Consider the following 144,179-nt stretch of genomic DNA (forward strand, 5'->3'; position numbering starts at 1 on the left):
GGACGCAGAGGGAAGCCGTCGGGTCACTTGGATCCCAAGGAGGAGCTGGAGTGACGGGGGAAGAGCCGCACATCAAAGATCAGCAGACGTGAAGAGTATCAAAGATTTAATGACCTGCATGGAAGCAGCCTTGTGTAGTACCAACTCCAGCCAGCAGGTGCTGCAGCCGCTCTACAGAAGCTCCCAGCAGGACACTGACTGCCACGGTGGTCGCAGCGCCAGCACGTGTCCGACGGCTGCAGGTCCGGGCGCCTCGTCACCTGCAGTTCTTGGAATCTGATTTGTGTTTAACAGCTGATTACGAATCTAAACCCCATCATCCGCCAGGAGTCGTAGTCGTCACCGCAGAGCGGCAGGCGGTCCAGCGGCGCAACACGAAGATACAAAAGAGAAAAACTTTATTACAATTACAACATAACAGCTTGATGAGACAAGAATCGCCACCGCAAGGAGCGACCGGCCCAAAGACCCCTCCAACCCCAAAGCCAGGTTGTCCTAGACGAGCATTACTGTATGAGGGGGGCATCCCTCTAGGGACCGCCTCTGGGGATGCCAGTGGTAGGGGCCAACATCTACAATGAAGGGGCCCCTTACAGCAGACATGGTGAGCTGGTCGCTTCCTGCAGCTCATCGCCCCTCGGCCATCATGCTCTGCGGCGATGCATGACGGAAACGCTATCAGCACTTCTGGCAGGAGACCTCAAACCTAAATACTTGTGGAACTGGCGGGGAAACGTTCCATCGATGACCAAGCGGAGACTTTCTAGAATTGCGGCTCCCACGATGCATCATCAGAAGCTTGTACGCCGAACCCCGACCCGTGTGGGGCTTGGGCACGCTGTAGCAATCTGCTGTAGGCAGCCATGTTGCCTCTCACACGACTAGTACAAAATATGTGTGCAAGAAAAACTGCAGCATGTCCGATCTTGGCGTTTATAATGTGAGCGTACATGGCGAGGAGCGTCAGGCAATGTCAGAGCGTCCTGACCATGTGCTGCAGCTGACTGATACGCTCGTCTGAGCCCGGCCCTCCTACAACACACACCAGCCCCCAGAAGACACTGGGTGCACAGTCGCCTCCTGCGCCGTTTGGCTCCGGTAGGCGGGCGCACATTTTACTTACACCGACATATGAAATGCCAAACTAAGTAAGCCCCTTTGTTTCCAATGAGACAGGAGAGAAACAATATCGTTTATCTCAAGACTGCTGTTAGTATAGCGCCCCCTGCTGTTCAATTCTGGAAGATGTGGGATATACACAGCAAGGGGCGCTATTGGAACAACAGTCCTGGGGTCTCTGATGTTACAGTAGCGCCACCTGCTGTTTCTATCCCCCAGTACTCCAGGATTGATGTTAGTAGAGCGCCCCCTGCTGTTCCAACAATCCCGGGACAGAAACAGTTTCAGAATCAGCAGACGGTCAAGTAAAGCTTTTGTTTGGGCCGATCAGGTTCCATCTTTGTCCGTACAATAATGGGGGTCACAATCCCCCTTTCAGTTCTTTTGGACTTCGAGGGGCTCCAGTGTTTGCAGCCCTAATGTAGGAGGAGCCCGCTGCTGCCGCTGCTCTGAGGGTCCCTACGCCCTGGAAGTGCTGCGGAATGAGACGTCCTAAAACAGACAGATCTGCAGAATGTCTAGTGAGGGACTCAACTATTCCTCAAGACTCCCCTAACGAGCAGCTTAAACTGCTGCTGCGGAAACCGCTGCGCTCGCCGCGATGCACGTGTGCCGATCACCGCTGCGCTCCCCGCGATGCACGCGGGCCGATCACCGCTGCGCTCCCCGCGATGCACGCGGGCCGATCACCGCTGCGCTCCCCGCGATGCACGCGGGCCGATCACCGCTGCGCTCCCCGCGATGCACGCGGGCCGATCACCGCTGCGCTCCCCGCGATGCACGCGGGCCGATCACCGCTGCGCTCCCCGCGATGCACGCGTGCCGATCACCGCTGCGCTCCCCGCGATGCACGCGTGCCGATCACCGCTGCGCTCCCCGCGATGCACGCGTGCCGATCACCGCTGCAGAATATTCTGCATCTTTAGGTGTGACTTGCGGAATAATTCTTCACATGTGAAAGCCCCCCCAAGTCTGAAAGACGCCAGAGGATGCCAAAATATCTAAAATCTGCCACTGGGGGGCGCTGCTGCTCATCAGTAAGCTCCTCGTAGTGGGGGGTGCAGACAGCCAGAAAGTGATCAAGCCTGTAATACAGTGCTGGGTGCAGCAGAATAGGAGCCCCTATTTCTAGTTGGTCTCGCTCAGAGACCCCTCTCTGATGTCCTAATAGTGCCCATTGAGAGGAGGAGCCTGATGGATACTCTTTAAAGGGGAGGTCCTATCAGCTCCAATCAGTTATAGCAGCCAGAGCTCCGATTGCGGAGAGGTCACTGCGACAGTCCCCGCACCCCGCTAAGACGCTGCTCGTTATTTGCAGTGGCCTAATGCGCACACTCACAGTAACGTCATCCTTAGGAGCGCGGGGAAGTCCGCTGCAGACAAGGGGCTGCGACGTGGAGAGATAGCGGGGAGGAAGGCAAGTATGAGAGTGACCCCCGCACGTGACGCCCCGCAGCCCACTTACTCTTTCCCCAGCTGAACACAGTTTACAGTTCTGCGTTGCCACCAATCACAAACCGATATGAGGTTCCCCCAGGGAATCCACCAGTCGCAGGCCTTCGTGAGGTTCCCCCAGGGAATCCACCAGTCGCAGGCCTTCGTGAGGTTCCCCCAGGGAATCCACCAGTCGCAGGCCTTCGTGAGGTTCCCCCAGGGAATCCACCAGTCGCAGGCCTTCGTGAGGTTCCCCCAGGGAATCCACCATTCGCAGGCCTTCGTGAGGTTCCCCCAGGGAATCCACCAATCGCAGGCCTTCGTGAGGTTCCCCCAGGGAATCCACCAATCGAAGGCCTTCGTGAGGTTCCCCCAGGGAATCCACCAATCGCAGGCCTTCGTGAGGTTCCTCCAGGGAATCCAAGATGTCTGTTGCCGCTTTACTCAATGGTGGTCCGCCAACTTACTGTAAAGGAGGGTCCTCCTGCTCACAACTACGGCTTGATAGCGGCTCGGGCCAGCCATAATTCTGCTATTCCTATATCAGTCCCGCCGTCGGCCAGCCTGAGGAGGCGCTCCGCTTCAGCTTATGTGGTTCAGCTCCTGCGCTCGCCTCTTCAGATGCCGTTTACGGATTTTGATCATCCACTTCACGCTGAGTTTGGCGAAGTCTGCAGCTTTAAATAAGACCAGGAAGACGCCGCAGAGCAGCGCGATCATGCTCCAGGGGTTGGCGGTGACGATCTGCAGACCAGAAAAACAACAAGCACGGTGAAAATGGGAAGCCGAAGCGCGGGGCGCCATTGTGGGACACGCTCATGATAAAGGCACAATTATGGTACAAATACAGAGTTTATAGAGGGCGGAGCCAAGCCGGCCGCCAGAATATCCTGAAAGTGGTGCAAACTCTAGCGGGAGCCTTCTTCGCCTCGTAGCGGGCGCCGCCAGATGCGACAAATACATGAAGGGGTTTGCGCCTCTCAATACATTCGTCACAGTCTGGCGTAATGGTGGCGGGTCGCACGGGGCAGCCGCCGGGTGGGGGTCAGCGCTCGGCTACATTGCAGTGTGGGGGGTTATTCATACACATACGGTAAGGCCTCCCTCACACGGGCGGTTTGTACAGCGTTTAGCGCTGCCTCTTCAGGCTCCCATTCATTTTAATGGGGCTGCTCACACAGCGCCTTCCAACGCTGCGCTTTGACAGCGATGCATGTTCTATTTTTGGGCGTTTTCAGCCCTGCATCGCCCATTGAAATGAATGGGCAGCGGTTAACTGCTCACTGATTTTCGGGGGGAGGGCTTTCAATAGAAGCCTTAGCCCGAAAATCAGTCCCAGCTAGGCTAGATAGAGAAAATAAGAAAGTAATACTCACCTAGCTGCTGCGGTCCGGGTCGGGGGCCGGTGGTCTCTGCCGCTCATCCGGGCTTCCCCTGCACTCCCAAGTCTATTGCCCTAGGCCAGGTTTTAGAACCCCGTCAATAGAGTGCTGTGATTGGTTATCGGCACGGTCGATGCCCAATCACAGCCCTTCATTGACTGTCTCAGCCAATCAGCACCGGCAAGCTCTGATTGGCTGAGACAGTCAATGAAGGGTTGTGATTGGGCATCGAGCCAGCGCCGACAACCAATCACAGCACTCTATTGCTGGAGGCGGGGATCTCAAACCTGGCCTACGGCAATAGACTTGGGAGTGCAGGGGAAGCCCGGATCAGCAGCAGAGACCACCGGCCCCCGACCCGGACCGCAGCAGCTAGGTGAGTATTGCTTTTTTTTTTCCCAGCATCCTTGGCTGCGTTTTCACCCGAGCTGAAAACGCAGCCAAAACGCTGGCATAAAGTATGCCAGCGCTGCTGAAACCGGGTGGAATCTGCAGTAAACGCCGCGTTTCTGCAAACGCCCTGTGTGAGGGAGGCCTAATTTGGAGGGGCTTTTGGCACACAACATCTGCAGGCAAATGGGAGAAAGTAGCGGCAGCGCTCCAGCGGCAGATGAGACGACGACTTCTTGGCTGCGTCATCGGCAAATATCAGTCAGTGACGTCTTCATGTATGCAGCGAGTTCTTGGGCCTCCGAAGAGACATTTAACCCCTCAGTTTACTTTGCTGCCGCCCGGGCTCTGCGCAGCAGCGACATAAATGTATGTTCTGCTATCAGCGGGGGATCGCGGCCCCCCACAGCAGATACAACATCCGGAGGCGGACGGTTCTAGTGATTGGCTGGCACTGATGACGTGGTCGGGTCCCGAAGCAATCACAGACCGGGAAAGTCTGACTTAAAGCCCTCTTCCATGGGACAACCTGTTGGGTGCAGAAGCTGTACAGGTCGCCCCAGCGGTAGTCGCAGGAGGGAGCATTGCTGAGTGAATGGCGGCGGAGGGGAATTGTTGCGGCCGTCCGTCTCCAGTAAACAGGCCGTCGTTCATAAAGGTTCACTCAGCTGATCCCTCATTCACTGCAAGCAAGCAGAAACTGAACGAGAAGCAAACGAGTTCTCCTTCGCCGTCCCGTGAGGCATCTACACCGAAGACTGCGACCCAAACGCCTTGTGGTCCTTATTCACACGAGCGTTTTGTCGCTGCTTTGTAGCAAAGATAAAATGTCAGCTGAAAATGGCGACCGTGCGAAGCGCCGGACACAATGCAGTCACATCGGCGGTCTAGGGGGGCCGATAGTTTATGCTGCGTCAAGAAAAGTATTGACGAAAAAAGCTGGAGGCTCCCATGGACTCCTATAGGAGCCAGAGAAAAAAGGAACAGGAGGGAGTTCAGCTGCGCCCGGCGCTCGGAGACCAAGACCGCCGCCGCTATTTAAGCATTCGAAGTCATTCCGAGGTTTCTGCCGACAGACGGCATTCCGCACCGCGGCGTATTTTTCATGTGATGCCCGCGTGAATAGACAAGAAAACACTAATTAATCTCCAGGCTCGATTGCGGCTATTCTCTGACGTCGTTCTTGGCCGCGAAGCGGCCGCCATAAGAGCGCATCGCCCATGTGAATGAGGCCCAAGTCACAAACTTTCCTGACATGTCAGCCCTACGTCAACTTCCCTCTTGGAGGGGAGAGGAGGAGAAAACAGTGCAATGCGCCAGGTATTAACCCCTTCCACTAGTCACCTGTGCCAGTCAGTTAGTGCCCGGCAGGGCGGAGGGCAAGAGGGGGCGGAGGGCTCATTTAGTAATTTATCCAAAAATTAAATGAGATTTCTAACGGTGCGCTCACAGGCAGCGGACGGAGGCGCCAGGCGGGAGCAGGCCCTTCCATCAGCTTAGTGACCCGCTCGCCATCCGCTCGCCAGCCGTTGGACATTAACAACTAGAAACTAAAAATAAAGGAAAATTAAAACTATTTACATCTAACTGTTAAATATTGATGTGAAGTTGGTGAATCTCCCAAATCGCTCAGAAATACAAACGGCCGACAAACCAACCAGCGTGGAGGAGGCGGCGGCGGCGGCGCAAAAACACGAAGGAAAAACTTGGCCACTAAAAACAACAACACTGAGTATTTTTACATCTGCGAACCACGTCCAACGAGACGCAACACGCCGGGTTACTGGAGACCTTCACAGGGGTCCGACACATGGCAGGTGCCAGGGAATGGCCGCACGGACCTCCAGGATTGGGTGGGAGTGAGCCGGTGAGCTGGGCCCTCGGGGGGGATTCTACGGCCCCTCTGGGTTAGGGCCGCACCCTCTGCAGGCTGTTACCTCATACTCGCTCGCTTTCCGACTGTATATATGTTCGGACCCCCATTGATGGATGTCCGGAGGAGCAGGGCTTGTAAGTCAAGGATTGTAGACCTGCCGGGGTCCCCTCCTGGGAGTCGGACACATCAGGGCGAGTTACTAGGTAGTATACGCCTCACCTACATACTACCGGGTGATCCTAGTAGTAGATCATGTATGTCACCCTACCCCTGGTCAGATTACCAGAATGCCAGAAAACACAAACAGATCATGAAGGGGTTAATCTACAAGTCTCTTAGGGTACCGAAGAGCTGCTTCATCCCCCAACGGGTCAGCATGTGGGGTCCCCGTCCTCACTGCACCGCGCTCTGCAGCAACCAGATGCGCTAGACCCAGTCTCAGGCATTGCTGAAAGATCCCAAAAGATCCCACTCCTGTGGGAGTTCAACTGAAGAATCCACTAAGTCAGAAGGGGAGCTGAAGAGTAAACGGGACTTACATGTCATCACCACCAGATTACTGCCGGACCGCTGGGGAGAACATGTGGGATACAAAGCTGGTGAACTCTGGGCGCTTCCAGCTTACTAGAGCAGAGCTGCCCGGACGCGTGACTGTTATTCCATCCTCACCCATCAGAGTCCCGAATGAAGTACTGGCGTCACGTGACAAACCACCGACAGAAGCCATCAGTTACAACCTTACCGACCGAGACAGGCAACCAGCCGCCACTGTAGGGAGAGGCTGCAGAGCCACTCGTGACAACCGTCATTCCTCCATGTGGTCTCACCCACTTTAGCGCACCCCCACAGACGCTGCGTAGTCATGTCCGGTCTATATATTAGGACAAGGACTAAGGGTGTCCTCTGTAGTCATGTCTGGTCCCTATATATTAGGACAAGTACTAAGGGTGCCCTGTGTAGTCATGTCTGGTCCCCTATATATTAGGACAAGTACTAAGGGTGCCCTGTGTAGTCATGTCTGGTCCCTATATATTAGGACAAGTACTAAGGGTGCCCTGTGTAGTCATGTCTGGTCCCTATATATTAGGACAAGTACTAAGGGTGTCCTGTGTAGTCATGTCTGGTCCCTATATATTAGGACAAGTACTAAGGGTGCCCTGTGTAGTCATGTCTGGTCTATATATTAGGACAAGTACTAAGGGTGCCCTGTGTAGTCATGTCTGGTCCCCTATATATTAGGACAAGTACTAAGGGTGCCCTGTGTAGTCATGTCTGGTCCCCTATATATTAGGACAAGTACTAAGGGTGTCCTGTGTAGCCATGTCTGGTCCCTATATATTAGGACAAGTACTAACGGTGTCCTGTGTAGTCATGTCTGGTCTATATATTAGGACAAGTACTAAGGGTGTCCTGTGTAGTCATGTCTGGTCTATATATTAGGACAAGTACTAAGGGTGTCCTGTGTAGTCATGTCTGGTCTATATATATTAGGACAAGTACTAAGGGTGCCCTGTGTAGTCATGTCTGGTCTATATATTAGGACAAGTACTAAGGGTGTCCTGTGTAGTCATGTCTGGTCCCTATATATTAGGACAAGTACTAAGGGTGTCCTGTGTAGCCATGTCTGGTCCCTATATATTAGGACAAGTACTAAGGGTGCCCTGTGTAGTCATGTCTGGTCTATATATTAGGACAAGTACTAAGGGTGTCCTGTGTAGTCATGTCTGGTCTATATATTAGGACAAGTACTAAGGGTGTCCTGTGTAGTCATGTCCGGTCCCTATATATTAGGACAAGTACTAAGGGTGCCCTGTATAGTCATGTCTGGTCTATATATATTAGGACAAGTACTAAGGGTGTCCTGTGTAGTCATGTCTGGTCTATATATTAGGACAAGTACTAAGGGTGCCCTGTGTAGTCATGTCTGGTCCCTATATATTAGGACAAGTACTAAGGGTGCCCTGTGTAGTCATGTCTGGTCCCTATATATTAGGACAAGTACTAAGGGTGCCCTGTGTAGTCATGTCTGGTCTATATATTAGGACAAGTACTAAGGGTGTCCTGTGTAGTCATGTCTGGTCCCTATATATTAGGACAAGTACTAAGGGTGCCCTGTGTAGTCATGTCTGGTCTATATATTAGGACAAGTACTAAGGGTGCCCTGTGTAGCCATGTCTGGTCCTCTATATATTAGGACAAGTACTAAGGGTGCCCTGTGTAGTCATGTCTGGTCTATATATTAGGACAAGGACTAAGGGTGCCCTGTGTAGTCATGTCTGGTCTATATATTAGGACAAGTACTAAGGGTGCCCTGTGTAGTCATGTCTGGTCTATATATTAGGACAAGTACTAAGGGTGCCCTGTGTAGTCATGTCTGGTCCTCTATATATTAGGACAAGTACTAAGGGTGCCCTGTGTAGTCATGTCTGGTCTATATATATTAGGACAAGTACTAAGGGTGTCCTGTGTAGTCATGTCTGGTCCCTATATATTAGGACAAGTACTAAGGGTGCCCTGTGTAGTCATGTCTGGTCTATATATTAGGACAAGTACTAAGGGTGTCCTGTGTAGTCATGTCTGGTCTATATATTAGGACAAGTACTAAGGGTGTCCGGTGTAGTCATGTCTGGTCTATATATTAGGACAAGTACTAAGGGTGTCCTGTGTAGTCATGTCTGGTCTATATATTAGGACAAGTACTAAGGGTGTCCTGTGTAGTCATGTCTGGTCCCTATATATTAGGACAAGTACTAAGGGTGCCCTGTGTAGTCATGTCTGGTCCCTATATATTAGGACAAGTACTAAGGGTGTCCTGTGTAGTCATGTCTGGTCTCCTATATATTAGGACAAGTACTAAGGGTGTCCTGTGTAGTCATGTCTGGTCCCCTATATATTAGGACAAGTACTAAGGGTGTCCTGTGTAGTCATGTCTGGTCTATATATTAGGACAAGTACAAAGGGTGTCCTGTGTAGTCATGTCTGGTCTATATATTAGGACAAGTACTAAGGGTGCCCGATGTAGTCATGTCTGGTCCCTATATATTAGGACAAGTACTAAGGGTGTCCTGTGTAGTCATGTCTGGTCTATATATTAGGACAAGTACTAAGGGTGCCCTGTGTAGTCATGTCTGGTCTATATATTAGGACAAGTACTAAGGGTGCCCGATGTAGTCATGTCTGGTCCCTATATATTAGGACAAGTACTAAGGGTGCCCTGTGTAGTCATGTCTGGTCCCCTATATATTAGGACAAGTACTAAGGGTGTCCTGTGTAGCCATGTCTGGTCTATATATTAGGACAAGTACTAAGGGTGCCCTGTGTAGTCATGTCTGGTCTCTATATATCAGGACAAGTACTAAGGGTGCCCTGTGTAGCCATGTCTGGTCCCTATATATTAGGACAAGTACTAAGGGTGCCCTGTGTAGTCATGTCTGGTCTCTATATATCAGGACAAGTACTAAGGGTGCCCTGTGTAGCCATGTCTGGTCCCTATATATTAGGACAAGTACTAAGGGTGTCCTGTGTAGCCATGTCTGGTCCCTATATATTAGGACAAGTACTAAGGGTGTCCTGTGTAGCCATGTCTGGTCTCTATATATCAGGACAAGTACTAAGGGTGCCCTGTGTAGTCATGTCTGGTCCCTATATATTAGGACAAGTACTAAGGGTGCCCTGTGTAGTCATGTCTGGTCCCTATATATTAGGACAAGTACTAAGGGTGCCCTGTGTAGTCATGTCTGGTCTCCTATATATTAGGACAAGTACTAAGGGTGCCCTGTGTAGCCATGTCTGGTCCCTATATATTAGGACAAGTACTAAGGGTGTCCTGTGTAGCCATGTCTGGTCCCTATATATTAGGACAAGTACTAAGGGTGTCCTGTGTAGCCATGTCTGGTCTCTATATATCAGGACAAGTACTAAGGGTGCCCTGTGTAGTCATGTCTGGTCCCTATATATTAGGACAAGTACTAAGGGTGCCCTGTGTAGTCATGTCTGGTCTCTATATATCAGGACAAGTACTAAGGGTGCCCTGTGTAGTCATGTCTGGTCCCTATATATTAGGACAAGTACTAAGGGTGCCCTGTGTAGTCATGTCTGGTCTATATATTAGGACAAGTACTAAGGGTGTCCTGTGTAGCCATGTCTGGTCCCTATATATTAGGACAAGTACTAAGGGTGCCCTGTGTAGTCATGTCTGGTCCCTATATATTAGGACAAGTACTAAGGGTGCCCTGTGTAGTCATGTCTGGTCCCTATATATTAGGACAAGTACTAAGGGTGTCCTGTGTAGTCATGTCTGGTCTCTATATATTAGGACAAGTACTAAGGGTGTCCTGTGTAGTCATGTCTGGTCCCTATATATTAGGACAAGTACTAAGGGTGTCCTGTGTAGTCATGTCTGGTCCCTATATATTAGGACAAGTACTAAGGGTGTCCTGTGTAGTCATGTCTGGTCCCTATATATTAGGACAAGTACTAAGGGTGTCCTGTGTAGTCATGTCTGGTCTATATATTAGGACAAGTACTAAGGGTGCCCTGTGTAGCCATCTCTGATCCCTATATATTAGGACAAGTACTAAGGGTGTCCTGTGTAGTCATGTCTGGTCCCTATATATTAGGACAAGTACTAAGGGTGTCCTGTGTAGTCATGTCTGGTCTGTATATTAGGACAAGTACTAAGGGTACCCTGTGTAGTCATGTCTGGTCTCTATATATCAGGACAAGTACTAAGGGTGCCCTGTGTAGCCATGTCTGGTCCCTATATATTAGGACAAGTACTAAGGGTGCCCTGTGTAGTCATGTCTGGTCTATATATTAGGACAAGTACTAAGGGTGTCCTGTGTAGCCATGTCTGGTCCCTATATATTAGGACAAGTACTAAGGGTGCCCTGTGTAGTCATGTCCGGTCTATATATTAGGACAAGGACTAAGGGTGCCCTGTGTAGTCATGTCTGGTCTATATATTAGGACAAGTACTAAGGGTGTCCTGTGTAGTCATGTCTGGTCCCTATATATTAGGACAAGTACTAAGGGTGTCCGGTGTAGTCATGTCTGGTCCCTATATATTAGGACAAGTACTAAAGGCGCCCTGTATAGTCATGTCTGGTCTATATATTAGGACAAGTACTAAGGGTGTCCTGTGTAGTCATGTCTGGTCCCTATATATTAGGACAAGTACTAAGGGTGTCCGGTGTAGTCATGTCTGGTCTATATATATTAGGACAAGTACTAAGGGTGCCCTGTGTAGTCATGTCTGGTCCTCTATATATTAGGACAAGTACTAAGGGTGTCCTGTGTAGTCATGTCTGGTCTATATATTAGGACAAGTACTAAGGGTGTCCTGTGTAGTCATGTCTGGTCTATATATTAGGACAAGTACTAAGGGTGCCCGGTGTAGTCATGTCTGGTCCCTATATATTAGGACAAGTACTAAGGGTGTCCTGTGTAGTCATGTCTGGTCTATATATTAGGACAAGTACTAAGGGTGTCCTGTGTAGTCATGTCTGGTCTGTATATTAGGACAAGTACTAAGGGTGCCCTGTGTAGTCATGTCTGGTCTCTATATATCAGGACAAGTACTAAGTGTGTCCTGTGTAGCCATGTCTGGTCCCTATATATTAGGACAAGTACTAAGGGTGCCCTGTGTAGTTATGTCTGGTCTATATATTAGGACAAGTACTAAGGGTGTCCTGTGTAGCCATGTCTGGTCCCTATATATTAGGACAAGTACTAAGGGTGCCCTGTGTAGTCATGTCCGGTCTATATATTAGGACAAGGACTAAGGGTGCCCTGTGTAGTCATGTCTGGTCCCTATATATTAGGACAAGTACTAAGGGTGTCCTGTGTAGTCATGTCTGGTCCCCTATATATTAGGACAAGTACTAAGGGTGCCCTGTGTAGTCATGTCTGGTCCCTATATATTAGGACAAGTACTAAGGGTGCCCTGTGTAGTCATGTCTGGTCTATATATTAGGACAAGTACTAAGGGTGTCCTGTGTAGTCATGTCTGGTCTATATATTAGGACAAGTACTAAGGGTGTCCTGTGTAGTCATGTCCGGTCCCTATATATTAGGACAAGTACTAAGGGTGTCCTGTGTAGTCATGTCTGGTCCCTATATATTAGGACAAGTACTAAGGGTGCCCTGTGTAGTCATGTCTGGTCCTTATATATTAGGACAAGTACTAAGGGTGCCCTGTATAGTCATGTCTGGTCTATATATTAGGACAAGTACTAAGGGTGTCCTGTGTAGTCATGTCTGGTCTCTATATATTAGGACAAGTACTAAGGGTGTCCTGTGTAGTCATGTCTGGTCTATATATTAGGACAAGTACTAAGGGTGTCCTGTGTAGCCATGTCTGGTCCCTATATATTAGGACAAGTACTAAGGGTGTCCTGTGTAGTCATGTCTGGTCTATATATTAGGACAAGTACTAAGGGTGCCCTGTGTAGCCATGTCTGGTCCCTATATATTAGGACAAGTACTAAGGGTGTCCTGTGTAGTCATGTCTGGTCCCTATATATTAGGACAAGTACTAAGGGTGCCCTGTGTAGTCATGTCTGGTCCCTATATATTAGGACAAGTAATAAGGGTGCCCTGTGTAGTCATGTCTGGTCCCTATATATTAGGACAAGTACTAAGGGTGCCCTGTGTAGTCATGTCTGGTCTCTATATATTAGGACAAGTACTAAGGGTGTCCTGTGTAGTCATGTCTGGTCTATATATTAGGACAAGTACTAATGGTGCCCTGTGTAGTCATGTCTGGTGTATATATATTAGGACAAGTACTAAGGGTGCCCTGTGTAGTCATGTCTGGTCTCTATATATTAGGACAAGTACTAAGGGTGCCCTGTGTAGTCATGTCTGGTCTATATATTAGGGCAAGTACTAAGGGTGTCCTGTGTAGTCATGTCTGGTCCCTATATATTAGGACAAGTACTAAGGGTGCCCTGTGTAGTCATGTCTGGTCTATATATTAGGACAAGTACTAAGGGTGTCCTGTGTAGTCATGTCTGGTCTATATATTAGGACAAGTACTAAGGGTGTCCTGTGTAGTCATGTCTGGTCCCTATATATTAGGACAAGTACTAAGGGTGTCCTGTGTAGTCATGTCTGGTCTCCTATATATTAGGACAAGTACTAAGGGTGTCCTGTGTAGTCATGTCCGGTCCCATATATATTAGGACAAGTACTAAGGGTGTCCTGTGTAGTCATGTCTGGTCTATATATTAGGGCAAGTACTAAGGGTGCCCTGTGTAGCCATGTCTGGTCCCTATATATTAGGACAAGTACTAAGGGTGTCCTGTGTAGCCATGTCTGGTCCCTATATATTAGGACAAGTACTAAGGGTGTCCTGTGTAGTCATGTCTGGTCTATATATTAGGACAAGTACTAAGGGTGTCCTGTGTAGCCATGTCTGGTCCCTATATATTAGGACAAGTACTAAGGGTGCCCTGTGTAGTCATGTCTGGTCTCTATATATTAGGACAAGTACTAAGGGTGTCCTGTGTAGTCATGTCTGTTCTCCTATATATTAGGACAAGTACTAAGGGTGTCCTGTGTAGCCATGTCTGGGTCTATATATTAGGACAAGTACTAAGGGTGTCCTGTGTAGCCATGTCTGGTCCCTATATATTAGGACAAGTACTAAGGGTGCCCTGTGTAGTCATGTCTGGTCCCTATATATTAGGACAAGTACTAATGGTGTCCTGTGTAGTCATGTCTGTTCTCCTATATATTAGGACAAGTACTAAGGGTGCCCTGTGTAGTCATGTCTGGTCTATATATTAGGATAAGTACTAAGGGTGTCCTGTGTAGTCATGTCTGGTCCCTATATATTAGGACAAGTACTAAGGGTGTCCTGTGTAGTCATGTCTGGTCCCTATATATTAGGACAAGTACTAAGGGTGCCCGGTGCAGTCATGTCTGGTCCCTATATATTAGGACAAGTACTAAGGGTGTCCTGTGTAGTCATGTCTGGTCTATATATTAGGACAAGTACTAATGGTGCCCTGTGTAGTCATGTCTGGTCCCCTATATATTAGGACAAGTACTAAGGGTGTCCTGTGTAGTCTTGTCTGGTCCCTATATATTAGGACAAGTACTAAGGGTGCCCTGTGCAGTCATGTCTGGTCCCTATATATTAGGACAAGTACTAAGGGTGTCCTGTGTAGTCATGTCTGGTCTATATATTAGGACAAGTACTAATGGTGCCCTGTGTAGTCATGTCTGGTCCCCTATATATTAGGACAAGTACTAAGGGTGCCCTGTGTAGTCATGTCTGGTCTATATATTAGGACAAGTACTAAGGGTGCCCTGTGTAGTCATGTCTGGTCCCTATATATTAGGACAAGTATTAAGGGTGTCCTGTGTAGTCATGTCTGGTCCCTATATATTAGGACAAGTACTAAGGGTGTCCTGTGTAGTCATGTCTGGTCCTTATATATTAGGACAAGTACTAAGGGTGTCCTGTGTAGTCATGTCTGGTCTATATATTAGGACAAGTACTAAGGGTGTCCTGTGTAGTCATGTCTGGTCTATATATTAGGACAAGTACTAATGGTGCCCTGTGTAGTCATGTCTGGTCCCCTATATATTAGGACAAGTACTAAGGGTGTCCTGTGTAGTCATGTCTGGTCTATATATTAGGACAAGTACTAATGGTGCCCTGTGTAGTCATGTCTGGTCCCCTATATATTAGGACAAGTACTAAGGGTGCCCTGTGTAGTCATGTCTGGTCTATATATTAGGACAAGTACTAAGGGTGCCCTGTGTAGTCATGTCTGGTCCCTATATATTAGGACAAGTATTAAGGGTGTCCTGTGTAGTCATGTCTGGTCCCTATATATTAGGACAAGTACTAAGGGTGTCCTGTGTAGTCATGTCTGGTCCTTATATATTAGGACAAGTACTAAGGGTGTCCTGTGTAGTCATGTCTGGTCTATATATTAGGACAAGTACTAAGGGTGCCCTGTGTAGTCATGTCTGGTCTATATATTAGGACAAGTACTAAGGGTGTCCTGTGTAGTCATGTCTGGTCCTTATATATTAGGACAAGTACTAAGGGTGCCCTGTGTAGTCATGTCTGGTCTATATATTAGGACAAGTACTAAGGGTGTCCTGTGTAGTCATGTCTGGTCTATATATTAGGACAAGTACTAAGGGTGCCCTGTGTAGTCATGTCTGGTCCCTATATATTAGGACAAGTACTAAGGGTGTCCTGTGTAGTCATGTCTGGTCCCTATATATTAGGACAAGTACTAAGGGTGTCCTGTGTAGTCATGTCTGGTCCCCTATATATTAGGACAAGTACTAAGGGTGCCCTGTGTAGTCATGTCTGGTCCCTATATATTAGGACAAGTACTAAGGGTGCCCTGTGTAGTCATGTCTGGTCTATATATTAGGACAAGTACTAAGGGTGTCCTGTGTAGTCATGTCTGGTCCCTATATATTAGGACAAGTACTAAGGGTGCCTCGTGTAGTCATGTCTGGTCTATATATTAGGACAAGTACTAAGGGTGCCCTGTGTAGTCATGTCTGGTCCCTATATATTAGGACAAGTACTAAGGGTGCCCTGTGTAGTCATGTCTGGTCTATATATTAGGACAAGTACTAAGGGTGCCCTGTGTAGTCATGTCTGGTCTATATATTAGGACAAGTACTAAGGGTGCCCTGTATAGTCATGTCTGGTCTATATATTAGGACAAGTACTAAGGGTGTCCTGTGTAGTCATGTCTGGTCTCTATATATTAGGACAAGTACTAAGGGTGTCCTGTGTAGCCATGTCTGGTCCCTATATATTAGGACAAGTACTAAGGGTGCCCTGTATAGTCATGTCTGGTCTATATATTAGGACAAGTACTAAGGGTGTCCTGTGTAGTCATGTCTGGTCTCTATATATTAGGACAAGTACTAAGGGTGTCCTGTGTAGTCATGTCTGGTCTATATATTAGGACAAGTACTAAGGGTGTCCTGTGTAGTCATGTCTGGTCTCTATATATTAGGACAAGTACTAAGGGTGTCCTGTGTAGCCATGTCTGGTCCCTATATATTAGGACAAGTACTAAGGGTGCCCTGTATAGTCATGTCTGGTCTATATATTAGGACAAGTACTAAGGGTGTCCTGTGTAGTCATGTCTGGTCTCTATATATTAGGACAAGTACTAAGGGTGTCCTGTGTAGTCATGTCTGGTCTATATATTAGGACAAGTACTAAGGGTGCCCTGTGTAGTCATGTCTGGTCCCTATATATTAGGACAAGTACTAAGGGTGCCCTGTGTAGTCATGTCTGGTCCCTATATATGGACAAGTACTAAGGGTGTCCTGTGTAGTCATGTCTGGTCCCCTATATATTAGGACAAGTACTAAGGGTGTCCAGTGTAGTCATGTCTGGTCCCTATATATTAGGACAAGTACTAAGGGTGCCCAGTGTAGTCATGTCTGGTCCCTATATATTAGGACAAGTACTAAGGGTGTCCTGTGTAGTCATGTCTGGTGTATATATATTAGGACAAGTACTAAGGGTGCCCTGTGTAGTCATGTCTGGTCTATATATTAGGACAAGTACTAAGGGTGTCCTGTGTAGTCATGTCTGGTCTATATATTAGGACAAGTACTAAGGGTGTCCTGTGTAGCCATGTCTGGTCCCTATATATTAGGACAAGTACTAAGGGTGTCCTGTGTAGTCATGTCTGGTCTCTATATATTAGGACAAGTACTAAGGGTGTCCTGTGTAGTCATGTCTGGTCTATATATTAGGACAAGTACTAATGGTGCCCTGTGTAGTCATGTCTGGTGTATATATATTAGGACAAGTACTAAGGGTGCCCTGTGTAGTCATGTCTGGTCTATATATTAGGACAAGTACTAAGGGTGCCCTGTGTAGTCATGTCTGGTTCCTATATATTAGGACAAGTACTAAGGGTGCCCTGTGTAGTCATGTCTGGTCCCTATATATTAGGACAAGTACTAAGGGTGCCCTGTGTAGTCATGTCTGGTCTCTATATATTAGGACAAGTACTAAGGGTGTCCTGTGTAGTCATGTCTGGTCTATATATTAGGACAAGTACTAAGGGTGTCCTGTGTAGTCATGTCTGGTCTCTATATATTAGGACAAGTACTAAGGGTGCCCTGTGTAGTCATGTCTGGTCCCTATATATTAGGACAAGTACTAAGGGTGCCCTGTGTAGTCATGTCTGGTCTATATATTAGGACAAGTACTAAGGGTGTCCTGTGTAGTCATGTCTGGTCCCTATATATTAGGACAAGTACTAAGGGTGCCTCGTGTAGTCATGTCTGGTCTATATATTAGGACAAGTACTAAGGGTGCCCTGTGTAGTCATGTCTGGTCCCTATATATTAGGACAAGTACTAAGGGTGCCCTGTGTAGTCATGTCTGGTCTATATATTAGGACAAGTACTAAGGGTGCCCTGTGTAGTCATGTCTGGTCTATATATTAGGACAAGTACTAAGGGTGCCCTGTATAGTCATGTCTGGTCTATATATTAGGACAAGTACTAAGGGTGTCCTGTGTAGTCATGTCTGGTCTCTATATATTAGGACAAGTACTAAGGGTGTCCTGTGTAGCCATGTCTGGTCCCTATATATTAGGACAAGTACTAAGGGTGCCCTGTATAGTCATGTCTGGTCTATATATTAGGACAAGTACTAAGGGTGTCCTGTGTAGTCATGTCTGGTCTCTATATATTAGGACAAGTACTAAGGGTGTCCTGTGTAGTCATGTCTGGTCTATATATTAGGACAAGTACTAATGGTGCCCTGTGTAGTCATGTCTGGTGTATATATATTAGGACAAGTACTAAGGGTGCCCTGTGTAGTCATGTCTGGTCCCTATATATTAGGACAAGTACTAAGGGTGCACTGTGTAGTCATGTCTGGTCCCTATATATTAGGACAAGTACTAAGGGTGCCCTGTGTAGTCATGTCTGGTCCCTATATATTAGGACAAGTACTAAGGGTGTCCTGTGTAGTCATGCCTGGTCTATATATATTAGGACAAGTACTAAGGGTGCCCTGTGTAGTCATGTCTGGTCTATATATTAGGACAAGTACTAAGGGTATCCTGTGTAGTCATGTCTGGTCTATATATTAGGACAAGTACTAAGGGTGCCCTGTGTAGTCATGTCTGGTCTATATATTAGGACAAGTACTAAGGGTGTCCTGTGTAGTCATGTCTGGTCTATATATTAGGACAAGTACTAAGGGTATCCTGTGTAGTCATGTCTGGTCTATATATTAGGACAAGTACTAAGGGTGCCCTGTGTAGTCATGTCTGGTCCCTATATATTAGGACAAGTACTAAGGGTGTCCTGTGTAGTCATGTCTGGTCCCTATATATTAGGACAAGTACTAAGGGTGCCCTGTGTAGTCATGTCTGGTCCCTATATATTAGGACAAGTACTAAGGGTGTCCTGTGTAGTCATGTCTGGTCCCTATATATTAGGACAAGTACTAAGGGTGTCCTGTGTAGTCATGTCTGGTCCCTATATATTAGGACAAGTACTAAGGGTGTCCTGTGTAGTCATGTCTGGTCCCTATATATTAGGACAAGTACTAAGGGTGTCCTGTGTAGTCATGTCTGGTCCCTATATATTAGGACAAGTACTAAGGGTGCCCTGTGTAGTCATGTCTGGTCTATATATTAGGACAAGTACTAAGGGTGTCCTGTGTAGTCATGTCTGGTCTATATATTAGGACAAGTACTAAGGGTGTCCTGTGTAGCCATGTCTGGTCCCTATATATTAGGACAAGTACTAAGGGTGTCCTGTGTAGTCATGTCTGGTCTCTATATATTAGGACAAGTACTAAGGGTGTCCTGTGTAGTCATGTCTGGTCTATATATTAGGACAAGTACTAATGGTGCCCTGTGTAGTCATGTCTGGTGTATATATATTAGGACAAGTACTAAGGGTGCCCTGTGTAGTCATGTCTGGTCTATATATTAGGACAAGTACTAAGGGTGCCCTGTGTAGTCATGTCTGGTTCCTATATATTAGGACAAGTACTAAGGGTGCCCTGTGTAGTCATGTCTGGTCTCTATATATTAGGACAAGTACTAAGGGTGCCCTGTGTAGTCATGTCTGGTCTATATATTAGGACAAGTACTAAGGGTGTCCTGTGTAGTCATGTCTGGTCCTTATATATTAGGACAAGTACTAAGGGTGTCCTGTGTAGTCATGTCTGGTCCCTATATATTAGGACAAGTACTAAGGGTGTCCTGTGTAGCCATGTCTGGTCCCTATATATTAGGACAAGTACTAAGGGTGCCCTGTGTAGTCATGTCTGGTCTATATATTAGGACAAGTACTAAGGGTGTCCTGTGTAGCCATGTCTGATCCCTATATATTAGGACAAGTACTAAGGGTGCTCTGTGTAGTCACGTCTGGTCCCCTATATATTAGGACAAGTACTAAGGGTGTCCTGTGTAGTCATGTCTGGTCCCCTATATATTAGGACAAGTACTAAGGGTGCTCTGTGTAGTCACGTCTGGTCCCCTATATATTAGGACAAGTACTAAGGGTGCCCTGTGTAGTCATGTCTGGTCTATATATTAGGACAAGTACTAAGGGTGCTCTGTGTAGTCATGTCTGGTCCCTATATATTAGGACAAGTACTAAGGGTGCCCTGTGTAGTCATGTCTGGTCTATATATTAGGACAAGTACTAAGGGTGCTCTGTGTAGTCATGTCTGGTCTATATATTAGGACAAGTACTAAGGGTGCTCTGTGTAGTCACGTCTGGTCCCCTATATATTAGGACAAGTACTAAGGGTGTCCTGTGTAGTCATGTCTGGTCTATATATTAGGACAAGTACTAAGGGTGTCCTGTGTAGTCATGTCTGGTCCCTATATATTAGGACAAGTACTAAGGGTGTCCTGTGTAGTCATGTCTGGTCTATATATTAGGACAAGTACTAAGGGTGCCCTGTGTAGTCATGTCTGGTCCCTATATATTAGGACAAGTACTAAGGGTGTCCTGTGTAGTCATGTCTGGTCCCTATATATTAGGACAAGTACTAAGGGTGTCCTGTGTAGTCATGTCTGGTCCCTATATATTAGGACAAGTACTAAGGGTGTCCTGTGTAGTCATGTCTGGTCCCTATATATTAGGACAAGTACTAAGGGTGTCCTGTGTAGTCATGTCTGGTCTATATATATTAGGACAAGTACTAAGGGTGTCCTGTGTAGTCATGTCTGGTCTATATATTAGGACAAGTACTAAGGGTGCCCTGTGTAGTCATGTCTGGTCTATATATTAGGACAAGTACTAAGGGTGTCCTGTGTAGTCATGTCTGGTCCCTATATATTAGGACAAGTACTAAGGGTGCACTGTGTAGACATGTCTGGTCCCTATATATTAGGACAAGTGCTAAGGGTGCCCTGTGTAGTCATGTCTGGTCCCTATATATTAGGACAAGTACTAACGGTGTCCTGTGTAGTCATGTCTGGTCCCTATATATTAGGACAAGTACTAAGGGTGCCCTGTGTAGTCATGTCTGGTCCCTATATATTAGGACAAGTACTAAGCGTGCCCTGTGTAGTCATGTCTGGTCTATATATTAGGACAAGTACTAAGGGTGCCCTGTGTAGTCATGTCTGGTCTATATATTAGGACAAGTACTAAGGGTGCCCTGTGTAGTCATGTCTGGCCCCTATATATTAGGACAAGTACTAAGGGTGTCCTGTGTAGTCATGTCTGGTCCCTATATATTAGGACAAGTACTAAGGGTGTCCTGTGTAGTCATGTCCGGTCCCTATATATTGGGACAAGTACTAAGGGTGCCCTGTGTAGTCATGTCTGGTCCCTATATATTAGGACAAGTACTAAGGGTGTCCTGTGTAGTCATGTCTGGTCCCTATATATTAGGACAAGTACTAAGGGTGTCCTGTGTAGTCATGTCTGGTCTGTATATTAGGACAAGTACTAAGGGTGTCCTGTGTAGTCATGTCTGGTCTATATATATTAGGACAAGTACTAAGGGTGCACTGTGTAGACATGTCTGGTCCCTATATATTAGGACAAGTGCTAAGGGTGCCCTGTGTAGTCATGTCTGGTCCCTATATATTAGGACAAGTACTAACGGTGTCCTGTGTAGTCATGTCTGGTCCCTATATATTAGGACAAGTACTAAGGGTGTCCTGTGTAGTCATGTCTGGTCTATATATTAGGACAAGTACTAATGGTGCCCTGTGTAGTCATGTCTGGTGTATATATATTAGGACAAGTACTAAGGGTGCCCTGTGTAGTCATGTCTGGTCTATATATTAGGACAAGTACTAAGGGTGCCCTGTGTAGTCATGTCTGGTTCCTATATATTAGGACAAGTACTAAGGGTGCCCTGTGTAGTCATGTCTGGTCCCTATATATTAGGACAAGTACTAAGGGTGCCCTGTGTAGTCATGTCTGGTCTCTATATATTAGGACAAGTACTAAGGGTGTCCTGTGTAGTCATGTCTGGTCTATATATTAGGACAAGTACTAAGGGTGTCCTGTGTAGTCATGTCTGGTCTCTATATATTAGGACAAGTACTAAGGGTGCCCTGTGTAGTCATGTCTGGTCCCTATATATTAGGACAAGTACTAAGGGTGCCCTGTGTAGTCATGTCTGGTCTATATATTAGGACAAGTACTAAGGGTGTCCTGTGTAGTCATGTCTGGTCCCTATATATTAGGACAAGTACTAAGGGTGCCTCGTGTAGTCATGTCTGGTCTATATATTAGGACAAGTACTAAGGGTGCCCTGTGTAGTCATGTCTGGTCCCTATATATTAGGACAAGTACTAAGGGTGCCCTGTGTAGTCATGTCTGGTCTATATATTAGGACAAGTACTAAGGGTGCCCTGTGTAGTCATGTCTGGTCTATATATTAGGACAAGTACTAAGGGTGCCCTGTATAGTCATGTCTGGTCTATATATTAGGACAAGTACTAAGGGTGTCCTGTGTAGTCATGTCTGGTCTCTATATATTAGGACAAGTACTAAGGGTGTCCTGTGTAGCCATGTCTGGTCCCTATATATTAGGACAAGTACTAAGGGTGCCCTGTATAGTCATGTCTGGTCTATATATTAGGACAAGTACTAAGGGTGTCCTGTGTAGTCATGTCTGGTCTCTATATATTAGGACAAGTACTAAGGGTGTCCTGTGTAGTCATGTCTGGTCTATATATTAGGACAAGTACTAATGGTGCCCTGTGTAGTCATGTCTGGTCCCTATATATTAGGACAAGTACTAAGGGTGTCCTGTGTAGTCATGTCTGGTCCCTATATATTAGGACAAGTACTAAGGGTGCCCTGTGTAGTCATGTCTGGTCCCTATATATTAGGACAAGTACTAAGGGTGCACTGTGTAGTCATGTCTGGTCCCTATATATTAGGACAAGTACTAAGGGTGCCCTGTGTAGTCATGTCTGGTCCCTATATATTAGGACAAGTATTAAGGGTGTCCTGTGTAGTCATGCCTGGTCTATATATATTAGGACAAGTACTAAGGGTGCCCTGTGTAGTCATGTCTGGTCTATATATTAGGACAAGTACTAAGGGTATCCTGTGTAGTCATGTCTGGTCTATATATTAGGACAAGTACTAAGGGTGCCCTGTGTAGTCATGTCTGGTCTATATATTAGGACAAGTACTAAGGGTGCCCTGTGTAGTCATGTCTGGTCTATATATTAGGACAAGTACTAAGGGTATCCTGTGTAGTCATGTCTGGTCTATATATTAGGACAAGTACTAAGGGTGCCCTGTGTAGTCATGTCTGGTCCCTATATATTAGGACAAGTACTAAGGGTGTCCTGTGTAGTCATGTCTGGTCCCTATATATTAGGACAAGTACTAAGGGTGTCCTGTGTAGTCATGTCTGGTCTATATATTAGGACAAGTACTAAGGGTGCCCTGTGTAGTCATGTCTGGTCTATATATTAGGACAAGTACTAAGGGTATCCTGTGTAGTCATGTCTGGTCTATATATTAGGACAAGTACTAAGGGTGCCCTGTGTAGTCATGTCTGGTCCCTATATATTAGGACAAGTACTAAGGGTGTCCTGTGTAGTCATGTCTGGTCCCTATATATTAGGACAAGTACTAAGGGTGCCCTGTGTAGTCATGTCTGGTCCCTATATATTAGGACAAGTACTAAGGGTGTCCTGTGTAGTCATGTCTGGTCCCTATATATTAGGACAAGTACTAAGGGTGTCCTGTGTAGTCATGTCTGGTCCCTATATATTAGGACAAGTACTAAGGGTGTCCTGTGTAGTCATGTCTGGTCCCTATATATTAGGACAAGTACTAAGGGTGTCCTGTGTAGTCATGTCTGGTCCCTATATATTAGGACAAGTACTAAGGGTGCCCTGTGTAGTCATGTCTGGTCTATATATTAGGACAAGTACTAAGGGTGTCCTGTGTAGTCATGTCTGGTCTATATATTAGGACAAGTACTAAGGGTGTCCTGTGTAGCCATGTCTGGTCCCTATATATTAGGACAAGTACTAAGGGTGTCCTGTGTAGTCATGTCTGGTCTCTATATATTAGGACAAGTACTAAGGGTGTCCTGTGTAGTCATGTCTGGTCTATATATTAGGACAAGTACTAATGGTGCCCTGTGTAGTCATGTCTGGTGTATATATATTAGGACAAGTACTAAGGGTGCCCTGTGTAGTCATGTCTGGTCTATATATTAGGACAAGTACTAAGGGTGCCCTGTGTAGTCATGTCTGGTTCCTATATATTAGGACAAGTACTAAGGGTGCCCTGTGTAGTCATGTCTGGTCCCTATATATTAGGACAAGTACTAAGGGTGTCCTGTGTAGTCATGTCTGGTTCCTATATATTAGGACAAGTACTAAGGGTGCCCTGTGTAGTCATGTCTGGTCTCTATATATTAGGACAAGTACTAAGGGTGCCCTGTGTAGTCATGTCTGGTCTATATATTAGGACAAGTACTAAGGGTGTCCTGTGTAGTCATGTCTGGTCCTTATATATTAGGACAAGTACTAAAAGTGTCCTGTGTAGTCATGTCTGGTCCCTATATATTAGGACAAGTACTAAGGGTGTCTTGTGTAGCCATGTCTGGTCCCTATATATTAGGACAAGTACTAAGGGTGCCCTGTGTAGTCATGTCTGGTCTATATATTAGGACAAGTACTAAGGGTGTCCTGTGTAGCCATGTCTGATCCCTATATATTAGGACAAGTACTAAGGGTGCTCTGTGTAGTCACGTCTGGTCCCCTATATATTAGGACAAGTACTAAGGGTGTCCTGTGTAGTCATGTCTGGTCCCTATATATTAGGACAAGTACTAAGGGTGCCCTGTGTAGTCATGTCTGGTCTATATATTAGGACAAGTACTAAGGGTGCTCTGTGTAGTCATGTCTGGTCTATATATTAGGACAAGTACTAAGGGTGCTCTGTGTAGTCACGTCTGGTCCCCTATATATTAGGACAAGTACTAAGGGTGTCCTGTGTAGTCATGTCTGGTCTATATATTAGGACAAGTACTAAGGGTGTCCTGTGTAGTCATGTCTGGTCCCTATATATTAGGACAAGTACTAAGGGTGTCCTGTGTAGTCATGTCTGGTCTATATATTAGGACAAGTACTAAGGGTGCCCTGTGTAGTCATGTCTGGTCCCTATATATTAGGACAAGTACTAAGGGTGTCCTGTGTAGTCATGTCTGGTCCCTATATATTAGGACAAGTACTAAGGGTGTCCTGTGTAGTCATGTCTGGTCCCTATATATTAGGACAAGTACTAAGGGTGTCCTGTGTAGTCATGTCTGGTCCCTATATATTAGGACAAGTACTAAGGGTGTCCTGTGTAGTCATGTCTGGTCTATATATATTAGGACAAGTACTAAGGGTGCCCTGTGTAGTCATGTCTGGTCCCTATATATTAGGACAAGTACTAAGGGTGCACTGTGTAGACATGTCTGGTCCCTATATATTAGGACAAGTACTAAGGGTGTCCTGTGTAGTCATGTCTGGTCTATATATTAGGACAAGTACTAAGGGTGCCCTGTGTAGTCATGTCTGGTCTATATATTAGGACAAGTACTAAGGGTGTCCTGTGTAGTCATGTCTGGTCCCTATATATTAGGACAAGTACTAACGGTGTCCTGTGTAGTCATGTCTGGTCCCTATATATTAGGACAAGTACTAAGGGTGCCCTGTGTAGTCATGTCTGGTCCCTATATATTAGGACAAGTACTAAGGGTGCCCTGTGTAGTCATGTCTGGTCTATATATTAGGACAAGTACTAAGGGTGCCCTGTGTAGTCATGTCTGGTCTATATATTAGGACAAGTACTAAGGGTGCCCTGTGTAGTCATGTCTGGCCCCTATATATTAGGACAAGTACTAAGGGTGTCCTGTGTAGTCATGTCTGGTCCCTATATATTAGGACAAGTACTAAGGGTGTCCTGTGTAGTCATGTCCGGTCCCTATATATTGGGACAAGTACTAAGGGTGCCCTGTGTAGTCATGTCTGGTCCCTATATATTAGGACAAGTACTAAGGGTGTCCTGTGTAGTCATGTCTGGTCCCTATATATTAGGACAAGTACTAAGGGTGTCCTGTGTAGTCATGTCTGGTCTGTATATTAGGACAAGTACTAAGGGTGTCCTGTGTAGTCATGTCTGGTCTATATATATTAGGACAAGTACTAAGGGTGTCCTGTGTAGTCATGTCTGGTCTATATATTAGGACAAGTACTAAGGGTGTCCTGTGTAGTCATGTCTGGTCTATATATTAGGACAAGTACTAAGGGTGGCCTGTGTAGTCATGTCTGGTCTATATATTAGGACAAGTACTAAGGGTGCCCTGTGTAGTCATGTCTGGTCTATATATTAGGACAAGTACTAAGGGTGCCCTGTGTAGCCATGTCTGGTCTATATATTAGGGCAAGTACTAAGGGTGTCCTGTGTAGTCATGTCTGGTCTATATATTAGGGCAAGTACTAAGGGTGCCCTGTGTAGCCATGTCTGGTCCCTATATATTAGGACAAGTACTAAGGGTGTCCTGTGTAGCCATGTCTGATCCCTATATATTAGGACATGTACTAAGGGTGCCCTGTGTAGTCATGTCTGGTCTATATATTAGGGCAAGTACTAAGGGTGTCCTGTGTAGTCATGTCTGGTCTCCTATATATTAGGACAAGTACTAAGGGTGCTCTGTGTAGTCACGTCTGGTCCCCTATATATTAGGACAAGTACTAAGGGTGTCCTGTGTAGTCATGTCTGGTCTATATATTAGGACAAGTACTAAGGGTGTCCTGTGTAGTCATGTCTGGTCTCTATATATTAGGACAAGTACTAAGGGTGTCCTGTGTAGTCATGTCTGGTCTCCTATATATTAGGACAAGTACTAAGGGTGTCCTGTGTAGTCATGTCTGGTCTATATATTAGGACAAGTACTAAGGGTGTCCTGTGTAGTCATGTCTGGGTCTATATATTAGGACAAGTACTAAGGGTGCCCTGTGTAGTCATGTCTGGTCTCTATATATTAGGACAAGTACTAAGGGTGCCCTGTGTAGTCATGTCTGGTCCCCATATATTAGGACAAGTACTAAGGGTGTCCTGTGTAGTCATGTCTGGTCCCTATATATTAGGACAAGTACTAAGGGTGTCCTGTGTAGTCATGTCTGGTCCCTATATATTAGGACAAGTACTAAGGGTGCCCGGTGTAGTCGTGTCTGGTCTATATATTAGGACAAGTACTAAGGGTGCCCTGTGTAGTCATGTCTGGTCCCTATATATTAGGACAAGTACTAAGGGTGTCCTGTGTAGTCATGTCTGGTCTATATATTAGGACAAGTACTAAGGGTGCCCTGTGTAGTCATGTCTGATCTCCTATATATTAGGACAAGTACTAAGGGTGCCCTGTGTAGTCATGTCTGGTCCCTATATATTAGGACAAGTACTAAGGGTGCCCTGTGTAGTCATGTCTGGTCTATATATTAGGACAAGTACTAAGGGTGTCCTGTGTAGTCATGTCTGGTCCCTATATATTAGGACAAGTACTAAGGGTGCCCTGTGTAGTCATGTCTGGTCTATATATTAGGACAAGTACTAAGGGTGTCCTGTGTAGTCATGTCTGGTTCCTATATATTAGGACAAGTACTAAGGGTGTCCTGTGTAGTCATGTCTGGTCCCTATATATTAGGACAAGTACTAAGGGGGTCCTGTGTAGTCATGTCTGGTCTATATATTAGGACAAGTACTAAGGGTGTCCTGTGTAGTCATGTCTGGTCCCTATATATTAGGACAAGTACTAAGGGTGCCCTGTGTAGTCATGTCTGGTCTATATATTAGGACAAGTACTAAGGGTGCCCTGTGTAGTCATGTCTGGTCCCTATATATTAGGACAAGTACTAAGGGTGCCCTGTGTAGTCATGTCTGGTCTATATATTAGGGCAAGTACTAAGGGTGTCCTGTGTAGTCATGTCTGGTCTCCTATATATTAGGACAAGTACTAAGGGTGCCCTGTGTAGTCATGTCTGGTCTATATATTAGGACAAGTACTAAGGGTGCCCTGTGTAGTCATGTCTGGTCCCTATATATTAGGACAAGTACTAAGGGTGCCCTGTGTAGTCATGTCTGGTCCCTATATATTAGGACAAGTACTAAGGGTGTCCTGTGTAGTCATGTCTGGGTCCCTATATATTAGGACAAGTACTAAGGGTGCCCTGTGTAGTCATGTCTGGTCCCTATATATTAGGACAAGTACTAAGGGTGCCCTGTGTAGTCATGTCTGGTCCCTATATATTAGGACAAGTACTAAGGGTGCCCTGTGTAGTCATGTCTGGTCTATATATTAGGGCAAGTACTAAGGGTGTCCTGTGTAGTCATGTCTGGTCTCCTATATATTAGGGCAAGTACTAAGGGTGTCCTGTGTAGTCATGTCTGGTCTCCTATATATTAGGACAAGTACTAAGGGTGCCCTGTGTAGTCATGTCTGGTCTATATATTAGGACAAGTACTAAGGGTGCCCTGTGTAGTCATGTCTGGTCTATATATTAGGACAAGTACTAAGGGTGCCCTGTGTAGTCATGTCTGGTTCCTATATATTAGGACAAGTACTAAGGGTGCCCTGTGTAGTCATGTCTGGTCCCTATATATTAGGACAAGTACTAAGGGTGCCCTGTGTCGTCATGTCTGGTCTATATATTAGGGCAAGTACTAAGGGTGTCCTGTGTAGTCATGTCTGGTCCCTATATATTAGGACAAGTACTAAGGGTGCCCTGTGTAGTCATGTCTGGTCCCTATATATTAGGACAAGTACTAAGGGTGCCCTGTATAGTCATGTCTGGTCTATATATTAGGACAAGTACTAAGGGTGTCCTGTGTAGTCATGTCCGGTCCCTATATATTAGGACAAGTACTAAGGGTGCCCTGTGTAGTCATGTCTGGTCTATATATTAGGGCAAGTACTAAGGGTGTCCTGTGTAGCCATGTCTGGTCCCTATATATTAGGACAAGTACTAAGGGTGTCCTGTGTAGTCATGTCTGGTCTCCTATATATTAGGACAAGTACTAAGGGTGCCCTGTGTAGTCATGTCTGGTCTATATATTAGGGCAAGTACTAAGGGTGTCCTGTGTAGCCATGTCTGGTCCCTATATATTAGGACAAGTACTAAGGGTGTCCTGTGTAGTCATGTCTGGTCTATATATTAGGACAAGTACTAAGGGTGCCCTGTGTAGTCATGTCTGGTCTATATATTAGGACAAGTACTAAGGGTGCCCTGTGTAGTCATGTCTGGTCTATATATATTAGGACAAGTACTAAGGGTGTCCTGTGTAGTCATGTCTGGTCTATATATTAGGACAAGTACTAAGGGTGCCCTGTGTAGTCATCTCTGGTCCCTATATATTAGGACAAGTACTAAGGGTGTCCTGTGTAGTCATGTCTGGTCCCTATATATTAGGACAAGTACTAAGGGTGTCCTGTGTAGTCATGTCTGGTCTATATATTAGGACAAGTACTAAGGGTGCCCTGTGTAGTCATGTCTGGTCTATATATTAGGGCAAGTACTAAGGGTGTCCTGTGTAGTCATGTCTGGTCTCCTATATATTAGGACAAGTACTAAGGGTGTCCTGTGTAGTCATGTCTGGTCTCTATATATTAGGACAAGTACTAAGGGTGTCCTGTATAGTCATGTCTGGTCTATATATTAGGACAAGTACTAAGGGTGTCCTGTGTAGTCATGTCTGGTCTATATATTAGGACAAGTACTAAGGGTGTCCTGTGTAGTCATGTCTGGTCCTTATATATTAGGACAAGTACTAAGGGTGTCCTGTGTAGTCATGTCTGGTCTCCTATATATTAGGACAAGTACTAAGGGTGCCCTGTGTAGTCATGTCTGGTCCCTATATATTAGGACAAGTACTAAGGGTGTCCTGTGTAGTCATGTCTGGTCTCTATATATTAGGACAAGTACTAAGGGTGTCCTGTGTAGTCCTGTCTGGTCCCTATATATTAGGACAAGTACTAAGGGTGTCCTGTGTAGCCATGTCTGGTCTCCTATATATTAGGACAAGTACTAAGGGTGCCCTGTGTAGCCATGTCTGGGTCCCTATATATTAGGACAAGTACTAAGGGTGTCCTGTGTAGTCATGTCTGGTCCCTATATATTAGGACAAGTACTAAGGGTGCCCTGTGTAGTCATGTCTGGTCCCTATATATTAGGACAAGTACTAAGGGTGCCCTGTGTAGTCATGTCTGGTCTATATATATTAGGACAAGTACTAAGGGTGTCCTGTGTAGTCATGTCTGGTCCCTATATATTAGGACAAGTACTAAGGGTGCCCTGTGTAGTCATGCCTGGTCCCTATATATTAGGACAAGTACTAAGGGTGCCCTGTGTAGTCATGTCTGGTCTATATATTAGGACAAGTACTAAGGGTGTCCTGTGTAGCCATGTCTGGGTCTATATATTAGGACAAGTACTAAGGGTGCCCTGTGTAGTCATGTCTGGTCCCTATATATTAGGACAAGTACTAAGGGTGCCCTGTGTAGTCATGTCTGGTCTATATATTAGGACAAGTACTAAGGGTGCCCTGTGTAGTCATGTCTGGTCCCTATATATTAGGACAAGTACTAAGGGTGCCCTGTGTAGTCATGTCTGGTCCCTATATATTAGGACAAGTACTAAGGGTGCCCTGTGTAGTCATGTCTGGTCTATATATTAGGACAAGTACTAAGGGTGTCCTGTGTAGTCATGTCTAGTCCCCTATATATTAGGACAAGTACTAAGGGTGTCCTGTGTAGTCATGTCTGGTCCCTATATATTAGGACAAGTACTAAGGGTGCCCTGTGTAGTCATGTCTGGTCCCTATATATTAGGACAAGTACTAAGGGTGTCCTGTGTAGTCATGTCTGGTCCCTATATATTAGGACAAGTACTAAGGGTGCCCTGTGTAGTCATGTCTGGTCCCTATATATTAGGACAAGTACTAAGGGTGCCCTGTGTAGTCATGTCTGGTCCCTATATATTAGGACAAGTACTAAGGGTGTCCTGTGTAGTCATGTCTGGTCCCTATATATTAGGACAAGTACTAAGGGTGCCCTGTGTAGTCATGTCTGGTCCCTATATATTAGGACAAGTACTAAGGGTGCCCTGTGTAGTCATGTCTGGTCCCTATATATTAGGACAAGTACTAAGGGTGTCCTGTGTAGTCATGTCTGGTCTATATATTAGGACAAGTACTAAGGGTGCCCTGTGTAGTCATGTCCGGTCCCTATATATTAGGACAAGTACTAAGGGTGCCCTGTGTAGTCATGTCTGGTCCCTATATATTAGGACAAGTACTAAGGGTGTCCTGTGTAGTCATGTCTGGTCCCTATATATTAGGACAAGTACTAAGGGTGCCCTGTGTAGTCATGTCTGGTCCCTATATATTAGGACAAGTACTAAGGGTGCCCTGTGTAGTCATGTCTGGTCCCTATATATTAGGACAAGTACTAAGGGTGCCCTGTGTAGTCATGTCTGGTCTATATATTAGGACAAGTACTAAGGGTGTCCTGTGTAGTCATGTCTGGTCCCTATATATTAGGACAAGTACTAAGGGTGTCCTGTGTAGCCATGTCTGGTCTATATATTAGGACAAGTACTAAGGGTGCCCTGTGTAGTCATGTCTGGTCTATATATTAGGACAAGTACTAAGGGTGCCCTGTGTAGTCATGTCTGGTCTATATATTAGGACAAGTACTAAGGGTGTCCTGTGTAGTCATGTCTGGTCTCCTATATATTAGGACAAGTACTAAGGGTGCCCTGTGTAGTCATGTCTGGTCTATATATTAGGACAAGTACTAAGGGTGTCCTGTGTAGTCATGTCTGGTCCCTATATATTAGGACAAGTACTAAGGGTGTCCTGTGTAGTCATGTCTGGTCCCTATATATTAGGACAAGTACTAAGGGTGCCCTGTGTAGTCATGTCTGGTCCCTATATATTAGGACAAGTACTAAGGGTGTCCTGTGTAGTCATGTCTGGTCCCTATATATTAGGACAAGTACTAAGGGTGCCCTGTGTAGTCATGTCTGGTCCCTATATATTAGGACAAGTACTAAGGGTGCCCTGTGTAGTCATGTCCGGTCCCTATATATTAGGACAAGTACTAAGGGTGCCCTGTGTAGTCATGTCTGGTCCCTATATATTAGGACAAGTACTAAGGGTGCCCTGTGTAGTCATGTCTGGTCCCTATATATCAGGACAAGTACTAAGGGTGCCCTGTGTAGTCATGTCTGGTCCCTATATATTAGGACAAGTACTAAGGGTGCCCTGTGTAGTCATGTCCGGTCCCTATATATTAGGACAAGTACTAAGGGTGCCCTGTGTAGTCATGTCTGGTCCCTATATATTAGGACAAGTACTAAGGGTGTCCTGTGTAGTCATGTCTGGTCCCTATATATCAGGACAAGTACTAAGGGTGTCCTGTGTAGTCATGTCTGGTCCCTATATATTAGGACAAGTACTAAGGGTGCCCTGTGTAGTCATGTCTGGTCTCCTATATATTAGGACAAGTACTAAGGGTGTCCTGTGTAGTCATGTCCGGTCCCTATATATTAGGACAAGTACTAATGGTGCCCTGTGTAGTCATGTCTGGTCTCCTATATATTAGGACAAGTACTAAGGGTGCCCTGTGTAGTCATGTCTGGTCTCCTATATATTAGGACAAGTACTAAGGGTGTCCTGTGTAGTCATGTCCGGTCCCTATATATTAGGACAAGTACTAAGGGTGTCCTGTGTGGTCATGTCTGGTCCCTATATACTAGGACAAGTACTAAGGGTATCCTGTGTAGTCATGTCTGGTCTATATATTAGGACACGTACTAAGGGTGTCCTGTGTAGTCATGTCTGGTCTATATATTAGGACAAGTACTAAGGGTGCCCTGTGTAGTCATGTCTGGTCCCTATATATTAGGACAAGTACTAAGGGTGCCCTGTGTAGTCATGCCTGGTCCCTATATATATTAGGACAAGTACTAAGGGTGTCCTGTTTAGTCATGTCTGGTCTCCTATATATTAGGACAAGTACTAAGGGTGCCCTGTGTAGTCATGTCTGGTCCCTATATATTAGGACAAGTACTAAGGGTGCCCTGTGTAGCCATGTCTGGTTCCTATATATTAGGACAAGTACTAATGGTGCCCTGTGTAGTCATGTCTGGTCCCTATATATTAGGACAAGTACTAAGGGTGCCCTGTGTAGCCATGTCTGGTTCCTATATATTAGGACAAGTACTAAGGGTGCCCTGTGTAGTCATGTCTGGTCTATATATTAGGACAAGTACTAAGGGTGCCCTGTGTAGCCATGTCTGGTTCCTATATATTAGGACAAGTACTAAGGGTGCCCTGTGTAGTCATGTCTGGGTCCCCTGTATATGAGTGATCGGCTTTGTATATACATACAGTTCTCTCCGCTGTAGCTTATCGGACGTATGATGCGCCGGTCCGCTATAATGGGGTCATGTGATCGGTCTGCTGCTCATCCTCACTATAGGTGGGATTCTATATTGCATTTCCTTCTGGCCTATACTTCGGATAAACCCTAAATGGCTGCGGTGGGCAGACGGCTGTGGTCCTTGGAACCAGTTCATTATAGAAATGTGTCTCTCAGAGCAGAAGCAGTTGTGCCCCCCGGCCTGCAGAGACGCGCCCACCCACCCCGATGCCAGCGTACCTTGCAGGGACCCGATACTCACATCCTGGATTTCTTGGATGTACGGGTCTTTCCATTCAAAAACTACGAAAAACAGCTGGTCTCCCTTCTCTGTCGTCGGCCTGCGATCGATGTAGTTTACAACACTGGTCTGCAATGAGACAAGAAGTTAGGGCAATATCACCATCGGGGGCACAAAGCCAATCCGAGGGGGTTCTACTAGAATCACCAGTTATCCCCCACCCACTGGAGCCTAACGGGATGGCGGACAACTGTCTTAGAGAACCGCTCATCCTCCGCACCGGCCACTGCTACCCCCATTACCGAGAGCTCATCCTCCGCACCGGCCACCGCTACCCCCATTACCGAGAGCTCATCCTCCGCACCGGCCACCGCTACCCCCATTACCGAGAGCTCATCCTCCGCACCGGCCACCGCTACCTCCATTACCGAGAGCTCATAGAGCTCATCCTCCGCACCGGCCACCGCTACCCCCATTACCGAGAGCTCATCCTCCGCACCGGCCACCGCTACCCCCATTACCGAGAGCTCATCCTCCGCACCGGCCACCGCTACCCCCATTACCGAGAGCTCATCCTCCTCACCGGCCACCGCTACCCCCATTACCGAGAGCTCATCCTCCGCACCGGCCACCGCTACCCCCATTACCGAGAGCTCATCCTCCGCACCGGCCACCGCTACCCCCATTACCGAGAGCTCATCCTCCGCACCGGCCACCGCTACCCCCATTACCGAGAGCTCATCCTCCGCAGCGGCCACCGCTACCTCCATTACCGAGAGCTCAGCCTCCGCACCGGCCTCTGCTACCTCCAATACCGGGAGCTCATCCTCCTCCGCACCGGCCTCTGCTACCTCCATTACCGAGAGCTCATCCTCCGCACCGGCCACCGCTACCTGCATTACCGAGAGCTCATCCTCCGCACCGGCCACCGCTACCTGCATTACCGAGAGCTCATCCTCCTCCGCTACCTCCATTACCGAGAGCTCATCCTCCTCCGCTACCTCCATTACCGAGAGCTCATCCTCCGCACCGGCCACCGCTACCCCCATTACCGAGAGCTCATCCGAGAGCGCATCCTCTGCACCAGCCACCGCTGCCTCCATTTCGAGAGCTCATCCTCCGCACCGGCCACCGCTACCTCCATTACCGAGAGCTCATCCTCCGCACCGGCCACCGCTACCACCATTACCGAGAGCTCATCCTCCGCACCGGCCTCCGCTACCTCCATTACCGAGAGCTCATCCTCCGCACCGGCCTCCGCTACCCCCATTACCGAGAGCTCATCCTCCTCCGCACCGCCCTCTGCTACCACCATTACCGAGAGCTCATCCTCCTCCGCACCGGCCTCCGCTACCTCCATTACCGAGAGCTCATCCTCCGCACCGGCTACCGCTACCCCCATTACCAAGAGCTCATCCTCCGCACCGGCCACTGCTACCTCCATTACAGAGAGCTCATCCTCCTCACCGGCCACCGCTACCTCCATTACCGAGAGCTCATCCTCCGCACCGGCCACCGCTACCTCCATTACCGAGAGCTCATCCTCCGCACCGACCACCGCTGCCTCCATTACCGAGAGCTCATCCTCCGCACCGGCCACCGCTGCCTCCATTACCGAGAGCTCATCCTCCGCATCGGCCCCCGCTACCTCCATTACAGAGAGCTCATCCTCCGCACCGACCTCCGCTACCTCCATTACCGAGAGCTCATCCTCCGCACCGGCCACCGCTACCTCCATTACCGAGAGCTCATCCTCCGCATCGGCCACCGCTGCCTCAAGTACAGAGAGCTCATCCTCCGCACCGGCCACCGCTACCTCCAGTACAGAGAGCTCATCCTCCGCACCGGCCACCGCTACCTCCAGTACAGAGAGCTCATCCTCTGCACCGGACACCGCTACCGCCATTACAGAGAGCTCATCCTCCGCACCGGCCTCTGCTACCTCCATTACCGAGAGCTCATCCTCCGCAGCGGCCACCGCTACCTCCATTACCGAGAGCTCAGCCTCCGCACCGGCCTCTGCTACCTCCAATACCGGGAGCTCATCCTCCTCCGCACCGGCCTCTGCTACCTCCATTACCGAGAGCTCATCCTCCGCACCGGCCACCGCTACCTGCATTACCGAGAGCTCATCCTCCTCCGCTACCTCCATTACCGAGAGCTCATCCTCCTCCGCTACCTCCATTACCGAGAGCTCATCCTCCTCCGCTACCTCCATTACCAAGAGCTCATCCTCCGCACCGGCCACCGCTGCCTCCAGTACAGAGAGCTCATCCTCCGCACCGGCCACCGCTACCCCCATTACCGAGAGCTCATCCGAGAGCGCATCCTCCGCACCGGCCACCGCTACCTGCATTACCGAGAGCTCATCCTCCTCCGCTACCTCCATTACCGAGAGCTCATCCTCCTCCGCTACCTCCATTACCGAGAGCTCATCCTCCTCCGCTACCTCCATTACCGAGAGCTCATCCTCCGCACCGGCCACCGCTACCTCCATTACCGAGAGCTCATCCTCCGCATCGGCCTCCGCTACCTCCATTACCGAGAGCTCATCCTCCTCCGCACCGGCCTCTGCTACCACCATTACCGAGAGCTCATCCTCCTCCGCACCGGCCTCCGCTACCTCCATTACCGAGAGCTCATCCTCCGCACCGGCCTCCGCTACCCCCATTACCGAGAGCTCATCCTCCTCCGCACCGGCCCCCGCTACCTCCATTACCGAGAGCTCATCCTCCGCACCGGCCTCCGCTACCTCCATTACCGAGAGCTCATCCTCCGCACCGGCCACCGCTACCTCCATTACCGAGAGCTCATCCTCCGCACCGGCCACCGCTGCCTCCAGTACAGAGAGCTCATCCTCCGCACCGGCCACCGCTACCTCCAGTACAGAGAGCTCATCCTCCGCACCGGCCACCGCTACCTCCAGTACAGAGAGCTCATCCTCCGCACCGGACACCGCTACCGCCATTACAGAGAGCTCATCCTCCGCACCGGCCTCTGCTACCTCCATTACCGAGAGCTCATCCTCCGCAGCGGCCACCGCTACCTCCATTACCGAGAGCTCAGCCTCCGCACCGGCCTCTGCTACCTCCAATACCGGGAGCTCATCCTCCTCCGCACCGGCCTCTGCTACCTCCATTACCGAGAGCTCATCCTCCGCACCGGCCACCGCTACCTGCATTACCGAGAGCTCATCCTCCGCACCGGCCACCGCTACCTGCATTACCGAGAGCTCATCCTCCGCACCGGCCACCGCTACCTGCATTACCGAGAGCTCATCCTCCTCCGCTACCTCCATTACCGAGAGCTCATCCTCCTCCGCTACCTCCATTACCGAGAGCTCATCCTCCTCCGCTACCTCCATTACCGAGAGCTCATCCTCCGCACTGGCCACCGCTACCCCCATTACCGAGAGCTCATCCGAGAGCGCATCCTCTGCATCGGCCACCGCTGCCTCCATTTCGGGAGCTCATCCTCCGCACCGGCCACCGCTACCTCCATTACCGAGAGCTCATCCTCCTCACCGGCCACCTTTACCTCCATTACAGAGAGCTCATCCTCCGCATCGGACACCGCTACCGCCATTACAGAGAGCTCATCCTCCGCACCGGCGTCTGCTACCTCCATTACCGAGAGCTCATCCTCCGCAGCGGCCACCGCTACCTCCATTACCGAGAGCTCAGCCTCCGCACCGGCCTCTGCTACCTCCAATACCGGGAGCTCATCCTCCTCCGCACCGGCCTCTGCTACCTCCATTACCGAGAGCTCATCCTCCGCACCGGCCACCGCTACCTGCATTACCGAGAGCTCATCCTCCGCATCGGCCACCGCTACCTGCATTACCGAGAGCTCATCCTCCGCACCGGCCACCGCTACCTGCATTACCGAGAGCTCATCCTCCTCCGCTACCTCCATTACCGAGAGCTCATCCTCCTCCGCTACCTCCATTACCGAGAGCTCATCCTCCGCACCGGCCACCGCTACCCCCATTACCGAGAGCTCATCCGAGAGCGCATCCTCTGCACCAGCCACCGCTGCCTCCATTTCGAGAGCTCATCCTCCGCACCGGCCACCGCTACCTCCATTACCGAGAGCTCATCCTCCTCACCGGCCACCTTTACCTCCATTACAGAGAGCTCATCCTCCGCACCGGCCACCGCTACCTCCATTACCGAGAGCTCATCCTCCGCACCGGCCACCGCTACCACCATTACCGAGAGCTCATCCTCCGCACCGGCCTCCGCTACCTCCATTACCGAGAGCTCATCCTCCGCACCGGCCTCCGCTACCCCCATTACCGAGAGCTCATCCTCCTCTGCACCGCCCTCTGCTACCACCATTACCGAGAGCTCATCCTCCTCCGCACCGGCCTCCGCTACCTCCATTACCGAGAGCTCATCCTCCGCACCGGCCACTGCTACCTCCATTACAGAGAGCTCATCCTCCTCACCGGCCACCGCTACCTCCATTACCGAGAGCTCATCCTCCGCACTGGCCACCGCTACCTCCATTACCGAGAGCTCATCCTCCGCACCGACCACCGCTGCCTCCATTACCGAGAGCTCATCCTCCGCACCGGCCACCGCTGCCTCCATTACCGAGAGCTCATCCTCCGCATCGGCCCCCGCTACCTCCATTACAGAGAGCTCATCCTCCGCACTGGCCTCCGCTACCTCCATTACCGAGAGCTCATCCTCCGCACCGGCCACCGCTACCTCCATTACCGAGAGCTCATCCTCCGCATCGGCCACCGCTGCCTCCAGTACAGAGAGCTCATCCTCCGCACCGGCCACCGCTACCTCCAGTACAGAGAGCTCATCCTCCGCACCGGCCACCGCTACCTCCAGTACAGAGAGCTCATCCTCCGCACCGGACACCGCTACCGCCATTACAGAGAGCTCATCCTCCGCACCGGCCTCTGCTACCTCCATTACCGAGAGCTCAGCCTCCGCACCGGCCTCTGCTACCTCCAATACCGGGAGCTCATCCTCCTCCGCACCGGCCTCTGCTACCTCCATTACCGAGAGCTCATCCTCCGCACCGGCCACCGCTACCTGCATTACCGAGAGCTCATCCTCCTCCGCTACCTCCATTACCGAGAGCTCATCCTCCTCCGCTACCTCCATTACCGAGAGCTCATCCTCCTCCGCTACCTCCATTACCGAGAGCTCATCCTCCGCACCGGCCACCGCTGCCTCCAGTACAGAGAGCTCATCCTCCGCACCGGCCACCGCTACCCCCATTACCGAGAGCTCATCCGAGAGCGCATCCTCCGCATCGGCCACCGCTACCTGCATTACCGAGAGCTCATCCTCCTCCGCTACCTCCATTACCGAGAGCTCATCCTCCTCCGCTACCTCCATTACCGAGAGCTCATCCTCCTCCGCTACCTCCATTACCGAGAGCTCATCCTCCGCATCGGCCTCCGCTACCTCCATTACCGAGAGCTCATCCTCCTCCGCACCGGCCTCTGCTACCACCATTACCGAGAGCTCATCCTCCTCCGCACCGGCCTCCGCTACCTCCATTACCGAGAGCTCATCCTCCGCACCGGCCTCCGCTACCCCCATTACCGAGAGCTCATCCTCCTCCCCACCGGCCCCCGCTACCTCCATTACCGAGAGCTCATCCTCCGCACCGGCCTCCGCTACCTCCATTACCGAGAGCTCATCCTCCGCACCGGCCACCGCTACCTCCATTACCGAGAGCTCATCCTCCGCACCGGCCACCGCTACCTCCATTACCGAGAGCTCATCCTCCGCACCGGCCACCGCTGCCTCCAGTACAGAGAGCTCATCCTCCGCACCGGCCACCGCTACCTCCAGTACAGAGAGCTCATCCTCCGCACCGGCCACCGCTACCTCCAGTACAGAGAGCTCATCCTCCGCACCGGCCACCGCTACCTCCAGTACAGAGAGCTCATCCTCCGCACCGGACAACGCTACCGCCATTACAGAGAGCTCATCCTCCGCACCGGCCTCTGCTACCTCCATTACCGAGAGCTCATCCTCCGCAGCGGCCACCGCTACCTCCATTACCGAGAGCTCAGCCTCCGCACCGGCCTCTGCTACCTCCAATACCGGGAGCTCATCCTCCTCCGCACCGGCCTCTGCTACCTCCATTACCGAGAGCTCATCCTCCGCACCGGCCACCGCTACCTGCATTACCGAGAGCTCATCCTCCGCACCGGCCACCGCTACCTGCATTACCGAGAGCTCATCCTCCTCCGCTACCTCCATTACCGAGAGCTCATCCTCCTCCGCTACCTCCATTACCGAGAGCTCATCCTCCTCCGCTACCTCCATTACCGAGAGCTCATCCTCCGCACCGGCCACCGCTACCCCCATTACCGAGAGCTCATCCGAGAGCGCATCCTCTGCACCGGCCACCGCTGCCTCCATTTCGAGAGCTCATCCTCCTCACCGGCCACCTTTACCTCCATTACAGAGAGCTCATCCTCCGCACCGGCCACCGCTACCTCCATTACCGAGAGCTCATCCTCCGCACCGGCCACCGCTACCTCCATTACCGAGATCTCATCCTCCGCACCGGCCTCCGCTACCTCCATTACCGAGAGCTCATCCTCCGCACCGGCCTCCGCTACCCCCATTACCGAGAGCTCATCCTCCTCCGCACCGCCCTCTGCTACCACCATTACCGAGAGCTCATCCTCCTCCGCACCGCCCTCTGCTACCACCATTACCGAGAGCTCATCCTCCTCCGCACCGGCCTCCGCTACCTCCATTACCGAGAGCTCATCCTCCGCACCGGCTACCGCTACCCCCATTACCGAGAGCTCATCCTCCGCACCGGCCACCGCTGCCTCCATTACCGAGAGCTCATCCTCCGCACCGGCCACCGCTACCTCCATTACCGAGAGCTCATCCTCCTCACCGGCCACCGCTACCTCCATTACCGAGAGCTCATCCTCCTCACCGGCCACCGCTACCTCCATTACCGAGAGCTCATCCTCCGCACCGGCCACCGCTACCTCCATTACCGAGAGCTCATCCTCCGCACCGACCACCGCTGCCTCCATTACCGAGAGCTCATCCTCCGCACCAGCCACCGCTGCCTCCATTACCGAGAGCTCATCCTCCGCATCGGCCCCCGCTACCTCCATTACAGAGAGCTCATCCTCCGCACCGGCCTCCGCTACCTCCATTACCGAGAGCTCATCCTCCGCACCGGCCACCGCTACCTCCATTACCGAGAGCTCATCCTCCGCACCGGCCACCGCTGCCTCCAGTACAGAGAGCTCATCCTCCGCACCGGCCACCGCTACCTCCAGTACAGAGAGCTCATCCTCCGCACCGGCCACCGCTACCTCCAGTACAGAGAGCTCATCCTCCGCACCGGACACCGCTACCGCCATTAGAGAGCTCATCCTCCTCACCGGCCACCGCTACCTCCATTACCGAGAGCTCATCCTCCTCACCGGCCACCGCTACCTCCATTACCGAGAGCTCATCCTCCGCACCGGCCACCGCTACCTCCATTACCGAGAGCTCATCCTCCGCACCGACCACCGCTGCCTCCATTACCGAGAGCTCATCCTCCGCACCAGCCACCGCTGCCTCCATTACCGAGAGCTCATCCTCCGCATCGGCCCCCGCTACCTCCATTACAGAGAGCTCATCCTCCGCACCGGCCTCCGCTACCTCCATTACCGAGAGCTCATCCTCCGCACCGGCCACCGCTACCTCCATTACCGAGAGCTCATCCTCCGCACCGGCCACCGCTGCCTCCAGTACAGAGAGCTCATCCTCCGCACCGGCCACCGCTACCTCCAGTACAGAGAGCTCATCCTCCGCACCGGCCACCGCTACCTCCAGTACAGAGAGCTCATCCTCCGCACCGGACACCGCTACCGCCATTAGAGAGCTCATCCTCCGCACCGGCCTCTGCTACCTCCATTACCGAGAGCTCATCCTCCGCAGCGGCCACCGCTACCTCCATTACCGAGAGCTCAGCCTCCGCACCGGCCTCTGCTACCTCCAATACCGGGAGCTCATCCTCCTCCGCACCGGCCTCTGCTACCTCCATTACCGAGAGCTCATCCTCCGCACCGGCCACCGCTACCTGCATTACCGAGAGCTCATCCTCCTCCGCTACCTCCATTACCGAGAGCTCATCCTCCTCCGCTACCTCCATTACCGAGAGCTCATCCTCCTCCGCTACCTCCATTACCGAGAGCTCATCCTCCTCCGCTACCTCCATTACCGAGAGCTCATCCTCCGCATCGGCCTCCGCTACCTCCATTACCGAGAGCTCATCCTCCCCCGCACCGGCCTCCGCTACCTCCATTACCGAGAGCTCATCCTCCGCACCGGCCTCCGCTACCCCCATTACCGAGAGCTCATCCTCCGCACCGGCCTCCGCTACCCCCATTACCGAGAGCTCATCCTCCTCCGCACCGGCCCCCGCTACCTCCATTACCGAGAGCTCATCCTCCTCCGCACCGGCCCCCGCTACCTCCATTACCGAGAGCTCATCCTCCTCCGCACCGGCCCCCGCTACCTCCATTACCGAGAGCTCATCCTCCTCATCGGCCACCTCTACTTCCACTACTGAGCGCTCATCATCCTCATTCTTGGGATTGGCGGAGTACTAGTGGTAGGACCCTCAGCATCAGCCTGTGGATAGGGAATAACTTGCGATTCTGGTTTTCTGGGGCGGCGAGTTGAGGGATTACCACAATCAGTGGGGTAAAGGAAGTGATCTCTCGGCACGTCAGCTGACACTTTATAAAGAACTCCAACCCACCTCCTGCCTGAACTCCACCGACTGGCTCCCATCCTCCTCAGTCGTCTTTACCAGGGACATTTTCACCCACGTGCGGAACCCTCCGGAGAACTTCCAGCTGGAGAAGGAGCTTTCACAGTCCTGCATAAATCTGGTCTTGTCGGTGCTGGAAAAGAGAACAGCACCTAGGTCATTGGTTCCTACGGAGGTCCTTGTGTGTGTCACACCTTAGATGCCGTGCGCAGCCGCAGCCCGTTGTTATTCCTATGAATGTGTGTTACTGCTACACCCTCCAATCACTGCTGGCCTATTACTTTACACAGAGAGCTGCCAATCATTGGCTGGATGGTGGGATGGGCGGGACTATCCGGCAGCTCATGAATATGGAGGACTACTTCCTGTAGTCCTCTAGGTCATCCTCCAACAGCTGAAGCTCTCCGCGTTTCCCCCAGCGGCGGCGGCGCACACAGATGATGTCTCCGTGGTTCCGTCTATTTGGAAAAGCTGATCCGCTGGAGGTCGTACAGACGGTGACTGGAGCGGCGGATGGAACGAGCACCACTTCATTCATGGCTTTTATGAGGCGACTGATGCCATTTCAGGCTCCGCCGTCTTCAGGATAATGACGATAACCGTTCTGAGCGGCAGACCGCGGATAAGTCTTGTGTAAGGAGTAACAAGAGCCGCCATGGTTCCCGTCGCAGCTCTGGAAACACGTAGGACGTCTTACAAAGGGGAAATCCTTCAGGCTCTCGGCTAATCAACATTTATTAAAAAGAGTTCTTCCAGGCAAGAGCGGACGAGCCCAGATCCTGCGAAGCCCCGCCCACAGAGCTGCCGCCACCTGCGCACTGCGTTGGCGCAAAATCCACATCGCATTGCTATTAGTAGATCAGAGATCTGCCCGCAGAGAAAAATAGCGCCGTCACTTCGACAGTAAATAGGGCTGAACCTGTGTGCAGGTGTCGGCGCGGTCTGTGGGCAGCAGGTGACGCGCAGGCGGAGAGGTTTATACAGATGTGACTCTTGTGGGGGACGTCATCTCCGATGATGAACCGTGAGACCACCGGACAGAAGGTCCCACTGCTGGAGGAGACCGTAACCGGAGCACAAGGGGACCTCGTCTCACCGCCGCGTTCCTCTGACTAACCCTACAAGTCATTATGGAGATCTGGACGCCGTTTAACCCTTTAGTTCTCATTACTTCATCCGTTCATAGTGTTGAGACGCTCTGCTCTTCATACGTCGTACCGAGTGACACCAAGTCTTCACTACGGTCACATTTCGAGTTGCGTATAGAATTCTACTGGTTTTCTGTTAGACCTTCCATCTTCCTGCAGCCCCTGCTGCTTCAGGGTCTGTGCAGCCATCATTCTCTGTGGTGCATTGCAGGGGCCTCCCTCAACGGAGCCACGCAGGGTCCACAGTGATGACCACTGCTCAGCCGCTGGCAGATCGCCACACAAGAACAGATCAGCCAGCGGAAATGCAACCTTCCAATCCGCCCCCAGGAGCCGCCCATACACCAGATGATTAGACCCCTGACTGACGCCCATCCACCTGCGGATCTGACCTGAAATGTATGGATTGCGCATCTGATAATGCCAACATGGGCGCCGATGTGTTGGCCACTATGGGGGGCATTATCACCTGGGGTTCCATTACTTTTGACAGCAGGAATGTTCAGACCTGACGGTCCCCATCATGTGTGAGCTGCCAGGATCCATCATGGCGTGGCCTTGCTGTGTTTGCCCCATCATTACCGCAGCGGTAAGGACCTACCTCCTAGGCGGGACCTACCTGGCCATTAAGTTCTGGTAGGAAGAGAAGAGCAGATAGTCGATGGCGCTGAAGTCTTGTTCTGTCTCATTGAGGTGGAACTGCAGGAAGACCAGCTCCCTCCTCCGGACGTCTCGCGGCCCCTTCACAATCAGTGCATGCTTCTGCAACAGACAGCAAAGGGTTACAGGGCCTGCAGAATCTACCACAAGAGGGCCAGTAGACGCACCACAACCCCCAGCATGCACACAGCCAGACTCCAGTCTCCAGGAAGCCATCGATGGCACCATTATTAAGGCCAAAATAAAGGCAGAAATATTCAACCCCTTTAATTCAGTAGAAGCGAAGCGTGGGCCTCGTACAATACCCGACCGCCCCGTTATTACCCCCATCTAGTAGCATTGGACTCCTTTACCCTTCAGACCAACCTAGCGCCCCGCTAGCCTAATTAAACAGGATAGTCGCTCTAACTGTCCTCAAAATCAAGGATTCACATGGCCTAGACATTACGGAGGCGCAGGCCATTACCCTCCGTTTTAGGCAGTACTACGCCAATCGGTATAGCTCCTCGATGTCCTCGCTTATCTAGAGAAGGCTACATTCCCAACCCTCTCTACAGAGGACGCAGCCTTCTTAGACGCACCTATTACAGTAGAAGAGATCCAACTGGCCATCTTGGCTATGGCGTTAACGAAGTCCCCGGGGCCAGACGGCCGATACAGGGAGCAGCTTCCCCCTTTGCTACATGACACATTGCAGCGGGCTCTCCGGAAGGTTCTCTCACCTTCCTTCTAGGATGCTGCCGTTATTGTCCTCTTACAACCTGGTAAAGACCCCACTAGCCGTGACTCCTACCGACCAATCTCATTGGTCAACGTGGACTACAGGATTGTAACCCACGTGCTAGCCACCAGACTGAAGTTATTCTCCCCAGTATCCACCCGACCAAACAGGCTTCATGCCGGGAAATCCAGGACAATAAGTAGCCGCCATGTCCAACTAGATATCCAGTTGGGCGGAGCATATAATACGCCCTGGGCGTTGGCGTCACTGGACACTATGAAAGCTCTTGATTGGTAGAGTGGAGGCCGGTTTTATCCGTTTTGGGTTCGACCCTCTCTTCCCAAAGGCATTCCATCAAATGGCTTTACATCATCATGAGGGACTCGGCAGGGCCGTCCTTTGTCTTCTGCCCCATTCACCATAGTCATAGAGGCACTGGCCATTAGATTGGGGCGCGCCCCTGCTATCACAGGTATCCGGTGGGGAGAGAGGGAAAGGGTTGTGGGGCTGTAGGCCGACGCCATGATCCTTCCCACAAGCCTTACAGCATAGAACCTCCTTTTCCCAATCCTCCAGCCTACATGTTAATTGGCTGACATTTATTTACAGCTCAGCATCCAATTATTAATGGTTCTATCTCCGACTGTGGCCAGTGGGGTCTAGAGTCAAGGACCTAGGAATAACTGGCAGAAACTATAGCCCCGCGGGAGGAACTCGTTGGAGCTAAACTTCACACATAGGCCAGACTCCCCCTCTGAGTGCGGGGCGTACTAACAAAAGGTAATATGCTTATATGTCTTACAAGCCCCAATGCATTTCTTGCGCTCCCTGAACTCCCTTCGGACTCCATTTATGGGGCACGTCCCGTTCCATAGTAAAACTCACCAAGAATCAGCCTGGAAGGGCGCTGTTAGATTCTCACTTCAACTACTTGGCGGGCCGATTGCGGAACCTGCGACTGACCGTGGTTCCTACAGCAGGAGCTCCCGATGGTGGACCGCTATCTAGCAGAGATGGTGGCGGGAGAAGATCTCCGCAGCTGCTTAGAACGCCCAGAATACACCAAGTCCTCTAATACATTGCCCATACACACCATGGCGGATCTCCCCCTATGGAATAACCCCACCCTACCCCCATTACAGACTACACCAGATTGGGACTGAACGGGGGGGTCGTATATGACAATGTAATTATCACATTCACCCAGTTGTGTGAAAAACCACAGGTACCTCAACTTCAGTGGTTTCCATACTTCCAGCTCCAACATGATCTAAATACCCGGTTACCATCCAAATATCAGAGTACCCTGTAATAGGCATACTCCGGTCCCAGGGGCCGAAAGGCCCAATATCAGCGCCCTACACCCATCTACTCCCAGCCAAGATCAGCCATAACCCCCCGTCCAGCCAGGATAAATGTATCCTTCACCAACGACTGAAGATCGGTCAGATCTAGTGGGATCCCACCTGACGGTACTAAGTTACTCCGACTCTAGATCATTCGCCAGTTCTGTCCACCCCGATGGATCGCCACAGAATGGGGAAAGCTCCAGCATCAGCGACACCAATGCCATCAACTCCATGCCCATCTCTGGCATTTGATATGGGACTGCCCTTATATAAAAAGGAGGTTATTTTATATCCCCACTCTTACCTCCACCCTTCAACATAACTCTAGACCCAAAGCTCATGTTGTTCGATGAGGAACGTTGGCCACATCATACGCAAATAGATCTCTGAAAACCAGTGATGGTGGTGGAAGCTGGAGGACGCTGGTCAACAAAGTCATCCCCTATGAAACAGTCATACACAGCAAAGGGGCGGCCCTGGAAGTGCCAAAAATATGGGGCTCTTGGTTGGATGCACCTTACCCTCCCCCCTCGGAGACTCCTCTTCTGGTCTTTTAGGTACCAGTAACTTTATATTGGTGTTGAGGTCTCCTGACGTATAATTAATGCTGGAGAACAAGCAGTAGGTCCGATACTAGATTGTCCGTGACATCATTGTGTGCCGTCTAACAACTGTGCTTAGATAAAATGAATTAACCCCCCGCAGTTGGCAGGGAGACCCCGGCTAGTCCAGCACCGATGACCGGCCTCGTTGGAAGTCGCTCCAATCGCTGGATCTTCCATCTAATGTGGATTCACACTGAAACTGATCCGCGGAAAACTTGTCATGTGACTTTATGCCGCACTCCGGGGTCACGGGGGGAATCGCCGTACAGGGGGCGCCAATCGCGAGAGGGCCAGGGGTCGAATAAAAGGGGACTCCGTGATCTGACATTTTACTCGGCGATGCCATAACTCGCTGTTCGGTGGGGGTCCAGCAGTCAGCAGCCCTTCCAATCCCAGAGTTGAATGGGTGGGAAATAAAAAGTGTAATAAAACCGTGAAGTGTCGGTCGCGCCTCGCTGGTGCGGCAGCGACTTCATTCCAGTGAAGAGAAGGTTCCGGAGATGAAGATGTAACAGTGGCCCGACTGAAGCTACGATGCGCGCCCCGCCGCAGATCCGCCCTCGCTGCCCCCTGGTTTCCCCTCCTGATCCAATTCTGTTAGGTGGTCTCCATGGGGGTTTGTGTGATATTTCATGGCCTTCGTCCTTCTCTGCACATCATGTGACGTCCACTTTACCGGACAGTTGAGGATTGGTGGAAATATTCTGCCTCCGTCTCTTCACGGTCCTGCAAGTCAGCCGACATCTTGTCTCACAACCGCTGCTCCACGGTAGAATCTGCTAATGGGAACGCTCGCCACGCCGGTCACCGACAGCCCCAAGATCTTCTGGGAAAGAGTCCAAGTACATCGCAGCCCGAGCGCGGGGCGGCAAGATCACCACAAGAGCTTCCTGAATGACACGTCGGCTGCTTTCTGCCACAGATGTAACACTTCCGGCAGGTTCCGTCATCCGTCACGGACCTTAGTTGTGGCCCCCAGCTCTGCATCACTAAGGGCTCGTTCACACGATGGGGCCTGGGGCGAGACGCGCCTGAAGCCCCGATGGGGCCGGGGCAAGACGCGCCCGAGGCTCCGATGGGGCCGAGGCCGCAGTATCGTGTCCCGGCCGCCCCATTCACAGCAGACTTTGAATCCGGTGAGCTGGGCGTCACATAATGTTGTACAGAAGGACTAATTAAGTACAACTGGAATCCCCAGGAAATGTTCTGGGGCCAGAAGTCCCGTTGAGCACGGTCATCTTGGTGCGGGCCGCCTCTCGTGGCTCCTAGTAGTAAGGCACTCGCACGGAGAGCTCACACTTCACATACATACTAAGACCATAAATACACAACTCATCCCAAAGTCCAGTCAGTATAGTATAAGAGCTGCATTCACAGTCCTGCAGCCTCCGGGGCTGAACTCTCCCAGCCTCTCTGCCGGTGAATGCTACACGTTTAGCCTGGATGTGAACGTAGCAGTAAACGCCCACCATTACCGTGGTCTGGTTGGTGAAGGGATCGGTGTAGTTGACCGTCTGAGTGACGCAGCGATTATCCCCCCGCTGGCCAGGATGTCTCAGTGGTGGGATGTGGTCATACAGATGATGCTCGCAGCTCAGGAGCCAAGCCTTCCCAGGGTAAATGGCGATTCCTGCGACAGAGGAGATGGAGAGGTTAGATGTGAGATGCAAACTACATCTCCAACAATGCACCACAGCAAACACTCTGCAGACACTGCACCAGCAGGGTGAACCAGGAGGTGCGAAGTCAGGATACACGATGTGATACGGGCGGGCATGGAGGCTCTAGTACCCTGTTGTACCGCCTCTAGCTTGGATACAAAATGTGTTACAGGTGGGCATGGAGGCTCTAGTACCCTGTTGTACCACCTCTATCTTGGATACAAGATGTGATACGGGGCATGGAGGCTCTAGTACCCTGTTGTACCGCCTCTAGCTTGGATACAAGATGTGATACAGGAGGCATGGAGGCTCTAGTACCCTGTTGTACCGCCTCTAGCTTGGATACAAGATGTGATACAGGCGGGCATGGAGGCTCTAGTACCCTGATGTACCACCTCTAGCTTGGATACAAGATGTGATACAGGGGGCATAGAGGCTCTAGTACCCTGTTGTACCGCCTCTAGCTTGGATACAAGATGTGATACAGGAGGCATGGAGGCTCTAGTACCCTGTTGTACTGCCTCTAGCTTGGATACAAGATGTGATACAGGTGGGCATGGAGGCTCTAGTACCCTGATGTACAGTCTCTGGCTTGGATACAAGATGTGATACGGGGGGCATGGCGGCTCTAGTATCCTGTTCTACTGCCACTGGCTTGGATACAAGATGTGATACAGCGGGCATGGAGGCTCTAGTATCCTGTTGTACCACCCATAGCTTGGATACAAGATGTGATACGGGGCATGGAGGCTCTAGTACCCTGTTGTACCGCCTCTAACTTGGATACAAGATGTGATACGGGGCATGGAGGCTCTAGTACCCTGCTGTACCACATCTAGCTTTGATATGCGATACAGGGGGCATGGAGGCTCTAGTATCCTGTTGTACCACCTCTAGCTTGGATACAAGATGTGATACAGGCGGGCATGGAGGCTCTAGTACCCTGTTGTACCGCCTCTAACTTGGATACAAGATGTGATACGGATGGCATTGGAGGCTCTAGTACCCTGTTGTACCGCCTCTAGCTTGGATACAAGATGTGATACGGGTGGGCACTGAGGTATACAGGTTCTGTATGATATCCCGTGGCATATCGCTCCACATTTGCTGTAATTGAACCTCTGGAGCAGCGTTTCCCACCTCCAGTCCTCAGGACCCCCACAGGTCATGTTTTCTGGATATCCTATAGTAAGTAAAGCTGTGCAATACTGAGGAAACCCTGAAAACAGGTTCTGTTGGGGTCCCCGAGGACTGGAGTTTAGGAAACACTGCTCTAGACCATGTAAACTCGTCGGCTGTGGAAGTTGGCGTCCCAGATGGTCCCATGCAGGTCCTATTGGTGATAAATCCGGTGACCGGGCACGGAGGTGTGACAATGTTGTGGGGCTCCTGTGACCCCCTTGTGTGTGCGGCCGAGCATTATCCTTCTTTAGGAACACATATGGCTGCAGGAGGTCCTGAACATATCGCTGAGCTGTCATAGTCCCTCGTACCACCACTAGGGGGACCGACTCACGTAGACGATGTCCCCCCTGACCATCACACCAGCAGGAGGCAGGACTGAAGCGATCTCCCAGAGGTCTCCAGACACGAACACGGCCATCATCAGCACCCAAACGAAACCTGAAGACAACCCGGTTACCCTCCGCAGCGTCCAGTTTCATCATTCATCACTGCAAATGGAGGCGCCGGTGGACGCCAGAGGCCATACATGTAATGGGGGCCACGAGAACAAAGGTCCTATAGCCAAGCCCCTGGAAATAGTTCCGACAGACAGTGTACCGATGGCGCCCCCTGTCTCTGGATGGCGGACAACGAAACAGTTGGAGTTGCTGGTGCTTGTCAGACGATCAGACGGTCCTCTCTACTGGTGGTCTGTAGGGTGTCCTGAGCCTGGTCACCTTGTGTGCCCCCATCCACTGGTCCCAACATCTCCTAACAGTCTGGTCAGATGCTCCTCTCTACTGGTGATCTGTAGGGGGCGTCCTGAGTCCGGTCACCTTGTGTGCCCCCATCCACTGGTCCCAACATCTCCTAACAGTCTGGTCAGATGCTCCTCTCTACTGGTGGTCTGCAGGGGGTCCTGAGCCCGGTCACCTTGTGTGCCCCCATCTACTGGTCCCAACATCTCCTAACAGTCTGGTCAGATGCTCCTCTCTACTGGTGGTCTGTAGGGGGCGTCCTGAGTCCGGTCACCTTGTGTGCCCCCATCCACTGGTCCCAACATCTCCTAACAGTCTGGTCAGATGCTCCTCTCTACTGGTGGTCTGTAGGGGGTCCTGAGCCCGGTCACCTTGTGTGCCACCATCTACTGGTCCCAACATCTCCTAACAGTCTGGTCAGATGCTCCTCTCTACTGGTGGTCTGTAGGGTGCCCTGAGTCCGGTCACCTTGTGTGCCCCCATACACTGGTCCCAACACCTCCTAACAGTCTGGTCAGACGCTCCTCTCTACTGGTGGTCTGTAGGGGGTGTCCTGAGCCTGGTCACATTGTGTGCCCCCATCCACTGGTCCCAACACCTCCTAGCAGTCTGGTCAGACTCTCCTCTCTACTGTTGGTCTGCAGGGGGCATCCTGAGCCCGGTCACCTTGTATGCCCCCATCCACTGGTCCCAACACCCCCTAACAGTCTGGTCAGACGCTCCTCTCTTCTGGTGGTCTATCAGGGGGTCCTGAGCCTGGTCACCTTGTGTGCCCTCACACATCCACTGGTCCCAAGACCTCCTAACAGTCTAGTCAGGCAATCCTGTCTACTGGTGGTCTGTAGGGAACGTCCTGAGCCCAGTCACCTTGTGTGCCTCCATCCACTGGTCCCAACATCTCCTAGCAGTCTGGTCAGACTCTCCTCTCTACTGTTGGTCTGCAGGGGGCATCCTGAGCCCGGTCTCCTTGTATGCCCCCATCCACTGGTCCCAACACCCCCTAACAGTCTGGTCAGACGCTCCTCTCTACTGGTGGTCTGTAGGGGGCGTCCTGAGCCCGGTCACCTTGTGTGCCCTCACACATCCACTCGTCCCAACACCTCCTAACAGTCTGGTCAGACGCTCCTCTCTTCTGGTGGTCTATCAGGGGGTCCTGAGCCTGGTCACCTTGTGTGCCCTCACACATCCACTGGTCCCAAGACCTCCTAACAGTCTAGTCAGGCAATCCTGTCTACTGGTGGTCTGTAGGGAACATCCTGAGCCCAGTCACCTTGTGTGCCTCCATCCACTGGTCCCAACATCTCCTAGCAGTCTGGTCAGACTCTCCTCTCTACTGTTGGTCTGCAGGGGGCATCCTGAGCCCGGTCACCTTGTGTGCCCCCATCCACTGGTCCCAACACCTCCTTACAGTCTGGTCAGATGCTCCTCTCTACTGGTGGTCTGTAGGGGGTCCTGAGCCCGGTCACCTTGTGTGCCCCCATCCACTGGTCCCAACACCCCCTAACAGTCTGGTCAGACGCTCCTCTCTACTGGTGGTCTGTAGGGGGCGTCCTGAGCCCGGTCACCTTGTGTGCCCCCATCCACTGGTCCCAACACCTCCTAACAGTCTGGTCAGATGCTCCTCTCTACTGGTGGTCTGTAGGGGGTCCTGAGCCCGGTCACCTTGTGTGCCCCCATCCACTGGTCCCAACACCCCCTAACAGTCTGGTCAGACGCTCCTCTCTACTGGTGGTCTGTAGGGGGCGTCCTGAGCCCAGTCACCTTGTGTGCCCCCATCCACTGGTCCCAACACCCCCTAACAGTCTGGTCAGACGCTCCTCTCTACTGGTGGTCTGTAGGGGGCATCCTGAGCCCGGTCACCTTGTGTGCCGTCACACATCCACTGGTCCCAACAGTTCCTAACAGTCTGGCCAGGCACTCCTCTCTACTGGTGGTCTGTAGGGGGCATCCTGAGCCTGGTCACCTTGTGTGCTGCCATCCACTGGTCCCAACACTTCCTAACAGTCTGCTCAGACGCTCCTCTCTACTGGTGGTCTGTAGGGGGTGTCCTGAGCCCGGTCACCTTGTGTGTCCTCATCTACTGGTCATAACACCTCCTAACAGTCTGGTCAGACAATCCTCTCTTCTGGTGGTCTATCAGGGGGTCCTGAGCCCGGTCACCTTGTATGCCCTCACACATCCACTCGTCCCAACACCCCCTTACAGTCTGGTCAGAGGCTCCTCTCTACTGGTGGCCTGTAGGCGATGTCCTGACCCAAGTCACCTTGTGTGCCCCCATCCACTGGTCACCACATTTTCTGAAGTCCACAGTGCGCTGTAATAATCGTATAATGCACAGCAGTAGGGAAGCATTAAAGCGACCTTCCAGGTCTGGACAAACAGGGATGGCCACAGCGCCTCCCAGACTACCTGATGCCCACTGTTCGCTAACATGCACTGGTAGTCTACGACAACACCTGCTCCCATTGGTCAGTTGTGTTCACATGGGCGGCAGTGGCCAATCAGAGCAGCATGTAGGGTCTAAGGCTAATGATGCATGCTATACACAGGTAGTCATCTTTATCAGGCCCAGTGAGTCTGGAGGTAATAAAGTGATGCCGCCGTTAACCCTCTGCTCACCTGGAGCCTCGTACAGATCCACCTCTTTGTAGGAGACGGACATGACGGGGTGCTTCAGCTTATCCCGGAAGTCCGTTATGGTTTGGTAGACCAGGAAGACAGCGACCGCCATCAGCAGCAGGTAGACGAAGATGAGCAGCACCGAGAAGACGTTCTTCAGGCAGGTCCTGCTGAACCGCACGGGGGGGCCGCGCTCCGGCTCTCGCTCTGCGGAAACCAACTGAAAGGGTTAAATAAATCTCCATCACCCTTTGTGGGCATCAAATATATAAAACCGGTGAGAAGTTATCCGAGAGTCGGGGAGCAGCGAGGGCAGACGCCGGCGCAGAGGATGGAGAACGTCGCATTCATCGTGCCGAGACGACCGGTGATAAAACAACAACGCACCGCCGACTACGCCGCATTAATGAGGGGCGTCAGCAACTTCACCGCCATCTTGTAACCGCGCCAGATCCAAGAGGACGGAGCTCTGAACCGCCTCAGCTTTATCTGCGTAGAGTCTACACCGATCGATAAACACTGACCGCCCCTTTACTAGACCCCGCCCCTCTCAGGATTGGCGCCCACTGTACGGTAATTCTCCCCGTGACCCCGGAGTGCGGCATAAAGTCACGGGACAAGTTTTCCGTGGATCAGTCTCAGTGTGAATCCACATTAGATGGAAGATCAAGCGATCGGAGCGACTTCCAACTAGAAGCTAGACTAGCCGGGGTCTCACCGCCAACCGTGGGGGGTTTATCATGTATCGGTGTGGAGAGTATACCGAGAATGGCGCAAGCGAGTAAACATCCAGGGAAAGGGGATCCTGCGGACGGAAACAACTCATCACTGAAAGGGGTCGGAGGAGGATGTCAGGAATCGTTCTGACCAACAGGCTGCACAGTCAGCTGAACACAACGCTGGAGCTCCAACTAACGTGTCCGAACGCACAACTCGCCGTTCCTCCGCACGGATGGTATAACAGCGGGCGACCAGTTCCAGCGCCATTGTGTCTAAGAGGAACAGAGACTCCAGTGGGCAAAAGAGCGCAAAACTTGTATCACTGAGCAGCGGGAAAACATCTCCTGGTCAGATGGAGCCAGATTTATGTGCTGATGGGAGGTCAGAATTTGGTACAAGCAGCATGAATCGCTGACCCCTTCCTGTCAGGCTGGAGGAGGAGCAGTAATGGCGGACGAGGTGCCTGATGCCTGTGGAGGAGATTCGACGCACTACTGGGGTCTCTAATAAAGCGGCCGCTCAGTCTAGTCGGTGGGACCGCTCTCCTCTACCTGTACCAGGCGGGTGTCGGCAGGAGGCAGAAGAGAATATGGCCGCCAGTAGAGACAATGCGCCACAGCAGCACGCCGCCGCCGCCCCCGCAGCAGCTTCCTCAACAACCCCCAGACAAGATGGCGGCTCCGGACTCCACTAATCTGCACTTTCATGAATGGCCAGACTGCGGCAACAGGGAGGATTTAGCGCAGGCGAGCGTCTTGTGAGGCGCCGAGGGACGACGGGACCGCCAGCGGATTTATGGTGGTCGGGGAATGACCTCCTGGTGGGAACGACGCCTGAATATCGCCGCTGGCGGACTGCTGGATGCCGGATTACAGGATTTTTTGGATATTTTCTAGAAGCTCCGCCCCTGCGGCCATCAACACTGTCTGACAGGGCGCTGACTAGCAACCAATCACAGCGCAGCATTCATGTTCCCACAGCAGATCCAGAAGGGATTGGTTGCCTGTCAGACCAGCCGCCCACTATAGTCGCTGCGCCCGGCTGGCGCCCTCCAATCACCTGGCAGAGTGTCGCCGTTAGGCTCCTCCTCCTCCTCATCTTGTTCTGCGTCCTCCGGAGGTCCATCCAACTCTTCACTGAGCTGCGGGGAAAGACGAGACGAGTTAGTCGTACAGGAAATAGCGTCACGGGCGCCGCGGTCGCAGGCAGGTGTTGGGCCGTAGTGGGAACGCAGATCCTGACTTTAGCGCCGGCGGTTCCATCCCCGGCAGATGTCTTTGTAGCACGCCAGCGCTATCTGATGACCCACAACAGACCGCTACCATCAGGGGGTCCCTGAATCATCCCCTCCCCCGCAGGGAGATGACACCAGTACATTCATCACACTCTGAGCTCCACTGCACTCGTACACCCAGCCAATCTCTGCAGGAAGCAGACAGCGCCAGTAGCACTGCAGGGGCCAGGCCTGGTACTGCATGCACTGAAGTGAAAGGGAACCTGCAATACCAAGCCTGGCCACTGCAGGGGGAGGGGAGCGCTCCTCAGGCGGCGGGGGTGGGGCGGGGCTCCTCAGGCGGCGGGGGTGGGGCGGGGCTCCTCAGGCGGCGGGGGTGGGGCGGGGCTCCTCAGGCTGCCGCTTGTTTCAGTCCTGAAGAATTGGGCCAATTTTCAGCCATTTTGCATCGGATTTTTACGTATAATGCGGCGAATTGTGTGATTAAAGGTTCTGCGCGTCCTTATGACCACGTGAGACCGCCAACACACCAAGGGGCGCAATCCGCTTTTAATCCCGTCTGCAGAATCGGACGGCGATTCTACCCGAAAACTGCTGACTGAAAAGCAAAAAAACCCTCCGAGTCGCTTTATTTCTGGTTTTGGTCAAAAAATGAAAATAGCGTTTGCAGAACACGGGTGTAACGCGTCCGCAGGGGCCGCCGCTAGTCCGTCCGCTGAAAGTGGGCCGAACCTGCCGGTGTCAGCAGGAGATCCTGCGCAGTCCGCCCACTGCGGTCACGGCCAGGCGGCCATTCTTACTGTGAGACGGCGGCCCTTCAGGAGCGCAGCGGCCATATTAGTTGTCACACGGACCGCTGGACGGCGCTGCGCTAATCTGTGTGACGGATGCGGCTTCAGCAACAACGTATTCCTGCCATGAAGGCGAATACCCAGAGTGCAGTGCGGTGTGCGAATGGCGGCAGAGAAACTCGTATCCGGCACTTAAACGGGCGGTCGGCGCGGCATCCGTCCACATCGGTCAGCGCCATAAATATACGGCGGGCAAAACCTCCATGAATCGTCTATCACTTTGCATGTCCGGCTCCGCCCCCTGCGCTTCCTGACCGGACCGCGACCTGGGGGGCAATGGGGGGCTTTACAGCCATCACCGTTAATCCAGAAGTCCTACAACCCCCAGCGGCCCCTCCGAGGAGCAGGAGGCGCTACAGCCCCCAGCGGCCCCTCCGAGGAGCAGGAGGCGCTACAGCCCCCAGCGGCCCCTCCGAGGAGCAGGAGGCGCTACAGCCCCCAGCGGCCCCTCCGAGGAGCAGGAGGCGCTACAACCCCCAGCGGCCCCTCCGAGGAGCAGGAGGCGCTACAGCCCCCAGCGGCCCCTCCGAGGAGCAGGAGGCGCTACAGCCCCCAGCGGCCCCTCCGAGGAGCAGGAGGCGCTACAGCCCCCAGCGGCCCCTCCGAGGAGCAGGAGGCGCTACAGCCCCCAGCGGCCCCTCCGAGGAGCAGGAGGCGCTACAACCCCCAGCGGCCCCTCCGAGGAGCAGGAGGCGCTACAACCCCCAGCGGCCCCTCCGGGAGCAGGAGGCGCTACAACCCCCAGCGGCCCCTCCGAGGAGCAGGAGGCACTACAACCCCCAGCAGCCCCCCCGAGGAGCAGGAGGCACTACAACCCCCAGCGGATCCACGAGGACAGGAGGCGCTACAACCCCCAGCGGCCCCTCCGGGAGCAGGAGGCGCTACAACCCCCAGCGGCCCCTCCGGGAGCAGGAGGCGCTACAACCCCCAGCGGCCCCTCCGGGAGCAGGAGGCGCTACAACCCCCAGCGGCCCCTCCGGGAGCAGGAGGCGCTACAACCCCCAGCGGCCCCTCCGGGAGCAGGAGGCGCTACAACCCCCAGCGGCCCCTCCGAGGAGCAGGAGGCGCTACAACCCCCAGCGGATCCACGAGGAGCAGGAGGCACTACAACCCCCAGCGGATCCACGAGGACAGGAGGCACTACAACCCCCAGCGGCCCCTCCGAGGAGCAGGAGGCACTACAGCCCCCAGCGGATCCACGAGGACAGGAGGCGCTACAACCCCCAGCGGATCCACGAGGACAGGAGGCGCTACAACCCCCAGCGACCCCTCTGGGAGCAGGAGGCACTACAACCCCCAGCAGATCCACGAGGACAGGAGGCGCTACAACCCCCAGCGGATCCACGAGGAGCAGGAGGCACTACAACCCCCAGCGGATCCACGAGGACAGGAGGCACTACAACCCCCAGCGGCCCCTCCGGGAGCAGGAGGCACTACAACCCCCAGCAGATCCACGAGGAGCAGGAGGCACTACAACCCCCAGCGGCCCCTCCGAGGAGCAGGAGGCGCTACAACCCCCAGCGGCCCCTCCGAGGAGCAGGAGGCGCTACAACCCCCAGCGGCCCCTCCGAGGAGCAGGAGGCGCTACAACCCCCAGCGGCCCCTCCGAGGAGCAGGAGGCGCTACAACCCCCAGCGGATCCACGAGGACAGGAGGCACTACAACCCCCAGCGGCCCCTCCGGGAGCAGGAGGCGCTACAACCCCCAGCGGATCCACGAGGACAGGAGGCACTACAACCCCCAGCGGCCCCTCCGGGAGCAGGAGGCGCTACAACCCCCAGCGGATCCACGAGGAGCAGGAGGCACTACAACCCCCAGCGGCCCCTCCGAGGAGCAGGAGGCACTACAACCCCCAGCGGCCCCTCCGGGAGCAGGAGGCACTACAACCCCCAGCGGATCCACGAGGACAGGGGGCGCTACAACTCCCAGCGGCCCCTCCGGGAGCAGGAGGCACTACAACCCCCAGCGGCCCCTCCGAGGAGCAGGAGGCGCTACAGCCCCCAGCGGCCCCTTTGAGGAGCAGGAGGCACTACAACCCCCAGCGGGCCCTCCGGGAGCAGGAGGCACTACAACCCCCAGCGGATCCACGAGGACAGGAGGCGCTACAACCCCCAGCGGATCCACGAGGACAGGAGGCACTACAACCCCCAGCGGCCCCTCCGGGAGCAGGAGGCACTACAACCCCCAGCGGCCCCTCCGGGAGCAGGAGGCACTACAACCCCCAGCGGATCCACGAGGACAGGAGGCGCTACAACCCCCAGCGGATCCACGAGGACAGGAGGCACTACAACCCCCAGCGGCCCCTCCGGGAGCAGGAGGCACTACAACCCCCAGCGGATCCACGAGGACAGGAGGCGCTACAACCCCCAGCGGCTGTCGGTCGGTCGGCCATGCTGAGTGTTGTAGTTCGGCGCACTGACCTCCTGGTAGGATGTGGAGCCCCCCTCTCTGCTCATGGCGCCGCTCCCCGTCCGGGTCGGGGGTCTCCTGTCCCGAGTTGTGTCCCAGCTGGATAGCTACGCGCATGCGCATTACACGGCCGCGGGGGCTGTTGGGAAATGTAGTCCGGGGACCTCCTTCCCTCCACGGGGGGGCGCTGTCCGTGCGAGCAGAGGGGCGGGGCTAATCCACGCGACTCCCCCGCCCCTAGGAGGAGCTAAGAGGTTAAAAAGCTGAACTAGTATGTATATAGGAGCTGTGTGTATATAGGGGGAGGGGCTGTATATATGTGTGTGTATAGGGAAGCAGTGTGTATATAGGGGGTATATATATGTATAGGGGAGCTGTATGTATATAGGGGGTATATATATGTATAGGAGCTGTGTGTATAGGGTGTGTGTATATATATTTATAGGGGAGCTGTGTGTGTATAGGGGGTATATATGTGTGTATAGGGGAGCTGTGTGTGTGTATATATATATATATATATATATATATATATATAGGGGAGCTGTGTGTATATAGGGGGTATATATGTGTGTATATAGGGGGTATATATGTGTGTATATGGGAGCTGTGTGTATATAGGGGAGCTGTGTGTGTATATAGGGGGTATATATGTGCGTATAGGGGAGCTGTGTGTATATAGGGTGTGTTTGCATATAGGGGGTATATATATGTGTATAGGGGAGCTGTGTGTATATAGGGGGTATATATATATATATGTGTGTATAGGGGAGCTGTGTGTATATAGGGGGTATATATATATGTGTATAGGGGAGCTGTGTGTATATAGGGGGTATATATATATGTGTATAGGGGAGCTGTGTGTATATAGGGGGTATATATACGTGTATAGGGGAGCTGTGTGTATATAGGGGGTATATATACGTGTATAGGGGAGCTGTGTGTATATAGGGGGTATATATATGTGTATAGGGGAGCTGTGTGTATATAGGGGGTATATATATATGTGTATAGGGGAGCTGTGTGTATATAGGGGGTATATATATATGTGTATAGGGGAGCTGTGTGTATATAGGGGGTATATATATATGTGTATAGGGGAGCTGTGTGTATATAGGGGGTATATATACGTGTATAGGGGAGCTGTGTGTATATAGGGGGTATATATACGTGTATAGGGGAGCTGTGTGTATATAGGGGGTATATATATATGTGTATAGGGGAGCTGTGTGTATATAGGGGGTATATATATGTGTATAGGGGAGCTGTGTGTATATAGGGGGTATATATATATTTATAGGGGAGCTGTGTGTATATAGGGGGTATATATATATAGGGGAGCTGTGTGTATATAGGGGGTATATATATATTTATAGGGGAGCTGTGTGTATATAGGGGGTATATATATATAGGGGAGCTGTGTGTATATAGGGGGTATATATATATTTATAGGGGAGCTGTGTGTATATAGGGGGTATATATATGTGTATAGGGGAGCTGTGTGTATATAGGGGGTATATATATATTTATAGGGGAGCTGTGTGTATATAGGGGGTATATATATATTTATAGGGGAGCTGTGTGTATATAGGGGGTATATATATATAGGGGAGCTGTGTGTATATAGGGGGTATATATATATTTATAGGGGAGCTGTGTGTATATAGGGGGTATATATATATAGGGGAGCTGTGTGTATATAGGGGGTATATATATATTTATAGGGGAGCTGTGTGTATATAGGGGGTATATATATGTGTATAGGGGAGCTGTGTGTATATAGGGGGTATATATATATTTATAGGGGAGCTGTGTGTATATAGGGGGTATATATATATTTATAGGGGAGCTGTGTGTATATAGGGGGTATATATGTGTATAGGGGAGCTGTGTGTGTATAGGGGGTATATATGTGTATAGGGGAGCTGTGTGTATATAGGGGGTATATATTTATAGGGGAGCTGTGTGTATATAGGGGGTATATATGTGTATAGGGGAGCTGTGTGTATATAGGGGGTATATATTTATAGGGGAGCTGTGTGTATATAGGGGGTATATATGTGTATAGGGGAGCTGTGTGTATATAGGGGGTATATATATGTGTATAGGGGAGCTGTGTGTATAGGGGGTATATATGTCTGTGTGTATAGGGGGTGTGTGTATATGCGTGTTTTCGCCTCGTTCGGCCATCTTTTCAGCCGCCGGCGGTGCCGAACGACCACGATGCCGGGGAGCAGATTTGGAATTTGTATGCAGGAGAAAAAAGCTTTGCGCCATCTGTGGATGTGGAATCCATGCTGGATGAGCGCCGTAAAACACGAAGGTCGTCCGGATTATCAGAGGTCGGATTAGCGGATGTCTTTCTTTCTCCTGGCAGGGTAAGGGTTACCTGTGGGCGGGGCTTGTAGTTGTGAGGCTCCGCCCTGCCAGGAAGTTGTGCACACTATGTGGCGGAGTAGCAGAGCTGTGTGTTGCTCGGTGCTGCTGCTCGCTGCCGCTCTCCGTGGCGATGCGGGTGCAGACCGCAGAGTGGGGCGCCCGGCTGTGCGGCTCTTCACCGCCGAGGACCTGGCGCGGTACGACGGGCAGCAGGTGAGCCGCTACTCTGCGCAGAGCTGTGCCACTCAAGCCGGCCGGTCACCAAATCCTGGCACCGCCTGGGGGGCTGCAACATCACCGGACCCCACGTGTGTCTGATTGGGGGCCCCTCCGCCACATAAGGGGCCCCAGCCTCATGTATCGTACAGTCTCTTCACATGGGTGTGACCGCACCCTCTACAGCCCCGACAGTCCAGCTAGGCTGCAGTACCGCACACGGCCCAGTGATGGAGGTGGCGCTGTGTCTGGCATCTAGTATCGTACAATCCCTTTATGCATTTGGCGCACCTAGATGTGGGTATTGTGTGACAAATGGCGGCGTTGTCATAAGTCACATGCGGAGCCGCCATTCGTGCCAGGAGGCGGACTATAGATAAGGCGCTGCCAGGGGGAGGAGCGTGGGGCTCCGTGCCAGAGACATTAACGAGGGTCCCCGACTATAGATAAGGCGCTGCCAGGGGGAGGAGCGGGGGGCTCCGCACCGGAGACATTAACGAGGGTCCCCGACTATAGATGAGGCGCTGCCGGGAGGAGCGGGGGGCTCCGTGCCAGAGACATTAACGGGGGTCCCCGACTATAGATGAGGCGCTGCCGGGAGGAGCGGGGGGCTCCGCGCCAGAGACATTAACGGGGGGCCCTGACTATAGAGGAGGCGCTGCCGGGAGGAGCGGGGGGCTCCGCGCCAGAGACATTAACGTGGGGCCCCGACTATAGATGAGGCGCTGCCGGGGGAGGAGCGGGGGCCTCCGCGCCAGAGACATTAACGAGGGTCCCCGACTATAGATGAGGCGCTGCCGGGGGAGGAGCGGGGGGCTCCGCGCCAGAGATATTAACGAGGGGCCCCGACTATAGATGAGGCGCTGCCGGGAGGAGCGGGGGGCTCCGTGCCAGAGACATTAACGAGGGTCCCCGACTATAGATGAGGCGCTGCCGGGAGGAGCGGGGGGCTCCGCGCCAGAGACATTAACGGGGGGCCCTGACTATAGAGGAGGCGCTGCCGGGAGGAGCGGGGGGCTCCGTGCCAGAGACATTAACAGGGGGCCCTGACTATAGATGAGGCGCTGCCGGGGGAGGAGCGGGGGGCTCCGCGCCAGAGATATTAACGAGGGGCCCTGACTATAGATGAGGCACTGCCGGGAGGAGCGGGGGGCTCCGCGCCAAAGACATTAACGAGGGGCCCCGACTATAGATGAGGCGCTGCCGGGAGGAGTTGGGGGGCTCCGCGCCAAAGACATTAACGGGGGGCCCAGACTATAGATGAGGCGCTGCCGGGAGGAGCGGGGGGCTCCGTGCCAGAGACATTAACGGGGGTCCCCGACTATAGATGAGGCGCTGACGGGAGGAGCGGGGGGCTCCGCGCCAAAGACATTAATGAGGGTCCCCAACTATAGATGAGGCGCTGCCGGGAGGAGTGGGGGGCTCCGTGCCAGAGACATTAATGAGGGTCCCCAACTATAGATGAGGCGCTGCCGGGAGGAGCGGGGGGCTCCGTGCCAGAGACATTAATGAGGGTCCCCAACTATAGATGAGGCGCTGCCGGGAGGAGCGGGGGGCTCCGCGCCAGAGACATTAACGGGGGTCCCCAACTATAGATGAGGCGCTGCCGGGAGGAGCGGGGGGCTCCGTGCCAGAGACATTAACGAGGGTCTCAGACTATAGATAAGGCGTTGCCGGGAGGAGCGGGGGGCTCCGTGCCAGAGACATTAATGAGGGTCCCCAACTATAGATGAGGCGCTGCCGGGAGGAGCGGGGGGCTCCGCGCCAAAGACATTAATGAGGGTCCCCAACTATAGATGAGGCGCTGCCGGGAGGAGTGGGGGGCTCCGTGCCAGAGACATTAATGAGGGTCCCCAACTATAGATGAGGCGCTGCCGGGAGGAGCGGGGGGCTCCGTGCCAGAGACATTAATGAGGGTCCCCAACTATAGATGAGGCGCTGCCGGGAGGAGCGGGGGGCTCCGCGCCAGAGACATTAACGGGGGTCCCCAACTATAGATGAGGCGCTGCCGGGAGGAGCGGGGGGCTCCGTGCCAGAGACATTAACGAGGGTCTCAGACTATAGATAAGGCGTTGCCGGGAGGAGCGGGGGGCTCCGTGCCAGAGACATTAATGAGGGTCCCCAACTATAGATAAGGCGCTGCCAGGGGGAGGAGCGGGGGGCTCCGCGCCAAAGACATTAATGAGGGTCCCCAACTATAGATGAGGCGCTGCCGGGAGGAGCGGGGGGCTCCGTGCCAGAGACATTAATGAGGGTCCCCAACTATAGATGAGGCGCTGCCGGGAGGAGCGGGGGGCTCCGCGCCAGAGACATTAACGGGGGTCCCCAACTATAGATGAGGCGCTGCCAGGGGGAGGAGCGGGGGTCTCCGTGCCAGAGACATTAACGAGGGTCTCAGACTATAGATGAGGCGTTGCCGGGAGGAGCGGGGGGCTCCGTGCCAGAGACATTAACGGGGGTCCCCGACTATAGATGAGGCGCTGCTGGGAGGAGCGGGGGGCTCCGTGCCAGAGACGTTAACCGTTAACGAGGGTCCCCGACTATAGATGAGGCGCTGCCAGGAGGAGCTGGGGGCTCCGCGCCAGAGACATTAACGGGGGTCCCCGACTATAGATGAGGCGCTGCCGGGAGGAGCGGGGGGCTCCGTGCCAGAGACATTAACGAGGGTCTCAGACTATAGATGAGGCGTTGCCGGGAGGAGCGGGGGGCTCCGTGCCAGAGACATTAACGGGGGTCCCCGACTATAGATGAGGCGCTGCCGGGAGGAGCGGGGGGCTCCGCGCCAAAGACATTAATGAGGGTCCCCAACTATAGGTGAGGCGCTGCCGGGAGGAGCGGGGGGCTCCGCGCCAGAGACATTAACGAGGGTCCCCGACTATAGATGAGGCGCTGCTGGGAGGAGCGGGGGCCTCCGCGCCAGAGACATTAACGAGGGTCCCCGACTATAGATGAGGCGCTGCCAGGAGGAGCGGGGGCCTCCGCGCCAGAGACATTAACGAGGGTCCCCGACTATAGATGAGGCGCTGCCGGGAGGAGCGGGGGGCTCCGCGCCAGAGACATTAACGGGGGTCCCCAACTATAGATGAGGCGCTGCTGGGAGGAGCGGGGGGCTCCGCGCCAGAGACATTAACGGGGGTCCCCAACTATAGATGAGGCGCTGCCAGGGGGAGGAGCGGGGGTCTCCGTGCCAGAGACATTAACGAGGGTCTCAGACTATAGATGAGGCGTTGCCGGGAGGAGCGGGGGGCTCCGTGCCAGAGACATTAACGGGGGTCCCCGACTATAGATGAGGCGCTGCTGGGAGGAGCGGGGGGCTCCGTGCCAGAGACGTTAACGAGGGTCCCCGACTATAGATGAGGCGCTGCCAGGAGGAGCTGGGGGCTCCGCGCCAGAGACATTAACGGGGGTCCCCGACTATAGATGAGGCGCTGCCGGGAGGAGCGGGGGGCTCCGTGCCAGAGACATTAACGAGGGTCTCAGACTATAGATGAGGCGTTGCCGGGAGGAGCGGGGGGCTCCGTGCCAGAGACATTAACGGGGGTCCCCGACTATAGATGAGGCGCTGCCGGGAGGAGCGGGGGGCTCCGCGCCAAAGACATTAATGAGGGTCCCCAACTATAGGTGAGGCGCTGCCGGGAGGAGCGGGGGGCTCCGCGCCAGAGACATTAACGAGGGTCCCCGACTATAGATGAGGCGCTGCCAGGAGGAGCGGGGGCCTCCGCGCCAGAGACATTAACGAGGGTCCCCGACTATAGATGAGGCGCTGCCAGGAGGAGCTGGGGGCTCCGCGCCAGAGACATTAACGAGGGTCCCCGACTATAGATGAGGCGCTGCTGGGAGGAGCGGGGGGCTCCGCGCCAGAGACATTAACGAGGGTCCCCGACTATAGATGAGGCGCTGCCAGGAGGAGCGGGGGCCTCCGCGCCAGAGACATTAACGAGGGGCCCCGACTATAGATGAGGCGCTGCCGGGAGGAGCGGGGGGCTCCGTGCCAGAGACATTAACGAGGGTCCCCGACTATAGATGAGGCGCTGCCAGGAGGAGCTGGGGGCTCCGCGCCAGAGACATTAACGAGGGTCCCCGACTATAGATGAGGCGCTGCCGGGAGGAGCGGGGGGCTCCGCGCCAGAGACATTAACGAGGGTCCCCGACTATAGATGAGGCGCTGCCAGGAGGAGCGGGGGCCTCCGCGCCAGAGACATTAACGAGGGGCCCCGACTATAGATGAGGCGCTGCCGGGAGGAGCGGGGGGCTCCGCGCCAAAGACATTAATGAGGGTCCCCGACTATAGATAAGGCGCTGCTGGGAGGAGCGGGGGGCTCCGCGCCAGAGACATTAACGGGGGGCCCCGACTATAGATGAGGCGCTGCCAGGAGGGGCGGGGGGCTCCGCGCCAGAGACATTAACGGGGGGCCCCGACTAGATGAGGCGCTGCCGGGAGGAGCGGGGGGCTCCGCGCCGGAGATATTAATGGGGGTCCCCGACTATAGATGAGGCGCTGCCAGGGGGAGGAGTGGGGTGCTCCGCGCCAGGGACATTAAGAGGGTCCCAGTAATATTCTGACTGGCAGAACAGATTCATGTTAGTCGCAGCTAAGTATTTGGCCCCCAAAGAGCCGCTTACCTTGGGGCTGCTTTTAGCTTTCGGGTTCTCCCTTGGGGCAGCCCGGTGATTCACTTGTTACCCCTCCCCCGGCCATGAGAAGCGGCGCCCCCTGTATGTCATGGTTGGTGGTACGGAGTGATAGCAGTTGGCAGTTGGGGGAGTGTCCGCCCCCCCCCCCCCCCCGCGGGCCTCCTGCGGCAAGTGTCCGCCCCCCCCCCCCCCCGCGGGCCTCCTGCGGCAAGTGTCCGCCCCCCCCCCCCCGCGGGCCTCCTGCGGCAAGTGTCCGCCCCCCCCCCGCGGGCCTCCTGCGGCAAGTGTCCGCCCCCCCCCCCCCGCGGGCCTCCTGCGGCGAGTGTCCGCGCCCCGCGGGCCAAGCGGCAGTCTGACCGATCGCTCATCCCCCAGTCGTTAGATCTGGCCCTTGTAAGGCCCGGTAGACCAGCGCCAATCTGGTTGCCCTGAAGGCCGTTCTGCTCAAGCGCAGGGACCTCTCCTATTAAGGGGTCCTGCAGCGAGTCGCAGTGGAGCCCCCCTCGGGGTGGTCAGCAGTCTGCCGCCCCGGGACCCCGGCCGGTCAGTGGACAGAGCTGCTGTGCGCCAGACACGGTGCCGTTCATGTGCCACAGCGCTACTGCAGACTCCGCCACTAGTCATTTGAGAAGGCTAACACGGATTTGTCCTGTTCTCCGCAGGAGGAGGAGCCTATTTACATGGCCGTCAAGGGGGCCGTCTTCGATGTCTCGGCCGGAAAAGGTAACTTATCTTTTATCTGCACTGGAAGGACAATAATGCTGAAGAGTCATCGGGGAGTTTCCACCTAGCGCCCCCTCTTCCACAGGCTGCATGCGGTATTGCAGTTTTGTTGTAGTTGCCTCGGGCTGAGCAGCCGCCGCAGATACAACACTATGCCAGGGTGGCGCTGTTTCTGGGTTTTCACTCTCATAAACCTCTGTAACCCCGTATATGTGGGGGGTAGAGGGCAGTTATAGTGCCGTCCGTAGCAAGAGGCGGCTGTCACTGAGCGCTGCCGCAACAGCAGGGATTGTGGAGGACAGCGACGCCCTGCCGTTAATCCCTAACATGCCTCAGTCACAGCATGTACAGAGTTAACAGAGGGAGGGAGCTCCTCCGATGATGTCATCCGCGCGTTACCATGGCAACCAGAGACCTAGCCGCCACCATAGCAAGCACTGGCAAGGAAACCAGGAGGTAATACATTGCAGTTCGGAAGTATTGCAGTGTATTATCGGCGGTTCGAGTCTCCCACATTAGAATAATACAGCAGACATCTTGGCGCACGTCTCCATGTGAACTAAACCGGTGTGACGTTGTGGCGCGGCGCCGCCGATCGGCTCCCTATACAAACACTAGTGGGTTTTTTCTTAAATACAAAGATACTTTTTTTGTTCATTTCGCCTCCCAAAAGATGCAGTAAAAGTAATGAAAAAAGTCATATGAGCCCAAAAATGGTAGCAATAAAAACTACCGCTCGTCGCGCAGCCAAGGGGCCGCAAGCGTCAAGGCGGAAATAATAAGCTAAAGCTAGACATGAAAAACCCCAAAATCGTTGCATCCTGAAGGGGATAAAACAAACTGTGTGGTGGCACGGCGGACCCCAATTTCAGAAATGTGAATCTAGACTTGCTACATGTGCATCACACACACACAGCACTGCTACATGTGCATCACACACACACAGCACTGCTACGTGGGCGTCACACACACACAGCACTGCTACGTGCACGTCACACACACACAGCGCTGCTACGTGCACGTCACACACACACAGCGCTGCTACGTGGGCGTCACACACACACAGCGCTGCTACGTGGGCGTCACACACACACAGCGCTGCTACGTGGGCGTCACACACACACAGCGCTGCTACGTGGGCGTCACACACACACAGCGCTGCTACGTGGGCGTCACACACACACAGCGCTGCTACGTGGGCGTCACACACACACAGCGCTGCTACGTGGGCGTCACACACACACAGCGCTGCTACGTGGGCGTCACACACACACAGCGCTGCTACGTGGGCGTCACACACACACAGCGCTGCTACGTGGGCGTCACACACACACACAGCGCTGCTACGTGGGCGTCACACACACACACAGCGCTGCTACGTGGGCGTCACACACACACACAGCGCTGCTACGTGGGCGTCACACACACACACAGCGCTGCTACGTGGGCGTCACACACACACACAGCGCTGCTACGTGGGCGTCACACACACACACAGCGCTGCTACATGGGCGTCACACACACACACAGCGCTGCTACGTGGGCGTCACACACACACACAGCGCTGCTACGTGGGCGTCACACACACACACAGCGCTGCTACGTGGGCGTCACACACACACACAGCGCTGCTACGTGGGCGTCACACACACACACAGCGCTGCTACGTGGGCGTCACACACACACACAGCGCTGCTACGTGGGCGTCACACACACACACAGCGCTGCTACGTGGGCGTCACACACACACACAGCGCTGCTACGTGGGCGTCACACACACACACAGCGCTGCTACGTGGGCGTCACACACACACACAGCGCTGCTACGTGGGCGTCACACACACACACAGCGCTGCTACGTGGGCGTCACACACACACACAGCGCTGCTACGTGGGCGTCACACACACACACAGCGCTGCTACGTGGGCGTCACACACACACAGCGCTGCTACGTGGGCGTCACACACACACAGCGCTGCTACGTGGGCGTCACACACACACACAGCGCTGCTACGTGGGCGTCACACACACACACAGCGCTGCTACGTGGGCGTCACACACACACACAGCGCTGCTACGTGGGCGTCACACACACACACAGCGCTGCTACGTGGGCGTCACACACACACACAGCGCTGCTACGTGGGCGTCACACACACACACAGCGCTGCTACGTGGGCGTCACACACACACACAGCGCTGCTACGTGGGCGTCACACACACACACAGCGCTGCTACGTGGGCGTCACACACACACACAGCGCTGCTACGTGGGCGTCACACACACACACAGCGCTGCTACGTGGGCGTCACACACACACACACACACAGCGCTGCTACGTGGGCGTCACACACACACACACACACACACAGCGCTGCTACGTGGGCGTCACACACACACACACACACACACAGCACTGCTACGTGGGCGTCACACACACACACACACACACACACACAGCACTGCTACGTGGGCGTCACACACACACACACACAGCACTGCTACGTGGGCGTCACACACACACACACACACACACAGCACTGCTACGTGGGCGTCACACACACACACACACACACACAGCACTGCTACGTGGGCGTCACACACACACACACACACACACAGCACTGCTACGTGGGCGTCACACACACACACACACACACACAGCACTGCTACGTGGGCGTCACACACACACACACACACACACAGCACTGCTACGTGGGCGTCACACACACACACACAGCACTGCTACGTGGGCGTCACACACACACACACACACACACACACAGCACTGCTACGTGGGCGTCACACACACACACACACACACACACAGCACTGCTACGTGGGCGTCACACACACACACACACAGCACTGCCACGTGGGCGTCACACACACAGCACTGCTACGTGGGCGTCACACACACACACACACAGCACTGCTACGTGGGCGTCACACACACACACACACACACAGACACAGCACTGCTACGTGGGCGTCACACACACACACGCACACACACACACACCACTACTACTACGTGGGCGACTCACACACACACACAGCACTGCTACGTGGGCGTCGCACAGACACACACAGCACTGCTACGTGGGCGTCGCACAGACACACACAGCACTGCTATGTGGGCGTCGCACAGACACACACAGCACTGCTACGTGGGCGTCGCACAGACACACACAGCACTGCTACGTGGGCGTCGCACAGACACACACAGCACTGCTACGTGGGCGTCGCACAGACACACACAGCACTGCTACGTGGGCGTCGCACAGACACACACAGCACTGCTACGTGGGCGTCGCACAGACACACACAGCACTGCTACGTGGGCGTCGCACAGACACACACAGCACTGCTACGTGGGCGTCGCACAGACACACACAGCACTGCTACGTGGGCGTCGCACAGACACACACAGCACTGCTACGTGGGCGTCGCACAGACACACACAGCACTGCTACGTGGGCGTCGCACAGACACACACAGCACTGCTACGTGGGCGTCGCACAGACACACACAGCACTGCTACGTGGGCGTCGCACAGACACACACAGCACTGCTACGTGGGCGTCGCACAGACACACACAGCACTGCTACGTGGGCGTCGCACAGACACACACAGCACTGCTACGTGGGCGTCGCACAGACACACACAGCACTGCTACGTGGGCGTCGCACAGACACACACAGCACTGCTACGTGGGCGTCGCACAGACACACACAGCACTGCTACGTGGGCGTCGCACAGACACACACAGCACTGCTACGTGGGCGTCGCACAGACACACACAGCACTGCTACGTGGGCGTCGCACAGACACACACAGCACTGCTACGTGGGCGTCGCACAGACACACACAGCACTGCTACGTGGGCGTCGCACAGACACACACAGCACTGCTACGTGGGCGTCGCACAGACACACACAGCACTGCTACGTGGGCGTCGCACAGACACACACAGCACTGCTACGTGGGCGTCGCACAGACACACAGCACTGCTACGTGGGCGTCGCACAGACACACAGCACTGCTACGTGGGCGTCGCACACACACACAGCACTGCTACGTGGGCGTCCCACGCACACACAGCACTGCTACGTGGGCGTCCCACACACACACAGCACTGCTACGTGGGCGTCCCACACACACACAGCACTGCTACGTGGGCGTCCCACACACACACAGCACTGCTACGTGGGCGTCCCACACACACACAGCACTGCTACGTGGGCGTCCCACACACACACAGCACTGCTACGTGGGCGTCACACACACACACACACCACTACTACGTGGGCGTCTCACACACACACACAGCACTGCTACGTGGGCGTCGCACAGACACACACAGCACTGCTACGTGGGCGTCACACACACACACACACACACACAGCACTGCTACGTGGGCGCCGCACAGACACACACACAGCACTGCTACGTGGGCGCCGCACAGACACACACACAGCACTGCTACGTGGGCGCCGCACAGACACACACACAGCACTGCTACGTGGGCGCCGCACAGACACACACACAGCACTGCTACGTGGGCGCCGCACAGACACACACACAGCACTGCTACGTGGGCGCCGCACAGACACACACACACAGCACTGCTACGTGGGCGCCGCACAGACACACACACACAGCACTGCTACGTGGGCGCCGCACAGACACACACACACAGCACTGCTACGTGGGCGCCGCACAGACACACACACACAGCACTGCTACGTGGGCGCCGCACAGACACACACACACAGCACTGCTACGTGGGCGCCGCACAGACACACACACACAGCACTGCTACGTGGGCGCCGCACAGACACACACACACAGCACTGCTACGTGGGCGCCGCACAGACACACACACACACAGCACTGCTACGTGGGCGCCGCACAGACACACACACACAGCACTGCTACGTGGGCGCCGCACAGACACACACACACAGCACTGCTACGTGGGCGCCGCACAGACACACACACACAGCACTGCTACGTGGGCGCCGCACAGACACACACACACAGCACTGCTACGTGGGCGCCGCACAGACACACACACACAGCACTGCTACGTGGGCGCCGCACAGACACACACACACAGCACTGCTACGTGGGCGCCGCACAGACACACACACACAGCACTGCTACGTGGGCGCCGCACAGACACCCACACACAGCACTGCTACGTGGGCGTCGCACAGACACCCACACACAGCACTGCTACGTGGGCGTCGCACAGACACCCACACACAGCACTGCTACGTGGGCGTCGCACAGACACCCACACACAGCACTGCTACGTGGGCGTCGCACAGACACCCACACACAGCACTGCTACGTGGGCGTCGCACAGACACCCACACACAGCACTGCTACGTGGGCGTCGCACAGACACCCACACACAGCACTGCTACGTGGGCGTCGCACAGACACCCACACACAGCTCTGCTACGTGGGCGCCGCACAGACACCCACACACAGCACTGCTACGTGGGCGCCGCACAGACACCCACACACAGCACTGCTACGTGGGCGCCGCACAGACACCCACACACAGCACTGCTACGTGGGCGCCGCACAGACACACACACACAGCACTGCTACGTGGGCGCCGCACACACACACACACACACAGCACTGCTACGTGGGCGCCGCACACACACACACACACACACACAGCACTGCTACGTGGGCGTCGCACAGACACACACACACAGCACTGCTACGTGGGCGTCGCACAGACACCCACACACAGCACTGCTACGTGGGCGTCGCACAGACACCCACACACAGCACTGCTACGTGGGCGTCGCACAGACACCCACACACAGCACTGCTACGTGGGCGTCGCACAGACACCCACACACAGCACTGCTACGTGGGCGTCGCACAGACACCCACACACAGCACTGCTACGTGGGCGCCGCACAGACACCCACACACAGCACTGCTACGTGGGCGCCGCACAGACACCCACACACAGCACTGCTACGTGGGCGCCGCACAGACACCCACACACAGCACTGCTACGTGGGCGCCGCACAGACACCCACACACAGCACTGCTACGTGGGCGCCGCACAGACACCCACACACAGCACTGCTACGTGGGCGCCGCACAGACACACACACACAGCACTGCTACGTGGGCGCCGCACACACACACACACACAGCACTGCTACGTGGGCGCCGCACACACACACACACACACAGCACTGCTACGTGGGCGCCGCACACACACACACACACACACAGCACTGCTACGTGGGCGTCGCACAGACACACACAGCACTGCTTCGCGGGCGTCGCGCACACACACACACACAGCACTGCTACGTGCGCGTCACACACACCCCCCCCTTCTACGTGCGCGTCACACACACCCCCCCTTCTACGTGCGCGTCACACACACCCCCCCTTTCCACGTGCGCGTCACACCCCCACCCCCTTCCACGTGCGCGTCACACCCCCACCCCTTTCCACGTGCGCGTCACACCCACACCCCTTTCCACGTGCACGCGTCACACCCACACCCCTTTCCACGTGCGCGCGTCACACCCACACCCCTTTCCACGTGCGCGTCACACCCACACACCCTTCCACGTGCCCGTCTCACACGCAGAGCGCCGCTACGTGCCCGTCTCACACGCAGAGCTCCGCGGCACTGCTACGCACGCGTCACACACACCCCCTTCTACGTGCGCATCACACACACACACCCCCTTCTACGTGCGCGTCACACACACACACCCCCTTCTACGTGCGCGTCACACACACACACACACCCCCTTCCACGTGCGCGTCACACACACACACCCCCTTCCACGTGCGCGTCACACCCACACACCCCCTTCCACGTGCGCGTCACACCCACACACCCCCTTCCACGTGCGCGTCACACCCACACACCCCCTTCCACGTGCGCGTCACACCCACACACCCCCTTCCACGTGCGCGTCACACCCACACACCCCCTTCCACGTGCTCGTCACACCCACACACCCCCTTCCACGTGCTCGTCACACCCACACACCCCCTTCCACGTGCGCGTCACACCCACACCCCCTTCCACGTGCGCGTCACACCCACACCCCCTTCCACGTGCGCGTCACACCCACACCCCCTTCCACGTGCGCGTCACACCCACACCCCCTTCCACGTGCCCGTCTCACACGCAGAGCGCCGCGGCACTGCTACGCACGCGTCACACACACCCCCTTCTACGTGCGCGTCACACACACACACCCCCCCTTCTACGTGCGCGTCTCTCACACACACACACCCCCCCTTCTACGTGCGCGTCACACACCCCCTTCTACGTGCGCGTCACACACACACACACCCCCTTCTACGTGCGCGTCACACACACACACCCCCTTCTACGTGCGCGTCACACACACACACCCCCTTCTACGTGCGCGTCACACACACACACACACCCCCTTCTACGTGCGCGTCACACACACACCCCCTTCTACGTGCGCGTCACACACACACCCCCTTCTACGTGCGCGTCACACACACACCCCCTTCTACGTGCGCGTCACACACACACCCCCTTCTACGTGCGCGTCACACACACACCCCCTTCTACGTGCGCGTCACACACACACCCCCTTCTACGTGCGCGTCACACACACACCCCCTTCTACGTGCGCGTCACACACACACCCCCCCTTCTACGTGCGCGTCACACACACACCCCCCCTTCTACGTGCGCGTCACACACACACCCCCCCTTCTACGTGCGCGTCACACACACACCCCCCCTTCTACGTGCGCGTCACACACACACCCCCCCTTCTACGTGCGCGTCACACACACACACACCCTTCTACGTGCGCGTCACACACACACCCCCTTCTACGTGCGCGTCACACACACACACACCCTTCTATGTGCGCGTCACACACACACACACACCCTTCTACGTGCGCGTCACACACACACACCCTTCTACGTGCGCGTCACACACACACACACCCTTCTACGTGCGCGTCACACACACACACACACACACACCCTTCTACGTGCGCGTCACACACACACACACCCTTCTACGTGCGCGTCACACACACACACACACCCTTCTACGTGCGCGTCACACACACACACACACCCTTCTACGTGCGCGTCACACACACACACACACACCCTTCTACGTGCGCGTCACACACACACACACCCTTCTACGTGCGCGTCACACACACACACACACACACACACCCTTCTACGTGCGCGTCACACACACACACACACACACACACACACCCTTCTACGTGCGCGTCACACACACACACACACCCTTCTACGTGCGCGTCACACACACACACACACCCTTCTACGTGCGCGTCACACACACACACCCCCTTCTACGTGCGCGTCACACACACACACACACCCTTCTACGTGCGCGTCACACACACACACACACCCTTCTACGTGCGCGTCACACACACACACACACCCTTCTACGTGCGCGTCACACACACACACCCCCTTCTACGTGCGCGTCACACACACACACCCCCCCTTCTACATGCGCGTCACACCCCCCCTTCTACGTGCGCGTCACACCCCCCCTTCTACGTGCGCGTCACACACACCCCCTTCCACGTGCGCGTCACACACACCCCCTTCCACGTGCGCGTCACACACACCCCCTTCCACGTGCGCGTCACACACACCCCCTTCCACGTGCGCGTCACACACACCCCCCCTTCCACGTGCGCGTCACACACACCCCCCCCCTTCCACGTGCGCGTCACACACCCCCCCCCTTCCACGTGCGCGTCACACACACCCCCCCTTCCACGTGCGCGTCACACACACCCCCCCTTCCACGTGCGCGTCACACACACCCCCCCTTCCACGTGCGCGTCACACACCCCCCCTTCCACGTGCGCGTCACACACCCCCCCTTCCACGTGCGCGTCACACACCCCCCCTTCCACGTGCGCGTCACACACACCCCCCCTTCCACGTGCGCGTCACACACACCCCCCCTTCCACGTGCGCGTCACACCCACCCCCCCTTCCACGTGCGCGTCACACCCACCCCCCCTTCCACGTGCGCGTCACACCCACCCCCCCTTCCACGTGCGCGTCACACCCACCCCCCCTTCCACGTGCGCGTCACCCCCACACCCCCTTCCACGTGCCCGTCTCACACGCAGAGCGCCGCTACGTGCCCGTCTCTCACGCAGAGCGCCGCTACGTGCCCGTCTCTCACGCAGAGCGCCGCTACGTGCCCGTCTCACACGCAGAGCGCCGCTACGTGCCCGTCTCACACGCAGAGCGCCGCTACGTGCCCGTCTCACACGCAGAGCGCCGCTACGTGCCCGTCTCACACGCAGAGCGCCGCTACGTGCATTATTCATCCCATACAACAGGGATGAGAAGCAGCACAGCACTGCAGATGAAGGACCTGTGATCACATCGTTATCATGCTCTGCCCCAGATCACATGACGGTGACATCATCAAAGGTCCTGCATACTTATGCAGATTACGGACGGACTACAAACCCTCTGCGAATTCTAACGAACACCTAGCTAGACAGCAGCCATGTGCATACAGGACCTGTGATGATGTCACCGTCATGTGAGCAGGGGCGGAGCATGTAAGTCACTCACGCACGGACAGACAGGTCGTCGTTAGTAGTTTGAATAAATTTAGTTTGTGTGACTAAATCCGGAGGGGGGCACATACTTTTTGCAGCTCTGTATATATGGACCTTATATTTTACAGAGTTCTATGGGAAGGGCGCCTCCTATAACGCGCTGGCGGGAAAGGATTCTACGCGTGCCGTTGCCAAGATGTCTTTGGAAGCCGAGGATCTTGTGTCTGACACGGTAAGACTTATTGGCAACAAGGTCACGAGATTACTGGAGTAAAGACTGCGCGACGGTCAGGTTTGTGAGACTCTTCCTGGCGGCCCGTGACTCCGTACTGTAGAGACCGGCTGTAGTTGTGGCCGGCGGTGTCCTGCGATGAGTCCACCTGAGGGCGGCCCTTCATCTGTACGGAACATGTGAAGTCCGCCATTACATGTAGCCTCTGTGCTTTGCGTGTGAGCGCGCAGGACGTCTCATAAGAACTAGACCCCGGCGGGAAGTGATAGCCCCAGAGTCGCCCAGATGGGTCGTCTTCTGCTAGAGGGGCTAGTAAGTCCAGACCACTATATATAGCTCAGTTCTCTGCGCGGAGCCTTCTGCCTCTTCCCTGCCGCCACCCAACGTCGTCCTCTTCAGTGGCCTCCTGCTACCCTTTGCTCACCGGGCCCCCAGATCTCGGGTCTGATACTCAGTAGCCCTCCCAGGCCGTGGCCCCTGAACAGCACCCCTTTTCATGCTGTTGTTAGCACCGCCCAGTGGAAACCCCAGGAACATGCCGACGGTGTATCCTGCAACCGAAACCAAGACCTCCTATAATAATGGCAGACTAGACTTTCGGGGGGCACCAAACTGATTCTTTGCCCTGTGTGATGGAGAGCCTAGCTGAGCCTCTGGAATAGGGGCGCTTGCCCCTTGTAGGTGGGGGTTTGTCAGGTCCAAGCTGATGGGGGTTATCGTGCGTGAAGTAATGTCCACCGGGGGGTGTAACAGCAGAAATGTCTGGTTTACAGAGCAAGTAATGGCGGGCGGTAAGTGGTTTATGATAAATGTTGTTATTGGCAGGAAGCTGGGAGACCAGGGTAAGGCTGCAGGTGACTAGCGGGCTCCTGTAAAAGGCCTCCGGATTGGCTGTGAGGCAGGGTGGGCCGGTAGAAGGTGGCGGCGGCGGCAGACTTCGGAGTATCTCCGTTCTGCTGGCTCAGCGCTGCCTGACTGCACCAACTACTAGATGACTGTGGCCAACGGGCACAAACGGCGTCCGCGGGCCGAGGTCTAACTGCAGCATTTGCCAGTCTAGTAGAAGGTTGCCGGGTATCTGAGGTCCGAGTACTAGGCGGCCTCTCTGGTTCACCAGCAGGCTGAGTCCTTTATCCCCATTTCATGGGTTTCTCATAGTTCTTATCATCTTAACCGCCTGGCCATCAGTCTCTCTTACCCAGTGACCAACGCCATGCAGGGATGGCACGCCGGTCACAACCCCCCGCAGGTCACTACAGCTCTGCATACCTGCTCTGTTCAGGAGATCCTCCCTTCCCACAACCGTCTGCCCACCTTCCCAGATGCCGTTGGTGATTTCTTGATCGTCTCCCTCCCTTCCTAAGAAGCCGCTCTTCATCACACTTTCAGATCCGGAACAGTAGAGCAGCGATGAATAGCCTTGCGCGCTCCTGCCATTCCTATGTACCCACAGCAGCCTCTTCAGGGGTCGGAGCTCCTGCGCCCATCCGCTCTTGGGAGAATCGCTGCTGTAGAACGCCCTGAATGTCTCCCATCCCTCCGTATACCAGCGTGCTGGGAAGGATCTGCACGCCACCAGCGGACGGGCCCATCAGGGGTACGCCATGACCCTCCAGCGAGGAACGCCAAACGGCCATGTAAGTCAGAACTTGCAGGGGACGATCCGTGCTACTGGTTTCACTCCTCGGCTGCTTCTTCGTTCATCTCTCGGGCCGCGCTGTGAGAGTGAGTGGAAATGCAGAACTATGAAGACAATGATTTTCAATGACTTCATTCCCATCTGTGATGTTGTGAGATTTGGGAATCGCGGCACGCTCTATCTTTCTGTGATTTGCTGTTTTTTCTCGCCCATGTTTCCCTTTGCAGCCTCCGATTTATCGCAACGCACGAACTTGCGACATACGGGCGATGCGATGCATTTTAATATCAGCAACTCCTGTTGTATTCTATTGTGACGTTAGTCTTAGGACAGAGCTGTGATCTATGGCTGCAGTGCCGTATCAGAAGTAGTAGTCTGGGACACGCCCCTTGTCTCATCATTGCTTTAGGGAGACGCCCCATGTTTACTCATTGGCTGAGGCTGCAGAGGAGGCGGGCAGGGGGTGTGTTCCAGGCTACTGTAGGTCAGGCTTGAACAATAACAGAGGGGAGCGAGACCTGAGGGGGTCCGCAGCAGTGACCCCCCTCACACCTCCCCATATGACTTACATATCACTTCTGAGCTCCTGATTGGAGGGTCGCTCATCAACGGGAGCCTAACGGAGAGCAAGTAATGAGCTGCTCTGATGTCCGACCGCGCCATCTGCTTCTATCTAGAGGTTTTTCTAACGTCCTCAGAATGATTCCCGCTCACTGATTCTGCAGACCTCGCCGACATAAAGTCGCGTCGTCCTGTAGATATACGCTGCGCCCAGCATAAAGCCCATTCATGGCGCCCGTCTGGCGTGGGTACGGTGTATCCCAGAGTCCGTGGCGTTCACATTGCTGTAGGTTTTGTGGCTTTGCTCTGTAATTGTCCGCTTTCTTGTCTCCTCCAGACGGGACTCACCGAGGAGCAGCTGAAGTCTCTGGATGACATTTTCGAGAACGTGTATAAGAGGAAATACCCCATTGTGGGTTACACCGCCCAGCGCATCCTGAATGAAGATGGCAGCCCGGACGAGAGCTTCAGCCCCGAGGACCAGCCCCACTTCCAGATCAGAGACGAATTCTAAAGAGGAGGAGGTGCGCAATTAGCCAACGCTTCCCTTCAATGGACTCTTCATCTGCCATCACTGCTCAGCACCACGAAAATACTGCAAACCAGCGGGCGCAGCCTGTGGACACGTGCGGTGCTGCTCCTGTAGTCCTGGACGCCCCCGCTAAGTATCAGAACATTAAGTCCTAATTCTCCTTCTATCGGTCCGATCGCCGTCTTGTCTCTGCTGCTTTGGATACTTCAGGGGAAGAAGACTTATATGTGGGGAGGGTCCAGCACAAGGCGCTGCAGTGCTGTGGTAGGACCACTTGGGGGGGCTGCTGTCTCCAGTCACCAGCCCAGCGGTATTTGTGGTCTCCTCTGCATGCAGCAACCATGTAAACAAGCCTAATGCACTTAGACTGCCCCCATGTGGTGCTGGAGAGCTGATACTTGTAGTCCTCCCAACGGCCATGTACATGTTGGTGGAATACTCCCATTGTTGGACAGGTGACTGGAGAGGGGTGTCTGTACCACATGTGGCAGGTCGGGCCTGCACTTGGCCAATTTCTTTCACACGCTGTCCCCCCTACCCCCCTTTCCTCCCGCACGGATACACGTGGAAGGAAGTTTATGCATCCTTAGGTGAGTCTTGCAGAAATATTGAGCTGGTATGAAAGGTCCCTGAGAGAATCCGGCTGCGACGTTTCTAAGGAGGACCTCTCTCCGTACTGCAGTATGGCGGTAGACGCGGTGTTGCGATCCTAAACGTATACTTCATGTGAGTGTCGTCATCTACTAGAGCGGTCCAATTACTGGAAACGTCTCACGGATTTTGTGTGTGGACTTTATAGTTTTGATGATGGGAGGCCATTACTGTAAAGGGTTAATTAGCGCCAACTTGAGGCAAGCAGAACGCCGTTGTCTTCGTAGGCTCCTCCTGGAGCGGGATGTCGCGTCCTGCCAGCTGATACTCGTCTATATGTATCTATAGATAAAGGGTGGTAGTCATGACAACAGCAGGCGTTCTAGTTGGAAGAAAGGCGTTGCGCTACATTCGCATCTCCCAGTTTGCTGCAGTTTTTGGGCTTTTTTCCAGCTGTTTAGTCCAGAAGGGAATTATAACGGAAGGGAAAGTAGAAAGAAAAAACTTCTCTTCTCCTTTCCACTTCTTGTCCTGGCAAAAAAGTGCATCAAAAACTGCAGCATGAGAACGGCGCCGCAGCATTCATTCACCGCCTCTAGATGATTCTGTATGAAACTGATATAAAAATGACCAAAATGTGCAAAACGAATAAACAGTAATACAGAAATCCTCGTGACTGCGCACATCTGCCATGTAAAAGGGAATCCTGACAAATGGAACATTTACCTATGACCCCCCCCCCACCACTGTGGAGAGGAGTCACAGCACCCTGATCCAACCATAGCGCCAAATCCAGTGCAGTTAGAACTGACAGAACAGCTAATAGGACTGTAAGGAGCAAAATGAATACAAATAACCACAACTGTATAAACTTTATAGCAACGAATGCAAGAAGTCTGATCAGTAAAGTGGGGGAGCTGGAAGCAAACATGTCTGAGGAAAATTATGATATAGTTGGAATAACTGAAACATGGCCTGATAAGTGCGATTTGGGTAGTGAGTTTACAGGGTTACAATCTCTTCAGAAGAGACCGTGGAAACAGAAAGGGGGAGGGGTATGTCTGTACGTTAAATCGTACTTAATGCCGAGGCTACAGGAGGATATAGGGGCAAGAGGTGAACAGGTGGAATCTCTGTGGGTAGAAATACAGGGAGGAAAAAATAACAAAATCCTGATAGGGGTCTTCTATAGACCACCAAAAGCAACAGAAGAAACTGAAAACTTACTACTAAGGCAGATAGAAGAGGAGTCAAACCGCAACGAAGTAATTATCATGGGGGACTTTAATTATCCAGATATAACATGGGAGAACGAAACCTGCAAATCTCACAGGGGGGATAAGTTCTTGAGAGTAATTAAAGATAACTACCTTACCCAACTTGTGCGGGAGCCAACAAGAGGGAGGGCCATTCTGGACTTAGTATTAACTAACAGACCGGACAGAATCACGGGGGTGCAGGTGGAGGGGCACTTGGGGAACAGTGACCACAATATAATTTATTTCCAGCTGTCATTCAATAAGAAGCCTCATCAGGGAGCGACAAATAAACTAAACTTTAGTAAAGCAAAGTGTGATCAGCTGAGAACTATCATCGGTAACATTAATTGGGACAACATCCTCAAAAATATCAGTACAGAGGAAAAATGGGAGGAGTTTAAAAGGATCCTAATCACCTCATGGGAGCAGTTTATTCCCTTTAAAAACAAAAGAAACTCAACTAAAAGGAAACCAATGTGGCTCGACAAGACGGTAAGAGAGGCAATAAACGAGAAAAAGAAAGCGTTCAAACTACTAAAACAAGAAGGCAGCGAAGAAGCGCTAAAATCATACAGGGAAAAAAAAACTAAATATGTAAGGAAAAGATCAAAACCGCCGAGGAGGCAGAAAGACTGATCGCCAAAGAGAGCAAAAACAACCCCAAACTATTCTTCAGCTATATTAACAGCAAAAGGATTTGCAGGGAGAGCGCTGGCCCTTTAACAAATAATGCAGGAGAAATCATTGAAGATGATGGAGGGAAGGCAAATCTATTAAATAGTTTTTCCTCAAGTGTATTCACGAAGGAAATGAAATGTCACACGAGATGCAGGGGAAAAAACAAACCCCCCACTAAATATTGCATGCCTAACTCAGTAAGAACTGCAGAGCCAGGTAAAGAGGATTAAAATCAATAAATCGCTGGACCTGGATGGAATACACCCAAGGGGTCTAAGGGAACTAAATGATGTGATAAAGAAGCTGCTATTTCTTATATTTAGGGACACTATAGAGACCGGGGTTGTACCATTGGATTGGCGCATTGCCAATGTGGTTCCAATATACAAAAAGGGGTCTAGAAGAGATCCTGGTAACTACAGGCCGGTAAGTCTCACTTCAGTAATTGGAGGAATATTGGAGGGTTTTCTGAGAGACGCCATCCTAGAATACCTCAAGGAGAACAACAGTATAACCCCTCACCAGCGCGGGTTCATGAAGGGGTGATCATGTCAGACCAATCTGATCAGCTTCTACGATAAAGTAAGTTCTAGGCTGGACCTGGGAGAGCCTATTAGTAGTGTCTTACCAGCACTTGGTAGGAGCCGCTGGTGTAGTAGCCATGCAGAACCGGAAAGTAGTCAGGAGGAAGCTCGAGGTCGTCAGCAGGCAGTCACGTTTGCGGTACAAATGGATCGGGTGGAATGCGTAGTCAGGAGGAGGAGAGCCAGGAGTCGTTCGTAGGTAGTCACAGTTCACAGGAGAGGAGCACGTTAGGAGATGCAGATTGATAAAGGCAATGGATTACAATAATCACACGCTGGTGCAGTGGCAGGGTCAGGCTTTTATAATGAGTTTAATCTGAAAACAGGAGGGGTCAGGAGTAGGAGGCAGGAACAAGAACACTGGGATCAGGGAACAAGGCTGAGAATCATGCAAGGGAACTGTCAAAAAGAAGGGCCACTGCATGGAGTGCAGGAGGTTCCTGGTGTGAGTCCTGATACTATTGATCTCGTATGTCTGTGTAATGCCCCAATGAACTTCAGTAGGTACGGCCGGAGGCCTAGACTGTGTCACGGTGACGCCATACTCTAGTTGGACCCTCTGGATGATGATTGTGCAGAAATAATGGAGACTAGTCCAGTTAGTTTAGTACTCTGAGAGCAAGCAGATTTACTAACTTTGGTATTTTGCAACAACGGGTTAACTTTCGGCTGGGTTCACACAGGACGGATTTGCCACAGAATTTCCCTGCGGCTGCTAATCCTGGTATTAGCCAGCCATGTGGACAAGATTTGTCAAAGATCTCGTCCACACGGCGCAGATAATCCGTCGCAGCAAAGCTGGCATTAGCCAGCACTGCGGCGCGGATTCCCGGGACGCAGCATGTCAATTCTTTTTTCATTGCGGCCCTGCACCTCCCTATGGGAGCGCCGGCCACAACGGAAAAGCATGCGGCGAAGCCGCTCCAAAACCCGCGGCTAAGTGCGGTGGGGTTTGAAGCTGCGCTTTCCCCTGTGGAGATCTTGTGGTTTTTCGCTGCGGCAAAACCTATTAGAGCAGGTATTCAGGAATGCAGTAATACACAGGTGTGATGTTACCTGTGACATCCCATACACCTGTGACCTCGCCTATTAAATGCCGCAGCGCCTAAACGGGGGCCCCAAAACTATATAAAAGAAATACCTGAGGAACTCCTCTTACCAATGCTTCGTACGCAGCACTTTCCATCACTTGGTGCTCTTCGTCCCCGCGGGCGTCCCAACCTACAGTCACCTATTAGTAGGTCTTTGGAGTCTGGAGGGAAGCCGGATTGCCTGACAGATGCCCACCAAATACAGGGGGAACAAACCCCACGCTTATGGTGTCCCTTCATCAGATCTGAACCTCGAACGACAGGAGCAGCGCCGACCAATGTGCTGTCCGCGAACAGCGCCAACCACTGAGCTGCCCAGGAGCAGCGCCGACCAATGTGCTGTCCGCGAACAGCGCCAACCACTGAGCTGCCCAGGAGCAGCGCCGACCAATGTGCTGTCCGCGAACAGCGCCTACCACTGAGCTGCCCGTGAGCAGCGCCGACCAATGTGCTGTCCGCGAACAGCGCCAACCACTGAGCTGCCCAGGAGCAGCGCCGACCAATGTGCTGTCCGCGAACAGCGCCAACCACTGAGCTGCCCAGGAGCAGCGCCGACCAATGTGCTGTCCGCGAACAGCGCCAACCACTGAGCTGCCCAGGAGCAGTGCCTACCACTGAGCTTCCCAGGAGCAGCACCGACCACTGTGCTGTCCGCGAACAGCGCCAACCACTGAGATGCCCAGGAGCAGTGCCTACCACTGAGCTGCCCAGGAGCAGCGCCGACCACTGTGCTGTCCGCAAACAGCGCCAACCACTAAGCTGCCCAGGAGCAGCGCCTACCACTGAGCTGCCCAGGAGCAGCGCCTACCACTGAGCTGCCCAGGAGCAGTGCCTACCACTGAGCTGCCCAGGAGCAGTGCCTACCACTGAGCTGCCCAGGAGCAGCGCCGACCACTGTGCTGTCCGCAAACAGCGCCAACCACTGAGCTGCCCAGGAGCAGTGCCTACCACTGAGCTGCCCAGGAGCAGCGCCTACCACTGTGCTGTCCGCAAACAGCGCCAACCACTAAGCTGCCCAGGAGCAGCGCCTACCACTGAGCTGCCCAGGAGCAGCGCCTACCACTGAGCTGCCCAGGAGCAGTGCCTACCACTGAGCTGCCCAGGAGCAGCGCCGACCACTGTGCTGTCCGCAAACAGCGCCAACCACTGAGCTGCCCAGGAGCAGTGCCTACCACTGAGCTGCCCAGGAGCAGCGCCTACCACTGAGCACTTTCCTTTACTTCATTGCAGTGGCAAAAAGGGCAGTATCATCTTGTGTTGCATTAATCTCACAGCCCCACTAGATGGCGATATAAGCCTGTACTTAAAGAGGGCGTCCGAGTTACTTGCTTCCCACCCTACTCCCCCCCAGCCACCAGGAAGGCCGCAAACCCCTCGAAGATTCATTTACTTCATGCACTCTATAGGGGAGGCCAAACTGGACTTAAACTGAGCACCCCTTTATTAGACCCCGCCCCCAGTGTTTATTAGCCCCCGGCCCTCTCAGGATCGGCGCCCCCTGTAGGGTAATTCTCCCCGTGACCCCGGAGTGCGGCATTAAATCACGGGACAAGTTTTCCGTGGATCAGTTTAAATGTGAATCCACATTAGATGGAAGATCCAGCGATCGGAGCGACTTCCAACGAGGCCGGTCATCGGTGCTGGACTAGGCGGTACCAGGATTTTATTTCCAAAGGGGATCCTGCGGACGGAAACAACTCATCACTGAAAGGGGTCGGAGGAGGATGTCAGGAATCGTTCTGACCAACAGGCTGCACAGTCAGCTGAATACAACGCTGGAGCTCCAACTAACGTGTCTGAACGCACAACTCGCCGTTCCTCCGCACGGATGGTATAACAGCGGGCGACCAGTTCCAGCGCCATTGTGTGTAAGGGAAACAGACTCCAGCGGGCAAAAGAGCGCAAAACTTGTATCACTGAGCAGCGGAGAAACCTCTCCTGGTCAGATGGGGCCAGATTTATGTGGTGATGGGAGGGCAGAATTTGGTACAAGCAGCATGAATCGCTGACCCCTTCCTGTCAGCTGGTCAGAACATGTCAGCACCGCCATCTAATCTGCAGAGACTACAAGAAGCTTCCTGTCCGCAGGGGCCAGTATTCCTGCAGGAGGATCTCATCACCGAGTGGGATCTACACCGCGACGAATCGCTGCGCGTCTGAAGGGTGGAGTCCAGCGCTACTACATGGCGGTAATAAAGCGGCCGGTGTATTTTAGGTAGCGTTACCCTGCTGGAGTTTTCCATTAACCCTTTGCAGCGCGGCCGCCAGCAGAATATTATGACTCCTTAGCGTGTGCTAAGAGGAGGCGTCTGACTCTGCGCAGTTTGCTTCTCACTTCTGATGGCTCAAGTTCTAATAATGGCCTGAAAGCTTGTGTTTGCCCTGCGGCGGCGCCTCGCGGTGCTGGCGTTCGTGACACGGATGCCGCGGTTACGCTGTAACATAAGTGACTGCTTTGCTGAGTTGGCAGCATGTTGTGCAAGAGTCACAAAACCACAAGTTCCATCAGTCGGGGCCTCCGTGACCGCAGTCACTATATATACATATATGACCGCTGCGTGTTACAAACTGCTGCTATACGATGTATGACATCACAGTGTAACGCCACGGCCATAGCAGAGCCCCGCCTCCCCGCCAAAACTGCTGACCCATAGAACTGTTATAGCATGGAGGAAGGCTAATTAACATATATTCCCAGGGAGCATTGCCTAGCACAGGGGTCCCCAACTCCAGCCCTCAGCGCCCCCAACAGGTCATGTTTTCAGGATATCCTATGGTAAGACCCCCTGTGGCAATGTCTGAGGCACTGATGATAATTACATCACCTGTGCAACACTGAGGAAATCCTGAAAACATGACCTGTTGGCGGTCCCTGAGGACTGGAGGTGGGACACTGGCCTAGAAGACTCCGCACACCAGATGAGTCTCCACAAGGAAAATCACTACCGCCAGAGCTGCACATCACCTTTGTGTGATTCCGCAGTTTCCCCCTAGAGGGCGACTTTGCACAATTTGTATTCTGAAATGCAAATCTACGTGCAATTCTATTCCTTCCCAATATGAAACATTAGTGAGACGTTAAAGAGGTTCTGCAGGACTTCGGCACTGATGACTTGTCCTCCGGTCTGGCTGATTGCTGAGGATTCGGGCCTGTGTGCAGGCCAGAGATGGACGCGGACGGTACACACCGCAGCGATAGCAACCTGGGCTGCTGCAAAGTGCGCAGAGCTGTTGGCTTCCGGCAGCGTGCTAATAACTGATGGGCGGGGATCCGAAGCGGTGCGGCCCTCCCTCGAGGACCGGCAATATGACGGCACTGTGCTGGGACTATAGGGGAAGGTCTGGGCACGGTGGGTCGTTTCCGCTGCAGACTTCTGTTGGAGGCGGATCTTGCTGTGGATTCGGCCGCGGATTAATTGCATTATAAAGTATGGGGAGGAGAGAAATGGCCGGCGTCTCCGCACAGGAATCACTGCCAGCAGATGCCGAATTTCCTGTGGTTTTTTTCTGCTGCATGTAAATGAGGTTTTGGAAAGCAAGCAGTTGTGTTGCAGTGCAGGCTCACATGTAGCGTCTGCGTCACGTGTTCTCCTGCGCAGATTTGTGTGTGAAAAATACACGTAACAAGAGCAGAGACCTGAAGAAATGCCCTCCACATCCGCAGCGTAAACTGACTGGCAGTAACTGGTGGTGACGGGTGATAACTGGCGGAGATGAGTGATGACTGGCGCTGACGGGTGATGAGTGGTGACTGGCAGTGACGGGTGATGACTGTTGGTGATGAGTGATGACTGTCGCTGACGGGTAGTGACTTGTGGTGACTGGCAGTGACGGGTGATGACTGTTGGTGATGAGTGATGACTGTCGCTGACGGGTAGTGACTTGTGGTGACTGGCAGTGACGCGTGATGACTGGCGGAGATGAGTGATGACTGTCGCTGACGGGTAGTGACTTGTGGTGACTGGCAGTGACGGGTGATGACTGTTGGTGATGAGTGATGACTGTCGCTGATGGGTGGTGACTAGTGACTGGCAGTGACGGGTTCTGACAGGTGATGACTGGTGGTGACTGGCAGTGACGGGTGATGACAGGCGGTAACTGGTGGTGAGGGTGATAACTGGCGGAGATGAGTGATGACTGGCACTGACTGGTGGTGACTGGCAGGGACGGGTGATGACTGGTGCTATTACGGGGCTGATTTTTACTTTAGATTTGACTCCTTGAGACACCCGGGTGAAATTCACAGCAAGTTGTGTGCAAATCCACAAATGCTCCCTGGCTGAGGATCCTCCAGCGCAGACAACCCCTTCCTTGGGGTGGCGCTCTGGAGGTTTTCTGGTCTGTGCGTAGCAGTATGGCGAGAGCAGTTCTGAGTACGGTGGAGTTTCCCAGAAGAGCACCGTGTGCCGTCCGCCCGAAGTGTAGCGCCGAGCGTAGAACAGAAACTGACCGCAGCATCAGAGAGCCCAGAGACGTGAAGGCCGGCCGCTCCGTTGCTGCCACCAGCTCAGCAGGAAATACTGAAACATGAGGCTCGGGGGCTGGAATGGTTTCTCCACTTTCCCCCCTTTATCTGTCCCAAATAGTATTTCCTGCGCCATCCGGAGGTCGCGGACGTTCGCCTGCGTTTACCGTTCAGTCAGAATTCTGTCTCCAATCTTCTCTTTACTGAACAGAGAAATGGAATTTAAAGCTAAAATTAACTGATCCGTTTTCTCTCCAGCACCTGCTGAAGACCACCGCCTGCCAAGGACCACCATCTGCCGAAGACCAGCGCCGACCGAAGACCACCGCCTGCCGAGGATCACAGCCTGCCGAGGACCACCGCCTGCCGAAGACCACCGCCTGCCTAGGACCAACGCCTGCCGAGGACCACCGCCTCCCGAAGACCACCACCTGCCGAGGACCACCATCTACCGAAGACCACTGCCTGCCAAGGACCAGCACCTACCAAAGACCACCATCTGCCGAGGACCAGCATCTGCGGAAGACCACCGCCTGCCGAACTGATTTATGGACTTACGTTTGTAGAGCCATTCTTCTCGTTATCATGTGTAGTAGTGCAGTACACAGAAGGGCCTGTAGAGGGCTTCAGACAGGACTTCTGGTGCGAGGGTTAACACCAAGGGGTGGAGCAGGAACTAGATAAAAGCTCAGTTTCTAACAAACTCAGGGGGGGAGTTACAGTTTGGCAGTGCAGGACAGGCTGCAAGCTGAGGTCCAGTGTGGACCAGTTGGGTCTGAGGTCCAGTGTGGACCAGTTGGGTCTATCACCCAGTCGGACGGAGGAAGACGCCCCAGGAGGGGTTAGTGACAGAACCCTGTGGGTTGTGAACCCTAATACTTATTTTTGGACTGTGTATGTTTACGTTGTTATGTGCCATATATAAAGGCTGGCAGGAGCCTGATCTATGGAAACTTCTGTTGCTGGAGCCTGTTTTCGTGCGAGGGGGCCATTCCGGTATTCAAAGTGAGCGATCCCATGGCAAGCAGACCCCAACTTGTCACACATGGCAATTGACTTTCATGGACTCCCATAGGCCGAACCGTTGCCCATTGTTATACGGACCCTGCCGTGATTATTTCCGTCCAGATGCAGATTATCTCTTCATGGACTGTGAGCCCCGCGCGGCATCCGGGGACGATACAAAGAGGCAAATACCTCTACAGTATGGCTGCTTGTCTCCATCAGTATCCGGTATCATGCTATTCAGGACTGTCGGCACTTTAAGAAGGCATGATTCTAAGGACTTTATAAGCGAAAAAATATGTTTTGCAACATTTAAGATATGTGCTGGAGAGAGTAATAAGGGCTCGCGGCCACGAGCGTCACGGGATACGCCCACGGGAGTTCCGTGATATTAAACAAAGAAGTTCCTGCGAGTGTTTGCAGATTTCCGCAGTTTTCATTAAAGCTATATTAATGGAGGCCTCCCGCGGCGGAAATCCACGGCAAATAGAACATGCCGGAATTTATTTCCGGCTGCAGAAATCCGCGGTAGAATTCCGCATGTGAGCACTGGCAGGGAGAAAGCTATTAGGTTCAATAAAACCTAATAGCCGCAGAAATCACGCGCAGATTTACGCCGCGGGAAACACAGTAGAAATCCGTTCGTGGGGATTCACCCTAAGGAATGTTTAAGTTTCGTTGCTAGAGGAAGAAGAAGAACCGGAGTTGTAAGTGGTTTACATGCACAGAAGTTGGTACTCGTAGGGCTCTATGAAGCACAACCGGAAAGTCGTCGGGTTTCGTTTCAGTTAAAGGGAGTAATGACTGGCAGCAATCCTCAAGCTGAGGAAGGTCTACTCGACCGAAACGTTGCTACTGCTCTATGTTATGGGTAAATAAAGAAGTTTTGTATTTTTCTACATCCTGGATTGCTGCCAGCCATTACTCCCTTTATCTGGACTGCATTTGTGGAGCTTGTCTGGTTTGGGCTCCGTTACTGGCGTTTGCACTTTCAGTTGCCTGACTCTGTTGGAGGATTATTGCAGTGCTGCTGGGAATTCTATTGCTGCTCCTGGGTTTCGTTTCAGTGTCTGTTAGTGGAATTCTTGAATTTTTGTAAAGTCTGAGAAGAATTTCCATCTCCATAGTCCGGGAGGAGAGTTGAGTCTTTCTCGCTTCTTCTATTATAAGTTTTCTTTCAGGTATCCTATTCTATCTCTTTCAGTTTCGGTGTGCAATCTCTTTGGGAGAAGCATCATGTAAGGGCCCCATAGCTTTGCTGATGCATCCCAGATTATGCCTTGCTCAGCAGCGTTTCAAAAAGGTAACGGATCCGCCTTAGTTTCTTTCCATGCTAACGTTTCCCTATACTGACCCCGAAAGGGAGACTCCGGAAGTATGCCAGAGTGGGCTGTAAGCCAGCCAAGTGAGGAGTGTGGTGTGTTAAATGATGCTCTCTCCAGCTTTGTAAGTGATTTTTTTTCCTCCTTTGTCTCTTTACTGTGACTATCTTTATTGGGGATTTTAGGAGGTGCCCAATGGGAAAAGGAACACTGGATGCTACCACTACCTTACAACAGTATACCCTCCAGGTACAGAGAGCACCAAGGACAGCTTAACTTTAGGAAGGGGGGAATTGTAGTATACCAGAGTTGGGGGCTAGTGTACTTCAGTATGTTTAAAGGGTTTAAGTCATGTTTATTGTCATGTTATAAATATGGACTTTTCATGTTATTGTAGTGTTGTTCCATGTTACAGTGTATGATGTCTTTGGCAATGTTCTTCAGTCCTCTAGTGAGTTCAGGTCAGATAGCAACAGTGGGGGGAGGGGTTAGCCAGTCTTAGCAAGAATAGAGGGCCTGTTGTTGGTAGAATAGAATAGAATCCCCTTTTACAGGTGAAGCTAGTGTGACAGTATAAAAGGAGAAGTGGGTGGAGCTTAAGTCTAGTCCCGGGAAGCCTAAGCGTTACGATCGTGTGGGCAAAGTAAGCACGGGGCCCACACAATCGTGACCAAGAGGGACTGAGTATGCACACGGGTTTCATGCAAACTGACCCTGTTCTACACGGGAGGATGGCAAGGTCCTACCTAAGCAGGGACATGGCCCCAATAAGGGCAGCCCAGCGGTCTTCGGATCTGGAGCCATGCACCAGAACAGGATGCAATCACATGCCACATGACAGGGACTGAACAACAGGACACACAGAGCCAGAAAACACAGCATACAGCAGCCACAATGCAAACACTAATAGCAGATGAACAGCTGAATATAAATACCAGGTATTAGTTGACATTTTGTACAAAACATGAAAAAGCTAGCGGGCCACTTCACAGCTCCTGGCTATACCGCTAGTCCCTACACTAACCAGGAGTCCAGCAGCACCAGACACAGCTCACACAGCAAGCTGCAACAGGACAGAACAAAGGTCACACAGCAAGCTAACACAAAACTGACAGAATATAAAACGTACAAACAGACATGAACAGCAAGGCACAGATCACACCGCAAGCTGCAACAGAACAGGTAACAGGACACATGTCACAGATACATCCAAACAGTACAAGACCAGCTTCAGACTGGCCAGGAGCTGGGTATATATGTGAGCCCAGACCCAGGGGATTGGCTAGCAGGAAGTACCACACCCAGCCAGCTCAATCATTAACCCTGAGAGTGCTGTGCTGCTGGAAGCACAGTAGTACAACATGTCTCAGCAGCACACGTAAGACTGAGATAGAGACCAGGGGAAGGAGAAAGCCTCTGCTTGTCATCGCAGAACAGCCAGTGCGCTGGGAAGGAAAAACCTCTAAAGTGGGAGTACTGAAGGGCAAGAACTAGATAGCTGAGAGCATCAGAGGGAAAAGGAAAGGAGGTCTAAATAGCAAAGAAGAAAAGGTAAGAATAGGAAGGAAACTAAGTCAGCCAGTCATAAGCACAGCCAGGGAGGAAAGCGGGAAGGAACAGCAGAGGGTATAAATGTAGATTTATTGTATCAATCCTCTGAGGAAAATGCAGAAGTGATTAATGCCCCGAATGTAACCGCTTATCACAAAGTCCTCTCAGGTGAGCTGCGTGAAGCACGTCAATCTGAACTCTCAGCTACTCTTGGGAAATAAGTCTGTTCTTGGTTTACTGTATAACCCGATTTCTGGAGTCCCTTTCACCAATGTAACGCCTGCACTGAGGTACCACACTACGTGCTCCAGGGGATAGAGGTTCTACCCCCATTATATCTATTTCTCCACTTCTTGTAAGTTATTATTTTGTTTGGAATGGGTCATTACCCATACGCAGACTGGCATCACGACAAAACATCTCACCCACAACCGCTGTCCCTGCCTGCTTGCCTCCATTCCTTGCTAACCCCAGGCAGGCAACTGGGCGGTGGTCCCTATTCTCACTAGGGACCGAGAAGGGAAGCTGGCGTACCTGATGAAAGAGTAGACTATTGACAGAAAAGGCAGATGAAAAGCAACCAACATGAACAAACTAATCAGAACCGAGGCAGATGGAAAAACCTGGCAGATGGTAGCAACTACAGCAGACAAGCTGATAGAGGCAGGAGACCAACAGAGGCAGACTAGGTAGCACACTGAGGGAAACCAATAATTAGCAGTGGCTGCAAGTCCCTGCCAGACCTTCAAACAAAAGCCTCCGCCCAGGGGGGGAGAGAGGGAGACAGCCAACTCCCAACAGAACATAAAAAAAGGGGCTCGTGCACGGCAGCTGCACTCACAGATGCGCGCGCGGTGCAGCACCACACCGGCCAGGCACTCGCGCCCCCAGCAGCCGGACAACAAGCCAGGGGGATGCGCCCTGACCGCGGGACCCTGCACACCGCCGCCCTGGGAGGACCAGCAACCGCCGCATGGTAACACCCCTCATCCTGGGTATCATCATCTTCACCTACCCAACTCTGCAGGTAACATCCCCCCCAGCCCCCTGGGTTATCACCATCTTACCTTGCCCGACCCCACGGGCAGCACGCAATAAGAACTGCCAATTTACCATTGTGCGGCACCGAGCCAGACTGCGTTTTTCCATTGGAGAGGAGCAGCTGTGCCACCGAGGTTACTATCATTTTGCTGCCCAACCCCTCGGTCTGGCCCGCTGCCTCAGCTTTCATCCTGCCCTCCGGCATTTTCCTAGCATGCAATGCTATTTCTTCTTCTGGGATTTTGGGACAGATCCGTTCTAAAGCCTCCAACACAGATGAGTAGAGAGCTTAAAAGGTTGTACCAGAATTACCCCCTCCCCCCTTCCCCTCCACAGGATAGGGATAACTTGCTGATCGGTGGGTGTCCAACCGCTGAGACCCCCCGCCAATCTCAAGAAAGGGTTTCCATGTCCCCTATCTTCCTTACTGTGGGCACACGAGCGTGTTCACTTTCAATGGGACTGGCGAGATAGCGAGTGGGTGCCGCTTGGCTGCTTCCATCAGCCCCATTGAAGTGAATGGGGCGCATATGCTCAGGCAGCGCTCTATTCAGAGTGACGGCGGGAAAAAGGCGACAGGAGAGCGCAACATGGGAGTCCGGTTCTGATATTAGAGACCCTCGCCGATCAGCCAGTGATCCCCCATCTTGTGGACGGGGTAACGTGTCGTTCTGGTACGGCCCTTCAAGGGGTTAAGAACATCTGGTTTGCGCTATTCTGAGTTCTCTCCAGCCGAGCGTCTACTGAATGAGCGGTTTGTCCTTTATGTGACATCAGGCTGTCTGTCTTACTTCTTTCCCGGGATATAGTGGAGGTCGTCAGATGATGTCACGCTGAGGAAATAATATAAGAAGATTAACAAATGCGTGAAAAACACTTCAGTTTCTGAGGTGAAGGCGCCACCTTAAGGATCCCCAAGGAACTGCAAAAAAAATACTTTGTTCCTTTCAGATGTCCCTCCAAATATTTATCCCACGGACCCCTCCTCATCTGCGCAATCATCGAGAACGCCCCGCTGTGCTGCAGCTTCTATACAGACCCCCGCTGGGCGTCCACTTTATTGGAGACCCCCATCCCGGAGCACAGGGAGGTCCCAATAAATCATTTTTCAGCAGCACGCAGTTGATCCCACAACAATAAACCTTTTCCCAGAAGTCTGCAGAGCAGCAGCGCCGTACAATCACTGGATGCAGAAACGGGGCTTCAGATCATCTGTATCTAACAGACTATTTTATTGTTTCATCACTTAGACAGGAAGGCGACCGATCGAAGACAATACATAACGAATGAGTCCATATATGAAATCACGGGATACCCCAACAAGACAAAAACGGGTAATAAAGCCAATTAAAAATACCGCTAATACATGAACCAGAGCGGTGAGTCCGCGCTCCGGATGCCCACCGTGTACAAGCCATCCCTTAAATAGTGATGGTCTAGTGGCGTCACGGTAATAGGAACGCCCCCATCACATCTGTAGTATTTACTACCGGGATCATCACATCGATGTTGTCAACCAAAGGGGCCGTGGCGCCACAAAGGGGTGCACTGCGCAAGCGCCATTCAGACGTCACCCTTACTGTCATGTGAAAAAGATGATCGTCGTCTTACTCTGTAACACGCATGCGCGATATAGCGTCCAACGTCACCACGCCGCTCGGTCCAATGTCACCACGCCGCTGCGTCCAACGTCACCACGCCGCTCGGTCCAATGTCACCACGCCGCTGCGTCCAACGTCACCACGCCGCTCGGTCCAATGTCACCACGCCGCTCGGTACAATGACACCACGCCGCTGCGTCCAACATCCCCACGCCGCTGCGTCCAACGTCAGCACGCCGCTCGGTACAAGGACACCACGCCGCTGCGTCCAACGTCACTACGCCGCTCGGTACAATGACACCACGTCGCTCGGTACAATGACACCACGCCGCTGCGTCCAACGTCACCACGCCGCTGCGTCCAACATCACCACACCGCTCGGTACAATGACACCACGCCGCTGCGTCCAACGTCACCACGCCGCTGCGTCCAACATCACCACACCGCTCGGTACAATGACACCACGCCGCTGCGTCCAACAACACCACGCCGCTCGGTCCAATGTCACCACGCCGCTCGGTACAATGACACCACGCCGCTGCGTCCAACATCCCCACGCCGCTGCGTCCAACGTCACCACGTCGCTGCGTCCAACGTCACCACGTCGCTGCGTCCAACGTCACCACGCCGCTCGGTACAAGGACACCACGCCGCTGCGTCCAACGTCACTACGCCGCTCGGTACAATGACACCACGTCGCTCGGTACAATGACACCACGCCGCTGCGTCCAACGTCACCACGCCGCTGCGTCCAACATCACCACACCGCTCGGTACAATGACACCACGCCGCTGCGTCCAACAACACCACGCCGCTCGGTCCAATGTCACCACGCCGCTCGGTACAATGACACCACGCCGCTGCGTCCAACATCCCCACGCCGCTGCGTCCAACGTCACCACGTCGCTGCGTCCAACGTCACCACGCCGCTCGGTACAATGACACCACGCCGCTGCGTCCAACGTCACCACGCCGCTTGGTACAATGACACCACGTCGCTCGGTACAATGACATCACGCCGCTGCGTCCAACGTCACCACGCCGCTCGGTACAATGACACCACGCCGCTCGGTACAATGACACCACGCCGCTGCGTCCAACGTCACCACGCCGCTGCGTCCAACGTCACCACGCCGCTGCGTCCAACATCACCACGCCGCTCGGTACAATGACACCACGCCGCTGCGTCCAACATCACCACGCCGCTCGGTCCAATGTCACCACGCCGCTCGGTACAATGACACCACGCCGCTGCGTCCAACATCACCACGTCGCTGCGTCCAACGTCACCACGCCGCTCGGTACAATGACACCACGCCGCTGCGTCCAACGTCACCACGTCGCTCGGTACAATGACACCACGCCGCTGCGTCCAACGTCACCACGCCGCTCGGTCCAATGTCACCACGCCGCTCGGTACAATGACACCACGCCGCTGCGTCCAACATCCCCACGCCGCTGCGTCCAACGTCAGCACGCCGCTCGGTACAAGGACACCACGCCGCTGCGTCCAACGTCACTACGCCGCTCGGTACAATGACACCACGTCGCTCGGTACAATGACACCACGCCGCTGCGTCCAACGTCACCACGCCGCTGCGTCCAACATCACCACACCGCTCGGTACAATGACACCACGCCGCTGCGTCCAACGTCACCACGCCGCTGCGTCCAACATCACCACACCGCTCGGTACAATGACACCACGCCGCTGCGTCCAACAACACCACGCCGCTCGGTCCAATGTCACCACGCCGCTCGGTACAATGACACCACGCCGCTGCGTCCAACATCCCCACGCCGCTGCGTCCAACGTCACCACGTCGCTGCGTCCAACGTCACCACGTCGCTGCGTCCAACGTCACCACGCCGCTCGGTACAAGGACACCACGCCGCTGCGTCCAACGTCACTACGCCGCTCGGTACAATGACACCACGTCGCTCGGTACAATGACACCACGCCGCTGCGTCCAACGTCACCACGCCGCTGCGTCCAACATCACCACACCGCTCGGTACAATGACACCACGCCGCTGCGTCCAACAACACCACGCCGCTCGGTCCAATGTCACCACGCCGCTCGGTACAATGACACCACGCCGCTGCGTCCAACATCCCCACGCCGCTGCGTCCAACGTCACCACGTCGCTGCGTCCAACGTCACCACGCCGCTCGGTACAATGACACCACGCCGCTGCGTCCAACGTCACCACGCCGCTCGGTACAATGACACCACGTCGCTCGGTACAATGACATCACGCCGCTGCGTCCAACGTCACCACGCCGCTCGGTACAATGACACCACGCCGCTCGGTACAATGACACCACGCCGCTGCGTCCAACGTCACCACGCCGCTGCGTCCAACGTCACCACGCCGCTGCGTCCAACATCACCACGCCGCTCGGTACAATGACACCACGCCGCTGCGTCCAACATCACCACGCCGCTCGGTCCAATGTCACCACGCCGCTCGGTACAATGACACCACGCCGCTGCGTCCAACATCACCACGTCGCTGCGTCCAACGTCACCACGCCGCTCGGTACAATGACACCACGCCGCTGCGTCCAACGTCACCACGTCGCTCGGTACAATGACACCACGCCGCTGCGTCCAACGTCACCACGCCGCTCGGTACAATGACACCACGCCGCTGCGTCCAACGTCACCACGCCGCTGCGTCCAACGTCACCACGCCGCTGCGTCCAACATCACCACGCCGCTCGGTCCAATGTCACCACGCCGCCCGGTCCAACGTCACCACACCGCTCGGTCCAACGTCACCACGCCGCTGCATCATTGCATCACAAACTACGTCCCCCATCACTGAATATCACAACCTCAGTACGCATGCGCTGCTCACCCCGGGTGCTACAGCAACCCTTCCGTATGATAGGAGCGCGTCGTGTTCACAGGTGATGCTCCTCAGCTATGATAATGCTCCCCTTCCATACCAATCCATCTCTGGCACTCCATATAGATCTCATTTATCACATTTCATTAGCGGCGCCTCTTATATCATCGCTGCAGTTAATGTATCAAAACGACAGCCGCGGTTTCAGCCAGATTTACCGCAGCGGATTGGCCGTCCCGTGTGGACGAGGTTTCTGAGAAATCTCGTCCACATGGCTGGCTAATCCCGAGATTAGCGGCCGCGGGCGGATCTGCTGCGGCAAATCCGCCCTGTGTGAACCCCGCCTAATAAGCACGTTTGTGATATAAAGTGCCAAAACCGTTTATTATCAAACAGGTCTGAGCTATTGGAGGTATAAAACTGTTTTTGAAGAAAAGTTGTGATGAGGAAGCGGAGGAGGGGCGGAAAAAAAGGAAAAACCGCAGTGAAGCAATGGCCTACAGGGGGCAACAGCGGAAGACGGAAGCAGATTATCATCTGACAGAAGACACAAATCTATTAACATCAAAGCCCTGAGTGCAGCCAACAGAACCTGCAATCCAGACATGAGGGGAGATACATGGCAGGTGGGGGTCCTCAGCATTGGGACCCTTAGGAGACAAAGTATCAAGGTAGTGTATAGAGATGAGCGAGCACCAAAATGCTCGGGTGCTCGTTACTCGAGTCGAACTTTCCGCGATGCTCGAGGGTTCGTTTCGAGTAACGAACCCCATTGAAGTCAATGGGCGACCCAAGCATTTTTGTATGGGACCGGTGCTCCAGATAGGTCTTCACTTGTGAAACTCTGGAAAACATCAGAAAGTCATGGAAAACGGAAACGGATAGGGCAGGCGAGGGGCTACATGTTGGGCTGCATCTCAGGCTCCCCGGTCCCACTATTAAGCCACAATAGCGACAAGAGTGGGGCCCCCCCCCCCAACAATTTTTACTTCGGACAAACCCTCATTAGCAAGGCATACCTTAGCTAAGCACCACACTACCTCCAACAAAGCACAATCACTGCCTGCATGACACTCCGCTGCAACTTCTCCTGGGTTACATGCTGCCCAACCCCCCCGCACGACCCAGTGTCCACAGCACACACCAAAGCGTCCCTGCGCAGCCTTCAGCTGCACTCATGCCACACGCTGACCTCATGCCACACCACCCTCATGTCTATTTATAAGTGCGTCTGCCATGAGGAGGAACCGCAGGCACACACTGCAGAGGGTTGGCAGGGCCAGGTAGCGACCCTCTTTAAAAGGGGCGGGGCGATAGCCCACAATGCTGTACAGAAGCAATGAGAACTCCAATCCTGTGCCACCTCCATCTGGAGCTGCACACGTGGGCATAGCAATGGGGAACCTATGTGCCACACAGTATTCATTCTGTCAAGGTGTCGCATAGCTCAATCCACACTGCAAGGGGAAAGTCGTCTGCGCTCTGCCCCCTACCCAAGTCAGTCAGTGTCTTTGTGCCAGACAGGTCAAACACCGCGATGGGAAGTCTGTGTGCACCAACAGCAGGGGGGCTCCCAGGAAGCCACCGACGGTACATAAAAATATCCCATTGCAGTGCCGCCCTTAAAGCTGAGGTAACGTGAGATTAAATACAGGTGGGCTTCGGCCCGCACTGCATGCTCCAGTCAGTATGGGTAATTTACATTGTCACAGGTACGTAGAACTCCGCTATGGGAAGTCTGTGTGCACCCACAGTATGGGTGGCTCCCGGGAACCCACCGACGGGGTGGGTTGAGTGAGTGACAGCATATTCGCCTGCCATGGACAAGTTTGTCCTCCACAGCATTGTCTGGCTGCCGGCATATTTGTAGTGCTTATGGTGGTTGCACCTGTCCTACTGCAATTTTGCCGATGGCGATTGTGCCTGCCTTGTGGCGATACTGCCTATGGCGACCGTGTCCGCTTGGAAGACTAAGGGGTGTTGGATTTTTGGCTTTTTCTGTGAATTATTCATAACATTGCAGTGCGCCGAATAGCAAAGGTAACGTGAGATAAAATGCAGGTAGGCTGCGGCCCACACTGCATGCCAGTCAGTCTGGGTAATTTTTTTTTGGGCCATGTACGTTGAACACCGCGATGGGAACACTTAGTGCACCCATAGTATGCACAGACCCCTGTAATACTCCTGTAGCTAAGGTATACGCACAACCCACTAACAGTTATGTTGCAGAAGTCTAGGGAGACCCTATTAACACTTCTGTAGTTACAGTATAGACAGACCCCAGTAACATTTCAGTAGCTGCAGTATAGGCAGAGCCCAGTATCAGTTACATTTCAGTAGTAACAGTATCGACAGACCCCTGTAACATTTCCGTAACAGCAGTATAGGCAGAGCCCAGTATTAGTGGGATTTCAGTAGTAACAGTATAGACAGATTGACAACACCTATGTGGAAAAGCTAGTATTTTCTGAGACAAGAGAGGGGCATTTGATTGCAATGAAAAGGATATTCAAGGTACTGAAAGTCTGCACTCCGCCTCATCTCAAGCTGAAAAATGGAAAGGCTTCATTCCTATGGTTTCAGTTGTCCATTTCAAAGTGTTAGCAAATAGCAATCCAAGTTTCCGGCTACTACCACGCATCTTTCTTAGGAATTACCAAAGATGATCACAAGTAAAGGCCTCATCATCAGTCAGTCCAAAATCATTCAGGGAGTATGTGGTTCTCAGCTGGCCTGCTTCCATTAAGGATCAGTACCTGCTGCAACCCTGTCCCATGCCCTGCAGGGATGCTGTGTTCTATAGTCACCTGTATTCCGACCTCAGCTGTGCGCTTATCTTTGGACTTAGCAGTACCAACAAGTTGGAAGCCACCATTGCTCTACCAGTCGGCTGAAAGCCTAAGGGCGCCCACCCACTTGCGTTTTTTTACCTGCGTTTGCGTTTTGCGTTTTGCGTTTTTCCTGCACAGGCATAGAGATAACATGTACTCCTGTCCACTGGCGTTTTGCGTTGCGTTGCGTTTTTTAACATAGGAACTGTCAGTTGCATATGTGTCCTTCTTTTTCTCCTAATGCACCCATGAAAGTCAATGGAAAAGCCGCGAAAACGCCGCGAAAACGCCACGAAAACGCGGCAAAAAACGCCGCGAAAAACGCGGGAAAAACGCAGCAAAAACGCTGCGTTTTTCACGCACGAAAATCGCAAACGCCAGTGGGTGGGCGCCCTTAGCTAGGGATAACGGACTAGTATCGCGGTTTTATTTAGTTGGTTTTCGGAATGTGGCCAGGATTAAGTGAGTCGTGGTGGAGGGGGGGGGGGATTTCTTATTGTGTCGTTTTAGGTGAAATTCTTGGACCGCTGCCAGACGGATCACTGCGAAAGCATTTGCCAAGAATGTTTTCATTGTTGGAGGAGGAGGGGGGGTATGTTTTTGAGGCAGTACGTGTCCTGTCCACGTGTCCGTGGTTATATGCACCTTCCCAGTAACCGCAATGGTGTAAAAACTGTCGCGACTGTGGACCTAGTAGCGCGGCCTCACCGCCATCATGTCTTTGGAAAGCCTCCGTTTCCACAAGCCTGTAACATTGCAGTAGCAGCAGTATAGGCAGAGCCCAGAATTAGTAACATTTCAATGGTAAGGGTAAAAACAGAGCCCAGTAACATTTCCGTAGCGGCAGTATAGGCAGAGCCCATAATATTTGAGTAGTAACAGCATAGGCAGACCCCAGTGACATTTCATTTGCAGCAGTATAAACAGACCCCAGTAACATTTCATTTACAGCAGTATAGACAGATCCCAGTAACATTTCAGTAGTAACAGTATAGACAGACCCCTGTAACATTTCATTTACAGCAGTTTAGACAGACCCCAGTAACGTTTCAGTAGTAACAGTATAGACAGACCCCTGTAACATTTCATTTGCAGCAGTATAGACAGACCCCAGTAACATTTCAGTAGTAACAGTATAGACAGACCCCTGTAACATTTTAGTAGCAGCAGCATAGGCAGAGCCCAGTAACATTTCGGTTGTAACAGTATAGACGGACCCCTGTAACATTTCATTTACAGCAGTATAGACAGAACCCAGTAACATTTCGGTACTAACAGTATAAACAGACCCCAGTAACATTTCGTTTACAGCAGTATAGCCAGAACCCAGTAACATTTGAGTAGTAACAGCATAAGCAGACCCCAGTAACATTTCATTTGCAGCAGTAAAAACAGACCTCAGAAACATTTCATTTGCAGCAGTATAGACAGACCCCAGTAACATTTCAGTTGCAGCAGTATAAACAGGCCCCAGTAACATTTCATTTACAGCAGTATAGACAGACCCCAGTAACATTTCAGTTGCAGCAGTATAGACAGACCCCAGTAACAATTCAGTAGTAACAGTATAGACAGACCCCTGTAACATTTCATTTACAGCAGTATAGATAGAACCCAGTAACATTTGAGTAGTAACAGCATAGGAAGACCCCAGTAACATTTTATTTGCAGCAGTAAAAACAGACCCCAGTAACATTTCATTTACAGCAGTATAGACAGACCCCAGTAACATTTCAGTAGTAACAGTATAGACAGACCCCTGTAACATTTTAGTAGCAGCAGTGTATGCAGAGCCCAGTAACATTTCGGTTGTGACAGTATAGACAGACCCCTGTAACATTTCATTTACAGCAGCATAGACAGAACCCAGTAACATGTGAGTAGTAACAGCATAGGCAGACCCTAGTAACATTTTATTTGCAGCAATGAAAACAGACCCCAGTAACATTTCATTTACAGCAGTATAGACAGACCCCAGTAACATTTCAGTAGTAACAGTATAGACAGACCCCTGTAACATTTCATTTACAGCAGTTTAGACAGACCCCAGTAACGTTTCAGTAGTAACAGTATAGACAGACCCCTGTAACATTTTAGTAGCAGCAGCGTAGGCAGAGCCCAGTAACATTTCGGTTGTAACAGTATAGACAGACCCCAGTAACATTTCATTTACAGCAGTATAGCCAGAACCCAGTAACATTTCAGTAGTAACAGTATAGACAGACCCCAGTAACATTTCATTTACAGCAGTATAGACAGACCCCAGTAACATTTCATTTGCAGCAGTATAGACAGACCCCAGAAACATTTCATTTGCAGCAGTATAAACAGACCCCAGTAACATTTCAGTTGCAGCAGTATAGACAGACCCCAGTAACATTTCAGTAGTAACAGTATAGACAGACCCCTGTAACATTTCATTTACAGCAGTATAGATAGAACCCAGTAACATTTGAGTAGTAACAGCATAGGAAGACCCCAGTTACATTTTATTTGCAGCAGTAAAAACAGACCCCAGTAACATTTCATTTACAGCAGTATAGACAGACCCCAGTAACATTTCAGTAGTAACAGTATAGACAGACCCCTGTAACATTTTAGTAGCAGCAGTGTAGGCAGAGCCCAGTAACATTTCGGTTGTGACACTATAGACAGACCCCTGTAACATTTCATTTACAGCAGCATAGACAGAACCCAGTAACATGTGAGTAGTAACAGCATAGGCAGACCCCAGTAACATTTTATTTGCAGCAATGAAAACAGACCCCAGCAACATTTCATTTACAGCAGTATAGACAGACCCCTGTAACATTTCATTTGCAGCAGTATAAACAGACCCCAGTAACATTTAATTTGCAGCAGTATAGACAGACCCCAGTAACATTTTATTGGCAGCAGTATAGACAGACCCCAGTAACATTTTAGTAGTAACAGTATAGGCAGACCCCTGTAACATTTCATTTACAGCAGCATAGACAGACCCCAGTAACATTTAATTGGCAGCAGTATAGACAGACCCCTGTAACATTTAATTTACAGCAGTATAGACAGAACCCAGTAACATTTCGGTACAAACAGTATAGACAGACCCCTGTAACATTTCATTTACAGCAATATAGCCAGAACCCAGTAGCATTTGAGTAGTATCAGCATAGGCAGACCCCTGTAACATTTCATTTGCAGCAGTAAAAACAGACCCCAGTAACATTTCATTTACAGCAGTATAGACAGACCCCAGTAACATTTCATTTACAGCAGTATAGACAGACCCCAGTAACATTTCATTTGCAGCAGTATAGGCAGACCCCAGTAACATTTCATTTGCAGCAGTATTAACAGACCCCAGTAACATTTCATTGGCAGCAGTATACACAGACCCCAGTAACATTTCAGTAGTAACAGTATAGACAGACCCCTGTAACATTTTAGCAGCAGCGTAGGCAGAGACCAGTAACATTTCGGTTGTAACAGTATAGACAGACCCCTGTAACATTTCATTTACAGCAGTATAGACAGACCCCAGAAGCATTTCATTTACAGCAGTATAAACAGACCCCAGTAACATTTCATTTACAGCAGTATAGCCAGAATCCAGTAACATTTGAGTAGTAATAGCATAGGCAGACCCCAGTAACATTTCATTTGCAGCAGTATGGACAGACCCCAGAAACATTTCATTTACAGCAGTATAGACAGACCCCAGTAACATTTCATTTGCAGCAGTAAAGACAGACCCCAGTAACATTTCAGTAGTAACAGTATAGACAGACCCCTGTAACATTTTAGTAGCAGCAGCGTAGGCAGAGCCCAGTAACATTTCGGTTGTAACAGTATAGACAGACCCCTGTAACATTTCATTTACAGCAGTATAGACAGAACCCAGTAACATTTCGGTACTAACAGTATAGGCAGACCCCAGTAACATTTCATTTGCAGCAGTAAAAACAAACCCCAGTAACATTTCATTTACAGAAGTATAGACAGACCCCAGTAACATTTCATTTGCAGCAGTATAGACAGACCCCAGAAACATTTCATTTGCAGCAGTATAAACAGACCCCAGTAACATTTCATTTACAGCATTATAGACAGACCCCAGTAACATTTCATTTGCAGCAGTATAGACAGACCCCAGTAACATTTCAGTAGAAACAGTATAGACAGACCCCTGTAACATTTTAGTAGCAGCAGCGTAGGCAGAGCCCAGTAACAATTCGGTTGTAACAGTATAGATAGACCCCTGTCACATTTCATTTACAGCAGTATAGACAGAACTCAGTAACATTTTGGTACTAACAGTATAGACCGACCCCTGTAACATTTCATTTACAGCAGTATAGACAGACCCCAGAAACATTTCATTTACAGCAGTATAAACAGACCCCAGTAACATTTTATTTACAGCAGTATAGACAGACCCCAGTAACATTTCATTTACAACAGTATAGACAGACCCTAGTAACATTTCATTTGCAGCAGTAAAGACAGACCCCAGTAACATTTCAGTAGAAACAGTATAGACAGACCCCTGTAACATTTTAGTAGCAGCAGCGTAGGCAGAGCCCAGTAACATTTCGGTTGTAACAGTATAGACAGACCCCTGTAACATTTCATTTACAGCAGTATAGTCAGAATCCAGTAACATTTGAGTAGTAACAGCATAGGCAGAGCCCAGTAACATTTCATTTACAGCAGTATAGACAGACCCCAGTAACATTTCAGTAGTAACAGTATAGACAGACCCCTGTAACATTTTAGTAGCAGCAGCATAGGCAGAGCCCAGTAACATTTCAATTGTATCAGTATAGACAGACCCCTGTAACATTTCATTTACAGTAGTATAGACAGAACCCAGTAACATTTCGGTACTAACAGTATAGACAGACCCCAGTAACATTTCATTTACAGCAGTATAGACAGAACCCAGTAACATGTGAGTAGTAACAGCATAGGCAGACCCCAGTAACATTTTATTTGCAGCAGTAAAAACAGACCCCAGTAACATTTCATTTACAGTAGTATAAACAGACCCCAGTAACATTTCATTTACAGCAGTATAGACAGACCCCAGTAACATTTCATTTGCAGCAGCATAGGCAGACTCCAGTAACATTTCATTTGCAGCAGTATAGACAGACCCCAGTAACAGTTCAGTAGTAACAGTATAGACAGACCCCTGTAGCATTTTAGTAGCAGCAGCGTAGGCAGAGCCCAGTAACATTTCGGTAGTAACAGTATAGACAGACCCCTGTAACATTTCATTTACAGCAGTATAGCCAGAACCCAGTGGCATTTGAGTAGTAACAGCATAGGCAGACCCCAGTAACATTTCATTTGCAGCAGTAAAAACAGACCCCAGTAACATTTCATTTACAGCAGTATAGACAGACCCCAGTAACATTTCATTTGCAGCAGTATAGACAGACCCCAGAAACATTTCATTTGCAGCAGTATAAACAGACCCCAGTAACATTTCATTTTCAGCAGTATAGACAGACCCCAGTAACATTTCATTTGCAGCAGTATAGACAGACCCCAGAAACATTTCATTTGCAGCAGTATAAACAGACCCCAGTAACATTTCATTTACAGCAGTATAGACAGACCCCAGTAACATTTCATTTGCAGCAGTATAGACAGACCCCAGAAACATTTCATTTGCAGCAGTATAAACAGACCCCTGTAACATTTCATTTGCAGCAGTATAGCCAGAACCCAGTGGCATTTGAGTAGTAACAGCATAGGCAGACCCCAGTAACATTTCATTTGCAGCAGTAAAAACAGACCCCAGTAACATTTCATTTACAGCAGTATAGACAGACCCCAGTAACATTTCATTTGCAGCAGTATAGACAGACCCCAGAAACATTTCATTTGCAGCAGTATAAACAGACCCCAGTAACATTTCATTTTCAGCAGTATAGACAGACCCCAGTAACATTTCATTTGCAGCAGTATAGACAGACCCCAGTAACATTTCATTTGCAGCAGTATAGACAGACCGCAGAAACATTTCATTTACAGCAGTATAGACAGACCCCAGTAACATTTCATTTGCAGCAGTATGGACAGACCCCAGAAACATTTCATTTGCAGCAGTATAAACAGACCCCAGTAACATTTCATTTGCAGCAGTATAGACAGACCCCAGTAATATTTCAGTAGTAACAGTATAGACAGACCCCTGTAACATTTTAGTAGCAGCAGCGTAGGCAGAGCCCAGTAACATTTCGGTTGTAACAGTATAGACAGACCCCTGCAACATTTCATTTACAGCAGTATAGCCAGAACCCAGTTACATTTGAGTAGTAATAGCAGAGACAGACCCCAGTAACATTTGAATAGTATTAGTAACAGTATAGACAGACAACTGTAACATTTCCGTAGCAGCAGTATAGGCATAGCCCAGCATTAGTAACTTTTCATTTGCAGCAGTATAGACAGACCCCAGTAACATTTCATTGGCAGCAGTATACAGACCCGGGTGACATTTCTGTAGCAAGAGTGTAGGCCAACCCCTGACACATTGGTGTACCATGAGTGTAGGTGAAAGCCAGAAAAATTACTTGGATTACAGTGTAGGCGAGGGCCCAAAAAATTGCTGTACCAACAGTACAAATGTACCCCAGAAAAATTGCTCAACCGAGAGGGCAGGTGAAACCTATTAATATTTTAGCTTACTGTGTCTTAATTTGTAACAGAGCCTGGAGGCAGCTCTGTTAAAAAAAATTGGTTCATGTTGAAGTTTCAATGCTTTAGTTAGAAAAGTCGAAATATTGTTAGACAAAAGTTATATGAGCCCTTTGGGCCGCAGAAAAATTGGCAGTTCAGCGTGCTGACAGGATGTTTCAGGAGGAGGAGCAGGAGAAGGAGGACTAATATATAATAGACAGATTGACAAAGGTAAATGTCCCTTTTTTTTATGGTGATAGAGAAGAGTGCTTTTATCTGCGGTTGCAGCGAAAAGATTGTATAGGTACCGCTGCTCTCTGCTGGTGGAGAAGAGAAGTCTGGGGAAATCCAGGCTTTGTTCATCTTTATGAGTGTAAGCATGTCAGCACTGTCAGTTGACAGGTGGGTACGCTTATCCGTGATGCTTTCCCCAGCTGCACTAAACACCCTCTCTGACAAGACGCTAGCCGCAGGGCAAGCCAGCACCTCTAGGGCATACAGCCCGAGTTCGTTCCAGGGGTCCAGCTTTGACACCCAGTAGTTGTACGGAGCAGAGGCGTCACGGAGGACGGTGGTACGATCGGCTACGTACTCCCTCACCATCTTTTTACAGTGCTCCCTCCGACTCAGCCTTGACTGGGGAGTGGTGACACAGTCTTGCTGGGGAGCCATAAAGCTGGCAAAGGCCTTGGAGAGTGTTCCCCTGCCTGCGCTGAACATGCTGCCTTATCTCCGCGTCTCCCCTGCTACTTGGCCCTCGGAACTGCGCCTTCTGCCGCTAGCGCTGTCAGATGGGAAGTTTACCATCAGTTTGTCCACCAGGGCCCTGTGGCATAGCATCACTCTCGAACCCCTTTCCTCTTCGGGAATGAGAGTGGAAAGGTTCTCCTTATATCGTGGGTCGAGCAGTGTGTACACCCAGTAATCCGTATTGGCCAGAATGCGTGTAACGCGAGGGTCACGAGAAAGGCATCCTAACATGAAGTCAGCCATGTGTGCCAGGGTACCTGTACGCAGCACATAGCTGTCCTCACTAGGAAGATCACTTTCTGGATTCTCCTCCTCCACAGGCCATACACGCTGAATAGATGAAAGGCAAGCAGGATGGGTACTCTCTGCAGTGGGCCCAGCTGTCTCTTCACCCTCCTCCTCCTCCTGAGGCTCCTCCCCCTCCTCCGCCTCCAAAACACGCTGAGATATAGACATGAGGGTGCTCTGACTATCCAGCGACATACTGTCTTCCCCCGTCTCCTGTTCCAACCGCAAAGCGTCAGCCTTTATGCTTTGCAGGGCACTTCTCAACAGGCATAGCAGAGGAATGGTGACGCTAATGATTGCAGCATCGCCGCTCACCATCTGGGTAGACTCCTCAAAGTTTCCAAGGACCTGGCAGATATCTGCCTTGCAGGCCCCTCCTCTGTAAAGGAGGCTGACTCCCACTACGCCGCCCATGTTGGAGTTGGTATTCCACTATAGCTCTACACTGCTCATACAGCCTGGCCAACATGTGCAGCGTAGAATTCCACCGTGTGGGCACGTCGCAAAGCTGTCGGTGCACTGGCAGATTAAACCGATGTTGCAGGGTCCGCAGGGTGGCAGCGTCCGTGTTGGACTTGCGGAAATGTGGGCTGACCTGGCGCACCTTGCCGACGAGGTCTGACAAGTCTGGGTAGCTTTTCAGAAACCGCTGCACCACCAAATTAAAGACGTGGGCCAGGCACAGCACGTGCGTGAGGCTGCCGAGCTGCAGAGCCGCCACCAGGTTACGGCCATTGTCACACACGACCATGCCCGGTTGGAGGCTCAGCGGCGAAAGCCAGCGGTCGGTCTGCTCTGTCAGACTATGCAACAGTTCTTGGGCCATGTGCCTCTTCTCTCCTAAGCTGATTAGTTTCAGCACGGCCTGCTGACGCTTGCCCACCGCTGTGCTGCCGCGCCGCGCGACACCGACTGCTGGCGACGTGCTTCTGCTGACACGTCTTCATTGCGAGGTAGAGGTTGCGTTGGAGGAGGAAGAGGAGGAAGGTTTAGTGGAGGTGGCATACACCGCCGCAGATACCCGCACTGAGCTGGGGCCTGCAATTCTGGGGGCGGGTAGGACGTGAGCGGTCCCAGCCTCTACTAAATTCACCCAATGTGCCGTCAGGGAGATATAGTGGCCCTGCCCGTCTGTGCTTGTCCACGTGTCCGTTGTTAAATGGACCTTGCCAGTAACCGCGTTGGTGAGGAAGCGTGGTCGTGCAGGGCTGCGATGGCACACCGTGAAAAATAGTGGCGACTGGGGACAGAGTAGCGTGGGGCCGCCGCCGCCATCATGTTTTTGAAAACCTCCGTTTCCACAAGCCTGTAGGGCAGCATCTCTAGGCTGATCAATTTGGCAATGTGCACGATTAAAGCTATAGCGTGCGGGTGCGTGGCGGCGTATTTGTGCTTTCGCTGCAACGCTTCTGCTAGCGACAGCTGGACGCTGCGCTGAGAGACATTGCTGGATGGGGCCGAGGACAGCGGAGGTGAGGGTGTGGGTGCAGGCCGGGAGGTGCTCGTGCCTGTGTCGTGAGAGGTGGGTTGGATCTGAGTGGCAGGTTGGGGCACAGGGGGAGAGGCAGTGGTGCAACCCGAAGGCGGTGAATGGCCTTCGTCCCACCTTGTGGGGTGCTTGGCCATCATATGCCTGCGCATGCTGGTGAGGCTGGTAGTGGTGGCTCCCCGGCTGATCTTGGCACGACAAAGGTTGTACACCACTGTTCATCGGTCGTCCGCGGCCTCAGGGAAAAACTGCCACACCTTTGAGCACCTTGGCCTCTGCACGGTGGCATGGCGTGAGGGGATGGTTTGTGAAACAGTTGGTGGATTATTCGGTCTGGCCCTGCCTCTACCCCTGGCCACCCCACTGCCTCTTCCAACCTGTCCTGCTGCTGCACTTGCCTCCCCCTTTGAAGACCTGTCCTCTGTTGGCTTATCAAACCAGGTGGGATCAGTCACCTCATCATCCAGCGGCTCTTCCTCCGAATCCTCTGTGCGCTCCTCCCTCGGACTTACTGCCCTTACTACTACCTCACTGATAGACAACTGTGTCTCATCATCATCGACCTCCTCACCCACTGAAAGCTCTTGAGACAGGTGTCGGAAGTCCCCAGCCTCATCCCCCGGACCCCGGGAACTTTCCAAAGGTTGGGCATCGGTCACGACAAACTCCTCAGGTGGGAGAGGAACCATTGTTGCCCAATCTGGGCAGGGACCCGAGAACAGTTCCTGGGAGTCTGCCTGCTCCTCAGAATGTGTCAGTGTAATGGAGTGAGGAGGCTGGGAGGAAGGAGGAGCAGCAGCCAGAGGATTCAGAGTTGCAGCAGTGGACGGCGTAGACAGGTTGCTGGAGACATTGCTGGATGCACTTTCTGCCATCCACGACAGGACCTGCTCACACTGCTCATTTTGTAATAAAGGTCTACGACGTGGACCCAAAAATTGTGATATGAAGCTGGAGACCCCAGAAACTTTCCTCTCTCCTACTCCCGCAGCAGCCGTCTGTGATTCTCCTGGACCAGGAACTCGGCCTATACCCACACCCTCACTTGGAACTCCGCGTCCTCGCCCGCGTCCACAGCCTATAGGCCTACCCCTACCCCTCAGCATGGTGGATTACGAATAGAGCAGACACTGAGCGGTGTAAAAAATGTTTGAATTCTTATTGGCCTGCAGTTGGAGTGAGACAGCGCAAACTGCAGCCAGGAAAAAAATTATTCGGAAGACTGCAAGCACGCCTAGCTGTGCAATAATGAGGTACTACAACTACCAGCAGCCACGGAAATAAATGCAGACGGTCACAGGTAGCCCTAAACAGGTGCTTTTTTGGGGTACTTGTTGACAGGATTCTACACTACCACTGTCCCTGCCTCACCAATACTGCCCCTATACTCTGTAGAATTGGCTGCAGACTGAGAGCGCTATAGTCTGCAGAGCCCAAGATGAAAAAAACAAAATGGTGCAAAACTGCTCCTAGCAGCCACAACAGTAATGCACACGGTAAGATGTGGCCCTAAGAAGGACCATTGGGGTTCTTGTACACTACCCACTGTCCCTGCCTGACCAATACTGCCCCTATACAGACTGCAGCCTGAGAACGCTATAGCCTGCACGCCCGATATAACAAAAGAAAATTATTGTGCAAAACTGCTCCCAGCAGCCACAACTTTAGTGCACTAGGTGAGCTGTGGCCCTAAGAAGGACCGTTGGGGTTCTGGAAAATACTAACACTATCCCTATAGCAGCAGCACCCTCCCTAATCTCTGCCAGCCTGTGTCTGAGAGGAGCCACGGGCGGGGCTGATTTAAATACTCAGGTGTCACTTGATCTCGTCAGCCACTCACTGCTGTGGGGTGGGATAGGGCTGGCATGTCACAGGAGGAAGTTGTAATGCCTTCCCTGCATGTCTATTGGCCAGAAAAGCGCGCTAAACATGCGGGGAAGGAAATGGAATTGACTCGAGTGCCGCGTTGTGTTCGTCTGGAGTAACGAGCATCTCGAGTCCCCTAATACTGGAACGAGCATCAAGCTTGGACCAGTGTGCTCGCTAATCTCTAGTTGTTATATATTATACTGAGGTAACATGAAAGCTACGCTGTGATTGGTTGTTATATATTATACCGCTGAGGTAACATGAAAGCTGTGCTGTGATTGGTGGTTATATATTATACTGAGGTAACATGAAAGCTGCGCTGTGATTGGTTGTTATATATTATACTGAGGTAACATGAAAGCTGCGCTGTGATTGGTTGTTATATATTATACTGAGGTAACATGAAAGCTGCGCTGATTGGTTGTTATATATTATACCGCTGAGGTTACATGAAAGCTGTGCTGTGATTGGTGGTTATATATTATACTGAGGTAACATGAAAGCTGTGCTGTGATTGGTGGTTATATATTATACTGAGGTAACATGAAAGCTGCGCTGTGATTGGTTGTTATATATTATACTGAGGTAACATGAAAGCTGCGCTGATTGGTTGTTATATATTATACCGCTGAGGTTACATGAAAGCTGCGCTGTGATTGGTTGTTATATATTATACCGCTGAGGTTACATGAAAGCGGTGCTGTGATTGGTTGTTATATATTATACTGAGGTAACATGAAAGCTGTGCTGTGATTGGTGGTTATATATAATACTGAGGTAACATGAAAGCTGCGCTGTGATTGGTTGTTATATATTATAGCGCTGATGTAACATGAAAGCTGTGCTGTGATTGGTTGTTATATATTATACTGAGGTAACATGAAAGCTGCTGTGATTGGTTGTTATATATTATACTGAGGTAACATGAAAGCTGCGCTGTGATTGGTTGTTATATATTATAAAGCTGAGGTAACATGAAAGCTGTGCTGTGATTGGTTGTTATATATTATACTGAGGTAACATGAAAGCTGTGCTGTGATTGGTTGTTATATATTATACTGAGGTAACATGAAAGCTGCGCTGTGATTGGTTGTTATATATTATACCGCTGAGGTAACATGAAAGCTGCGCTGTGATTGGTTGTTATATATTATACCGCTGAGGTTACATGAAAGCTGCGCTGTGATTGGTTGTTATATATTATACTGAGGTAACATGAAAGCTGTGCTGTGATTCGTTGTTATATATTATACTGTGGTAACATGAAAGCTGTGATGTGATTGGTTGTTATATATTATACTGCTGAGGTAACATGAAAGCTGTGCTGTGATTGGTTATTTCTCTTGCTGCTGAGGTAACATGAAAGCTGCGCTGTGATTGGTTGTTATATATTATACTGAGGTAACATGAAAGCTGCGCTGTGATTGGTTGTTATATATTATACCGCTGAGGTTACATGAAAGCTGCGCTGTGATTCGTTGTTATATATTATACTGTGGTAACATGAAAGCTGTGATGTGATTGGTTGTTATATATTATACTGCTGAGGTAACATGAAAGCTGTGCTGTGATTGGTTATTTCTCTTGCTGCTGAGGTAACATGAAAGCTGTGCTGTGATTGGTTGTTATATATTATACTGAGGTAACATGAAAGCTGCGCTGTGATTGGTTGTTATATATTATACTGCTGAGGTAACATGAAAGCTGCACTGTGATTGGTTGTTATCTATATATATAAAAACGAGTTTATGTCTGTCTGTCTGTCTTCGCAGCGTCGGGTGAGCTAGTCCTTTATAAATGCTCCCCGCTCAGCGCTTCTATTGGGGGTGAAGCTAGATAAGAAGCCAGCGAGCGGCCGGAAGGACTTTCAGGTTAAATGCTCTACACATCAGCGCTCGTGCAGTCGCTTTACACACTGGTAGCCCAAGTAAAAGGGTGCTGGGACTGTAAATGAGGACAAAGCTCCGCCCCCGAGTGATATCATAGCGGCCATCTTGGCACATAAGTCATTACAGCTGCGTTACAGGAGGAAGCAGTATGAGAGCCGGAAGAGTGTGCGACACAGATAAAGGCCAGCAACAGACAGCCGCATAGGATGTGAGAGACCCAGGGTCAAAGATGTGAGTTGTCAGCCAAAGGGCCCTGATGACCAGGGGCTGAAAGTGACATCACGCCATGTGGAAGAAGAGGGAGTCTCCCTTGTCAAAGGCGACTTGGTCCCTGATTGGCAGATATTGCTGTGGACCCACATGTGACCAACAAGACGTTACTCTCTGCCCACTTTAAGGACTAGGACAGACTGATGTGACTAAGGGAAGGGACTGCGATACAAGGAATGCAGGAATTGTTACAATGTTGTGTGATGCAAGGTCATGTGATATACTGTAACAGAAGCAGCTGTGGGGTAGCAGTGATATGAGCCAGCTAGGGGCGCTGTGAGAGAAAAGCGTATTGGAGGTGATACGGAGCTCCGAACTTGATGTACTCCACGGCGCATGAGGCCGCCATCTTGCCATGTAAGACCATAAAGCCTCCTCCACACGAGCGTATGCGTCTTCATGCTGGCCGCATCGCATCCGGAAAAAAAACGTGAATGAAGAAAAGACGTGATCAAGTTCTGAGCTTCATTAGCGTTTTCTCGTCAATTCATGCAGCCGGGTGCGACGTATTAGCGAACAAATACAGCGCGGCCCGGAAATCCCTCGCTCGGCATAAATCCTCAGAATGACTTCTAATGCCTAACTAGAGGCACCTGGAAGCTTTTACTGGACTTGGACGCAGCTAAACTCCATTTTTTTGCAGCTCCCATAGGAGTCTATAGGAGGCACCAGCGTATATCGGTTGAAAGAGAGAGCAAGAACCATCTATTCCAGTAGCGTATGAATTTGGTCGCCGACTTCACTCACGTATGTCTTTTTTTCGGACACATTCTTTTAACACGACTAAAAATTGGTCATCCTGCTTGTTCAGTAAAGTGACATTTTTGTATCCTCGTCCGTCTGTTACCGCCGCGCACATCATCACCTGCTCCATTACTGCTTCATGAACCAGGAGGAACAGGATGAACAGATGATGTAACGCGACGAATGAAACGGAAATGACTTCCTGGAATGAGAAAGATTTCCATAAACCATAAAGAACTAAAACCAAAGTGCCGTAAATCATCAGCAAGCGCTCCGCCAACGGGGAAGAGCGGAGAAGACGCCTCCTTCTGGGCAGCGATGTGCTGCAGCTTTCATCCGTCCTGCACGGAAATGAGCAGATAGAAGATTTACTCCACTTCCCTGAAATCGCTGCCATTTCCTGCAGGATGACACAGAGGCAGCGATGTCACTTCTCATCAGCCGCTATTGATTGAACCCATAACCCATCTTCACGGCAGAGCATTAATCTTGCATGGGCCGAGCTCTGCGCAGTCACACCATCATCTCGCTCCCTGACATCACAGGCCGCAGCGCTCCCATTGGCCGGCCACACTGACAGCTCATCCTCGGGGACCGACCGATGCTCCAGATTCAGTTTACAAACAATCACATGCCGCTGATGACTTACACATTTACTATAAAGCCGCTGCTGATATCACCCCTGCACCGTCACCCAGCGCTCTGCTGGCACTGCGCATGGCACAAGGCAACTCATACTTCATTAGTGATAATGCCTTCACTCTGCCTAATCAATGCTCTAGTAACTCCTTCACTGCCGCACCCCACCAGGAAAGAGGAGAAGGACATGTAGGTGGTGTAATACAATATAAGAAGGATAGATAGATAGATAGATAGATAGATAGATAGATAGATAGATAGATAGATAGATAGATAGATAGATAGATAGATAGATAGATAGATAGATAGATAGATAGATAGATAGATAGATAGATAGATAGATAGATAGATAGGAGATAGATAGATAGGAGATATAGAGATAGGAGATAGATAGATAGATAGATAGATAGATAGATAGATAGATAGATAGATAGATAGATAGATAGGAGATAGATAGATAGATAGATAAATAGGAGATAGATAGATAGGAGATAGATAGGAGATAGATAGGAGATAGATAGATAGATAGATAGATAGATAGATAGATAGGAGATAGATAGATAGATAGATAGATAGATAGATAGATAGATAGATAGATAGATAGATAGATAGGAGATAGATAGATAGGAGATAGATATGAGATAGATAGATAAATAGGAGATATATAGATAGATAGATAGATAGATAGATAGATAGATAGATAGATAGGAGATAGATAGATATGAGATAGATAGATATAGGAGATAGATAGTTAGATAGATATTGGATAGGAGATAGATAGATAGGAGATAGATAGATATTACCCCTTTACTGTGACATCACTGTGTATTATCTCTGTACTGTGACATCACTGTGTATTATCCCTCTACTGTGACATCACTGTATATTATCCCTGTACTTTGACATCACTGTCTGTATTATCCCTGTGCTATGACATCAGTGTGTGTATCATCCCTGTACTGTGAGATCACTGTGTGTATTACCCCTTTACTGTGACATCATTGTGTGCATTATCCCTCTACTGTGACATCATTGTGTGTATCATCCCTGTACTGTGACATCACTGTGTATTTTCCCTGTACTGTGACATCATTGTGTGTATCATCCCTGTACTGTGACATCACTGTGTATTATCTCTGTACTGTGACATCACTGTGTATTATCCCTGTACTGTGACATCACTGTGTATTATCCCTCTACTGTGACATTATTGTGTGTATCATCCCTGTACTGTGACATCACTGTGTATCATCCCTGTACTGTGACATCACTGTGTATTATCTCTGTACTGTGACATCACTGTGTATTATCCCTGCACTGTGACATCACTGTATATTATCCCTGTACTTTGACATCACTGTGTATATTATCCCTGTACTTTGACATCACTGTCTGTATTATCCCTGTGCTATGACATCAGTGTGTGTATCATCCCTGTACTGTGAGATCACTGTGTGTATTACCCCTTTACTGTGACATCATTGTGTGCATTATCCCTCTACTGTGACATCATTGTGTGTATAATCCCTGTACTGTGACATCACTGTGTATTTTCCCTGTACTGTGACATCATTGTGTGTATCATCCCTGTACTGTGACATCACTGTGTATATTATCCCTGTACTGTGACATCATTGTGTGTATTATCCCTGTACTGTGACATCACTGTGTATATTATCTCTGCACTGTGACATCACTGTGTATTATCCCTGTACTGTGACATCATTGTGTGTATCATCCCTGTACTGTGACATCACTGTGTGTATTATCCCTGTACTATGATATCACTGTGTATCATCCCTGTACTGTGACATCAATGTGTATTATCCCTGTACTGTGACATCACTGTGTATTATCCCTGTAATGTGACATCACTGTGTGTATTATCTCTCTACTGTGACATCACTGTATTATCCCCGTACTGTGACATCACTGTGTATTATCCCTGTACTGTGACATCACTGTGTATTATCCCTGTACTGTGACATCACTGTGTATTATCCCTGTAATGTGACATCACTGTGTGTGTATCATCCCTGTACTGTGACATCACTGTGTGTATTATCGCTGTACTGTGACATCACTGTGTATTATCCCTGTACTGTGACATCACTGTGTATTATCCCTGTAATGTGACATCACTGTGTGTGTATCATCCCTGTACAGTGACATCACTGTGTGTATTATCCCTGTACTGTGACATCACTGTGTGTATTATCCCTGTAATGTGACATCACCGTGTGTATTATTTCTGTGCTGTGACATCACTGTGTATTATCCCTGTAATGTGACATCACCGTGTGTATTATTTCTGTACTGTGACATCACTGTGTATATTATCCCTGTAATGTGACATCACTGTGTGTATTATCCCTGTACTATGACATCACTGTGTATCATCCCTGTACTGTGACATCACTGTGTATCATCCCTGTACTGTGACATCACTGTGTATTATCTCTGTACTGTGACATCACTGTGTGTGTATCATTCCTGTACTGTGACATCACTGTGTGTATTATCCCTGTACTGTGACATCACTCTGTGTATTATCCCTGTAATGTGACATCACTGTGTGCATTATCCCTGTACTGTGACATCACTGTGTATATTATCCCTGTACTGTGACATCATTGTGTGTATCATCCCTGTACTGTGACATCACTGTGTATTTTCCTTGTACTGTGACATCATTGTGTGTATTATCCCTGTACTGTGACATCACTGTGTATATTATCTCTGCACTGTGACATCACTGTGTCCAGTATGTGTGCACTGTGACATCACTGTGTGTATTATCTCTGTACTGTAGCATCACCGTGTGTATTATCCCTGTACTGTGACATCATTGTGTGTATCATCCCTGTACTGTAACATCACTGTGTGTATTATCCCTGTACTGTAACATCACTGTGTGTATTATCCCTGTACTGATATCACTGTGTATTATCCCTGTACTGTGACATCACTGTGTGTATCATCCCTGTACTGTGACATCACTGTGTATTATCCCTGTACTGTGACATCTCTGTGTATTATCCCTGTAATGTGACATCACTGTGTGTGTATCATCCCTGTACTGTGACATCACTGTGTGTATTATCCCTGTACTGTGACATCACTGCGTATTATCCCTGTAATGTGACATCACTGTGTGTATTATCCCTGTACTGTGACATCAATGTGTATCATCCCTGTACTGTGACATCACTGTGTGTATCATCCCTGTACTATGACATCACTGTGTATTATCCCTGTACTGTGACATCACTGTGTATTATCCCTGTAATGTGACATCACTGTGTGTGTATCATCCCTGTACTGTGACATCACTGTGTGTATTATCCCTGTACTGTGACATCACTGTGTGTATTATCCCTGTACTGTGACATCACTGTGTATTATTCCTGTAATGTGACATCACTGTGTGTATTATCCCTGTACTGTGACATCACTGTGTGTATTATCTCTGTACTGTGACATCACTGTGTGTATTATCCCTGTACTATAATATCAATGTGTATCATCCCTGTACTGTGACATCAATGTGTGTATCATCCCTGTACTGTGACATCACTGTGTATTATCCCTGTACTGTGACATCACTGTGTATTATCCCTGCAATGTGACATCACTGTGTGTGTATCATCCCTGTACTGTGACATCACTGTGTGTATTATCCCTGTAATGTGAGATCACTGTGTGTATTATCCCTGTACTGTGACATCACTGTGTGTATTATCTCTGTACTGTGACATCACTGTGTGTATTATCCCTGTACTGTGACATCACTGTGTATTATCCCTGTAATGTGACATCACTGTGTATTATCTCTGTACTGTGACATCACTGTGTGTATTATCTCTGTACTGTGACATCACTGTGTGTATTATCCCTGTACTGTGACATCACTGTGTATTATCCCTGTAATGTGACATCACTGTGTATTATCTCTGTACTGTGACATCACTGTGTGTATTATCCCTGTACTGTGACATCACTGTGCATATTAACCCTGTACTGTGACATCACTGTGTGTATTATCCCTGTACTGTGACATCACTGTGTATTATCTCTGTACTGTGACATCACTGTGTGTATTATCCCTGTACTGTGACATCACTGTGTGTATTATCCCTGTACTGTGACATCACTGTGTATTATCCCTGTAATGTGACATCACTGTGTATTATCTCTGTACTGTGACACCACTGTGTGTATTATCTCTGTACTGTGACATCACTGTGTGTATTATCTCTGTACTGTGACATCACTGTGTGTATTATCCCTGTACTGTGACATCACTGTGTGTATTATCCCTGTACTGTGACATCACTGTGTGTATTATCCCTGTAATGTGACATCACTGTGCATATTAACCCTGTACTGTGACATCACTGTGTGTATTATCCCTGTAATGTGATATCACTGTATTATCCCTGTACTGTGACATCACTGTGTATCATCCCTGTACTGTGACATCACAACACACAAAATACACAGCGGACATTCATAACTGAATGCAACTTACTGGAAAGGGAGTGCAGGGACAGAACTGCATGTAATCTGCGTCCAGGTGTTGTTGTGGACTGGATTTCGAGTAACAGCACCACATCTGGCCATGGGCCGTGCCTAGTATTCAGTTCATCCCCATTCAAGTGAGCGGAGCTGAGCCAGTGTCGCAGTGGATTATTGGGCACACCAGAGGGTGTTATTCTCTCGTAACCCTTCCACTATATAGCAATAGAAGATCACGTTGAATTGCGTTGCAAAATGTGGGATGAGCCAGAGGGGTCGATGGTAACACTGCTACATCTGCAGCGGCGCAGCCCCCTGTCTGCAGATGGGCTCGTTAGATCCAGTGCTATGAAACTATCTGGTGGGCGGTCTTTGTCCCTCGGGGCCCGTCCATAACTATGAGTTTGTCTTGTGCATTTCCGTTGTCAGTGTCTTCAATGTGCATTTGTGATGTGTATTGCAACTCTGCAGCACTGAATGGGTTAATGTATGGAAAATGTATCTTGTTGTGTGTCACGTGATTATGTTTTATATATGTGTATGCAGAAGTGCTAGGTGAGAGAGAAGGTATTCTTGCAAAAGTCAGTGCAAGGTGCAGAGTTGGGAGTTTGCCTCACAAGCCTGCAAGTTAGCAAGTGACCCACACAGACTGATCGGCCTGATGTGTGCCCTGGGCCCTATTCACCCAGGCTTCCCTGCTACTAATATGGAGGACTGAGAGAGGGAGAGGAGCCGCCAGGCAGCGCTGAGTGCTACTTCCAAAATGTGAATGTTGACCAGTAGAGAGCTGGAGAGAAAAAGAGGAGAGCGGCTGGGAGCAGAACCCCACAGATAACTGGGACTGTGGACTCGTCTGTCATCCTGTGATTCCTCTCTGTCACACCACTATGGTGTCTGCACCACTGATATGGTGGCGTGTGTAAAGTTTTGGACTGTAACCTTTATTTGGAGTAAACGAGGTCTACCAACCATTCCTGCTTTTGCTCATAAAGTTATCCCTGTGTGTGGATGTTTATTTCCAACTTCTGGATTCACCGCAGAGGACAGAACGGTGGCGTCACGAGTGACAAAGGACTATAAAGTAGACTGCATACTGGGTTACCCTGTGAAACTCCCCCAGAAGTAACTGGGTCGCAAGTTAGCCCCAAGGGAGGAGATGGTAGAGCCCCGTGACAAGGCCTTATATACCCCGCTATCTCCTTGGCTGTGGGCCAGCTCCTCGGACGCTGCATGGGAACCACCCACTTGACAGATTCATAGTGCTGTGAGCCAAATCCAAGAAGAGTCTGTACAAGGAAAGGGTGGTGAGTATGATGCCAGCAGGGCTGCGGCCACAAAGGTAAGTATCCACACAACAGGTGTGTCCCATCCCTATGTTCCAAGAGCTATAACCTTTTTAGATTTTTCTATCCAGAGAGCCATCAGAGGGCTTCTTGTTTTCCACGGGATCAGTTATGTTCTTTTATTGGCACCATTTAATGCAAGATGTACTAAAAAAAACTTTTAAAATTTTATGTGAATGGAAAGGACAAAAAACACAATCCTGCCGTTCCTTTTCCTGCATCTACTGAGTGGTTAACATCATTCTGCGCGTCGGCTTCAGAGGCTCCAACCACTTGATGAATGAGCTTCTTGTTATGTGGCTCCTACATTGTGGGGTCCAGCAGTCACAGAGCACGGATGAGGCCACACTAGTAGCCACTCATGGGCATAGTGATCTCAGCTTTCACCCTGCATTCTCGTGGCCAGCGCCAACTACGGCCCAACTTTCCATCTTCTATACAAAAAATTGTTTAGGGACAGAAAGCAGGATGAAATCATAGGGGTCAATATATGAGATAGAGACCTCTTTAATTTCAGATTCACATAGTTTCCATCGTTGTTGCTTTTTAACCCCTTCCCACTCCAGGGTGTATACTTACACCCTGGGTGAGTAGAGCGTACCATGAATGGGTGTAAACATAAGTCCTATGGATGGTATCTGGGTCTGCCCTGGCCTATAATTGCTATGAGAAGCGATAATGTACTGCAATATAGCAGTACTGCAATGTACCGTATATACCGGCGTATAAGGCGACGGGGCGTATAAGACGACCCCCCAACTGTCACCTTATACGCCGGTATTCAGTGGAGAAAAAAAAAAAATTTATTACTCACCTGCCCCGGTGTTCTGTCGCGCTCCGGCAGGATGTCGCTCGCTCCGGCAGGCTGTCGCTCGCTCCTCGTCCCCGGCGCAGCATAGCTTTCTGAATGCGGGGCTTGAAATCCCCGCTTCCAGAAAGCTAATACACACGCCGGCAGCCATGACAGCATTGAATGGCTGTGATTGGCTGAAGGCGCACGTGTTAGCAATCACACTATTCAATGATGTCATTGAATAGTGTGATTGGCTGAAGCCACGTGCGCTTTAGCCAATCACAGCCATTCAATGATGTCATGGCTGCCGGCGTGTGTATTAGCTTTCTGGAAGCGGGGATTTCAAGCCCCGCATTCAGAAAGCTATGCTGCGCCGGGGACGAGGAGCGAGCGACAGCCTGCCGGAGCGAGCGACATCCTGCCGGAGCGCGACAGAACGCCGGGGCAGGTGAGTAATGAATTTTTTTTTTTTACACTTTTTTTTTTTTTGAATTACCGGCGTATAAGACGACCCCCGACTGCAGAGCAGATTTTTCGGGGTTCAAAAGTCGTCTTATACGCCGGTATATACGGTATCCTATATGGACAAAAGGATTTGGACACTGCATGTTTTTCAGCAAATATGCAAATCCTGAGTTTGCTGCACGGAATGCTGGGAAGGGCATGGGGAAAATAAAAAACTGCTCATTCTGTAATAACTATTTATTCATCCGATCGAGCGCTTGTGGGGCAAACTGGAGCGACGGGTCCGACACCGCCACCCACGCCCATCCTCACAACAACCTCTTCTCACAGCCTTGCACAAGGAGTGGCGGCTATTCCTACCCGGAGTTAAGACCCATTTAGACATAACGATTGTCGCTCAAAATTCGCTCTAAAGCCACCTTTTGCGCGATAATCATTTTATAAATGCATGACGTTTTCTACATTTCACGTGTGACGCCACCGTTCCTTCTCACCGTAGCTTGTACCCGGTGGATAAATGAAGAGAGTCCACACACACAGTGTAAACTTGATGACTCGGTCACTGGGAGGGCAATGACCGGGAACTTTACTGGAAGCTCTACAGAGTACATTACACACCAGTGCAGGCAGGACAGAGACTGTGAGGTCAAGGGGGAGACACAGGGTGACACCGGGCCTACAGGCCATGCTATCTGTATGGTACCGCTCCTGGAAGGGGAACACTCCGGAGGACGACGGAGGTAGGAATACTCCACTGACACTCAGTACTTGTAGACACTCTGCACGGCGGACTCCTCATTTCACTTGCTCTTCAGATGAAGGTTCCTGGCATAGGGGACCTCAGGATACCTCCCCTCTTCCTCCATCACTTCACCACATGAGGGTTGAAGGTACCCCCAATGTGACAGAAGACTCTCTACCATACCCCAATCAGTGATACTTATAGGGTACAGACATCACGTGACTAGACAGATATTGATACATTTACAGACATATCCCAATCACTTGCAGACATTAACCTCTCACATGCTGCAGCTGTGCAATACACATAACAGCAGACGAGAAACTTTGCACAGTGCATCCACATGGAAGACATGACATGTATAACAATTATGGAGGGGCCAGATATAGGTGCTTCGGGCCACTACATATTCTGGTGGAGGGTGCATCATGGTTTGTGGCTCTGTTAGAGGGGCATCATGGTTTTTGGTTATGGCGGGGGGGGGGCATCATAGTTTGAGGCTCTGGTGGAGGGTGCATCATGGTTTGCGACTCTGTTAGAGGGGGCATCATGATTTGGGGTTATGGTGGAGGGGGCATGATGGTTTGGGGCTCTGGTGGAGAAGACATCATAGCCTGGTGGACGGGACATTATGGTTTGGGGTTGTGGTGAAGAGGACATTATGATTTGGGGCTCTGATGAAGAAGACATCATGGTTTGGGGGTTATGGTGGAGGGGGCATCATCGTTTGGGGCACTGGTGGAGAAGTCATAGTTTGAAGCCTGGTGAAGAGAACATCATGGTTTGTAGCCTGGTGGAGGGGACATCATGGTTTGGGGTTATGGTGGATTGGGCATCATGGTTTGGGGCTCTGGTGAAGAGGACATCATGGTTTGGGGTTATTGTGGAGGGGACATCATGGTTTGGGGTTATGGTGGATGGGGCATCATGGTTTGGGGCTCTGGTGAAGAAGAAATCATGGTTTTGGGTTATGGTGGAGAGGGAATGATGGTTTGAGGCTCACTCTGATCGGCTAACACACTCAGACTAAACACCCCTGTAATACGAACCTCACATGCTCGCCTACAGGACTTCACCAGAGCAGCACCCATCCTCTGGAATGCTCTACCCCAAGGCATCCGGACAATTCTCGATGCACGAAATTTCAGACGTGCCTTAAAAACGCACCTCTTCAGGGAACCATACCAACTCTCCTGACCTAGTCCCTCGCCCCTCCCTGTTTGCTTTATAATGAATGATCTGTACATGAAATTTCCTATTGCCTGTGTTCCCCACTCCCTGCACCTCCTGTACCACCCCCAACCCATTTGTATTTAACCCAATGTATTTCATATTGTAATTGTTGTATTGTTTTGCATTTATCCAGGCCTGAAAGCGCTGCGGAATAAGTTGGTGCTATACAAATAAAGATTATTATTATTATTATCTTGTGAAGAGGACATCACGGTTAGGGGCTCTGGTGAAGATGGCATCATGGTTTGGGGTTATGGTGGAGGGGGCATCATGGTTTGGGGCTCTGGTGGAGGGGACATCATAGTTTGAGGCTCTGGTGAAGGGGACATAATGGTTTGGGGTTATGGTGGAGGGGGCATCAGGGTTTGGGGCTCTGGTGGAGGGGCATCATGGTTTGAGGCTCTGGTGGAGGGGCATCATGGTTTGAGGCTCTGGTGGAGGGCGCATCATGGTTTGAAACCTGGTGGAGCTTCATGGTTTGGGGCTCTGGTGGAGGAAGCATAATGGTTTGAGGCACTGGTGGAGGGTGCATGATGGTTTGTGGCTCTGTTAGAGGGGCATCATGGTTTGTGGTTATGGTGGAGGGGGCGTCATGGTTTGAGGCTCTGGTGGAGGGTGCATCATGGTTTGCGGCTCTGTTAGAGGGGGCATCATGATTTGGGGTTATGGTGGAGGGGGCATGATGGTTTGGGGCTCTGGTGGAGAAGACATCATAGCCTGGTGGACGGGACATTATGGTTTGGGGTTGTGGTGAAGAGGACATTATGATTTGGGGCTCTGATGAAGAAGACATCATGGTTTGGGGGTTATGCTGGAGGGGGCATCATGGTTTGGGGCACTGGTGGAGGAGACGTCATAGTTTGAAGTGTGGTGAAGAGGACATCATGGTTTGAAGCCTGGTGGAGGGGACATCATGGTTTGGGGTTATGGTGGATTGGGCATCATGGTTTGGGGCTCCGGTGAAGAGGACATCATGGTTTGGGCTTATTGTGGAGGGGACATCATGGTTTGGGGTTATGGTGGATGGGGCATCATGGTTTGGGGCTCTGGTGAAGAAGAAATCATGGTTCGGGGTTATGGTGGAGAGGGAATGATGCTTTGAGGCTCTTGTGAAGAGGACATCACGGTTAGGGGCTCTGGTGAAGATGGCATCATGGTTTGGGGCTCTGGTGGAGGGGGAATCATCGTTTGGGGCTCTGGTGGAGGGGACATCATAGTGTGAAGACTGGTGAAGAGGACACCATGGTTTGGGGTTATAGCACGCAAAATAAATTTACTATCAGAGGTATACATACCTATAATCTAACCACATTAAATAATGCAAGGTTCTTAGTATATAATTTGATCAAATTACATTGGCCCATCTACCAACGTCCAGGTGACCAAGCTCTCAGATGGGTCCTAACATTAATAACAGGTGGTGTATCCTAACCTGGGAAAGCTAAGTTCCTACCTCTCAAAATGCTCCTCTCTTGGGACTAAGCCTACAAATAAAACCAGGGAGGGTAGGATACCATATAGATGTTCCAATAGGAGGGACAGGAGGTAAATGGGCAGCAGGTGTGCACGACCCAGTAAAGGCAGCCAAAACTTCACAATATTTGTACAGAAAGAGAAAAAGGCTCTGGTGGAGGGGACATCATAGTGTGAAGACTGGTGAAGAGGACACCATGGTTTGGGGTTATGGTGGAGGGGGCATCACGGTTTAGGACTCTGGTTAAGAGGACATCATGGTTTGGGGCTCTAATGGAGGGGACATCATGGTTTGGGGCTCAGGTGGAGGGGACATCATAGTTTGAAGCCTGAAGAAGAGGACATCATGGTTTGGGGTTATGGTGGAGGGGGCATCATGGTTTAGGACTCTGGTTAAGAGGACATCATGGTTTGGGGCTCTGATGGAGGGGACATCATGGTTTGGGGCTCTGGTGGAGGGGGCATCATAGTGTGAAGCCTGGTGAAGAGGACATCATAGTTTGAAGCCTGAAGAAGAGGACACCATGGTTTGGAGTTATGGTGGAGGGGGCATCATGGTTTAGGACTCTGGTTAAGAGGACATCATGGTTTGGGGCTCTGATGGAGGGGACATCATGGTTTGGGGCTCTGGTGGAGGGGGCATCATAGTGTGAAGCCTGGTGAAGAGGACACCATGATTTGGGGTTATGGTGGAGGGGGCATCATGGTTTAGGACTCTGGTTAAGAGGACATCATGGTTTGGGGGTCTGATGGAGGGGACATCATGATTTGGGGCTCTGTTGGAGGGAACATCATAATGTGAAGCCTGGTGAAGAGGACTTCATAGTTTGAAGCCTGGTGAAGAGGACATCATGGTTTGGGGTCATGGTGGAGGGGGCATCATGATTTGGGGCTGCATGCTCCTGAGCGTCCGGCTGCCTTGTGATCATTGGGGAATAATGAATTCCAAGAGCCATACATTTTTATTTTTTCAGTTGACTTCGCCACGGCAGGGCTGCTTTCTCTTGTGGACAAGTTATATTTTTTATAGTACATATACTAGACTGTATAACTTTATTATTTTTGTAGGGGATTGAGGGTAAAAAGAAATTCTGTCATTTGTACAAAATAAATACCAGAATCACATCGTTCTCCGGCCGCCGCGACTCTGGCGCCACCAAGCTTATACGGGGCTTTCCTATTTTTGTACACAAAAAGAAGCCTGTTTTTTTATGTTAAAGATTTGCGTTTGTGTCGCGCCATTCCAAGAGCCGCAGCGGTTATATCTCATAGAGCTCTACGAGTCGTGTTTTTTGCGGGATGAGCTCTAGTCGTCATTTAGCCCATTTTTTGAACATTTTGATTCCGTTTCTTTCTAGAAGCAAGATTAACAAAATCTGCACTTCTGGCGTGTTTTTTATTTGTATTTCTAGCGACCGTGCGGTATAAGTGATATATTACATGAACTCTTCGGATCACTGCGATTAGGTTAATACCAAATATATGAGCTTGGGGGTTTTTTTGCAATTTTTTACACTTTAAAAAAATATATATATATTTTCATTGCTACATTCAGAGCCCACGGACATTGTCCTTTGCCAGCGGCGCTGTGGGGGGTTTCCTTTTGCAGGACGAGTTGCACTTTCTCCTGGCACCGTCTGTTGGTTGATCTGGGGTTCTGATTGCTTTCTATTCCATTTTTTATAAGGCGAGAGGCAAAATAATCTATTTTTGCCTTGTTTTTGTGTTCTTTTCGTGGGTGCGGGGTGAATAACGTACTAACGTTCTTCTCTGGCTTCTTATGAATGTGGCGATTCCAGATTAGTGATTTTTTTTATAGTAAAGGATCTGATGCTTTTATTTATATTTTTGTGAATTCCTTTATTAACCATATTTTAGCCCCACTAGGGGACTTGAATACCTCCATCTTCTATCATTCTTTTAATACACTGCAACATAAAGCCTACGAAGCTCAGTAAGTGCCAGGCTGTTATCCAACACAGGAGACCTGGGCCAAGTTTCTGATGCAGCGCCATAAAAGCGACTGTGTCAGAATAGGGTCCCTTAAGGACCACCGTGGACAGTTGTTAACAAGAACTTGTTAGAAGGGTTTCTTGACACAAAGTGGCCTTCTGCTGGGATCCCCAGCAAGCTGGCAATTGTTATACAACTTTCCTGCAGCGCCCCCACAGGGGACATGAAGCATTACACAGTGCCCATTGATATCAACGGGTTATCTGCATAGGAGAGAACAGGATGGTCCTCCAGAGAGACCCTCTATAACGGTCTGCCATTTTGGCCATGCGAGGTGGATCCTGATTGGAGGACGCGGCCGCTCAGTTAGTTCCTTGCACAGGATGTACGGGAATGGCTCTTCTAAACTGGAGAATTGCTTTGAACTTGGAAGGAGTGTCCTTTGTGGCAGGTAATTACCGCACCAGGATTAAGCCGAGTACCAAATCTGGAGTTTGCGCTAAACACTTCTATATAGAACCCGTCTGTCCACAAGCTCACTGTTGAGGTGCGACATTTGGGGTCTGCCCATCAGACTGTGGAGGCATCTGAGGGGCTTTCAGATGGAACAATTGTTCAAACGAGTGAAGATAACCAATAATCGATTGGTCTAAAGACGCACCAACGACCGAACGACGTCCACTTATTGTCCGCTTTAAGTACGGGTCATTCATTTGTTCTCACTTTTACGGCGAACGCTAAAGACTGGATGATTCTCGATGCAGCGAGCTACGATGTATCTGCCAGTATAAACATGCTGCCCGCGCCAGCGAGCGAACTCTGACGACAGACGCTCGTTCAAACCATAAATTGGTTTGTCTAAAAGGGCCCTTAGTCTGTGAGGATCCATTGACTTGCAGGAATGCCGCCTTCCAACAGGTGGCGCTGCAGAGACATTGCATCTATTCATGCCCACACAATGCTGGGATTAAGAAGGAAGCCGCGGGAGAAACCAGCTTAGTCACCGCATGTGGCTTCTGGTAACCTACCGAGCCCCGTGCGCAGCGCTGTCAACAGATGACGTCACGGCACGAGACAACCGCGCTTCCCGGCTGACGGACAATCTTCTCCTACTCTTCACTTTTTAATGTAGTTTTTAGGAAAACCGGTTTAGCGAGGACACAAACTAGACAGATGGCTACCGGGTGACGGAGGTCGTCAGATATTAACCCCTTTCCGCTACCGCCCTTTTTGTTTTCCTTTTCATTTTTCCTCCCCACTTTCAAGAATCCTATTTGCCCGTTGCCGCGGCTCCACGAGGGCCGCTGGTTGTGGGACGCCGTGAAGCAACATATAACAGACTGGAAAACCTCTACAATTGTGCCATTTGGGGGAGGGGCTTTAGGGCATCACAGTGCAGTAAAATGACCCATTCTCTTTATTCGGTGGGTCGCTGTGATTACCGCGACACCAACTTTATTCACTGTCGTTTTTTATGTAGTACTACTTAAGGAAAATACTTTGGATCCCGCGAGTTTTTTATTTTTGCGCTGCCACAGCTTTCACTTTTTGCAGGGTGGGTTGTGGTTTAGTCCGGGCTGCGCACCACTTTGTGGTTTAGTCCGCTGTGCGCACCACTTTGTGGTTTATTCCAGGCTGCGCACCACTTTGCGGTTTTAGTCCGGAGTGCACACCACTTTGTGGTTTAGTCCGGGGTGCGCACCACTTTGCGGTTTTAGTCCGGAGTGCGCACCACTTTGTGGTTTAGTCCGGGCTGTGCACCACTTTGCGGTTTTAGTCCGGAGTGCGCACCACTTTGTGGTTTAGTCCGGGGTGCGCACCACTTTGTGGTTTAGTCCGGGGTGCGCACCACTTTGTGGTTTAGTCCGGGCTGCGCACCACTTTGCGGTTTTAGTCCGATGTGCGCACCACTTTGTGGTTTATTCCAGGCTGTGCACCACTTTGCGGTTTTAGTCCGGAGTGCGCACCACTTTGTGGTTTATTCCAGGCTGTGCACCACTTTGCGGTTTTAGTCCGGAGTGCGCACCACTTTGTGGTTTAGTCCGGGGTGCGCACCACTTTGTGGTTTAGTCCGGGGTGCGCACCACTTTGTGGTTTAGTCCGGGCTGCGCACCACTTTGCGGTTTTAGTCCGATGTGCGCACCACTTTGTGGTTTATTCCAGGCTGCGCACCACTTTGTGGTTTAGTCCGGGCTGCGCACCACTTTGTGGTTTGGTCCAATGTGCGCACCACTTTGTGGTTTATTCCAGGCTGCGCACCACTTTGCGGTTTTAGTCCGGAGTGCGCACCACTTTGTGGTTTAGTCCAGGCTGCGCACCACTTTGCGGTTTTAGTCCGGAGTGCGCACCACTTTGTGGTTTAGTCCGGGGTGCGCACCACTTTGCGGGTTTAGTCCGGGGTGCGCACCACTTTGTGGTTTAGTCCGGGCTGCGCACCACTTTGCGGTTTTAGTCCGATGTGCGCACCACTTTGTGGTTTATTCCAGGCTGCGCACCACTTTGCGGTTTTAGTCCGGGGTGCGCACCACTTTGCGGTTTTAGTCCGGGGTGCGCACCACTTTGTGGTTTATTCCAGGCTGCGCACCACTTTGCGGTTTTAGTCCGGGGTGCGCACCACTTTGCGGTTTTAGTCCGGAGTGCGCACCACTTTGTGGTTTAGTCCGGGGTGCGCACCACTTTGTGGTTTAGTCCGGGGTGCGCACCACTTTGTGGTTTAGTCCGGGGTGCGCACCACTTTGCGGTTTTAGTCCGGGGTGCGCACCACTTTGCGGTTTTAGTCCGGGGTGCGCACCACTTTGTGGTTTAGTCCAGGGTGCGCACCACTTTGCAGTTTTAGTCCGATGTGCGCACCACTTTGTGGTTTAGTCCGGGGTGCGCACCACTTTGTGGTTTAGTCCGGGGTGCGCACCACTTTGTGGTTTATTCCAGGCTGCGCACCACTTTGCGGTTTTAGTCCGGAGTGCGCACCACTTTGAGGTTTTGGTCCGATGTGCGCACCACTTTGTGGTTTAGTCCGGGGTGCGCACCACTTTGTGGTCACATTTTTAATTATTTTCTTAGAGATGGAGGTGACCAAGAAGAGCACAGTTGTGGTACTCCGTACCGTTTTCTCTCCCGATGAATAAGGCGTTATTTACTACTTCGCACTTTTAGGATCTTGGCAATACCATTTTGTAATTTTTGATGCGACGACTGGAAAAAGGGACCTTTTGTAAACGTTTAATATTGACAGCCACGGGGAGTGCCGCCTGCAGCCTCATCACACATCTGGTGCCCCTCCGGTCCTCGACAAACTGCCGTCTCCGACCCCCCCGGCAGACGTTACTAACGGCTCCTTCAGACGGACGTTGTCTGCGCAATAAACACAGCAGCGCAGCCCGTGACTTCAATGGGTTCGTACGCACTTGTTTTTTTTGCGTGCGCATTTCTCGTGTGCGCAAAAACTTATGACCTGCTCATATTTCCTATGTGAACCACTGAACTCTATGGGAGGTGCGTAAATGTGCGCGCAAAACCCAAGACCGCGCAATACACGGCGCAAAAAACCACATCTGGACCTCATTAGGCTAAATAGCCTTTTAAATCCTGACGGGGAGGTGTCATACATGAGCGGGCGCTGCGTGCGCAGAACGTACAGCACTGCGCTCCGCTGCGCATTCAAATCAACATTGTTCACTGTGCAAGTACGTGGCGCTGCTGCGACGCGTATGCTGGGCTGAAGCCGCCCTAACTCGCTACATGCTGGTCTGACTGGCCAATCACCACTGCTAGTGCCCCGTGTGCAGCCGGTAGTCAGAGGAGGTGGTTTGACCAGAGGGTCGCTTTCTATGCCACTATGAAAGGTGTCGCGGCTGGCAGCGGTTGCGGGTGGATGTCAGCTGTCACCTGACAGAGCAGCCGCACATGCCATCAGGAAGGGTTAATGACTCAGCACCTCAGGCTGTAGTCTTCGCTCTTTCTCCTCACAGCGCCGGACGAGGGCGCTCTTTCTTGTAACACTCAGATAGACTTTGAACATGTTCAGGTGGGGCGTCCTCATCTACAGGAATCTTCCTCGTCGTTCAGCTTCTTCGTCGTCGTTCAGCTTCTTCGTCGTCGCTCAGCTTCTTCGTCGTCGCTCAGCTTCTTCCTCGTCGCTCAGCTTCTTCCTCGTCGTTCAGCTTCTTCCTCGTCGCTCAGCTTCTTCCTCGTCGCTCAGCTTCTTCCTCGTCGTTCAGCTTCTTCCTCGTCGTTCAGCTTCTTCCTCGTCGCTCAGCTTCTTCCTCGTCGCTCAGCTTCTTCCTCGTCGTTCAGCTTCTTCCTCGTCGCTCAGCTTCTTCCTCGTCGTTCAGCTTCTTCCTCGTCGCTCAGCTTCTTCCTCGTCGCTCAGCTTCTTCCTCGTCGCTCAGCTTCTTCCTCGTCGCTCAGCTTCTTCCTCGTCGTTCAGCTTCTTCCTCGTCGTTCAGCTTCTTCCTCGTCGCTCAGCTTCTTCCTCGTCGTTCAGCTTCTTCCTCGTCGTTCAGCTTCTTTCCCGCTAACGTCTAGTAGAAGTCAGAGGTTTCTGGGAACTCGTCCACGGTTGATTTCACTTTCTAGTTGACTCTCATCGACTCCCTTTCCAGGAATCAGGATGTTCCAGCGTCCGCAGGTCTCGGAGCTGCAAGGTGACGTCCGACTGGCCGGCTCGCACGGAATACGCTGCCCCAATCTCCATTGGCGGCCATGTTGCCACACACAGGCACGGAGAATGGCAGCTCTATCTTGGTGCGTGATGATTGGCGCTTCTATGTGGGATGATCTCTTGGGCGATAATCATTCCAATGCTTAGCACTAGTGAATGGGGGCGGAGCAACCGCGGATCGTGACGGACGCCCGCCTCCATTCGCAGTAAGCAGGCCGCCGTACATAGGTGATGCCGCCTGCTTACACGGAACGATTATCACGCAGATTCTCACTGGAGGCCGAACAACACGCAGCAGAACGCCTGTATACAATATCACATCTGCATTCTCTGATCTGTGGCCCCTGATGCCATAACCGCATCTGTGGACCTTGATGTCATAACCACATCTGTGGCCCCTGATGTCATAACCGCATCTGTGGACCTTGATGTCATAACCACATCTGTGGCCCCTGAGGTCATAACCGCATTTGTGGCCCCTGATGTCATAACCGCATCTGTGGCCCCTGATGTCATAACTGCATCTGTGGCCCCTGATGTCATAACTGCATCTGTGGCCCCTGATGTCATAACCGCATCTGTGGCCCCTGATGTATCCTGGATGGTGGCCCCTGATGTATCCTAGATTGTGGCCCCTGATGTATCCTATCCTATTATATTATGAACAAGCTCCGCCCCCTGGCGAGAAATGTTACAGTAACGGCTTTATCATTGGGAACCACATTTCTCCAAGCGGCGGGAAACACAGTGCCCCCCCCCCCCCGGCTGAGGTCAGGTGACCCTGCAGCCAATCACAGCCCATCACCCCTCACATGCCGGCGGCGACTCCGATTGGCTGCCGCATCACCTGACCTCTGCTTCTGGGATAAACTCCTTCATTTGGGGTTTGGATGCCTTTCACACTTACATATTCAGTACGGCGGCAGTCGGCGTCCCTCAGCGCGGTGGGCGGGGTCTATGGTTGCTTTCTACCGTTTTCTGTGCAGTTCGCAGCTTTTTCTGATCTTCGCTGCGGCGTTACGGAACGTGTTACTAAACCAGCTTGACTTCTCTGAGCGCAGTACTGCGGTGTATTATAAGACTACTGCGGTGTATTATAAGACTGCTGCGCCGCTCTGACGGGAAGGGTTAAGGTGTGACCGCCGTACAGAGGCGCATCGGAGGCCGCTCAGGGCTTTTACCACCAAAGCCATGTCTCTGGTCCACGAGAGCGATGCGTATCCATGGCAACGCCGGTGGCTCTCCCTCCCGCAGGAGTGGCGCGGCGGGCACACGGTCACGCCCTAATGCCGCTCGCAGACGGGCGGCCAGCGCTTCACTTTCTGGGAAATCATTACTTATGTTTGAAGCTCCAAAATTAAAGAAAGAGAAATATAAAAAACACAAAACAACATAAAACGGGGAAAAAATCCCATAAAAAAGATGAAACATGAAAGTAACCGCTAATCCGGCGGCCGAACCTCCTGATCGTCCGGCACCGGCCGCGCGGCCACCAGGGGGAGGCGTTGCCTGGCAACAAGCTTCCGCAAAGCAAAGCAGTAACCAGGAGCACGTCACACGTCACATGACCGCCGGCGTGCGCCGTGACGTCACAGATACTGCGGGTGCGCGCATGCGTGGTGAGCTCTCTGTCCCTGTGCTGGTTGTGACGTGTTTGTCTTCCGGAAAGTGACGTGTCAGTCAGAGGGGGAGCGGGCCGAGAATGTTCTGCGAGCCCCGCCCACTACTATTAACCCTTTCTAGTACTGGGAGCTCCGGAGGGTTCGCGCTCAGGCTACTAACATCCCCTCCGACGTCCGCGCTGCATGTCGTCATAGTGACGTCACGTCTTTCTCACATGACTGGACTGTTAGTCTGAGGTCACATCCGGCGGCCCCTCTGTGGATTTCACCCCTCTAAAAATCCGCACATAATTCAATTTCCACCCTAAGGAATGTGGTTGGCCTGCTGGTGTCCGGGCGCGGCGGCGTCTGTACGAAAACCGCACGAAGGCATAGGAAGCGCGACATCTTAAAAATGTGCTTTTGACTAAAATGGCCCCACAAGTGGCGTCGCCCCGAACCCGCCTGGAAACATACGGAGCAGTTGTGAACGTCCGTCTTTAGCGCGTTGACGCGGCGGGCGTGTAGACTGTGCTGCCGGGTCTACAGACATTCAGAGTAACGCAGTAACATATAGATACAAAGTAACAGAGTGACACAGTATGTGAGGCTGGAGGGAGACCATGTCCGTCCGGTTCAGCCTGTTGTCACCCAACCCCCTCCCCCCTCGTTGATCCAGAGGAAGGCAAAAAAAACCAAGAGGCAGAAGCCAATTAGCGCATCGGCGGGAAAAATCCTTCCCGACTCCATAATGGCAGTCAGAATAATCCCTGGACCAACCTCTGATAGTACCTACCTGCCTGTAAGACCCGGATCACCAACCCCGCTGGTCACCTAATGTCTGTATCCTGTAATATCATAGAAAGACATCCAGTCCCTCTTAACCTCCTCTATGGATCCTGCCATCACCACGTCCTCAGGCAGAGAGTTCCACAGTCTCACTGCTCTTACAGTAAAGAACCCCCTTCTGTGTTGGTGCTGGGGCCTTCTTCCCTCTAGATGTAGGGGGCGCCCTGACGCACCTGTGGGGGTTGGCAGTTTGCTGAACACTTCCATCAGTGCTTCGCGCCCGGGGATGCGATGGTAGTAAACGGTTCTCGCATTGTGGATGCGGCTGGTGCCACCATAACAGTCTTCAGCCTGTCTGAGTGCAGCCGGTGGTTCAGCAGGACTGCCGGCTGGAAGTAACGGATAGTGTTGGCGCTTCAACCAGTGCAGAATCGGTGTCCACCGCCACGAGCGCTCAGGTTGTGGGGGGCAGCAAGCCTAGTCAGGAAACATGTCAGCCGAGCAGGGGAGATGCCGGTGAAGCCAAGTGCGCGGCCCCTTGACCAGATCAGAGGGCAGGGCTTTTAAGGTCAGGTTTCCTGGAAGGTTTTCGGCTCCTGCATCTACGAGGCTTTAGGATCCGTGCGGTAGAACAATCGCATGAAGAATTGGGTTTGGGGCGGATGGCAGGTCCCTGTTTGTTCGCTCCCTGGGTTACGTGGCTCTCCTGTGGGAGCTGTGCCTGTGTATCCACCGATACGTCCTTCCCACAAGGGCAGTGGGTAAATCATGGCACTCTGGAAGATCTGATATCTGTGTCTTGTACATCTGTTGACAAAGCGGTGGATTTAGTGCCAGCGGCGGGAACATGAGCAAGATGGCCAAGCAGAGGTGCAGTCAGCCTTTCGGGGGCTTCCATTGTTACGCGGGTCTGTGCCGCACGCGGGGCCTTCAGTCTCTTATTTGGATTTCTTCAGCTGGTTTGTTGAGTGGTTATTCCAAACGTTAATACATTATCTAGACAACTCTTACAGTGTGGGCCCCGGGTACAATGCCCTGTGTGAGGTGGTACTCGCACCTTTCATAAGATGGCAGATGCGTCTGCCATACCCATGGCGGGAGAGAAAACAGTCAGCCCAACACACACCTCACGTGTGGCATAATTCAGCCATTATACATAACTTGCTTAAGTCTCCAGGTCCCGATGAATTACATCCGAGGACACTAAAGGAAGCAGCGGAGGTAATTGCTGAACCACTCGCCATATCTGTGAACATTCCTGGAGAACAGGAGAAGCCCCAGAAGATTGGAGAAGGGCAAAGGTCTCCATATTAAAGAAGGGGAAGAAGACGGAACCAGGTCTGCACATCCAAGTGGAAGAATGTATCAAGTGGGGACCACAAGGCTCTGTCCGAGGCCCAGTGTTGGCCAACATTGTTATAAATGATCTGGAGGAGGGAATTGGTGGGAAACTGATCAAATGTGCCGACGACACAAAGCTAGGAGGGATAGCTAACACTAGGGAAGAGAGAGAGGATTCAAAAAGATCTAGAAAAGCTTGCACAGTGGGCGGCGACTAACAGAATGGTGTTTAACAAGGAGAAATGCAAAGTCCTACATCTGGGCAAGAAAAATGAAGAAAGCACATACAGAATGGGAGGAATTGGGCTAAGCAGCACATGTGAGAAAGACTTGGGTATACTAATAGATCATAGACTGAACATGAGTCAACAGTGTGATGCAGCAGACAAAAAAGCAAACCCAATTCTGGGATGTATTAAGAGAAGCATAGAGTCTAGATCACGTGAGGTCATTACCCCCCTCTACTCTTCCTTAGTCAGACCTCATCTGGAATACTGGGTCCAGTTCTGGGCACCCCACTTTATAACAGACATAGACAAACTGGAGCAAGTTCAGAGAAGAGTTACCAAGATGGTGTGCGGTCTGCAAATCATGTCCTATGAGGAACGGTTAAAGGATCTGGGAATGTTTAGCAGAAGAGAAGGCTGAGAGGAGACTTAATAGCTGTCTACAAATATCTGAAGGGCTGTCACAGTGCAGAGGGATCAGCCCTATTCTCATCTGTACAAGGAAAGACTAGAAGCAATGGGATGAAACTGAGAGGGAGGAGACACAGATTAGATATTAGACAGGGAGGGGGATCAATGAGTGGAACAGGTTGCCACAGGAGGTGATGAGTTCTCCTTCAATGGAAGACTTCAGAGGCAGACAGACATCTATCTGGGATGATTTAGTGATCCTGCACTGAGCAGGGGGTTGGACTCGAAGACCCCAGAGGTCCCTCTAACTCTACCAGTCTAGAATTCCATTACTTTCTATTGTAGATCGGAATTTCAGACTCACAGCGCTCAGGTCTTTACGGCCAATACAGGGGATTCCCACCAATCACATTAGATCGGACTCTCCACCAGTTTGGGCTCTATTACAGGACTTGGTGCTGTCTTACAGTTTAGGGCTCGGCATGTGGCCGGTAAGCAGAATACGGTTGTTTCTGTTGTATCCTACCAACAGTGGTCCAGATTCGGAGAGTTGGCTCCGGGGTTGTACGCGGATGGCATCCCGCTTTTACTGTAATTCTGGGACCCTGCTGAGGTGTGATTGATGCGCTGATGTGGGGATCTTTGTGGGAAAAGACATGGCAATTCTATGACAGCGTGTGGGAAGAATCCTGTAGGCCTCTGACAGCTCAGCATGGAGGCCTAATGGGTGAAGATGCTCACCAGTAAAGACGAGTATTTTGTCTCACAGCTGACGGTCTCGGTAGGCACTTCTACCTGAAGTGGGTGTGCTTGCCTGGCGTTACCAAGTCCTTTTGGGTGGGCCAAGCACTGGAAGTATAATTCACAGTCGGGATGCTGCTTGCTTTTCAGATTTCCTGCTTTATCTACAAGTATGGAGAACGCCTTTTGGTTCACCTCTACGTAATATTCAAGAAACCCCCCTTAAAAGCTAAACCTTTAATTGATTAACTAAGAACAAATGTGGATTTAACCCTTCATTAGCGTATGCTGATTTAGCTGCCTTTCTTTCATTGCCTCCCGCTGGCTCTGGCAGAAGCGGGCCAAAGGTGGGACTGATGGGTTTTATTTGAACAAGCAGTGGAAGGTTCAAGAAGAGCTGGTGTGAACGTTGCGTCCCGGTGCCCCACCACGGTGCGGGTCATCACAACACTGCGGAATGCACTACCAGATATTTGTGCAGCTCGTTTTGAATATGGTTCAGGGTGGTCTATTTGTGGGGGTTTAGAGGGTCAGAGTTGGTTATTTTGGGTGCAACCTAACGGTGGGTTGGGCGGTGAATGTGGTGGTGGATTGGAGTGCAGGGCAGAACTACCGTAGAACTATCATAGAACATAGTACGGGCTTATTCACACGCACGCATTTGAATTCCGTATTACAAACATGTATAATATGTAGTACATCGCAGCAATTCACATACATTGATTTTCGCATGTCCCACTCACCATAGCGTTCTTATATTGCATATAATACGCATGCTCTATTTTACCGCATATAATGCGCGTACTGCCCTATTGTTCTCTATGGGTGCGTATAAAACGCTGTAAGTTACATATATGCAGCCTTTATACGCACCTTTGATAAGCGACAGAGCGGGATATTTAAAAAAAAATAGGAAAACTGCGCATGACAGCAAGCATGAGATACTGACAGCGAGAGTTAGATACTGAGAACGAGCGTGAGATACTAATAGCGTGCTCGAGATACTGACAGAGTGCACGAGATACTGATACTGTGCGCGAGATACTGACAGAGTGCACGAGATACTGATACTGTGCGCGAGATACTGACAGAGTGCACGAGATACTGATACTGTGCTCGAGATACTGACAGAGTGCACGAGATACTGATACTGTGCTCGAGATACTGACAGTGTGCGCGATATACTGACAGCGTGTGTGAGATACTGACAATTAGCGTGAGATACTTACAGCGTGCGTGAGATACTTACAACGAACGTGAGGTACTGACAGCGTGCGCAAAATACTAACAGCGTGCATGAGATACAGACAGCATGTGTGAGATACTGATAGCGTGCGTAAGGTACTGACAACATACGTGAGATACTGACAATTAGTGTGAGATACTGACAGCGAGCGTAAGATACTGACCATGTGCGTGAGATACTGACAGCATGCGTGAGATACGCTGTCATGCACAGTCCAAGATCGCAGCGATACAGAGTTTAACACATACTGACCTGTGACTCAGCCATAAGTTAGACCAAAAAATACCTCCGTCTCTTCAGTTCAGCCATTTTACCCCCCACCGCCCCACCCCCGCACACACAATTAGAAAAATCCCTGGATCAGTAATCAGCGATACAACAAGTAAAATTGTAACACTCAAGTGCAGAACCTCTTATACTCTTATATCGTATCCCCATCACTGCGTCCTCAGGAGAGAGTTCCATAGTCTTAGTGCTCTTACAGTAAAGAACCCCTTCTATGTTGTAGAAACCTATCATCTAAATGTAAAGAGGGCCCCCTTGTTACAGTCCTGGGTATAATAGATGATGAGAGTTCTCTGTACTGACCCCTGATATATTATACATAGTTATTAGAGCGCCCCCCTTGTTACAGTCCTGGGTATAATAGATGATGAGAGTTCTCTGTACTGACCCCTGATATATTATACATAGTTATTAGAGCGCCCCCCTTGTTACAGTCCCGGGTATAATAGATGATGAGAGATCTCTGTACTGACCCCTCATATATCTATACATAGTTATTAGAGCGTCCCCTTGTTACAGTCCTAGGTATAATAGATGATGGCAGAGATCTCTGTACTGACCCCTCATATATCTATACATAGTTATTAGAGCGCCCCCTTGTTACAGTCCTGGGTATAATAGATGATGAGAGTTCTCTGTACTGACCCCTGATATATTATACATAGTTATTAGAGCGCCCCCCTTGTTACAGTCCCGGGTATAATAGATGATGAAAGATCTCTGTACTGACCCCTCATATATCTATACATAGTTATTAGAGCGTCCCCTTGTTACAGTCCTGGGTATAATAGATGATGGGAGAGATCTCTGTACTGACCCCTGATATATTATGCATAGTTATTAGAGCGCTCCCTTGTCACAGTCCTGGGTATAATAGATGATGGCAGAGATCTCTGTACTGACCCCTGATATATCTATACATAGTTATTAGAGTGCCCCCTTGTTACAGTCCTGGGTATAACAGATGATGGGAGAGATCTCTGTACTAACCCTTGATACACAGTTATTAGAGCGCCCCCTTGTTACAGTCCTGGGTATAATAGATGATGGTGGGAGATCTCTGTACTGACCCCTGAAATATTATACATAGTTATTAGTACGCCCCCTTGTCACAGTCCTGGGTATAATAGATGATGGGAGAGATCTCTGTACTGACCCCTGATATATTATACATAGTTATTAGAGCACCCCCTTGTCACAGTCCTGGGTATAATAGATGATATGAGAGATCTCTGTACTGACCTCTGATATATCTATGCATAGTTATTAGAGCGCCCCCTTCTTACAGTCCTGGGTATAGTAGATGATGGGAGAGATCTCTGTACTAACCCTTGATACACAGTTATTAGAGCGCCCCCTTGTTACAGTCCTGGGTATAATAGATGATGGTGGGAGATCTCTGTACTGACCCCTGAAATATTATACATAGTTATTAGTACGCCCCCTTGTCACAGTCCTGGGTATAATAGATGATGGGAGAGATCTCTGTACTGACCCCTGATATATCTATACATAGTTAATAGAGTGTCCCCTTGTTACAGTCCTGGGTATAATAGATGATGGCAGAGATCTCTGTACTGACCCCTGATATATCTATACATAATTATTAGAGCACCCCCTTGTCACAGTCCTGGGTATAATAGATGATGTGAGAGATCTCTGTACTGACCTCTGATATGTCTATGCATAGTTATTAGAGCGCCCCCTTCTTACAGTCCTGGGTATAGTAGATGATGGGAGAGATCTCTGTACTGACCCATGATATATCTATACATAGTTATTAGAGCGCCCCCTTGTTACAGTCCTGGGTATAATAGATGATGGGGGAGATCTCTGTACTGACCCCTGATATATCTATACATAGTTATTAGAACGCCCCCTTGTTACAGTCCTTGGTATAATAGATGATGGCATACATCTCTGTACTGACCCCTGATATATCTATACATAATTATTAGAGCACCCCCTTGTTACAGTCCTGGGTATAATAGATGATGGGAGAGATCTCTGTACTGACCCCTGATATATCTATACATAGTTATTAGAGCACCCCCCTGTTACAGTCCTGGGTATAATAGATGATGGGAGAGATCTCTGTACTGACCCCTGACATATTATACATAGTTATTAGAGCGCCCCCTTGTTACAGTCCTGGGTATAATAGATGATGGGAGAGATCTCTGTACTAACCCCTGATATATCTACACATAGTTAATAGAGCCCCCCCTTGTCACAGTCCTGGGTATAATAGATGAGGAGAGATCTCTGAACTGACCCCTGATATATTATACATATTTATTAGGACGCCCCCTTGTTACAGTCCTGGGTATAATAGATGATAGGAGAGATCTCTGTACTGACCCCTGATATATTATACATAGTTATTAGAGCACCCTCTTGTTACAGTCCTGGGTATAATAGACGATGGTAGAGATTTCTGTACTGACCCCTCATATATTACACATAGTTATTAGAGCACACCCATGTTACAGTCCTGGAAATAATAGATGATTTCAGAGATCTCTGTACTGACCCCTGATACATCAATACATAATTATTAGAGCGCCCCCTTGTTACAGTCCTGGGTATAATAGATGATGAGAGAGATCTCTGTACTGACCCCTGATATATTATACATAGTTATTAGAGCACTCCCCCTGTTACAGTCCTAGGTATAATAGATGATGGGAGAGATGTCTGTACTGACAGCTGATATGCATAGTTATTAGAGCGCCCCCTTGTTACAGTCCTGGGTATAATAGATGATAGGAGAGATCTCTGTACTGACTCCTGATATATTATACATAGTTATTAGAGCGCCCCCTTGTTACAGTCCAGGGTATAATAGATGATGGGAGAGATCTCTGTACTGACCCCTGAAATATTATAAATAGTTATTAGATTACCCCCTTGTTACAGTCCAGGGTATAATAGATGATGGGAGAGATCTCTGTACTGACCCCTGATATATGTATACATTAGAGCACCCCCTTGTTACAGTCCTGAGTATAATAGATGATGTGAGAGATCTGTGTACTGTCCCGTGATTTTTTATACATAGTCATTAGAGCGCCCCCTTGTTACAGTCCTGGGTATAATAAATGATTAGAGAGATCTCTGTATTGTCCCCTCATATATTAGACATAGTTATTAGAGCATCCCCGTGTTACAGTCCTGGATATAATAGATGATGGCAGAGATCCCTGTACTGACCCCTGATATATTGTACATAGATTTTAGAGCGCCTCCTTTTTACAGTCCTGGATATAATAGATGATGAGAGACATCTCTGAACTTTCTCTTGATACATAGTTATTAGAGCACCCCCTTGTTACAGTTCGGGGTATAATAGATGATATGAGAGATCTCTGTACTGACCCCTGATATATTATACATAGTTATTAGAGCGCCCCCTTGTTACAGTCCTGGGTATAATAGATGATGGGAGAGATCTCTGTACTGACTCCTGATATATTATACATAGTTATTAGAGCGCCCCCTTGTTACAGTCCTGTGTATAATAGATGATGGGAGAGATCTCTGTACTAACCCCTTATATATCTACACATAGTTAATAGAGCGCCCCCTTGTTACAGTCCTGGTATAATACATGATGGGAGAGATCTCTGTACTGACCCCTGATATATATATGGTTATTAGAGCACCCCCTTGTTACAGTCCTGGGTATAATAGAGGATGGGAGAGATCTCTGTACTGACCCTGATATATCTATACATGGTTATTAGAGCGCCCCCTTGTAACAGTTCGGGGTATAATAGATGATGTGAGAGATCTCTGTACTGTCCCCTGATATATTATACATAGTTATTAGAGCGCCCCTTGTTACAGTCCTGGGTATAATAGATGATGGGAGAGATCTCTGTACTGACTCCTGATATATTATACATAGTTATTAGAGCGCCCCCTTGTCACAGTTCTGGGTATAATAGATGAGGAGAGATCTCTGAACTGAACCCTTGATATATAATACATATTTATTAGAGCGCCCCTTGTTACAGTTCTGGGTAAATTAGATGATGGAAGAGATTTCTGTACTGACACCTCATATATCTACACACAGTTATTATAGCGCCCCCTTGTTACAGTCTTGGGTATAATAGATGATGAGAGAGATCTGTGTACTGACCACTGATATATTTTACATAGTTATTAGAGCGCCCCCTTGTTACAGTCCTGGGTATAATAGATGATGGAGAGATCTCTGTACTGACCCCTGATATATTATATATAGTTATTAGAGTGTTCCCTTGTTACAGTCCTGAGTATAATAGATGATGAGACAGATCTATGTACTGACCGCTGATATATTATACATAGTTATTAGATCGCCCCCTTGTTACAGTCCTGGGCATAAAAGATGATGGCAGAGATCTCTGTACTGACCATAATATATCTATACATTGTTATTAGAGCGCCCCCTTTGTTACAGTCCTGGATATAATAGATGATGGGAGAGATCTCTGTACTGACCCCTCATATATTATACATAGTTATTAGAGCGCACCGTTGTTACAGTTCTGAGAAAAACAGATGATGGCAGAGATCTCTATACTGACCCCTGATATATCTATACATAGTTATTAGAGCGCCCCCTTGTTACAGTCCTGGGTATAATAGATGATGGTGGAGATCTCTGTACTGACCCCTGATATATTATACATAGTTATTAGAGCGCCCCCTTGCTACAGTCCTGGGTATAATAGATGATGGGAGAGATCTCTGTACTGACCCCTGATATATTATACATAGTTATTAGAGCGCCCCCTTGTTACAGTCCTGGGTATAATAGATGATGGGAGAGATCTCTGTAGTGACCCCTGATATATTATACATAGTTATTAGAGCACCCCCTGGTTACAGTCCTGGGTATAATAGATGATGAGAGAGATCTCTGTACTGACCCCTGATATATTATACATAGTTATTAGAGCGCCCCCTTGTTACAGTCCTGGGTATAATAGATGATGGGAGAGATCTCTGTACTGACCCCTGATATATTATACATAGTTATAAGTGCGGCCCCTTGTTACAGTCCTGGGTATAATAGATGATGGGGGGAGATCTCTGTACTGACCCATCATATATCTATACATAGTTATTAGAGCGCCCCCTTGTTACAGTCCTGGGTATAATAGATGATGGGAGAGATCTCTGTACTGATCCCTGATATATCTATACATAGTTATTAGATCGCCCCCTTGTTACAGTCCTGGGTATAATAGATGATGGGAGAGATCTCTGTACTGACCCCTGATATATCTATACATAGTTATTAGAGCACCCTCTTGTTACAGTCCTGGGTATAATAGATGATGAGAGAGATCTCTGTACTGACCTCTGATATATTATACATAGTTATTAGAGCGCCCCCTTGTTACAGTCCTGGGTATAATAGATGATGGGAGAGATCTCTGTACTGACCCCTGATATATCTATACATAGTTATTAGAGCACCCTCTTGTTACAGTCCTGGGTATAATAGATGATGATAGAGATCTCTGTACTGACCCCTGATATATCTATACATAGTTATTAGAGCGCCCCCTTGTTACAGTCCTGGGTATAATAGATGATGGGAGAGATCTCTGTACTGACCACTGATATATTATACATAGTAATTAGAGCGCCCCCTTGTTACAGTCCTGGGTATAATAGATGATGGGAGAGATCTCTGTACTGACCCCTGATATATTATACATAGTAATTAGAGCGCCCCCTTGTTACAGTCCTGAGTATAATAGATGATGGGAGAGATCTCTGTACTGACCCCTGATATATTATACATAGTTATTAGAGCGCCCCCTTGTTACAGTCCTGGGTATAATAGATGATGATAGAGATCTCTGTACTGACCCCTGATATATCTATACATGGTTATTAGAGCGCCCCCTTGTTACAGTCCTGGGTATAATAGATGATGGGAGAGATCTCTGTACTGACCACTGATATATTATACATAGTAATTAGAGCGCCCCCTTGTTACAGTCCTGGGTATAATAGATGATGGGAGAGATCTCTGTACTGACCCCTGATATATCTATACATAGTTATTAGAGCGCCCCCTTGTTACAGTCCTGGGTATAATAGATGATGATAGAGATCTCTGTACTGACCCCTGATATATCTATACATGGTTATTAGAGCGCCCCCTTGTTACAGTCCTTGGTATAATAGATAATGGGAGAGATCTCTGTACTGACCCCTGATATATTATACATAGTTATTAGAG

At 51.3% G+C, this 144,179-nt stretch overlaps 2 protein-coding genes across 7 annotated transcripts; one reads left to right on the forward strand and one right to left on the reverse strand.

Annotated features, from left to right (window-relative positions):
• Positions 1 to 381: 381 nt before the first annotated feature.
• On the reverse strand, positions 382 to 58,206 carry PACC1 (proton activated chloride channel 1). Of its 5 annotated transcripts, none has more exons than XM_066595043.1 (8): positions 58,078 to 58,206; positions 54,632 to 54,713; positions 52,853 to 53,059; positions 48,126 to 48,280; positions 43,935 to 44,077; positions 42,156 to 42,300; positions 33,411 to 33,518; positions 382 to 3,297 (listed from the first exon to the last, which is right to left on the reverse strand). In XM_066595043.1, the coding sequence occupies exons 1-8, from the start codon at positions 58,111 to 58,113 to the stop codon at positions 3,136 to 3,138; spliced, it is 1,038 nt and encodes a 345-aa protein (XP_066451140.1). In that variant the 5' UTR covers positions 58,114 to 58,206; the 3' UTR covers positions 382 to 3,135. The 5 variants fall into 5 exon arrangements, with proteins under 5 accessions (XP_066451140.1, XP_066451143.1, XP_066451141.1 ...); XM_066595046.1 differs by having other exon boundaries at positions 33,389 to 33,518; XM_066595044.1 differs by having other exon boundaries at positions 52,853 to 53,072.
• Positions 58,207 to 60,240: 2,034 nt separating this feature from the next.
• On the forward strand, positions 60,241 to 79,887 carry NENF (neudesin neurotrophic factor). Of its 2 annotated transcripts, none has more exons than XM_066595050.1 (4): positions 60,241 to 60,441; positions 65,956 to 66,016; positions 75,789 to 75,892; positions 78,430 to 79,887. In XM_066595050.1, the coding sequence occupies exons 1-4, from the start codon at positions 60,358 to 60,360 to the stop codon at positions 78,604 to 78,606; spliced, it is 426 nt and encodes a 141-aa protein (XP_066451147.1). In that variant the 5' UTR covers positions 60,241 to 60,357; the 3' UTR covers positions 78,607 to 79,887. The 2 variants fall into 2 exon arrangements, with proteins under 2 accessions (XP_066451147.1, XP_066451146.1); XM_066595049.1 differs by lacking the exon at positions 60,241 to 60,441 and adding an exon at positions 60,483 to 60,655.
• Positions 79,888 to 144,179: the final 64,292 nt, after the last annotated feature.

The sequence above is a fragment of the Eleutherodactylus coqui genome, chromosome 3 (genome assembly GCF_035609145.1).
Source record: "Eleutherodactylus coqui strain aEleCoq1 chromosome 3, aEleCoq1.hap1, whole genome shotgun sequence".
NCBI classification, from domain to species: domain Eukaryota; kingdom Metazoa; phylum Chordata; class Amphibia; order Anura; family Eleutherodactylidae; genus Eleutherodactylus; species Eleutherodactylus coqui.

Coding starts and splice junctions, on each gene's coding strand:
- PACC1 (XM_066595043.1), bottom strand. CDS start 58,113: ATGAGCAGAGAGGGGGGCTCCACATCCTACCAGGAG. Junction 42,301..43,934: donor TACCAGAACTTAATGGCCAG/GTAGGTCCCGCC, acceptor TCTCTTTTCCAG/CACCGACAAGACCAGATTTA. Junction 3,298..33,410: donor ACATCCAAGAAATCCAGGAT/GTGAGTATCGGG, acceptor TCTGGTCTGCAG/ATCGTCACCGCCAACCCCTG.
- NENF (XM_066595049.1), top strand. CDS start 60,509: ATGTGGCGGAGTAGCAGAGCTGTGTGTTGCTCGGTGCTGCTGCTCGCT. Junction 66,017..75,788: donor CGATGTCTCGGCCGGAAAAG/GTAACTTATCTT, acceptor TATATTTTACAG/AGTTCTATGGGAAGGGCGCC. Junction 75,893..78,429: donor AGGATCTTGTGTCTGACACG/GTAAGACTTATT, acceptor TGTCTCCTCCAG/ACGGGACTCACCGAGGAGCA.